This window comes from Eschscholzia californica, unplaced genomic scaffold (assembly GCF_041429995.1).
Source record: "Eschscholzia californica isolate CP2 unplaced genomic scaffold, dmEscCali1.0.p SCAF_3, whole genome shotgun sequence".
NCBI classification, from domain to species: Eukaryota; Viridiplantae; Streptophyta; class Magnoliopsida; order Ranunculales; family Papaveraceae; genus Eschscholzia; species Eschscholzia californica.
The window spans coordinates 37,926,006-38,045,654 of record NW_028238420.1 but is presented as its reverse complement, the minus strand read 5'-3'; the positions used below and the strand labels follow the sequence as shown (position 1 = coordinate 38,045,654).

The following is a 119,649-nucleotide window of genomic DNA, read 5'->3' as shown; positions in this document are numbered from 1 at the left end:
AAAGTACAGATAACCTAAAAGTACAGATCTTGGAGTGTAGGTTTTAGAGAGAGAAACTATTGAATCTAAACCCATCCTACACAGTTTTCTCTCTCTTTCTTAACTCTAAAGAAATATCATTATCATCAACAAGATCGCCAATTCTCTCTTCTTCTTGGTTTCTTCCTCTTCTTCTTGTTCTTCTCTCTCCAACATGGATCGCCTGACAACACTTAAATTCGATGAAGGATATAATCCACTTTTTGGTGATTTTAAATGTTTACGGAATAGAAGTATGAATATAAATGTTAGTGAGAAAAGAAGAGTCACTGTTGTCGATTTCTACGGTGAACATCTCAAGAAGATTGAAGATGAATTTACAACACGAGAGAAAAGAACGATCAAGATTTCACTTTTATTAGTGTAATATTATTGATGTAATTTTGTTACTGTTGACCTTTAGGGTACTTAATCTGTGACCTTTAGGGTCTTTTCATTCTCGATCTTAAAAATTTCTTTTTTCGATTTTTAGGATTTTTTTTTTAGTCTGTGTCTTGTCAATTCCTGTCCCTTTATGAGGCACTTTACATTCAAAAATTCTGTGAACTTTACTTATGTAACTCTCATGTAGTTCTCAGAGGAATAAGAATTATCTACCATGTAATCTTGTGATTGTTATCACTTATGAACGGAATTATGGTTTAATAAAAAAAAAGATTGAAATTCCGTGAATAAAAATTGAATTTTTTTCTTATCAGAAACTGGTTTCACATGTATCAAACTGACTCTTAATTAGTTTCAAATTCAATTAAAAGTAACCAATTACAAAACGTTCATTTCCCTTTTGGTTAAACCCTCTAACTACACATGAAAACATGAAGGCTTATTTCTGGAATGACTCTCTAGTTTAAGAGAGATTTTCTACTTAATTGTCTGGTTTATATAGAACGCCTAGATGGTCTTCTTTTTATATTCTTAATTATTGACTAATGAATCAAACAACTCTTTTATTGTCATTTTGGTTTTTCTGTTAGTCCCTTATCATATTTATTTTTATTTTTCATATTTGTCATCTTCTCGTCTTTATCTCTAGGAAGGCTTCTATTAATGAAGGCTCTCAAAAAAAAAAATCAACTATCCAAATTTAAATTTATAATGTTCTTCTTCCTCTCCTCTTTTTGTTCTATTTTTCTATGTGTGTCCTTAAACATAACAAAAAAATTTAAGAATGTCCAGTTAATAGAAGAAAATTTGTTCCTTCCCAATAGAATTTTTGGAACCCAATTTGTTTTTCTAAAATTTGTACTCCTTTAAAGGAATCTTTTCCTCACGGACACACTTGTATTCCTGAGCAACCAATTCAACCTCTTTGTGATGAACAAACTGATCGCTTCCTAAAGGAACAAAGAAAACAAATTATGGTATGTTTATTGATGACAGATTCTTATAAGAAAATTAAGATTGAAGACCTCCATTGCAGAGAAGATGAAGAAAAATAAAAAGAGACTAAAGATAATAGAAACATAATTTATTTTTCGACAAGTTAAATACTTTCTTGAGAATCTCCATGAATGGATGTCCTGTTAGATTGTGAAAGATAACAAAATTATAAAAGAGTATTATAAGAAATTTTTTGTTTGGGGCATTACTCAAATGCATTGACAAAAAGAGGGTTATATAGGCATTTTGATAAATATAAAATTGACTGCAAGAAAAGTCATACAGTATGCCTCATTGGGGCAACCTGTGAAACACAAAACATATTTAAGTAGGATACAATTACAGTATCAAAGTCATACCTTCTGGATGTAAAAGAAAAAAATGGTCTTTACACAGTAATCACTTAGGCCCACAGCTGGTAGTAGTACCTGTGCGACTCGATAGAAATAGGGCTAACAAGAAGGCATTGCGCGAGAGCTCATGGTACAACCGTGCAACGTGGGCTATAAGCAATAGATATAAATTTATATTTGTTTGGAAATCTAACCTAAGACTTTTTTGTTTTTTGAGTTTATGTCAACACTTTGAACCATTTGGACAAACAATAGATTTTCAGAAAATATTATAGAAGATCTTCCAAAAACTCATATATCATCAAATCTTGTTATTTTAGTAGTTTATGATTTTTGTTACTAAAGAATTATATTCTTAACATTTTTACATTTAAAAAAATTATAGTATTATATTTATTTAGAAGTTGTTAATTAGAATTTTATTGGATTTAGGAAACTCCTAATACTATATAAAGGAGATTCACTAGTTGTTTAATTCATGAAGTTTTATCAATAAAATTAAGTATTTACTTTACTCTTGTGTTTTTCTTCTATGAGTATATGACAGAAATCTATAGATTTTCTTAGTTTATAAAGTTTTAGACGAAGATCTAAAACTTTTCTGTTGGATCATTGTCGCACGAAGAATAGAGATAATTTCTTAAACCCTAGTTTGGTCCGAGATGATACTTTGAAGTTGTTTCCTGGTAGTTTGTCTTAGTAAAATTAGGCGGGTAAAATTGGTTGACAATATAAAAAGATTCATACGTGGAACTGACAAAAACATTATCATATTAAACCTAGATTTTTATATATATAACTTCCAACTGATCTGGTGCTGAAATCTAGAGTTGAAGAAAGAAAGAGAAAATAACGGATCTTTAGATCACAACTCTCTCTCTCTAATCTCAGATGGGGAGTTCTGTTCAATTTCTCTCTCTTCCTCTGCTTCTACTCCTACTTTCAGGTCAGACCCAAATCTCTAATAAGTTTCAGTTTTACTCTGTTTTTCTGATTCTACTCTCTTATTAAAAATTCTGTTTTTTTTTTTCAGGTTTCGTAATCGAAACAATCAGTCTTGGAGTTGGAATCAATTACGGACAAATCGCGAATAATCTACCATCTCCAACAAGAGTAGCAGGTTTACTTAGATCTCTAAACATTAACAGAGTTAAACTTTATGATGCTGATCCAAATGTTCTTCAAGCTTTCTCAAATACAAATGTTGAATTCATTGTTGGAGCTGGTGATGTTCTTGCAATGACTGATCCTAATAAAGCTCTATCTTGGGTTAAACAAAATGTTCAACCTTATCTTCCTCAAACCAAAATCACTTCAATTACCGTCGGAAACGAAGTGTTTTCCGGTAACGATCTTAACCTAATTTCAAATCTTTTACCTGCAATGAAATCAGTTTATAATGCTCTTGTTTCACTTGGATTAAACACACAAGTTAATGTCACAACGGCTCATTCTCTTAGTATATTAGCTACTTCATTTCCACCTTCTTCGGGTCTTTTTCGACCCGATTTCGCTCAATATATTAAACCCATTCTTGATTTTCATTCACAAATCAATTCCCCTTTTCTTATTAATGCTTATCCTTATTTTGCTTATAAAGATAACCCAAATCAAGTTTCATTAGATTATGTACTACTTCAACCTAATCAAGGAATGAATGATCCAATTACAAATTTGAATTATGATAATATGTTATATGCTCAAGTCGATGCTGTTTATTCGGCGATTAAAGCAATGGGTCATACCGATATTGATGTTAAGATTTCTGAAACCGGTTGGCCTTCTAAAGGAGATGAAAATGAAGCTGGAGCAACTGTACAAAATGCTGGGATTTATAATAGTAATATACTTAAAAGAATAGAGGAAAAACAAGGTACACCGATGAAACCTTCGGTACCTATAGATATTTTTGTTTTCGCGTTATTTAACGAAAATCTGAAACCCGGGCCAGCTTCAGAAAGGAATTATGGGTTGTTTTATCCCAATGGTACTCTGGTTTATAATATCGGAGTTCAGGGTTATCTTCCAGAATTGACTATTACTTCTTCAACTTCCAAGATTGAGGTAAGCAACACATTTATGATATGAAATAGGAAAATTTAACTTGGCAGCCTAGTTTTCGACTTACTATTACACCTTATTTACACCTTGCCTGTGAGGCTCACATTGAGGTTGATCTTCTAACTTCAAAGTGTATTTGAAATTGTATTGTCCTGTTTGTTTTCTCAGGTAATGAGCATTTTAAGTTTCTTGATCTCTGTTATGGGGTTTCTAATCCATGCTTAAAAGAGTATTAGAAACTCAAATGAATCTCAAAGATCAAGAAAGGAGGATAGAGAAGCAATGGAACACAACAAACTTTGGTATCAATGCTGTATGGAGTTCTTATTGCAAGTAAGTCCTTTATAATTTTCTTTCACTTCACTAATTTTGTGATCTACTAGTTTTAGAGTAATGTTCGGTGGAAATGCGTTTAGTTCCACTAGTTTTACCCGAACATGTAAAGCGATTAGACTTGTTTTTAAGTTCGTAGGTTTTCAATTTACTTCTAAATTGATTTGCACGTAATCAGTATAAATAAACTTATTTATTCGAAACTCTATTCAATGTTAAGAAACGAAAATCAGTAACACCCATATATAATTGTTCTTTTCTTGAGAATTGATGGATCATTCCTTTTTATCTTATCCCTCTCCTTATGAGCAAAAATGGGAAAGTCATAATCTCTAATCAAAATATCTCTTCAAGTTTCTATCCACATAGAAAAGGGCAAGTAGGATTCCATCTTTTGGTGATCTTTTTAGCTTCATTCCTTTTTTTTGAATGGCCAACACTTGAATTTCAATTGTTATTTTGTCTTGGAAATAAAACCTTTTTATAAATTCTCTCTTTAGCTCTTTATATTTGGAATCGATCGAGTCCATTATGCTCAAGTGTCATCCTCTATCCATGTCAACTTTAAGTCATCATCCAAAAATCACAATTTATAAAAGAAAATAACGTTTTTTTTTAATTTATGAATGTTATAATGATTGGACCTACCTATCATCCGAACTTTTTATCTGATCCCAAAAGAATATCTCAACACAATAATTCTAATGGAACAAATTGGACTCCCGATTGAAACATGATGTGACTCAATCCAACAACCCTTGTTTCAAGTTTGTTGTTGTTAACGATATTGGTATATCTTGACAATGTACATGTTTTGTTTATTTGGAATTCAGCGAATATCTTAATAGAATTTTATCCATTGCTATAGTTTCAATGCTAAAAAAAGAGAAAGTAGTATGCATTCCAGTTCGTTTAACAGTCCCAATTTAATGCAGGAAATACAAGCCAAAGTGGAAGCAAAATTCACACATTAGTGGCAGACGCCGGAATCAACACCAAATACTTTTTTTAAAAAAATTTTTACTAGGACCGGTTAATAATTTTTTGAACAACCCAATTGGTATAACTTAGAAGAAGAAAAAAGGGACACAAATATTATAAAGACACAAGTCTATAGTTTTCATTAGTTGTCTAGCATAAAATGGTTAATTAGATTCTTACCGAACATTCAAATGTGGTCAATATATATGTATACTCTAACCTTAAGCTGATATCTGAAGTCATTTATCCAAATAAGACCTTCATTGCGAATCAGAGCATAAATTATTTCTTTGTTTGCTTGTTACATTTATGGTTTACCCGCCTCTAACAATCTTACAGTTAATTTAGACAGAAACCACCGCTTCAAACAATCTCACCGCTCATTTAAACCGCCTGTAATGGTCGTTTCAATCACTAATATTCTTTAAAAAAAGATCTAAACTTGGAAGATATTTAGAGTGCAAGGGGAGGAAGAGCAACCCAAACATTAGAGCTCAAATGGGACTCACTGCCTAGATTTTAGTTTTTTTTTTTTTTTTTTGTTGAAATAACTGCCTAGATTTAGTTGAGAGAAAGTACATCAAGAGAGAGAGAAAATTGGAAGATTTCAGCTGTCTTTTGACTCTTTTTGGCTGCATTATTATTTCCCCCCACTAGAAAATAGAAATTGAGTAAGATTTGATGATATCTCTCCCCCTAACTTTAAGGATAAGTGAGTCAATAAAGTTCACTAGGTGCTCCACCATTGTCAAAGTTGTTAATAATTGTGGAGGAGAAAAAGGTGTTCAACTTTCTCAAGTTTCACGTCTGTTAAGCTTTTACCAACTTTCTTAAGTAGAAGGAATTATGATTCACTCATAGAATTCAACGTTTTAACAGTTAAAATAATGTCCTCCAACACTTCTTACCCAAGTGCTTCAAAGTGTTGACATAAACTCTAAAAATCCGGAGATCCTAGATTTGATTACCACCGGAAGTGAAATCCATAGTTTTTTTTTTGAATTGGAAATCTATAGTTAATAAACTTGAGTTATTAAAAGGTATTAATAATAAATTTGTTGGGCTTTTTAGGCCTCTTTCATTTGTTGTTTAATTTCAGAAGTGGAATCCATAGTTATTAAACTTGGGTTATTAAAAGGTATTAATAATAAGTTTGTTGGGCTTTTTAGGCCTCTTTCATTTGTAGTCTAATTTCGGCAGACATCTTGATAGTGTAATGACTAACGTAGAACATAGTCCATTTCAAAAAAAAAAAAAAAAGTTAAAATAGTAGTCAGTATTTCCCAACTCCGTAATTCGATACAAATATGATTTGTTGGGAGGAGTAGGAAAAAAGCTGCAAGATTCAAACTATATCAGTAAGTTCCAATTAGGAGAAGACATTACCACCCACTCAACCAAATTGGAAACTAGTACGAGAGACCAGGATTCGAATCTTAACATTTCAAAAGAAAAATCACCTTATATTTATAGCTCGGTTTGAAGTTTATGTTTATAACAACTGTGGCCAAGACACACTAAACACCACTTTTATACCAATACAACTCAAAGAATACGTGGTAGAAACGTGGAATAGTCCAAAAGATAAGATCAAAAGCATCAAATATGATACATTAGCAGAGAGAGTACCCAGTAACTTTGATTCATGATACGAGAAATGGGATGATCATGGTCATGAATGTTTCATAGGTGAGAGTTGCTGATCCAGTGTATCGAGGATCTTTCTCTTTAAATTTCTCAGTTAAGCCCTGCAAAAAAAATGAGAAAAATGGATTCATGGTGAATTGGTGATGCAGAATAACACGAAAATTCATCCAGAAAAACTACCACGATTTATGAAAATTAATGAACTTCTCTAGCTTGGCTCAACGAATAATTTTATAACGGAACGGGTTTGCTCTAGTTCATGTATATCTTTATAGTTTATAAAGTTCGTACTTGCAAAATGGTGAAAAGATTCTATGTTTAATCCCCCTCGGGCACTTGAAAAATAAAAGAGTACTAATAAAATATTTTATTGAAATTTATAAAAAGATGGTATGAGCTAGAAGGCGACTCACCTTAACGATCATCCCACACCTGCATATCGAGACAAAAGACAACGTTAGATAAATTTAACTACAGACTCCGAACGTTTTATGCAACAGTAGCCGAGAAGAAAGGTAACTTACTCAACAAAGCTGTCAAAATTAAGTTGACCTGTTCTGCCAGAACCATCATGATACTTGGAGATTAGAACTTGAAGAACCGATGAGGGGACTGCATATCCAAGGCTATATAAAGCATCCCTCAGTTCCATTAAATCAATCTGCCCACTCCTGTCTCTATCGAATCGCTCGAAAATGGCCTACAAAAACAAGTTTAAAGTCCAATATCGACATCAGAGAATACTTAAAGGTAACTGTAGAACAGAGATTCAACAACCAAATATGGTTGTTCAGTAACGATGTCTAATCATATATTGTGAATTATAACTTCTTAAACTGATATAAGTGTAGTATTTGCTAGATTTGCATAGTAAATTCGGTCCTACAACAACCTTAGTGAAGGGGCCAAGCATGCCAAATTAAGGATACTTACTCGCCATTGTCCAAGACAACTCCAAAGTGCAGCAAATTCTTTAGGCCCTGTAAGTTGTGACAAGGAACGAGTTGAGAATCCACACAAGTAATATTTCTACAAAATTCATAAGTTCTCTTATTTCCTTATAAATAAAGTGCTTGATCATTAAAGAATACATTTTAAACAAGATTCCAGCATCGAACAGATTCTAGATTGCTTTGTTCGTCTAATGACTTTCTTAGTTTCTTCTTTGTGATTTTATCTAAATAGAACATTAACATTATATTACATGAGGATCATTAGATTTTTAACATCATGACATGTTTATGCATGTATAAAACATTAAGATGCAATAAGAAGAGATGTTCAAGAATACATTTTCACCCCTCAAAGCAGTTTGCTTCAAAATGCGAATTGCTGCCTTTTAAGTAGTACACTAACTCTTTTAGAAGAAAATAAATAATAGCACATATATAATAAAGATAACATTTTAAACTTCGCTACCGAAATATAAGTGTTCAACAAATAAGAAATATAAATGTTCCCTAAGCTCAGTCAATGCTTCTGCGGTTCGTTTTTGTCCATATAGGCATACACTTCGAGCGGAACATAGACTGAATCGCCTTGAGCACACCTCGAGGCGTACCCATATACCGAAATTTAACCGGATAAGAAGATTGGTGGTGATCTTGGAAAATTGATACATTGAGATCATAAGAAGTAAGAAATCTCTACACCCCTTTTTACTTATTGCAAATACCACATAACATTAAAAATGTACTAGCATTCTCCTAAACATTTTAGGGCAACCCAACTTGAATCATCCTAATGATCAACAATTTTCAGGGTTATCAAATTTCATGATCATATTCAGATACAAACAATTATATATATATATATATATATATAGAGAGAGAAAGAGAGAAAAAAGGCTGACCAATCTTAAGACCAGGGTCATTGGGATTTTTGAATAAGAACATAAGCAATCGAACAGTACGAAGACTAAACTTTTGATAACCAAAAGAGAGAGCCTCTTGCAACTCATTCTCATCAATAAAACCACTCCTATCTTTATCCACCATCTGAAAACTTCTTATTATCTCCGGGTGAGTCCCCGGTGGAAAATACCCACGAGAACTTGAAGCCTGATGATCTACCACCGGTGGATAGGGCGAAGAAGAAGACTGCATATACCCAGGTTGATACTGCCCGCTGTAATTCTGAGAAGAAGACGACGACGATTGCTGCTGCTGATGCTGGTGGTGGTTGTGCTCTTCCCGGTAAGATTCAGGTATAGAAGGTGCCGAAGGAGCGTAACTCTGAGAAGAGTTATTGCTATTGAAGGAACCCATTAATGGTCGAATTTGTGTTGCAGAAGAAAAATAAATAATTAGTATGAAGATGAACAAAAGAGGGGAAATAAAATCTAGGGTTAGGGTTTTGAATAGAAATTATTGGGTGAAATTGGCGTCCCTTTCTCAATTCTCAAATACTAACTACTATCTGATTTGGGATTCTGATTTTGTTTTTTTAACAAACTCAAACTTGTCCACGTAACCGCGTGGCAGAGGAAACCGACCTACGTGGCAGCTTCTGATTCTTGCTGACGAAGTAAGAGTTTTGTTGACCTAATTGTAGTGGAAAAGGTTATTCAACTTTTTAATCTTTAGACTTCAAAAAAAAAAAAACTTTTTAATCTTTAGGAAAATTTGACATACACCCTAACTATTTAGTGGATTTAGTTTTCACCCCATCTTTTTTTAATGGACTGATGTAGGTCCCAAATTGGATAATTTCCTCGAATTTCAACTAAGAGTGGGTGCGACCGTGCGAATAACATATGAGGTTTATGACGATATTGCCCCTTCTATCAACCCCATACCTAACCTATTGATTTATTTGCTTTTTGAAAGTTAGAGGGTTTGAGCATTTAAGTTATATAGTTTACATTTCATAAAAAAAAACAAAAAAAATTATATAATTTACTAGGGGATTTTTTGTGAGGAACCCCATAACATGTGGCATGTGAGTGTCACATATGCACCCAAATACATCAAAAGATAATACCTTACAAATGTGTCGCGTTAGAAGTTTATTGATGATAAAACATAACATGAGACTTATAGGCACAAAATACAGAGATATTGTAAAATGCATAAAAAAGTAATACATCTCAGCACCTACTCTAGGGATGCGCTAGACTTTTTTAGCTAACACCGTTATTCGTACATTATATTTATAAAATCTATAATAAATTTAATAAAAAATTAACACAAAAATATCTGGAAGTAGTTTCAAAATGCAGTATAATGATCGAACCCCAAACATTAGCGATAATTAATCCTCCATGTTGGTTCTATATGTTAGAAATAACGTTAGAAAATAAAAATGACTATAACCATTATAAGAACTAAAAACAGGGGTAATTTTGGAGGAACTTTGGTCAAAATTCTCTATCAATTTCTTGTTTCAATTAAAAAATATCACCTAATCTTTTTAGTCTTTAGCTACCTAGGTATTTTCATAATTTGCAATAACCTCCTATGAGTGTGATCCTCTGTAGGAAAGATGAAATAGGCGGTCTCTGTAGGAGAGATAAAGTAGACAACCTTTGTAGGAGAGATAAAGTAGGCAACCTCTGTAAGAGGATAAAGTAGGGAGTCTCTGTAAGAGAGATGAAATGGTCTCCTTGGTAAAATAGTTGTTAGGAGAGAGAAAGATAGGTCGCCTCATTGGTAAAGAAAGGTTGACTTTTGTTAGTACTAAACGTTCGCGGAAGCTATCGAACTTATCTTAGAAATTGATCTGATTATGAAAATTAATCGAAAAGCTACGCCAAAATATATATGTAATCAGAATTAACGAGGTTCAGCTTAAAGCCTACGTCCTCGGGCGAACAAGAAAACTTTATTGAAGGATATATGAAAACGACTTACACAACCCGCAAGTTCGTCCCAAGACAGTATAGAAAATAACCTTCTATCTCTCTCTCTTGCTCTCACTCTATGTTGAGTAGTTGTTATGTTGTGTTTTCAAGCACTCAAACCCCCTATATATATATATATATATATTGTATCCACCGACTCCAATTTTGAGTTTTTGAGCAATTTTCAATTTTGAGTCCAAATCCAATTTGGAAAAGGACTCTCACCTAAACCGCCTCTAACAACCGCCTCTCACAATTTGGAAAAGGAATTTCTGGATATTGGTCGGATTGTATTAGTTGAAATTGATCAGAAACCAGTTTAGACAACAAAGAAAGGCCAGAAGAAGGTCATAAAGGTAACTTCTGAACCATACACAATAGAAATGTCTCAAGCATTTATTATTATTACTAGGGTATATCCAGTGTCCTATGGCACAAACACTTGTATCAATCAAACACTTGTATCAATCAAACACATGACTTTTCATAATTATTGTTGTTATATTCTTGATACCTAATTTTTTGGTATTCTGCTTATTGTTTACTAGGGTATATTGATGGGCCTAAAAGGTTACCCTAAATAGGTCTACACCCGCAAGTGCACGGGTGTCAAGTTGTAATTTCTCGGTAAGACCGGTTCGTTCCTCAGAGACTAAGTCAAACTCAATTTAATCTTAAAACTATTGTGATTTTCAAAAGTGGTTTGATTGGTAATATGATTCCAAAAAAAAAATAGCAAATGTAACTCAAAAGAAAACAAATAAGTTGAAATTCAGAAAAGGGGAACCTAGGGTTTTCGAATCCGTCCATATGATAATCCTAAAGACGATGTATTTGCCTTAATCAACTAAGTTCTTTGTTTTACTCGGGTTCTATTACATGAACGTTCTAGAATCCGGAAGATGTTGTCATTAAATCAATAAGAACTTTAAAATATATGAAGATTTAATCTAAAAATTGACTTGCATATAAATCAAAACAATAACATTCTCATTATGGACTTCATCTAAAACCCAAGATAGGAAAATTAGTTTCTCATGATGATAGATGGAAGTTTAACTAAATAAATGATGGGAGAAAAGTAGAAAAAGTCGGATTTCTTACTGATTTTGCAGCCAAACAGAGCCTGAAGGAATTGATTTCCTTCTGATTTTCCGAGATTCTGCCAAACGCATCCTCTGGGAAAACGATTTTCTCGTCTTCCCGGAAATGGTTTCCCTCTGGGAAATTTATTTTCTCATCTTCTTCAACCTTCTTTCTCTCTCTAAACTTTCTGTTTCTTTCTCACTCTTTCTGTAATCTCTCTCTCTCTCTCTCTTTAATCTCCCTCTCTCTCACTAAGAAGTAGAAAATAACAAGAGAAATCAAAAATCAAACTAATTTCTTAAAACCGAGTTTCTGTCTCTCTACAATATCTCTCTGTCTCTCTCTCTAACTTTCTCTCTTTCTTTCTCACTAAGAAGCTAAGATTAACAAAGAGAAATCAAGAAATCAAGAAAAACTAAATTGATGAAGCTCTCGGTTTCTGTCTCTCTCTCTCTCTCCTGTTCTTCTCTCTAAAATTCGTGATGTCCAGCTCTCTGTTTCTCTTCTCTTTTATAGACCAACCGAGTCTCTCTTTGATTCGAATTAATCTCCCAAATCTCTCTCGGTCTTATCTCTTCCTCCATTCGGTTTTGATTTAGTCTAAGATCTTTACATTATTATCTCTCGGTTTTCCTCTCTAATTCGACTTCCTGTTTTAACCACTAGCCTTCTCTCTCTCTAACTTTCTTAACCAACCTTATTCTTCAATCTCGGGTCTTATCTCTTCTCAAGAGTATCTTCGATTTGGCAAGAAAGAATCGGAGAAGATAATGGCAGCTTCATCACGTACTGATGAGGAGGGATCAAAATGATCCAGTGTTTCGCGCGGCAGCTAACATAAACTACGACAGGAGCCACATACACGGGATCTGTGGGAAATATCTACGGCCGTCGATCCATATGACGTGTGTAAGGGAGCATCATAGTACCATGGGCCATGTCACACCCAACTGCTGCTAGTTCAAGATCCCGAAAACACCCGGGAGCCCACCAAGCTTCCCGACAGTATACCGTGAACTCATGTTACCGTCAGATTGCGTTGTGTCCTCCTGATGGATTTGCGCCACGTGGCTCTAGGTGTTTTGGTCAAATGATTTTGACCCCAATCTTTGACCTCACCTAAATTGCTCGTCCGGACCCCGATTCGACTTCCGTTTTCACCTACGGGCTCGTCTTGGACTCTACTTTCCATCCGAACACTAATCTTGACCAAGAAGTCAGAATCAACAAATGACCAAAATGCCCCTAGTCTGTATTCTTTCCGATTTTATCCGTTTTGCACGCGTAACTCTGTAAAAAGGTACCTGAACATAAAAGAGAGTAATTCGTGAGAGTAACTGCTCTAGAGAGACTAACTCGTCTAAATTAAGAGACTCAGATGGGACATTTCCATGTCTCATCAAACATCCCCAAACTTAGATTTTGCTAGTCCTCGAGCAAAACAGAAAAATAAAACTAAACCCATTTCACCATTTTCGTAGGGACCCACGATTGCACTTAGCCCGTGCAACAAGCCGTTAAACCTCTTGGTTACCCAAGAGGACGAGTTTTGTCTCGTGAGGGTTTGCAGTGAATATACCCACAAAATTCAAAGATCAAAAATGCAAAAGGGTCTAAATATGATGTGGACTAAAAATGTTCATCCGGTAGATTTTCGAAAGTTAATAGAAATGAAATCCAAATTAATCGAACCACACAAACGCTAAAAATCTTTTCACTAGTAATCAAGTCTTGAAGTGCACATGACCAGCCAATATAAGTATCATTTCGGTTCTGAAAAGACAAGACCTCGATTACCGTCTCGATACATTTCGCCTCGACTACTGCCTCACGGTCATACACTCAAAAATCAAAGTCACTCAAGAATGGTTCACTCTATGTGTTGGTATGAATATGAAGGAAAACTCAACACATGAAAAAGATGGACTAAAATTCTGTGGACGACTGATCTCAAAGAAGGAAACAACCACTAATATGGAATGGGGAAGCTAACCAATTCTTCTCACCTGATCTACTATCTAACAATGCTTCCTAGAGGTCGATAGACACTACTGATGATGTGACTAGAACACTTGAGAACTCAACGTCTTCAAGAACTACTTCAAGGGACTCAAACAAAACCACATAAACATTTTTTTTTTCTCTTTTTTTTTCTCTTTTTTTTTTTTTTTTTTTTTTTTTTTTTTGCTACTGACTCTGGTAATAAAACTCAAGATACATAACATACTTTCTTCACATTATTCTTTCCTTGGGTAAAATTCTATTCACTTTGCTTCATGCCTTATTCTCAGGGTTCTAAATAATGATGGCGTTTTATCTTTCTCTAGTTGACACTGTTTTCAAGTTTCTCAGACTACAAGAAAAGGTTTGCATTCCTGATGACATCCCTAGTGGTTGTAAAATTTGAACTCAAGAGATCAACTGAGTTCTAAGGAATACTGCGAGGTTGAGTAGCTCTTCATTCTACTCAGAATTAGCTCAGAAGAGATCACTCGAAAAAAAAGAAAGGCTCAGAATCTCACCTGGGTTAAGTCTCCACTAATGATCGATTAAGTTCTCTTAGAAAAATCTACTCTTCACCTATCTAATACTCACATGGCTAGTGCACAGACAACTTCAAGACTCAAAATTCGTGGAAAAACCCTTAGCAAAAGCATAGTACAACCAACCAGACTCTATAACTATTAACAAGCAAAAACAACTAGACTCACGTTTCTAATCCAAAAATTTAAAATTTTGAACCCTTTTGAATTTTTGAAATAAGGACTAAAAATTCACTAAAAATTCAATCCCCCATCCCCAAACTTAAACCGAACATTGTCCTCAATGTTCTGAAGACTATGCAAAATAAAAGGAATAGGGAAAGATGTTACCAGATTCAGAAGTCCTATGCATGGGTTGCCTCCCAGAAAGCGCTAAGTTTAACGTCTTCAGCCAGACGAAACTGATCATTGCAGATCAGTTTTGATAGACAGGATCTTCGATAGGAACGTCCTCTGTATCGGTCAACATCTCTAAAAATGGTTTCTGCCGTTGTCCATTCACTTTGGACACACTACCATTTCTGTCTTCAATGCCAACCGCACCATAAGGATACACAAACTTGACCGTGAAAGGCCCTGTCCATCTAGAACGGAGTTTACCAGGAAATAAATGCAAACGTGTGTTATATAATAAAACTTTCTGACCCGGTGAAAATGTTTTTCTTAAAATAATTTTATCATGCAACATTTTCATCTTATGTTTACATAACCTAGCACTCTCATATGCATCATTTCTCAACTCCTCCAACTCACTGAGTTGCAACTTTCTCTCTCTACCCGCCTTGTCAAGCGAAAAATTCAATTGCTTGATAGCCCAATATGCTCTGTGCTCTAACTCAACGGGTAAGTGGCATGCTCTGCCATACACTAGTCTATATGGAGACATTCCAATAGGGGTCTTAAACGCTGTACGGTAAGCCCATAGTGCATCGGTTAGTCGTAAAGACCAATCCTTCCTATTGGTGTTAACCGTTTTCTCCAGAATGCGTTTAATCTTCCTATTCGACACCTCGACTTGACCACTAGTCTGTGGGTGATATGGGGTAGATACTTTATGGGTAATACCATATTTATTCATTAAAAGCTCAAACTGTCTATTACAAAAGTGTGTGCCCCCATCACTAATAATTGCCCGCGGTGTACCAAAACGTGAAAGTATGTTTTCCTTCAAGAAAGTGATCACAACTTTGTGATCATTCGTTTTGCAAGCAACCGCCTCTATCCACTTAGACACATAGTCAACTGCCACTAGGATGTACAGATTTCCAAATGAATTTGGGAAGGGACCCATGAAATCGATGCCCCACACATCGAAGACCTCAACTACCAAAATAGGATTAAGGGGCATCATGTTCCTACGTGAAATGCTTCCCAACTTTTGGCATCGTTCACATGCCAAACAATATGCATGGGTATCCTTAAATATAGACGGCCAGTAAAAACCACATTGCAGAATTTTGGCAGTCGTCTTTTTACTACTAAAATGCCCTCCACATGCATGATCATGACAAAAGGAGATGATTTTCAATTGTTCCTCATCAGGAACACATCTCCTAATGATCTGGTCGGGACAATACTTAAACAAGTATGGGTCGTCCCAGAAGAACCGTTTTACCTCGGATAAAAATTTATCACGATCTTGCTTGGTCCAATGTTTGGGTATTTGACCAGTAGCAAGATAGTTCACTATATCAGCAAACCAAGGTAATCGGGAGACACTAAAGAGTTGCTCATCAGGAAAGCTCTCTCTCATGGGTAACTTGTCTTTGACAGACTCGACTACAAGTCTAGACAAGTGGTCTGCTACTAAATTTTCGGAACCCTTTTTGTCCCGAATCTCTATGTCAAATTCCTGTAGCAGTAGTATCCATCTAATCAGCCTAGGTTTTGCATCCTTTTTAGAAAGGAGATATTTTAATGCAGCATGATCAGAGAATATGATGACCTTAGACCCAACGAGATATGATCTGAACTTCTCTAAGGCATACACTACAACTAACAACTCTTTTTCAGTGGTAGAGTAGTTTAGTTGTGCATCATTCAACGTCTTACTGGCATAGTATATAACGTGAAGAAGTTTATTCTCACGTTGACCTAACACGACTCCAATGGCGTAATCAGATGCATCACACATGATCTCAAATGGAGTACTCCAGTTGGGAGGTTGAACAATAGGGGCGGAAGTAAGCATAAGTTTAAGCTTCTCAAAGGCTTCTAAGCAAGGACCATCAAAGACAAATTTGTTCTCTTTTGCCAAAAGATTACAAAGAGGTCTAGATATCTTGCTGAAATCTTTGATAAACCGCCGATAAAATCCAGCATGTCCTAAGAACGATCGAATATCTTTGACCGTTTTAGGGACTGGGAGGCTTTTTATCAACTCAACCTTTGCTTTATCTACTTCAATGCCCTTTTCAGAAATGACATGCCCTAAGACTATTCCTGAGCGAACCATAAAGTGACATTTCTCCCAATTAAGAACTAAGTTCTTCTCTTTGCATCGAACCAACACGAGTGTGAGGTGATGCAGACATTGATCGAATGATGAGCCAAAGACTGAAAAATCATCCATAAAGACCTCGAGAAACCTCTCTACCATATCTGAAAATATGCTCATCATACATCTTTGAAAAGTGGCGGGTGCATTACACAACCCAAAAGGCATCCGACGATAAGCATAAGTTCCAAATGGACAGGTAAAAGTGGTTTTCTCTTGGTCTTCAGGGGCTATAGGAATCTGATTATAGCCAGAATAGCCATCTAAGAAACAGTAGTAGCTATGCCCAGCTAGTCTCTCTAACATCTGATCAATGAAAGGAAGAGGAAAATGGTCTTTCCTCGTGACCGTGTTCAATTTCCTGTAATCAACACAAACACGCCACCCAGTGGTCATCCTGGTGGGTATTAACTCATTTGACTCGTTCTTGACTACAGTAATGCCTGATTTCTTGGGTACAGTTTGAACAGGACTGCCCCAAGTAACATCTGAAACAGGGTATATGATACCCGCACCTAATAATTTCAGGACTTCAGCTCTAACTACCTCCTTCATGTGAGGGTTAAGTCTACGTTGCATTTCCCTTGACGGTTTAGCATCCTTCTCTAGGTAGATATGGTGCATGCAAACAGAAGGACTTATACCCTTTAAATCTGATATTGACCACCCTAAGGCCTCTTTGTGGTTTCTAAGGACATCTAACAGTCTACTCTCCTGTTCTTTTTCTAACTCAGAAGCAATAATGACAGGTAGAGTTTCAGATGGGCCTAGAAACGAATACTTTATGTTGTCAGGCAAGGGTTTCAATTCTAAGGAAGGTGGTTTGTTTGTGGATGTAGACAACTCTGGGATAGATGGACCACTGGACTCATTGGTTGATGATAGTTGATTTGTCTCTAAAGTTGGCGAGTCAATTGGCTTTGACAAAATGAGGGGTTCAACTTTCGCTTTCCACTTATCAGTATCCAGTAATGGGGTAGAATCCAGCAAAGCATTTACCTCAATGATACTTCCCTCCTCATCAAAGTCTAAGCCAAAATGAGCCAACAGTGTTTCTAAGGGATCCTCGGATAAAGTTTCAGGTAAAGAATCCTGAACGAACATATCTATCAGATTCAACTCGGTAAAATCCTCAACATCATCTGGAAAAAGTCCAGCTTTATAGATGTTCATCTCTACAGTCATGTTTCCAAAAGATAATTTTAAGAGTCCACTCCTACAATATATGACAGCATCAGATGTAGCTAAGAATGGTCGTCCTAAAATGACTGGAATCTGACTTTGGGTATCACGAACAGGGTCGGTATCCAAGATGATGAAATCTACAGGAAAGATGAATTCACCAACTTTTATTAAAACATCTTCCACTATTCCACGTGGTCGTCTAATAGACCGATCCGCCAACTGGAGAACTACAGGAGTGGGTTTTATTTCTCCTAAACCTAACTGTAAGTACACCGAGTAAGGAAAAAGGTTAACACTAGCACCTAGATCTAATAATGCTCGTTCGATCTCATGTTCTCCTATGGTGCATGGTAATGTAGGACTTCCTGGGTCTTTGTACTTAGATGGAAAGGTTTGTTGGATAATAGAACTCACTTGATTAGTCAAGAAGACTTTCTTATGCACATTCATCTTACGCTTTCTAGTACATATGTCTTTAAGGAACTTAGCGTAAGATGGGATCTGTTTAATGGCATCTAATAATGGAATGTTAATACTAACCTGTTTGAACATTTCCATTATCTCCTCAAACTGAGATTTCTTCTTAGGTTCTACCAGACGCTGAGGATAAGGGGCTCTAGGAACATATGGCTCAGGCACAATGGGTAGGTTTTCAGACTCAGGAGCCTTCACAGGCTCTTTACTAGGGGTACTAGTTGGTAAGGTTGGTGGTTCATAGTTTGGTTCACTATCTTTGGGAACTCCTACCTTATTGTCAATTGCCCTACCACTTCTAAGGGTGGTTACTGCATTGGCCTGGTCCATTGACATTTTACCCTTCGGATTTGGCTCTGGTTGACTAGGAAATATACCATGTTCTCTCTGCCTAAGGGCTTCTGTAAGTTGACCTACCTCGGTTCTTAGACTAGATATAGTCTGGTTGGTCTGTTGTGCAAACTCCATTTGGGCCTTAGCTAACTGCTTCATGATTTCCTCTAAAGACTCCTTGTTCTGAGAAGGATATTGGGTACTAGATTGACCCTGGTTTTGAGCATAAGGATTCCTAGGAGCATTAAACCCAGGAGGGTTCATTGAACTACTAATCTGACCCTGACCCTGACCCTTTGACCAAGAAAAATTGGGGTGATTTCTCCAACCCGGATTATTAGTGTTCGAATAAGGATCATATTTCTGACGGTTATCTTGCCTAGAGTTTAGATAAAGAGCATTAGCATGCTCTTTCTCGTCGGGAACAAAAAATAGGGTACACTTATTTCCAGTATGAGATGGGTCTCCACAGACCGAGCACGGATAAGAGATGGATTCATTTCCAACACTCATGACTTGAGTGGGATCCTCCCTGAATGCTTTAGGTTGACCAAGTTCTAGGGCTTCTATCCTTCTCGTCATGGCGGCGAGTTTAAGATCTGACTCATCAACTCTGTAGATGCCAGCTTTATTCGGAGTAGGATTAGCCCTAGTAGGAGGTCCTCTAGAAGTTTCCCATTGCTGGGATTTGTCAGCTAGATCTTCTAGAAAAGCCATGCAATCATCGGCGGATTTATGAGTAAAACCGCCACCATAGAATGATTCTACCATGGATGTAGTTGGGTAATTTAGTCCGTCATAGAGAATCTGGACTAGTCTTATCTTTTCAAAACCATGGTGTGGACACTGTAGTAAGATTTCTTTAAATCTCTCAAGATATTTATAGAGAGATTCTTCTTCTTGCTGCACAAAACTATTAAGACTTTGCCTTAAAGAGGTAGTTTTGTGTTTCGGGAAGAATTTCAGAAGGAATGCACTGCTCAATTCTTCCCATGTAGTAATGGAATGGGGTTGTAAGGCATACAACCAAGATTTTGCTTTCTCCTTCAGTGAGAAAGGGAACAACCTAAGTCTCAATATTTTGTCAGGCATATTGGGGAAATTCATAGTCCCACAGATTTCTTCGAAATCCCTAACATGGTAGTAGGGATTCTCGTTCTCAACCCCACGGAAAACAGGGAGCATTTGAATAGTGCTCGGTTTCAACTCGAATTGAGTCGTGCATTGGGGTAACTGTATGCATGACGGTTGACACGTTCTAGTGGGATTCATGTAATCCCTGAGTGTCATAGGCTGATTTCCATCCCTGGCTTGGTTTAGATTCTCACCCATAGTGTCACTCAAAGAGAGATTCGCTAAAAGATTACTTAAATGTGCTTCTCTACTGATGAAACGACCTCTCTTATCACGATATCTATTGGGCATAAACTAGAGCCCAACGACCGAGGATATTCGAACCAAAGAATCACTACGAGGAACCTATAGGAAAGCAAACACAATCAAGCTGACTCCACCAAGCAACCTAAACAAAATCTAGACAATAGACAGGTTTGTCAGATTCACCCTACAAATCTAGACAGCTCCTACTTCGGCACAACATTTGAACTTTGACTGTTTATAAAGGTTACTCGATCAGAGTAGTCGGTAGACAATTCTCCAGGAAGACAACCAACAATGAACGTTGTGACAGCCGTCTTCCTTTGGCAAACGTTTCCTCTTCTCGAGGCGGCCTTTTTGACAAGAATTGTTTACAAACTTTCCTCTGAGAATGCCTAGATAAAAGTCAATTTCCCGAGTTGTTTTTGAAGGGTCTTATGAGCTCGATACCTTAGGGGCTGATGTCTAAATAATATTTTAGCTTTTTAAGTGAGGTTTGGGTTCGTGAATGTTGTTACCTATGTGGGCAAGAGAACGGTGATGAAATCCGTTTCTTATCTTGTAACTGGGTTAGTGCCCTTACTAGAATGATTACACTAAACAGTTCGGTCACAGCAATTAGGCACACGAATTCACACCAAAACCCACTGACAGGAGATTCGTGGGTGTTCAAGAAATTTACCTTCCGTTCAAGACGGGCGATGACCTTTGTAGATGACCCGCGAATGTTCCGACCCGAGGTTCCGTTTTGATTTTCGGTTACAATTTAATTAAGCCCTCCAATTTAGGGTCAAAACTTTAAAACCAAAAATAAAAAGAAAGTCTCTCTCTCACCAAATAAAAAAAAAATAACAAAAAATGTAAATTCTTCTTCTTGAGCTCCTCTCCTTGTTGCGCCTTCTCCTTTGCTCCTTAGTGTTTTTCTACACCAAAAACGGAAAAGCAAGTAAAAGTGTCCAAAAATATAAACTTACCAAAAATAGAAATAAAATTAGATTAAATTTAAACTAAGTCCCCGGCAGCGGCGCCAAAAACTTGATGGGCCTAAAAGGTTACCCTAAATAGGTCTACACCCGCAAGTGCACGGGTGTCAAGTTGTAATTTCTCGGTAAGACCGGTTCGTTCCTCAGAGACTAAGTCAAACTCAATTTAATCTTAAAACTATTGTGATTTTCAAAAGTGGTTTGATTGGTAATATGATTCCAAAAAAAAATAGCAAATATAACTCAAAAGAAAACAAATAAGTTGAAATTCAGAAAAGGGGAACCTAGGGTTTTCGAATCCGTCCATATGATAATCCTAAAGACGATGTATTTGCCTTAATCAACTAAGTTCTTTGTTTTACTCGGGTTCTATTACATGAACGTTCTAGAATCCGGAAGATGTTGTCATTAAATCAATAAGAACTTTAAAATATATGAAGATTTAATCTAAAAATTGACTTGCATATAAATCAAAACAATAACATTCTCATTATGGACTTCATCTAAAACCCTAGATTGGAAAATTAGTTTCTCATGATGATAGATGGAAGTTTAACTAAATAAATGATGGGAGAAAAGTAGAAAAAGTCGGATTTCTTACTGATTTTGCAGCCAAACAGAGCCTGAAGGAATTGATTTCCTTTTGATTTTCCGAGATTCTGCCAAACGCACCCTCTGGGAAAACGATTTTCTCGTCTTCCCGGAAATGGTTTCCCTCTGGGAAATTTATTTTCTCATCTTCTTCAACCTTCTTTCTCTCTCTAAACTTTCTGTTTCTTTCTCACTCTTTCTGTAATCTCTCTCTCTCTCACTCTCTTTAATCTCCCTCTCTCTCACTAAGAAGTAGAAAATAACAAGAGAAATCAAAAATCAAGAAAAATCAAACTAATTTCTTAAAACCGAGTTTCTGTCTCTCTACAATATCTCTCTGTCTCTCTCTCTTTCTTTCTCACTAAGAAGCTAAGATTAACAAAGAGAAATCAAGAAATCAAGAAAAACTAAATTGATGAAGCTCTCGGTTTCTGTCTCTCTCTCTCCTGTTCTTCTCTCTAAAATTCGTGATGTCCAGCTCTCTGTTTCTCTTCTCTTTTATAGACCAACCGAGTCTCTCTTTGATTCGAATTAATCTCCCAAATCTCTCTCGGTCTTATCTCTTCCTCCATTCGGTTTTGATTTAGTCTAAGATCTTCACATTATTATCTCTCGGTTTCCCTCTCTAATTCAACTTCCTGTTTTAACCACTAGCCTTCTCTCTCTCTCTAACTTTCTTAACCAACCTTATTCTTCAATCTCGGGTCTTATCTCTTCTCAAGAGTATCTTCGATTTGGCAAGAAAGAATCGGAGAAGATAATGGCAGCTTCATCACGTACTGATGAGGAGGGATCAAAATGATCTAGTGTTTCGCGCGGCAGCTAACATAAACTACGACAGGAGCCACATACACGGGATCTGTGGGAAATATCTACGGCCGTCGATCCATATGATGTGTGTAAGGGAGCATCATAGTACCATGGGCCATGTCACACCCAACTGCTGCTAGTTCAAGATCCCGAAAACACCCGGGAGCCCACCAAGCTTCCCGACAGTATACCGTGAACTCATGTTACCGTCAGATTGCGTTGTGTCCTCCTGATGGATCTGCGCCACGTGGCTCTAGGTGTTTTGGTCAAATGATTTTGACCCCAATCTTTGACCTCACCTAAATTGCTCGTCCGGACCCCGATTCGACTTCCGTTTTCACCTACGGGCTCGTCTTGGACTCTACTTTCCATCCGAACACTAATCTTGACCAAGAAGTCAGAATCAACAAATGACCAAAATGCCCCTAGTCTGTATTCTTTCCGACTTTATCCGTTTTGCACGCGTAACTCTGTAAAAAGGTACCTGAACATAAAAGAGAGTAATTCGTGAGAGTAACTGCTCTAGAGAGACTAACTCGTCTAAATTAAGAGACTCAGATGGGACATTTCTATGTCTCATCATATATCCCGTCCTAGGACACGAACAGTTGTATCAATCAAACTTGACGAAATTTTAGCCCAGATCTTCTATAGGCGTCCCATAGTATTGTTATTGATGCTCTAACCAAACATGCCACTGTCTTTCCATATTTATTATTGCTATATTCTGGATACCCTAATTTTTGGTATTCTATTTATTCTTTATTTTCGATTTTTTTCTTAAATTAGTTATTTTATTGAGAGAGATAGATATTTCAATTTCTTTTTTTAACTTTGTAATTTCTTTTGTTTCATTTTTACTTAAATTAGTTATATTATTTCCAAGAATGACACAATTATTTCTTTTTAAATAGAATATTTTATTTCTAAGAAAGTTTATATTTCTTAGTAATATGTTTTATTAAAAAAAATTGTGTCAACGTCTTTCCCTCCTGATTTAGAGCATCTCCAATGCAAAACTCAATCTTAAAAACTCGGAGTGCCACATAGGATTTTCTGAGTTTTTCTTAAAAAATCATCTCCAATGCAAAACTCAACTAAGATCTCAAAGATGATGTGTCGAGAGTGGAACAGAGATATCTCAAGAGGACACTCTATTTTCAGAGTGTCCTCTTGAGATATCTCTAATTGTCCAACTCATCAATATTTAAATTTCAACCAATAGAAATCAAGTCTTCGTATATTTCCAAAATAACTAATTATTTTTTTACAAAAATAACCATGACACGTAAGTAAAATAAAAGAGTTTAGAGTGTTGCATTGGAGACATACAAGAATTGAGGATCTCTATTTTCGACACCTAGGAGTGAGAATCTTAATTGGAACTTGACAAATAGAACGAATAAAGATTTTTTTGAGTTTTGCATTGGAGATGCTCTTAGTTTGGATTATACATTTGTAACTTGGTAATTTTGTATTTTGTTTAGCATATTGTTGTACCATTTTTGTTGACTATTATTGCACTATTACTTTATTTTATTAAAACAAACAAGATAATGCTGCAAACACAATAATTATGACTAAGAGCCTTGTCTCATGCATAAAATGTCGGTGTCATAGTTGAAATTGTGGACTCTGCAAGATTGCCACCCATTAATAATTTATATTTTATTTTATAAGTAATAATGGTACAACTTAACAAAAAAATGATAATAATGGTACTGCCATATTCTGCAAGTTATAAAATACATACTCTGTTTATAGAGATTATTATATTAACCAAAAGTGCATACTTGTGGGATACAAATTGGATTTTCTTTCTAAATAGTGAACACTAAGTTGTTTTCCCCGCGCTCTCAACCAAAAAATAGTTGTTTTCTCCACGAAAAATATCTAAAAAGACAGGAACCGATTCGAAAGCGTCAAAATTCAACCATACGAAGAGAATTCTCGATATACAAGCGGACAAACTGACAAAATGAGCTTGACGAAAGAAAAGATCTAAGACTTAGAACAATGTTCCTCATTTCTTAATTACTATGTATTGTAATGGTACTCTTACTTTATAATTAAACTCCACATTTTTACAAAAAAAAAAAAAAAACAAAATCAAAATTTATCATCTCCTCACCTGAAGTTGTAAAGACATTAACACTTGTTGTTCTTTTATTTAACTAGAGTGTTAAACTATACATAGTTTAGTTGTGTAGACTAAAAAAACGAAGTTCAGTGAGATTTTTTTATTCGGAACCCCCAATAACATGATATGTCTGTTTTGGCACTTCTATGCCTCACTGTTTTAAAGATCTCACTAGAAGAATGCTTAACTTATTTAGATGAGCACCACCCTCCGTTTCACCACCAATTTAGAATTGTATATAACGTTAAATTAATTATTTAGGGGGTCTTTGACACTTATATCATTTTTTGTTGTTTGAAGTGGCGAATGTCGTCGAACCAATAACATCTCCTCTCCCAGCCTACTAGAGTATCTATTACCTATTATAATAAAACAGATTCCTCGATTATCCAAGAAATAAGTCTGGCCGTTTATTTACTTGAGAATTTGTTTTTTTTATCGGATCCAACGAATTAGGTATCTTAACAAATATTTTTAAGTTTTTGAGTAATTATGCAAACGGTTGAGGCTAAGTTAGTCTTTTATTCCCACACTTTTAGTTGAGGGAAAAAAATGAGAGATAGTTTTGACCCTATTTCACTTTTTTCCTTAAAAATATTTGAAAAAAAAATCTCTTACACGATTTCTCAGAACCACTTCTATCGTGTTTTTCTTCTTTCCCAGAGAGAAAATTAACTATCATTTTTTCTCATCTTCTTTTTTTACTGAAAATCAGAATCGGAATTGAACGTGACCTACCAAAACGGCATTAGTCAAGAGAGATTTGCCGCGTCCGTAGAACATAGTGGAAACCTAGTATACATAAAAAGGAAGACAATTCACCAATTTTGTTGATTGTTCCTATTTTAGCTTATTGTGATGCATGCTGGTTAAGCTATTTTTACTGCAATATAGATAAGGGACGAATTAGTGTATGGGATCTCAGGTCGAATGCATTAATCAATTTGCATTTTTTCTATGTGCATGTGCATAAACGTGCAAGCTCAAATCTCATAAACTCTGATTTAGCTAGAACTCTACCACTTTCGCTGAGGAAAAAAAAAAGGAATGATCATTACATAAACACAACATACAAAAAATCAAAGCTACAACCCTAGTTTCAACATTGGCTATTGGGTGTTCTAGCTCCCAAACCACAACCATATAAAAATCAAAAAAATGTAATTCTATTAAAAAAAGAAGGCCTAAAATCGGTTGGAATCTAATGTGGTCGTCAAATTGCTTCTGAACTTTCTCTCTTGATATATTAGACGAAATTCAGACATCTACATCTAATTCATATATAATTTCTCGGGTAGACCGTAACTTTGTAACAAAAATTTATGACATGTAGAGATCCCTCCATACATTAAGTAAATCAAATCAGTGTCAACCTAATTTGTTCCACAACAGACCACCCCTCCTAAAATTTAGCTACAATTCTACAGACGGGATCTACCGATTCACAAAATGTGAAAGAGATCCTCCGACTCTCGGAGTCAAACTTAAGCACTGATTAATTAGTCCTTACCACTTGTGCAGAAATCAGCATCGTCCTCACCTAAGTCCGGCACACAACCGACCCATGAATCGGATTTCCTACCTGACGTAAACCGTTTCAACCCACCTAAAACGGGCGGTCCCGACATGGAAGTACGCATAGAAATTTCCTCATGTTTCAATGCAGTCACGTTCTTCTTGTTCTCTTTCTCTGTCGGTGGTGATTTTTGATCCCTCTTCTTCTTCTTAGTACTCATCCGAAAAAGCGCTGTTACATTCGACCAGAACCCGTTTTTATCGGGTTTAGGAGTATTTGTCAATTCGACTGCTGTTATATCGTCAGTGACGGATCGGTGACGAAATCTCAAACTAAGACTCTTAGCTACGAGTGATTCTTTCTTTGACCTAACTCTTCCAATACATGAAACTTTAGGGGAAGAAGGTTCGTTAGGGCGTTGGACTGAAGATGATTTAGATCTTTTAGGGAAGAATCGAACTTTTGAAGGTTTTGAATTCTTTCTTAGTTTACAATCAATGAAACAAGAGTTTTGAGATTTTGGAAGACCGATGATGGATGATTTTGATCTTAATAAATTCGAGAACAAGGTTTGAGATGTAGAAGAAGAAATGGAATTGGAGTGAGAAATTGAAGTGGAATGTGGTTGATGATGATCTAGTTGATTGTTTTGCATTTTGAGATTTGATTTCTTTGAATCGAGGAATCCGCCATTAATTACTGTTCTATTAACCATTGCAGAATCGTAATTGTTGTTGCCGACGCCAATATGATGTTCCTGATTGATTTCTGCCATTAGAGAGAGAGAGAAGGAGAGAGAGAGGGAAGGAGAGAGAGAGAGAGAGAGAGGGAGCTATCTCCGATTCTTACTGTTTCAGTTTATAATAAAACTACTGGTGCAAATTTGTAATTATTCCATGTTTAAACATGAGTAAAGAAGACCCTCCACCTGATTGGTTCCGAAGTCAGGTATTATACATCATGAAGATGTGATGAGCACGATAACCGTCTGATCTAAACCATGAATGAAAGATGCAGCCAACGACATGAAAGAGGCCTAAAGACTGATAAATTTATTACAGTACAATATTTACTGTATATATTGCCTAAACATGGGATAAATCTTAATTGCAAACTGCTTCTACCGAGACTCGATCTTTAGAGTATCTCCCACACAACCATCTTACAAATTTTCAGTATCACGTAGGATTTTTAAGACCTTCAAATTCTCTCCAATACAAAATTCAATTTAGATATCTAAGATGATTTGACGGCAGTTTAATAATGAATATCTTAAACTATTTCTGGAGCATCCTCTGAGATATTTCTAACCGGATAAATTATCAGTTTTAATATCTAAATCAATACAAATCAAGTCTTCATATATCTTCATAATAACTAATTATAATTTACAAAAATAACCATACTACTAAGTAAAAAAAACAAGTATTGCATTAGAAACACAAAAGAATTAAAATCTTTAGTTTCATCGGCTAAGAATGAGAATCTCGAGTAAAATTTAACACGTAAGGCTAAAATACATATCTTTTGAGTTTTGCAGTGGAGATGCTCTTATGCAAGAGCGAAGTCAGGGTGGGGCGGTCCCTGGCTGCCGCCAGGGATCAAATGTTGGATACTTGTACTCTACATGTGCTACAATTGACATGGTTGACTGGCAATCCGGGTGGTTTCTTCTTATGGCCAACGCACCTAAGGACACGATAGATCGAATCCTATCCCAGTCAATCCTTATTTTCGCTTTTGCTTTCTAAATTAATTCCACATTACCCCTTACATACTGTATTCTTTAACTTTCCGTCCAACCATAAGCCCCCTATTTTCGAATCAAATTCTTCTTTTACCCCTTCTTTTGGCTAAGTTCAATTTTATCCTTTCTTTTAGGTTCCTTCCTATATTCTTTAGGTTCCTTCCTATATTCTAGTCATTTGTCTTCAAATTACCAATGATCACATACATTAATTCTAATGAATGTGAAGTTTTTCTTAAGTTCTTCATGTTTGAACTATTAACGAAAACTTCGCCTAGCTCTTATTTGTTCAAATGAGAATTTTCGAAATCACTTATTCTGGATTGAAAAGTTACAATAGAGATAAGAATAATGATAGAAAAGTATCACATTCGGCGAAAAATTATGAGTTCGTATGCACTAATACAAAAATTTTGCTCTTTAAGTAATTTTAGGCTAGTCTGGGCTAGCTTAAAATCTTAGCTCCGCCCTTGCTCTTATATCTTTTTCGTGATAATGATCTCAACAAAACTAGTTTGCATGCGCTAAGAGTATTAGTCTTGGGACCAGCCAATATATAGGAATAATGTGAAGTGTGAGTAAGGTGTACAATTAAGAAGATAACGAATTAGAACTATCCATAAATTCTTTCCTACTACAAACAAGAGAAAAGGCACTAGCATCTGGACATTACAGGAATGACATACAAAGATCATTTGCTATAAATTGTACATTCTAACTATTTTTTAAATTAATCTTTCTTTTTTCATGATATTGATTTCTTTTTAGTATGGAAATAAAAGAGGAAGCAACAATGTAAGAGGTAGGTAATTACCAGTCTTCTCGTCAAATCACAATTCCATTTGATGCAAGTGTGTCATAATGACTAACGTTCGTTAGAAGAGATGTTCGAGATACCTCCTCCAGTTTCCCGTTTTGTAGGAGCAATATTCGATCAGCCATTAAGACAGTTTCTATCCTGTGAGCAATCACAAGTACCTAAAATATCAAAGATAAAACAGAAGTACGATCATTTTAATAGTAGTGGGCAACAATCGAAGCAGAGGTATTAAGCTTGTTGGGCATCTATCTTAAAACCAATCAGAAATAAGAGGAACGACCCTAGTGATTTTTTGTGTTAATCGTTAAACTTTCCTTTGTCTATGTGGGACTATTCTTAGAAGGTAGATTTTCACAAAAGAATGTCAAAGAATAAAATTAAGGTACTAATCTTACAGTATGGTTTTCCATTAACCGCTCTAAAGCTTGTCTGACTAAAAACTCGGATTTGCTATCAAGAGCAGAAGTTGCTTCATCCAAGAGGAGGACAGAGGAATCCTGGTAGATGGCCCTTGCTATAGCTAGCCTGCAAAATAATTAGAAAACACGATTGAATAAGAAAATTTCTTACCAACCGGATGAATGTCTAATCTAATGTTGTTACCAGGATGTTGACTTCAGTCAAGAAAATCTTGACGAATTATGATGTACTGTCTTTACGTTAGGTAGACTAAATTAACCAACTACTGAAAATTTTGAATCTTTTCACTAACAAAATCACCTTTTACTGTATTTATGACTAATAGGAGTGATCAGTCCATAGTAGATTGTCCATACTTCGATGAATCCATGAAAATCTTTTAGGTTTGGTATATTTACACTTGTAAGATAACAATTCACAGTTAACGTAAATAGGTAATAGGAAGACGGCTTGAGATTTCACCTCTGTTTCTGCCCTCCACTCAAAATTGACCCCCTTTGACCAATATTGGTTTCATATCCTGCTGGAAGTGTTTTGATGAATTCATCAGCATTTGCTGTCCTTGCTGCATTTACGACCCGCTCCATATCGATTTTGTTCACCAGATCTTGATAGCCGATATTCTCAGCAACTGTACCTGAGAAAAGTGTCTGGAATATATTTAGAGGTCAATAATTGGCCAAGACTTTCCGAGATTGCTTGAATACATTAATAACTGGAAGAGAAATCTATAAATGATATACACTGCAAGTTGTAGAAACAAATAATCAATTGAAAATAATAAACAACAGATATCTTGCCCAATAATATCGTGTTACGTTAATCCCACATTGGTTGTGGAAGGGGCAGGGGGTGTGTGGGAGAAGCCTTACCTCTTGAGCTAGCTTTTGGGGTGAGAGGCCCAAGACCACCTATCAGAGCCCGGGTGATAACAAGTCTCGGCCCAATAACTATTGAAGTTAAGAGCCAATGTGTGAGGGGGAGATTGTTACGTTAATCCCACATTGGTTATGGAAGGGGCAGGGGGTGCGTTAATAAGTGTGGGAGAAGCCCTACCTCTTGAGCTAGCTTCTGGGGTGAGAGAGCCCCAAGACCACCCAACATATCGAACATGGTCAAGATCACTTTTGTAGCTAATCTATGTAAATCGTAAAAACTCTGTCAGTTCCACCCACTACATTCTATGGTATTTCACAATACATCGTTGACACATATCCTAGAAACCCATTCTCTCGCAGAATGTCTTGGCATTTTCCAAATCTCAACCACTAAGGCACCGAAGGGCTACGATCCAACTAGAATGAAGATAGAAAAGATCCCATGTTCACTACGATACAACAGCCCAAGTACATCCTGCAAAATAAATACGATTTGACACACATGCGTTTGCAACACGACTTCGTCATACTAACTACTAGGAGGTGCCAAACTGATATTTTTCACAAAAGGACGATCGAAGGCGGAAAAAGTCGTACGAAGTGAAAGTTGAATAATTAACAAGAAGGGTGTTTGTGTCCCACACGAGTTGGACATAGTCATGAAAAACAAATATAGCACATTAGAAAGGTTAGAGGAGAAACTATCAACTTACTATGTCCTGAGAAACTATACCGACGTGTCGCCTTAAGCTTTCCAATTGGATGTTCTGGATATTATGATCATCTATTAGTATACAACCTGCCAATAGGGGGGGAACCTTGAGACTAATGCATAAGAAATTACTCTGTCTTACGTAAAGCTTGGACAGAAATAAGAGAAAAACAAAATATGTACTTTTTAACAGTCAATAACAAGAAAAATTTTAGAAGTTCCATAGAAGTTGAGGATAAATCATTATATCACTAACAAATATCTAAGAGATAGAAGATGACACTGTCAGGAGATAAATAGGGCTTCTTAGAAGTGTTCACTCACCACAAAGGGGGTCATAAAGGCGAAGGAGCAGTTTCAAGAAAGTTGTCTTCCCCCCACCAGAAGGCCCAATGAGAGCAATAGTTTCTCCGGCTTTTATATGAAGATTCATTGCATTTAACACAAGAGGCATACTTTCTTCATACTTGAATGAGACATCACAAAATTTCACATCCCCAGTTACATGATCTAAATCAAATGCATCTGGTTTCTCAATTACCTGAATATGTAAATAAAAGATGCAGCAGTTCAAATAGGGGAGAGACTTTTTTTTTTGACAACGTTAGGATTTGAACCCTGGTCTCTCCAGTGGAGAGACATTGAGTATGTAACCACTCAATCAAAGTGAGTTTCACTATAACGTGTGAATATTAAGCTACTGCTTATTGCACCAGTGAACATAAGTAATGGATCCTTATAATCGGTGTAATTAACGGTGTGTGATCAGCGTAGACGTGTCACTATTTAGAATTTAGGAAAACTAAACCAATCTTTCACCTCCTTTATGACTTACACAATTCACAACCTATCTCAAGGCGATATATTCTTCCTCCCTCCGTTAATGACTTCATTTTATTCACTTAGGAGGTCAGAAACGATAACCAAGTGACAGTGAATACCTGAGGGCTGAAGTTGGTTAAATCAAACAAGCGCTGTATAGCTGGTTCTCCTTGCTTCAACTCGTTGTATGCTTTCCCAACATCCTGCATGATTCTTTACATTCAGATCAAAGAACTTTAGACGACTGCCGAATCATAATACGAGGGAAATGTGAATAACCACTGCAAATGACACGAGTATTACAAAATGCAAAAGATTCTAAACCATCTATACTTTAGATAATATGAACTACGAAACATCTTGCCAAACCATATACACCAGATAAGTTAATGTTTGTAATGTATCCGCTCGTATTTACATGATTAAAAAGTAAAGAGTGAAAGCAAATGGGCCTTTGGTAAAATGGTTTGCATCCTCTCGTAAGTCCTAAAGGTCATGGGTTCGAGTCTTGGTGGAGGTGGAATACGCCAAGATTTATCTCATGTAATCATAGGGCAAGAAATAAAGTAAAGGTAGTCTAGATGGGCTTTAAGGCCCCTTAGGATGGGATCTTTATTGGCCTCTAAGGGTCCAAGTGTGTGTGCTCATCCAATCATCATTTCGTATTTCAATACTGTATCTTCGAGATGTAATCAATGCCATGTAATGACTCTTGGAGTCCTTTGTCAAAAAAAAAGTAATGAGTGGTTTTGTTGTAATTTGCAGGGATGACATATTAATACCTGAATCGGCTCTATTAAGAGAAACAATGATGTCACAAACGAAACCATACTTGAGCCATCAAAAGAACCTCTTGAAAGAACCAATGAACCAACACAAAATATCCCCAATAAGCCTACGTACATAACTTGAACAATCTGAGGAATGAGCGCTTTCATTCTCTTCTTTCTCAACTGATTAGATAGATCTCTAAGTGCAAGCCTTTCAAACCTCACGCTTTCACACAACTCCGCATTACTCGCTTTCACAAAAAGCATTGATGGAAGGACCTGAAATTTGTGAAATGATAAAGTGAGCAAATAAAAACTTCAGAGATCTTCCTTAATAAATCAACTAGGACATATACCTCGTTTAGGTACGTGGACAACTTGGCAGCACTAACATGTGACTTCTTAGACATTCTGGAAAGTCTTTGCCCGAGATAAGCAATAACAAGGGATATACAAGGAATTACCTACAGATTCACCAAAATATAATTGGTCAAAACAGTATATAATTGTACCAGTACATAACTATCAAGTTCAAAAAGCATTTCTGTCTTACCAAGGCTGTTGTCAATGAAAGAATAGGGCTCAAAACTATCATCTGAGACGCCATCGCTGTTAGCTGCAGCGAGCTGGGCACTATAGTCTATTCAAAAATTTGAAAAACAAGTTGAAGAGCACGCGAAATCTCAAGCAAAAGTAGTTCACAAATTTCACATTATACATTAACGCACGCAAATTCCCGATATTTCCAAAATGTAGGTTTGACGGTACCATCTTCGACAAAAATACTTTAGGGGTAGTGGTATCATAATAATCACGAACGATTAAAGAACGAAAGCATCCCGACTTTTCCTTCCTCTAGATTCGACATCCATGTATAAACTTTTTAATGTTTGAGTCTTTTGATGACAAAATTTGGATACTTTTAGCTATTCCATGAAACTAAACCTAAGATAGAAATGAGAAGGTATAAAAGTACTCACATTGAGGAGAGAATAAACAGTATCAGCAACATCAGAAGCTTCTGCAGTAATCCGATAAGCAATATCTCCAGTCAAAACCCCAGCTCCACCTTCAAAAAACCCTAAATCTCTCTGTAAAAGTCTCTCAAATACATAAACCCTAATTTTATAAGACGAATTCAAAGCCGCTTCCCAAAGAAAAGCTTGTTGCCAGTAATTAGCAACTAACCGAATCAAAACCAAAATCCCCACAAACAAACCCTCTTCCACTAATCGACTCGCATCAATTTTCCCCAAAATTGCTGAAAAGTTTCCGACTTTAGGGACAATCTTAGAAAGACAGTAAACAGATACAAAACTACAAATCCAACCCTTAAGAATTGATCTCCATTGGGATTGAACGTAAGGTTTGATAGGAGATAAAGAAGGAAGAGAAATAGGAAATGAATTAATTCGTGATTTCTTTTCTCGGTTGTGAGAATTCGAAGGAATTCGAGTAGAAAATTGAAGATATCTTTTGGTTATAGAGTTATTGAATGAGAATTTTCTGACGGATGAATCGGCTTTGAAGGTAAGATTGGTGAATTTTGTTTTAGGATTGAAGAAGAAGAGAGTTGAAGTTGGGTGAGGAATTAGCGCCATTTCCCGGGAAGAAGATGCCGGTTTGAAAAATGGCTCCCGGTTCCCGGCAATTTTAACCCGCCCTTTGAGTACGCTTTTATGGGTAGACTCTTTTCGTCTAAGAGATTAGCCTGAAATGGGAGCGGACGATGTGACGCCCCGTGCCCCAAAATAGACACGATCACGTTCCGTCAATTCAAAAACGAGACAAAAATTCAGTAGAGGCTCATCTGTAAATCGAACCGATCGCATATGTAAACCTGTCATGCAAACCATACATTCGCATACACAAAATAAACATAGAGTGGAAGCTCAAACTCAACATTTCTTCGGTCCGAAACCCGAACCATAAAAAAAGTACAAAAACCTCATGAAACAACCATAAAATCTATATACAAGTCTAAGTGTTTTTTTTGTTGAAGTGTACAAGTCTAAGTGTTGAGTATATATATATATATATATATATATATATATATATTCGAATTTGGTTTGTGCAGTAACTACATAACTTTGAAATAAGGAAAAGCCAATATGCAAATCACCAAAGAAATGAACATTAGGTTCTGGGATAAGAACCTTCGTACAACAAAAGAATAGTTTAAAGAAAACAATGAAAACTTCAAACGTAAGAGCAAAGCCGCTAACTAACGAAGACTTCAACTATAACTGAATTTAAATCCATCTAACTTCTATAGCCATGACCAATTAAGGTCGATAATGCACTGTTTGAAAGGTACTTCTGTCCTAAACATTTTGTTATTAAATGTCTTCGCCAAAATCCGAGAGAAACATCTTCAAAATAGCAAATTACACACGGCAGTACTAATAGCGCATTGTGCACATAAACATTCATAAATCTCTCATCGTTAATCCGTTTCAACTCATTTTTAAATCGTCGGAAAGGTTATCTCATTTCCAATGTTTTTTCCTCAGGTAGTTTCTCCTAATTTCAACTAAAATATCTCCGAAAATCATAAAACGTACGCAGCAGTGCATCAGTTTTACTAATCGTACATTGCGTGTTCAAACACTCATATTTTTCTCATCCGAGCTCCAAATAACTATTATAATACCTTTCTGAAATCGTTACGAGACGAACTACAATGTTGCTGAAGACTCCAAATTCTAAATAAACCTCTAGGACTAGCTAAACACTAAAAACAGTACCAGTTCCTTCATCGGAATATGTTAATTGTTTTTCTTATAAATCCTAGTTACATCAACACTTCCCTTCACGTATGAGTTGAGAACTCTCAACTTAATTATATCATGTACCAATTTCATCGTTCAACAAAAAAAAAATACCAATTTCATCATCAGCACATACAAAAGTGAAATTCCCAAAATTTTCATTTATAAAACCCCAAATACCATAAATTCTTTAGGGTTAATTTGACATAGACCCCCATTTATTTAGTAATATTAGGACTTCACCCCCAAAATCAAAAGTGTTCTGGCGTTAACTCCCAATTGGCATTTTTCCGTCATTTTCACGTTAACTGGTTCGCGTGTGAAACACACGCCCGATTAGTGGCGAAACTACCCCCCATATAATCCTCCATCTAATCTAACGGTGTACAATATTTCTCGTGATCAACGGTCCATAAATACTTTCTGCCGGGGTTTCTTGAAGTACTCGACACCATCACTTTTCGAATGTCATCGCAATTTCTCTTCTTACATACCGAATAAAGAAAGGGACAATTTAAAGCTACATGAGTCTTCATCTCACAAATTTGACACAAGATTTCCTGTAAACGAAAATAACTTATAACTTATCAGATAACACACCACTGTAAATATAGTAATTAGAGAAGGACCCCCAACCGAGATTAGAAAAGAAAAAAGTGTACCTCAGTTGATGAACTAGACTTAGCTCCTCCTCCCATCGTTTTGCCAACAATGAACTCACTTCCTTGTTACCCTCCCAAAACCTCATCATCAATTGATTGAAGCTCTTGCTTTTTATAGAGCTTTAGGGTTCCAACCGTTGGAACTTCAAGGGTGTTTTGGATGATATTCCAACATCTATTTTGAAGGGTCATTTCTGGACCGTTGATCACAAGAGGTATTGTACACTGTTGGATTAGATGGAGGATGATATGGGGGTAGTTTCGTCACGAATCAAGCGTGTGTTTCACACTGGAACCATTTAACGTGAAAATGACGGAAAAATGCCGATTGGGGGTTAACGCCAGAACACTTTTGATCTTGGGGGTGAAGTCCTAATATCACTAAATAAATGGGGGTCTATGTCAAATTAACCCAATTCTTTGGTAACTAAGTTGTTGATTTCTTACCTTGATACCACTTAGTATTGCTTCCTTTGATGAATCTCTTCCATCTCCTTCATTAATTCGTCGAATTCTTCAAGTTACAAGTAAGAACCTCCATTAAAACTATCATAGCATTTTAGAGAGAGATTGTAAAATTCTTACAAAAATCAACAAAATCTAGCTTAAATCACTCCTAATACCCTTACCTTCAAAGAAACTCGAATTCCTCTCTAAAATTTGCTTGAAATTCTCCCTTTGATTCGAATTTCGTTCTCTAAAAAACCTCAACCCTAAACTTAAACCCAGCTAAAAGAAGTAAAGAAAAGAAAAGTCGGTTCTCATTTCTCCCCCTTTCTCAGCCAAAATTTCACTTCAGTCCCTGGATTTGGCTTGACTGCAGAATAACTCCCAAATTTGGACTATTTGTTTATTTAACCCCTCTTTTGGCTTAGTCTAACTTCAAAATGGTCCATCGTCTAATCTTAATCTTTTAACCAAAGACGTGGGATGTACCGTCCATAACCCAAAAGTTTATGTGGCCAACCCCCATTGGTCCGAGTGTTTCTTTCTCATTAGCTTTCAGTCTGAGGTGTTTTTGTCTCATCAGCTTTCGGTATGTAATCGGCTCCTATTTTCAAGTCAAATAGAAATTTTGTTCGTTTAGAAGACGAGGTTGATGATGCATAAAATGTCCAGAAGTTGACTGATGTCAGAAAGTCAAGACTTGACCTGAAGTCCAACGGGTCAAACGGCTTAAGGCAGCGAACAACTAAGCCCTCGACGCTCCGCCACCTGCACCCCTAACTGGGAGGTCGATCAGGACAAGCTAAGAGGCATCAGCTCTGTTTCGTCCACGACACAGACAGATCAGCCCTGGAATTACTAAAGGAATGAGGAGAGTCCGCGTGAGCTACGTCTGTCTCCGTCCTAAACTGGGGAGGCAGGAAAGTGCCTACAACTTACCGACTCAATCCCGAAATCTCCCTACAGATCTCCGTCGTTTACAGATCCTAAGTGTTTAAGCAAATTTGGGTTTCAAGAGTCTCAAAGGAGGAAACATCTCCAAGAAGATCTATCCCCTCTCTACGAAGGATCCTTAAACTTAGGAACTTCTATTTATCCTGAATAGGAGATAAACCCTAAAGGGGAACCCTAATTCGGCCTATAAAAGGGTATCACATCATCTTCTTTAAGGTAAGCTCACTAAGTCTAACACACTAAACCACCCCCCCCCCCCCAAAAGAATCGATCAATACTCATTCTTTTACTGCAAAGAACAATCTGACTGTCTTGAGCGTCGGAGTCGTTTTCTTTCTTTTTGCAGGTTCTCCCCCCAGATTTCTAAGAGCAAGGAGCGAGATTTGAAGGAATATCGATCATCCAGACGGAATATTCCATTATAACGGAGGTTGTTCATGCATCAACTTCCTTTTTCATGCTGATATAACGGAAGACCATTTTTTGACATCAGCAGAGGCGACTTGAATATTTTCTCCCTAGTTTGCTCTCTATGGGATAGGAACTGCGCTCCGTGTATCACTTATTTTGAATTGAGAAAAAAGAGAACTTTGTGCCCTAATCCTAAGAAAATTAGAAAAAAGAAAGCTATGTGCCCTACCTAACCTTATGCGAGTCACAGACCGAAGCCTCACCACCCAAACCCATGCCGAACTGGAGCAAGATTACGGAGGCTTTGAAACTCACTCAAAATATATAAGACACTTCTAAAGCTTGAGCTTGCACCTACAACTTAAGTTATGGACAGTCTCTTGAGCCCCTCGGGCAAACAAAAAAGGACGGAGGTTTCATTACCTTTTTCTTTTGTTTTCCTCCACCAGATTTGGCGGGCTTGGATGACGGAGGTGGAGCCTTTTCCTTCTTTGGGGCATGTATATACGAAACAAATAAACATCATTGAACCAATGAAGATGACGAATAATAATCGAAGAGAGAAATAGAGGACCATTAGCTTACCATTTTCCTGAATCGTCTTCTAGGGTTTCTCTGCGCTGAATGAAGCTCCCACCAGTTGGCGAAAGTAAGAAACGGGGCTGAAGATAGCTAGGGTTTTTGTAATGATTGATGAGCTAACATGCACAATATACGAAAAATAAAGTCCTATAGTGTAAATAGAGGGGTCAATCTGGTCGGAAGCATGGGTTTCCCTCTATCGGCGAAAAATGGTCACCTGTCTTAGTGTTACTTGAATTTTTTACATGCAATTCAACAAGTTAGAGAGATACAATTCCCTCTCTCTCTCTAGTAGAAAACTGAGTTGAAATTAGGCAGTCCATCATGGTTATTTTCTAACGGGATTGAGAATAGTTGTGACTCGCTCTGCTCTTCATAGACGGATAATGACAACTTGCCCTCGCCAAGACTAGAAAGCAACCTCTTTTTTTATTTACTATCGACAATAATGATCAGTATAAAGGCATTGATACATCGAGACAATGTGATAAACACGACAACTGTCGAATTACTACTGGCCTAAAGCCCGACGAATTAAATGACTTGGGGCTTACACAAATTACTTATTTACTTAGCTAAAGTCTCCTTTATATTAGTAACACTATTATCGTTGGTCGTAAAAGGATCATGTAATTGACAGTGGACAAATTCGAGAAAGAATTTGGGATACAGGTGCACAGGAAGAGATTGTGAGATTAAAATAAGAAAGGAAATTTAAAAAAGTGACTTTATCATCAATGGATGGAAAATTGGAAACCTATAAGGCTATAAACAAATGAAAGGGTCAAAAGATCTACTGAGCATAAATCAGGGAGTCATGGGAGAAATTAGCCTAAATTTGAGAATCCCACCCGACCGCCAATTTAGACCAACTAGTTTGTGGACTGAAGAGAGAGAGAGAGAGAGAGAAGAGCGAAAATGGAAGGAGGAAGAAAGGTGGTGGTGTCGGCTCTGCAGTTCTCTTGCTCGGACGATGTCTCCACAAACGTCGATACAGCAGAAAGGTTTCTCTCTCTCTCTCTCTCTCTCTCTCTCTCTTTTTCTATTTCTCTATTTCTCAGCGAGCAGTTATGATTTTCATTTCTTTTTTATCTTTACCATTTGTAATTTGGATTTAGGATTTTATAAAGGTTAAGTACTTTCAAAATATCAATCAAATTCAACTTTTCAGTTTAACCAATCGATTGCTATAGATGGTGGCCTTTCATTTCTGTCCTTAATTTGTTGTATGAAGTGTGGTGAAATTCTTTGATTCAGGTTGGTTAGAGCTGCTCATAAGAAGGGTGCCAACATTATTCTAATTCAGGTATGATTTTGTAATTTGGGTTTTAATCATTAGCTCATCTTACCAACCCCTTTCTCAAATACTTATCTATCTGCATCACTTAAGTTCTGCTTGAAATAGGGTTTATTATTTTTTTGCATCATGGGCATGGCTGAAGAGATTTGGCCAAGCCCTTTTCTTTTCTATTCACTGAATTCAAATAAAAAAAATGTGTTGGAAATGCCCTACCTTTTTGTGCGGTTTGAACCATTGATTTACGTAATTGGAAGTGACCCAAAACACATGGGTTGGTAGAGAATACCTAGGGGTGCGAGACAACTCTTTCTAAGGAACTCGGCAAAATAGCCCCGTAACTTGGGGAAAAGAAGGGTTGCATCCTCACAAAGGGGGTCGAATTGACCAGGCCCGGGCGACTAATTAAGTCGTCTTAAGGCAGCAAGATGGATGGTATAGATGTCAAATTGTTCTGAAATGAAAAACTTATACCGTGGTTTTCTAGCGTGTAACTGGTTTCTAGCAAAACATATTCATATTGCTTTCGATCGGTTCTTATGTTGAGTTGGTTTTCTTCAGGAACTATTTGAGGGATATTATTTCTGTCAAGCCCAAAGAGAGGATTTTTTTCAACGAGCAAAGCCTTACAAAGGGCACCCTACAATTGCAAGGTGAAAAGATCGAATGTCATGTAGAACCTCTTATATTAAAAAAAGTTTTTCTTCTCTAGTTGGAGCTTTTTACCCTAACTTCTGTTTGCATAAAATGCAGGATGCAAAAACTTGCAAAGGAGCTGGGAGTGGTCATTCCAGTTAGCTTCTTTGAAGAGGCAAACACGGCCCATTACAATTCAATAGCTATAATTGATGCCGATGGTACAGATCTTGGACTGTACAGGAAGTCCCATATCCCGGATGGCCCGGGTAAGTTCACAACTTCAGGGTGCAAAGACTGTTATTGTTTGTGAACTTGTGATTATTTTGGTGTTTGATTAGTTTATTCTGCCCTTTAGGTTACCAAGAAAAGTTCTATTTCAATCCGGGTGATACGGGCTTCATGGTGATTTAGGTTTGTTGTTCTAGTTATTGAATAATATTATGTGATGAAACTCGTGCTGATTCGAGATGTTGTGCAACAAGCAGGTGTTTGAGACAAAATTCGCCAAAATTGGAGTTGGTAAGTTTAATAGTTGCTTGAAGGAGTACTATTAACATTACTTAGTACTATATCAGATAAGGGAAACTAACGGTAAAAATCAGGTAGGTCCTACCTTACAATATTATGGTTTCACATCTAGGTGTTTGCCGATGTGACTACATAATAAAAGTGAGTACTGGTTTTGTCCTCTAAAGTGACGAACTCGCAATTTGTCTTTCCGATAATGTTGAACAATGGCCTACAGTGCTATCATGCCTCTTTTAAGTGCAACTTTTGAAATGAGATGCCACATGGACTGGAAAAAATTCTTGAAATCTGTTGAACTAATGCTTTATGATTGAGCTGCGATTTTGTTCTCTATTTCTATCATATTTTTCCTCCTAAAAAATAAGTAAACGAGAAACCTAAAGTATCTGTTTCTCTTATGTTGATAGCTATTTGCTGGGATCAGTGGTTCCCTGAGGCTGCACGATCTATGGTTCTTCAAGGTGCAGAGATATTGTTTTACCCGACAGCCATTGGGTCCGAACCACAAGATGAAGGGCTTGATTCCCGTGATCATTGGAAAAGAGTCATGCAAGGGCATGCTGGGGCTAATTTGGTAAGTTTCTATATCCTTGTCCTTGGGGTTTCTTTCAGAATTAGGTAGTAATTGTTAGGATATTTTAACCACGGTCTTCTCATTATTAATTCTTTCACATTGCAATGTTGTTCGTGCATTTCAATTTGATGTTTGTTTGTACCTATTTATGAAAATTTAGGTACCGTTAGTAGCTTCTAACCGCATTGGAAAGGAATTAATTAAGACTGAACACGGAGATAGCTCGATCAAATTTTACGGGAACTCATTCATAGCAGGTAACTCTTTTGGTATTTTATGTTCAGAGAACTCGTTTTCTTCTGAATCAGTATATGGCTTATAGATACTTGCCGGGAAAATAAAATCACTGTGTGATTGATGAATAGGACCCACTGGAGAAATTGTTGCAACTGCCAACGATGTTGATGAAGACGTTCTCGTGGCGGAGTTTGATCTAGATAAGATCAAGTTGAAGAGACAAAGTTGGGGAGTTTTTCGGGATCGACGTCCTGAACTTTACAAAGCACTTCTCACGTTAGATGGTCGATATCCTACTTCTTGATTTCATCATTTAGTGTGACAATCCAGTTTCTTCCTTGGTATAAGATAATCAGTGGAGTCCATCACTGATTTATTTATGGAGATTTAGAAAAAAGAGAAACTATAAGATGTACGCACTTAATAACTTCTCTTCGATGAAACCTGAAATCTTTCTCTTCTGTTGGAATAAATATTCAATAACTGTTATTTTTAGGTCTTTGCCATCTACCCGAGTAGCTACTCGTCTTGTAATGTGTTTTTCTTTTTTCATTCTCTTTAGATGGCTGTTTCTTTCTTTTTCTTCACCTGTTGATGTTTCAATTACCATGTGCAAAGTTCATAAGCACTAGCTAAATATGAATCCTAACTACAGCCAGCGACCAGGTATGTTCATTTTCAGTCTTGTATTTATAATTTGTTATCCCTGAATCTTAATTGGAGACAGTTTTATACATATAAATGCCTAGTCCTTCGAAAATTGTAAGTAATAACTAAGAATTCCATTTTTTATTTTTAGCAATGACTAATTGATAAAACTCTGTTTACTGTCCGATGATGGAATCATGGTTTGAAATGAAGTTTCTTGAAAAAGTATCTTGAAGGATAAACCCCATTGATCCGAAAGCTTTAATTTGGTTCTTATTAGTCCATAAGATAGTTGTAGAATCAGATGAATAGTACAACTATAACAAGAATTTGCTTGAAGTGATTGATCTTTCGATCTAGACATAGCCAGATAGCATTCAACTTTAATGGTTTTAAGTGAGAACTCAACAAGCTTGTTGTATAGAAGAAATCAGGAGTAGCCTGGTACATGAGTAAAGGAAATTGGGTTCTCAATGGGGAAGAAGTGAAGATTATGTTTTTCTTGTGCTTGTTATGCTTTAATCACATTTTATCCTTTCCTTTAGAAGGGAAAAGTGAAAATACAGTAGAACCTTTGAGTCATTTCTTTAGGCGTAGTTCGAAGACTATGAAATTACTTGCAATTAAGAATTAAATTTCGACTATGTGTTCATCGATTTCATTATCAGTTTTTTGTGCATCTATGTTTTGAATCTCATCTTTGTTAACATTGTCGTCATTATCGCTATCGTCCTCATCTGTTTTTCCTGCATCCATTTCTTCTTCTTCTGCATAATCTTCATCTTCGAGAATTTCTTGTTCAGGACGAACAAAGTGTAGAGTCAAGCGCCCGTCTTCTCTAAACGCATGGAGAAGCTCCTGGGTAGGTACCCTTATCTCCTTTAGAACAAACCGACCGTCTTGACGATAAGATTGAAAAGATATCAAAGGCTTCCCACTTCTACCAATACAAGAAATTGGAGGAGGAAAGCTTTTATCACATGTTCTTGATGATTTTCTGAACTGTTCGTGGCGAGAATTATTAGATGATTGATGATGATTTGTAAAATTTATCTTTCTATCCTCCCAATTATCTCCTTTCCCAATCATCGGTTCCTCGATTCCGTCAAAGCTTTCAACTCCAAGTCCTTCTGTACAGAGATGAAGACTTCCTGAATTATTGGATGAAAAACCATCACATTTCTTGAAACAACCTGGGTATTGATGTTTAGATTCTTGTTTTCCATTCTTCGATTGTGAATTAATGTCCTTGAGAGAAGATGACAGGGAAGATTGTGGTGAAGAGGAAGAAGATAAAAATTCAGAGTTCTCTTTGAAGTGAAGCTCCCCAAATATTTCAGTAACAGAAGAGACTTCAATGGGTTTTATGGATTTGATTTGGTTCCACTGTGACAATGAATCAATGAATGATGGGTTTTTAGGCAATGGGTTCTTCTCAAAGATTTGCTGAATACTATCACAAGATGCCATATGATTATGGGAAGAAAGAAAAAGAAAAGAAATTGGATAATTGGATGAGAGGGAGAGAGAGAGAGAGAGAGATGAGAGTTAGGCTGGTAAGAGATGAACTTACTCAAGGGCTTAGGGCATATATATACAAGTTGTGGTGAAGTTGAGGGTAGTAATGCTAAAATTAGTGATGCAATTTTGGGTTGTCTTTGACTTAGTTTTTTAGGGGATACCTGATGAGAGAGAACCAAATCTTAATCCTCATTACTATTTTTAGATTGCATATAATATCTTGAGATGTTCATATTTTGGTAGGACTTTGTTTGAACATGTGACCAGATAACAAACACTAACCTCCCTCCCAAGCAACTATTAAGATATCCACTGTCACCGATATGGACTTGAGCTAAGCAGCCAATGAAAAGCTGCCACTTCATTGCCACATTTAGGGTTTCCATTAATGCTAAGTTGACACGTTGACGGTTTGATCAGCTACTATAAGTCGGCCGGCCATCTGGCAGTTGTTTATCGTATTTGATAAAAAAAAAAATACAGTCAGATAATCCTATGTCAAGTAGTGGATGACGATCGAAGAGTAAAAACAATCCTATGGTATAGTTTAAGCTGATCCCACAATCAACATCAACAAAGGTTGAACCATTTCAGGACATATATATGGTACCCATAATAGGAAATACTTTGCCACTGACTTAGACAAGTCGTGTATCAATTTCGATATTGATATGCATTTTGGGTTGTTTTGAGGCAAATGAATGGTTACCAATAAACGATGTCGAAAAGTCAATCTGAAAGAAAGATTGGAGACAAAGAAATCTGAAAATTTAACTTGAGTTTTGTTGTCTTTAAGGTCCATGCTGTGGATCAAATTCATCACAACATCAATGTCATCCTTTCTTATCTTATCCGAAGGTATTATTACGTGAATATTCATACAATCTTATAATGTTAGTTGACAATCATTAACAAGAACTCATTTACATTTACCGTCATCCCATTATTTCGATTACAGTTTGTGAGGTTTCTAGTTTATTGTGAAACTTACTTTAGTTGAGTGGTCAAATGCAAATCTTTCTACTGGAAAGACCACGATAGAAAATTCTACTATTTCTAAAAAGAAAAAAGATTGAAGTTTCGGACTCTCATGTGCAAATAGAAGAAGTTATTTGGAAATACGATATGTTTGTAATGGATCCTAACAAATAAATACAGGGAAAATCCCACGTCGTAGTGGAATGGGTAGGTGATCAGTTCATAACTAGGGAGAAAACCCACCTCTTAAGTTAGCTTTCGTGGTGACTAGGTGAGAGGCCCGAGAGCACCCAACACTGGTACAACGAAACAACGTCTCCACCCGACGGCGACAAGCTATTGTTGTTAAAACCGATGTGTGTAATGGGTGAGAGCCCAGAGGGGATAGTCGGTTTAAGAAGGGGCAGGTGGTTAGTTCATAATAGGAGAGATCTTGAGAAGGTTCAAAATTACCCAATAGTAAAAATGACACATAAAGATGAAAACAGGTTAAGAAACTTGAGTATAGTATAACCACAAAGCATGCACAAATATTTATCACATTGTATATCAATCAAACAAACTCACATAGTCAAATTCTAAACAGATTAGTAAAAGTCAAGGGGAGTAATTCTGCTATGTTTATCGCCAAGCTTCTGTCCGCTCCGTCCCTGAGTTTATCCGACTAAGAATGCTAGTTTCTCTTGGCTTCTCAGAAGGCACTGCAACTTGAACCGCAGGTTTCTCAATGACTTTCTTGAGTTCCCTTCTAAAGTCCGAACTACTAGTTTGGGCAGTCTTGTCATAGAGGAAGTTTGCCAAAATCACAGGTTTCGTTTGGTAAGTAGGAAAATGAGTATCAATTTTGGCTGTGCAATTACCTTCGTCATTAGGGTGTGGGGGGCTCTCTATGACGGGTTCGCGTGAAAAGAAGATATTTTCGTCGTCCTTGTCTTCGGATGCTTCTTCGTCCGGTTTGGGCATTAGAGAGCTGTTGTCTCCGTTCTCATCCGTGGGTTCTATATTTGGACCAAAAGGAATTGTTGTAGAATCCTCCCTGTCTTTGAGTGTTTTCTCTATCAATGTTTTGAGGAAGTTCATCACTTGGACGGCGTACATCAACGCTGTCAAGGGATCTGCCATCTGCATTGATAAAATTGCAGAAACACTAAATTCATGTGGATTACATCCAAGTACCATCCAAGTTAGACTTTCCCAAGTCTAACTTGTCCGAATCTGAATTTTCAGAGTCTAACTTGTTTTGATCATGGGGATAATTGTCAGAACATGGGTGACAATAGCCAATTCAGGTTATTTCAGACTATCATCTCTTCAGGACTAATTTTGGGTCTGACCCAAATAGTCCCCAAATCAGGCCAAGTCCTCCATTCAGAAGCCCAACTAGGACAAAAAGACAAGCATTCTGAAGATTGGCTCGAATTAGATCTTAGATCTGAATAAAAAAAAAACATAATGTAGCCTGGCTCGAGTTGATTCAAATCTCGAGTTAGATAACAGATTTAAACTAGAAAAAAAAAACAGCAAAGGTTGTACCTGAGTCATGTTCGGTGCGAATACCATGGCAACATTTCGTGAATTCATCTTGTTTTGAACTTCTTCCTGAACTATATCTGTCATGAGGTTGATAGCCCAATCTAGCAAGGCAGCTTCAGTTGGGGGCAAGAGCCTCACAAGATGAGTATAATCCTCTTCCGACTGGCATTGCATCACCTGCTCAGGCTCGAGAGGATCTAACACACCACTTGGGAGTTCTCTAAACCAGGCCTAAATTCATCAACACAATGAAATCAAACCATTGACAAATTGAAAATAACATCTTAGCGAGTAGCAGAGATACGAAAATTACGCATAAGTTTAAGGTTTAAACCTAATGAAGATATGCAATCCTGATTACACACCAAGTATATTAGAATTCGAAGCTAACCTTTATAAGACTGGCTAAACAATGTACATCAACACCATCTGGAATAACTCCCCTGTTCAATTGGTCTCTAACGAACTCCTCTTGGCTATTTTCGGTACTAATTCTGAAAATTCCTTCTGTCTGCACATTTTCAGATCCAATGGTTGAATAAAACAAATAACTTTCACAAAACATAGAAATATGAGAAAATTGGATGGTTAATCCCTTCATCTCAACCGAATGGTGAAGAACATAGCAAATTACCTGTAAACCTCCTTGAGCATATAAACGTCTTTGCATCAATAAAAGAATTGTTGGAACACTATTCCCTCTAGTGTCATAAGAACACTGCATAGATTCGGTTGAAACTCCAAAAACATTTGCACTACAAAACAAAACCACATTGGAAGATTACACAGAGTTATGCTTCGAATAGAAAATCTTATTTTAGAGATTATATAGAGTATGTATCCTCAAATTGTATTCCAGACCCGTGGAAAAATGATCACACGGTTCATGGTTCATGGTTTATAGAACCATGACTGGTATGACATGGTTCATGGTTTCTCCTCAAGACCAACAGTCTCTTAAGTTGAAGAAGTAAAAGCATTGTGGAGACAAGGTCTAGGCAAAAAAGTGTGAAGACACAAGAACATAGCTATTGTTCAATGAACGGATAGCTATTTGGCTATATGAACACACGATCCTTCAAACGTTATTGAAAATAAAGTACATGAAAGTAGAGTTTCGTGTAGGTTAACGCCTAACCAAACGAATCATACATCATTGAAACCAAATGATGGAGAAAAAAGTTCTTTGGAGAATGTCCATATCATGTCACAAGAAAGAAACGCTCGTGTAAGGTTTTGAAACTAAACGGATCCAATTCATTCGTTTATATGGAATATGCAATTTTCGACTAAGGCTATGAATCGAAAGGGAAATATGACAAGATCCAAATATGATCACAAAAGTCCAATGTCTTAAAAATTATTCAACCACAAAATCATTGTAAAGAGAAGACTTGACTAAGAATCAAAATGCTATTCAAACTCATTATTATTCCTTTAATACTTTAGATTTCTCATTCCTCCCAATAAAGCTACTTTATTTTGAATCAAAATATGAAATTTCCAAACCAAATAAGATTTCTTCAAATTCAAGATATTAAGCAAATATTAATTGTACCCAACAAGAACAAACCAAAAATTGAATCCCCAAAACTCAATAATTCATACCCTTGATTAAAAACTCGAAAAAAAACAGAAGAAAAAAAAACGTTTAAATGTACCTATAAAAAAAACGTTATTTAAAACTCACCTAGCACTGGGAGCCCTCCTATGAACTTCAGGTTCAAATTCAACAGGCAAACCAAGGAAGCCATTAAACCTGTCAAAAGTTACATGAGCAACATGACGAACATTACTCGGCCACCCAATCTCCATTGAACAGAGATTTTCTTCATTATCACTACTACAAGTAACCATGGATTTCCTAAAAACAGTAATTAACAGAGCTAATAGAGACAGTGGGTCTCCTTCTTTGTCACTTTCCTTTCTCTCTCTAATTTCTTGTTCTTGTTGTTGTTGTTGGTCTTCTTCAGCTACAGGAGAAAATGAAGAAGAAGAAGAAGAAGAAGAAAGGGAATTTGGGTTTGTGATATTATTATTATTAAAAGGGTTGTTGATTTGAGGGGTTTGAGATTGGGACCTAGTCTTATTGAAAAGGACATCATTTGTGGTTGTGGGTGGGCAGGATAAGGATCTTGGGGAAGAAGGGAAATGAGATGGAGAATGAAGGACGTCTGTCATGGCTGTCAATTAAAAAAAACAAAAGAAAGAGCTTCTTGTGAGGAGGACTTAATCAAAATGAAGTAATAAGAGAGAAATGGGGTTTGAAAGTTCAGTAGAGTTGGATTGAAGAAAGGATTTGGGGACTGACTGAATGGTGGTGGGACGTGGGAATCATTAACGAATTTAAATCCCTTTCTTTTTTTAAAGAAACTTTCTCTCTCTTCTGTGTGTGTGTGTAGATATTAGCTTTGGAGGATTTGATGAAACAAACCCACACCAAGTAGAGAGAGAGAGAGATGAAGTATTATAAAAAGGTATAAAAATTAGGACTTGATTCAAGAGTGAGTGGTAGAGAGAGAAAGAGGAACAGTTGGGTAGTGATGGGGATGGAAGGTATGGTAGGTGCTCTTTATTGGGTTAGTTCCAATTTGATCCCCCAATTTGTGACTAAATCTTTAAATTAGCCCCCATACTTTGACCAAAATTGGTTCGAGCCCCAAAGAGTCATGGGTTAATGAGATTCCGCCTCAGCATGTACAAGAAATTAGGCGCAGGTCCAAAGCGTCAGTTTGTCTATTGTTTTCTGACATTTTTCCTTTCCAACTGTATATTTACTATTTTTTTTTCTTCCTCCTTAACCCTTGTACCGTACATTGACAACCAAACTTTACTTTTTCCTAATTTCTCTCTATAGTTTATTCATCATTTATCTTTCTAAAATTCACAGAAATTTCACTTTTTCACTTAGTAAAATTTAATCTACAAATCGATGAAGCAAATATTAATAGAGTTTTAAGAAGAAATCTAAAGGATTCTTCATCAAAATTACATTAAGTGATTTTTTTAACAAATTTGGATTTTTTTTTCTTGAACAAGTTTGGGCTATTTTCTTGAAAATATTTGGTTTTATTTCTTCTCTCACTAAAATTTAATCTACAAATTAATGAAACAAATATTGATAGAGTTTTCTGAAGAATTCTTTTCTTGAAAATATCTTAAGGATTCTTCATCAAAATTACATTAAGTATTTCTTTAACAAATTTAGATTTTTTTCTTGAACAAGTTTGGGTTTCTTTTCTTGAAAATATTTGGTTTTATTTCTTCTCTCACTAAAATTTAATATACAAATCAATGAAGCAAATATTAATAGAGTTTTAAGAAGAAATCTAAAGGATTCTTCATCCAAATTACATGAAGTGTTTCTTTAACAAATTTAGATTTTTTTCTTGAACAAATTTGGGTTTCTTTTCTTGAAAATATTTGGAAGAGTTTGATTTTGGAAGGGTTTGATTTCTTGAACAAATTTGACGAAAATTTTATGGGGAAGAAATTTCCGATTTGAGTTCAAAATTCCAAGGATCATTGATGAGTTATGATCAGTTTCGTATGGTTAAGTTCTTATTAAGAGATTTTTGAATGAAATCTTTGATTTTTCTGGATTCATGGATTTTAAAATCAAGATTTAGGATTTCTTAAAAATTTAATCGAATAATAACAAATTTGGTATCTTTACGCCAGATTGAAGTACATAAAAAAATGTCCAGTACATAACAAAATGTCTAGTACATAACAAAATGCCCTATAAATTTTCAGTGAAATAGTTTACCTTTTGGAAGCAATGTATATAATTATGTACTGTACATAACAAAGTTACCTATAATTTTTCAGTAAAATAGTTGAAGTCTTGGAAGGAATGTATAAGAAATTTTATTATGTACTGTACATAACAAGTTTCCCTATAATTTTCAGTAAAATAGTATAAGTTTTGGAAGGAATGTGTAGAAAATTTTATTATGTATTGTAAATAAAAAATGTCCTATAAATTTTCATTAAAATAATTTACGTTATGTAAGGAATGTATAGGAAATTTTATTATGCAGTTTACATAGCAAAATGTTATATAATTTTCCCTAAAATAGTTTAAGTTTTGGAAGGAACGTATAGGAAATTTTGTTACTGTATGTAACAAAATATACAACACATAATAAAGACGGGGTTTTCTTTCATGGATGGGACATTTGTAGTTTTACCGGAAAAAGAAAGAAAAAAATTGACATGTCATTATCTTGATGGATGACTCATTTGAATTTTACCGAAAAAGGAAGAAAAAATGATGTGTCAATATCTTAGTGGATGGTATATTTTCTTTCGTGAAAAATCTGTAAATATCGTGTAAAGTACACCCAGTTTTGTAACCTCCATTTTTTAACTCCTGCATATGGACCTGCAACAAATTTTTTTCCTGACCTGGATTGAACTCCCACTGTGGGTTTGTTTTTGGGCGTTTGCCTAACTCCTCAAAGATGGTCCATTGAACTCTCTTTCTGCCAGATTCTTTGATGATATGTGCTTTCAATCCCAACTTTGCCTTTATAATTTTTGTTTTGATTTTATTTTCAATCAAAATATATACTAAAAGAAAAGGAAAAAATGGTGGAACGGAGAAGAAAAAGTGGAGACGATGATGAGAGGTGGTGAAGATGAAGAAATGGTGATGGTGGTGCAAAAGTACTCCCCTTTTTTCTCCATAATATTTCTCTCTCTAATACGTGTAACAAAAAAAAATAGTTATCTTTCCTTTTTCTAAAATTATAAAATATGATACAATAACAGGATAAACTTGGAACTGAAGGTATATATTATTAAAAAAAAATCTGAAATAAAAAAAGACACCATATTGAAAGTTAATCAATACAAGGACTATTTGAGTGAATTAGTCATAAATTGCACTTAAAATGGAGTACTTTGAAATTATAAAGGTCACCATTTTGGGGAAAGCAAAAAAGTTTTCGGAGAAGACGGTGGAAAATCAAAGAAACGCAAACCAAACGCACCTTATAAGTCGCCGGCCGGTTGTTACCGGAGACGGCCGACAACTTCATCATCTTCTATCTCTCCCCTTTCTCCCTCACTTCCCTCTCCCTCTTTTGTCTTTCTCTCTTCTCCCCTTTCTCTCTCTAAATTCCGGCGAAGGGAATGGTCCCTGCACCGGAACCTTCGTTGAAATATACAAAAATAGAAAGAGGGAGAGAGATGGAGAGAGAGAGAGAGAGAGGGGGGGGGGGGGGGGGGGGGGAGAAAGGGATGAAGAGAGAAAGAGGAAGAGAGTCGGCCAGTTAGTGTTGGAGGGTCGTCGGAGTTTATAATCGCCGGAGTTAATATAAAATATGATACAAGAAAGACTATGTGATTCAAGGAAAAGATTTCTTTCTTTCTCTAATACAAAAATATACCTCTTGTATTTTTTATGGTATAAATTGTATTTTGGGTTTGGGTGATCAACCAACTCCTACTTTTTCTCAACAAAAAAAAAAAAAAAAACCAACTCCTACTTTCAAACCTTCCATCAACTATTCTATTCATTTCGAGCGTAAGATGGTTTCTGTTTTGTTTTCTCTTTGTCAAAATTTAACTTTGTCATAATAAAATGGATCCAATTCACATATCTATAAAAGTCAAACCTAACAAATCACATAAAAACAAAATATTTCAGTTTTACTTGAGTTCATCCACACTTTAAGTAAGATTGCTTATTTGACTTGGAAAAATCAAACAGTAACAAGAGTCTACTATTCTACTTGTAGTCCTAGTTAGACATCTGACTGGTTGGTATCTCTGGTTGGGGACCAAATATCAATTGGCAAAAGGGTGGAAGCCAAAATTAGTGTGATAGTCAAATATTCCATTGTGAACTCTCCCAATTTCTGCATCTTATTTTTAATAATTTTGTACTACCGGTCTGATTGAGATCCCACATAGGGTACAAACACAATGTCTTTTTGGACATTCCATTAAGACCAAACATTACCGTCTAAACTTGAATAGCTCTTGTAGTGCTCGTGTGTGTGTGTGTATATAAGTTGTTTGGAGAGACTTTCGTGAACGTAATATGATCATTATATTAAGAGTTATTTTCTTTTTAGCCTCCTAATTTGTGATCAGCTATTCTTTTTGTCCCGTGTTTTTTCGTAAATTCAAATTTGACACCCCTCTTTTAACTCCGCCAGTTAACTTTAACAAAGATGCCACCATTACCCTTCTTGTAAATATATTTTCAAAATAAAATTAATTAATTAACATTAAGAGAGAGAAAGAAGGGAGAGAGAGATGCCACCACTACCCTTTGATCTCTCTTAAACACTCCAAAGAAGGGGTTTCCCTTCGTAGGAAGTCTGGTTCAGATCTATTAAACCAAACCTACAGACCTCCGACGAAGGAAAATCCCTTCATCGGAGTGTTTAGAGAGAGAAAGAAGGGAGAGAGAAAAAGAAAAGGAAGAAGAGAGAAAGGAGGAAGAAGAAAAAGAAGATTCTTTTATTATTTTTATGGTTGAAGGTTGCCGGGAGGAAAATTTTTTGATCGACGACCTTCCGCCGGAGAAGAGAGATGTGAGGTGGAGAGAGATGCGAGGTGGAGAGAGATTTGAGGTGGAGTTGAAGTCGGGTTGAAAATGTATTTATAAGAAGGGTAGTTATGGCATCTTTATTTGAGTTAAACAACAAAGTTAAAAAAAAAAAACAATTCGAATTTACGAAAAATAGAGGGTCGAAAAAGAAGTTGGTCACGAAATAGAGAGCCAAAAAAGAAATAACTCTTATGTTACAAAAACATTAAAAAAAAAATAAAAAAAAAATAAAAAATAAAATAAACTTTGAGATTAAGTTCAAAGTATCTTTGGCACAAATACTTTTTGCTTTTCTTAACCTTCCAAAAGAAAGTGACAACAATGTCATATATATAGATAAGATTTATGAAATCTAATGAGTTATTTTTTAGTTTGTTTTGTGGTAGATATTTTAGGAGAGACAGTAGTGTACTTGGTTCAAAAATTCAAGAAAAGAATGAGATAATTGGTCCTACACCTTTTAAAAATCATAGAGGATATTAATATGATCCAAGAATCTTTCAGATGGTGCTAATCCACTACTTAGGAGACATGGTCAATATGTTATCTATTTGTTATGAAATCTAGACTTTTATGAATCTTCAAGTCAATAGGATGTGTGGAGAAGGAATATGGTATCTAGAAATTTTATATAATTAATTTCTAATTAGTTCTTGATTGACTTATTAATGATGTTTCTTTTTGTGAAAAAACTATTATTTTGTAGAGAAGTAAATGTAATATACCTAATACATCCATCTAAAAGATACTTGGATCATATTAATCTCCTCTAAGATTTTTAAGAGGTGTGGGACCAATGATCTCATTCAAAATGAATTTCACAAAGATGTAAACCTTTGAAGAACTTTGGCAAATAACATATGGAGCCAGGGCCGGTCCTGACTATTTGGTGGCCCGAAGCGAAGTCCAAAAATGAGGCCCCTCGTATTATCCGTATATTTTAGTTTCACCTTAGACCTTCATGAATCTAGGTCGAACCCGGTCCTATAGAATCTATGTAGAAACTAAATATATTTCCCATCATTCAAAAACGCACACATAGTGTAAATTTTATCAATTTAATCCTGGCTGGATTCATTGCAATAGTTAGCCAACCGGGAACACTTTTTTGTGATGCTAAAATGGGACCAACGGGTATTTGGGCGATTTTGTCTTTGGTTTTCCAGACCACTTGCTTTACGCGTTAAAGTTTTAAGACTTCATTCAATGACTTAAAGCATGAGGAGTTTTAGTTCTCAGACTACATTTAGTACCTAGAAGAAGAACCTATCGTTATATAACATATTTGAAAGTCAAGTTGCAATAAGATTTTAGTAATGTATTTTTTTTATGTGTTTGTTATCCCCCAGGAGTAACTTAAAACATTGAGTTTGAGATCTTATGACATATTGGGAGGAAATGATTCAAGTCTGACCGATTATTCTAGAATTCTTAATATTTTAAATAAAATATGATAACGTCATTCGGGCAAATGACTCGATCCGAAAAGTGGGTGTCGGCCCCATCAGCTTTTGGAGTTTAGCCCCATTTTTCGGACAATATGGCATTCCAATGTGAAGATGTCATTGTGATTGTATGCAGTAAATGTCATAAAGTGATCTGGACCCGTGTGGTGGTTGTGTGAGAGTTATTGGTCCTTGTGATTTGGTGATGCTGATATGGAGTAGAGGTGCTAGTTGGTATCGTGTTGTTGACTGATGCTCGTGGAGTCGTGGTAAGTAAATTAAAACGTTATAGAAGCAAATTAATGAGTCAGTGGCAAGTAACTTATAATAGTTTAACAATCCTATTATATGATAGTGATTACTAAGATTAGTACAATAGTATTAGAAAAAAAGAACAAAAATTACCTCTTAGTGATGATTAGTGTTGTTTTAGTGGAATGGGAAAAACAATGGTAGCCTTCAATGGAGAACTTGGAAAAGTCGGTTCAGCTGGGAAGGGGTCTGGGCATTTGGCTTTCACGTTTGGGAATAGGGAGGTTTCTAAAGTAGAGTGAAGGATATTGGGAGGGAAAAAAAGTAAGTGGGGAAGCATTTTTAGGTTAGTTTATTGAGTTGGTGGGCCCACATAAATACAAAATAATTGAGTGGGAAATAAGAATGTGGCCCAAACTATAACTTATTAAGTTGGGGGCCTTTAAAACTTATAACAAAAACAGATTACTATTGAAAACATTTGGAATTTGGGGGCCCTTAAAATGTGGGGGCCCAAAGCAAGGCTTTGCCTGCTTTGGGCCCAGGGCCGGCCCTGTATGGAGCCTATGTTCCCGGTTTTGCTTTCTATATAAATTCTCAACAAAAAAAGAGAGAGAGAGAGCTTCTATGGGGTGAGAAAAAGAGAAAGTCGCTAGCTTTACGTCTTTACATGAAAATCCATCATGGAAAAAAGAAGCACATGACCGTTGGTTATTTAAATTTCAAAACAGGGACGATATTTTGACACATGTTTTTATTATGGGGCATCAAAGATTTTGGCAAACTAGTTGGACCTTAACAAAAAAAATGTAGGAACTTCAAAAAAAAAAAATGTATGGGAGATTTTATAGGGATCTCCATTATTGCTAAAAGGGTCCCTTTAAGAAAAAACATTCCTCTTTTTATAGTTTGACCTAACGGGGAAAATTAACGTCGTAAAGTCAGAGGTTATTCAACCCAACAGACTTGACTGATCAACAAAGAAGCTACTCTTCTTTCATCTTCCTCATAACTCATAACCTTTGTTTCATCTTTTTTTTTTTCTCTCTCTCTCTCTCTAAAATTTATCACCACCAAGTCAAGCCATTTTCATCTTGATTTCACTCATTCTCTCTCGTTATCTCTTCCTCTCTCTCTCGCTCTATATTGCTCTATCTCGCTCTCTATCTCTGTCCTTCTGTGGTTGAACATCTAACACCCTATGTTTAGTTTTTTATAGATTTCTTGAAAAAACATTGCTTGAATACTTTAATCTACTGGTTAGAAACAAAAGGAAGAAGATTTGCAGACCTTATTTGGAAGTATTTCGTCTAGAAGTGGGTGAAAATCAAGAGAGGAAGAAACCCCCCAATTTTTCAGGTAAACCCAAAAATCTTACCCTTTTATGGTTTTATTAAGTAGTTCTTTAACAACAATATTTTCTTCATCTTTCAATCTATTGGCATATGCATGACCAATTAAAGTCTCTGCAAAATGATGGTTACAGATCTCACACACGACTTTCACCTTCCACATGTATTTGTCCATTGGTATTCCTTTTAACTTGAATGGACAATTGCATTTCTTAGTAATCTTTTTTCTCTTTTTGGTGGGCGGTTCTTTTGTTTTGGGGATTATTTCCGCCCATTATATGTAAACGATACTCTCCACTTCTTTCACATTATAGATCCATCTTCGGTTTTTTACCATCTTTCTGCGCAACATACTTACCAATAATAACAACCATCTTGTGTTTTTCTGCTAATTTCTTTTGCCATTCAACTATCTTGTCTCTCGTTTCAAATACGTGTTCAATTCGAAAACATTCACTAACATCAATGTTGACAAAACCTTCATATGATCTCGATCTTCTTCTTTCTTATCTGGAACTTCAAGGTTGGGTTCATCTTCTCCATATTCACTATCTCCAATTTGAAAACATTCAAACTCCGATAATGCTTCATTTCCTTCCGTTGCATCATGCCACTTTTTAAGTGTATTAGGACATCCAAAATCCCAAGTGGTTATACGCCATTTGAGATGGAACTTGTAAATAGACACATCAGCAAAGTCCTAAAGGAATACAAACAAAAAAACACATTTTTAGTACCAAGTTGGCCACAGACCAAAAAGTTTGCATTATACGACCCGAGGCGCCCGACAGGACTTCAGAGGTAACGGTGTACACCCACCGTAATTTACTCTAGTAACATAAGAAGTCAGAAAATTTGGTGTTCGGTCATCTAGTACCGATATGGTAGACTAATGATCGGCTCGAGCTCGTCGTAGTTGATGAATCAATTTCGGTTGTACCAGACCGAAAATACCTTCATGTTGAACAAACAAAAAAAATTCATACAACCAATAAATAGCCATAAAACATGTAAGAATGTGTTAGAGAATGTTCATATCCCTTTTGAAATACTGAATCTTGTCCAGAAATCGATTTTGTGGGATCTTGCATCTTGGCTATTTCCCCAAAAATTTTGGTAGTTGCTTCATATATGGTGTGGTTCCAACAATGAAGATACTTAGTGGCTTCAGAGATGAGTGCAATCCCACCTACTATTGTATATGAAAACAATACCACTTGCATTTCTCGAATCAAGAAAAAATATATTAAAGACAACTGAACAAATACTTTTTGCCTGTGTTATTTTGAAGAATGGCAAAGCTAGTACCCAAAAAATATAGTCCTGAGAAAATTATACAGACTTATTCTCTAAGTCAACACCTACTACAATCTTCAGAAAATAAGTTCATCGAATCGGCCTACGGCGCATGAGTGATCAGCCAATATAGAGATGATCTTTTCATGAGGGAGATTTTTATCTAGGGAAGTTTATTCTACAGTGAAATCTTCTCCATCATTTGAACTACATATGCGGTGTACTCTTTTATTCTTCTAGTTTTTGTCCCAGTTGGTTTCCTAACAAAGTTTTAACGAGGCAGCTAAAGTGTATCCTGCACGTCTCTCAATTTTTAGGAATGAACTTTTTTCTTTAGGGTGTGTTTGATATCTCCCATTTCCATGGAAATAAAAGAATTTCCATGGAAATAGGTATTTCCACCGTTTGATACGAAGTGTAATTCCATGGCTTTAATTCCCTAGGGAATCTATTTCCATGAAATAGTCCACTTTTAATTCCTTGCTCCCCCTCGGAATTAGTTTCCGTGGAAAGTCAAAAATCAAAATAAAAATATTTTAATGTATTCGGATACTTGAAACCTAAAATTTAGCTCCATATATGTTCAAAATGACATTTTCACCCATAAAATTTAGCAAAATAAATTTTTACTTATACATTGGACAAATGACGTTTATGTCCTTCTTACCAAATGACATGTTTACAAAGTTGTCAAAATGACATTTTGGATTTTTATAGCCAAAATTACATTCTTACCCTTTTATAATATCAAATCGACATTTTACCCTTATGTTGTCAAAATGACATTTTTACCCTCGTATAATATCAAAATAACATTTTTACCCTTAAATTAGTAAAGTGACACATGGTTAAATAATTTTACAACATAGGGGTAAAAATATAATTTTGAAAACATAAGGGTAAAAATGTAATTTAGACAACATAAGGATGAAAATGTAATTTTCGCAAACGTAAAAATATCATTTAGACTACATAAAGAGTAAATAAAAACTCTTAATTGAATATTATATTCGTAGAAATTAGTTGTCAACCAAATAACAGAGTTCGTAATTCCACGGAATAATAAATGACTAACAAACGAAATAACTCTTATTTCCACGGAGTAAATTCCGTGGAAGACTTTCTATGGAACTCTTGTATTTCCATGGAAATTGTTTCCTTGATATCAAACACAACCTTAGTCAAATTTTTGTCCCACTGTATTTTACTAACAAAATTTTATTGAGGAATTCGTCCCGTATGAAGAAAGGAAGGATCCCAAAGAATTGATGTTTCTTTTAGTTGTTGAATCTCTCTTGCAGAGACGATGATGATCGTCCAGCGGAGGTGTTGTAAATAGTGATGATGTGGTTAGTAGCACGATGTGGACATCGATTTTGATGGTTTAGACATGAAGTTCAAGAGGTGCCTATAGTATAAAGAACTTTTTTTTTGTTGAAGGAAGGATCAACCACCATATAATAAGAAGTTCCATTTTTTTCCCAAAAAAATCCACCTCATTTGACTCATGTGTTATATTAATGCTGAGTTGGCTGATGACAAGGCATATCCATTGAGATATGAGAGCGAGAAAGTCCAAATGGTCCAACCAAAAATCTAGTCTTTCAAGCGTCAGAAGTTTAAGGAAGGTATAAAACTTCCTTTTTCCTCCAATCTCTTTCTTCACCATATTCTCTCTCTCTCTCTCTACAAGTTTATACAGAAAAACAAGATTTCTTTGATTCTACGTATTAGTTCATCACCATTATCAAAAGGGCAAGACTACCAGATTCATAAAGACGAAATTAATCGGTATCAATTTTCTGTTTTCAGTAACTAATAACTAACTATTGCTTTCTTCTTCTCTTCCAATTTATTCAAATTCTGTTTCTCATTTTATTCGTCTTGCTTACAAATTTATCAATCGTTTCCATCTCTTCTGATAGATTTTCATCGATTCAACTTCTTCCTTTGTTTTTAATCTGTAACTTGTCTTCCAAGTTATCTTTATGTATAGTAGTTAACATTTTAGGGTTTTTATAGCTCTTGATTGGTATAGTAAAACATTTCTACTTTATTTTTTGTTCTTGATTTACAGAAATGGGAAACTGCGTTACAAAACCTAATATTTCTTCAGCTGAAATTGCTCCATCTGATTTCGCCGGATATTCTTCCGTTGTCAAGCTTTACGGATCGGTTTCTGGAGCTATTACTAACTTAATCCGAATAGCTCTTATCTACAAATCAGTACCTGTTCGATTCATTCCTAACGATAACCCTAATTTTGGTTCAGAAAATATTGTTCTTCAATATGGTTCTGATTCCGTTACAGGATCACCCGAAACGTTACTCCGTTACATTGAAGGAAAATTCCCTAAACCTCAGTTACTTGATTCCGTCGATTCTGCCGGAAATCAAGCGATTCCGGCTATTGTTTTGGCCGTTACTCTTCAACACAAGAGTATGATTTGGTATATCAAAAGCTTAGTAAATTGGGCTGAGGATCTTGCGACACGTGGAAATGCAAGAGCCGTTGATCCATCTATGGGAAGTCCAATAATGGAAGTGAGGAAGTTTGGAAGAAGCTATTCAAATTTGCTGGAATTGATGTTAGAACATGCTCAAATGGAGGAAAGGATCATCTTCCCTGTTTTTGAAAAAGCTGATAGAGGTAAGAAAAAAACCCTTGAATTTGTTTTCTGTTCTTGAAGAGATTTTGATTATGAATGGTGATTTGGTGGTGTTTTGATATAATTTGATTTGATTGTTGAAAATAGGGATATCTAAAGGTGTAAATGAAGATCATGCAAGGGATTTACCAATCATGAATGGTATCAAAGAAGATATTAAATCCATTGGAGTTCTTATTGCTGGAAGTCCTGTTTACCAGGAAGCTTTGTTCAATCTTTCTTTTAGATTGAACACTTTACAGGTTCTCTTTCACTTTATCTCTCTAGATTCTAAATCATGTCACAAATGACTCAAAATTAGTTTGAAACAATCATTCAAATGAGTTAGACATCACGAATCGTACAAAAACAATGCTTGAGTCAATTCAGACATCGAGTCAGATTTCATGTCTGACTTGAAAAGGAATAACACTTGAACCAAAAAGAAGTGCAGAACTTGGGTTTAAACTACAAATTAGATCAATGAATGAGATACAATTAGTGGGTAAATGTTGAATTTGATCTTAAACTCTTAAATTTGTTCAGGATCATTGCAAAGAACACTTCGAAGAAGAAGAAAAAGAGTTATTGCCATTATTAGAAGCAACAGAGTTGAGTGATGAACAACAAGCTAGAATGGTTGAACAATGCTTAGAAGTGATGGAAAGTACTCACTCTCATCTCTTTCACTTCCTAATCTTAGGTCTTCTTCCTCAAGATGCCATTAAGTACTTGAGTTTGATCACTAAATGCACGAAAAATGGAGATCGAATTAGCTCGACGCTACGAACATTAGCTACTCAGATTGAAAGCACAATATCATCATCAAATCGGAAACCCTCGCAATTACAACAACAACAATATCATCTAGCTAGGTATAGAGGCACGATGCTTTCGAATGAAAAATGTCAGATGAGCTAATCTAGCAGTTTTAATGTTCAAAATTGTATGTTAAATAATCAGTAGTTCAATCTCTAGTTCTTTCTCATTAGTTGCTTGGAAGTTGGATCCAAAATTTCAAACAATTATGTTATGTTTGTGGGTTCTTTGTGCTCTCTATTGATCTCATTGTTAGAAATACTAATTGCAGTTAGCAAAGTACTTAATGCCAGAGAATAGTTGTTTTTCCTTTGTTATTATTGTCTCAAGTTTGGAAGAACTTCTAATTGTTTACTTCCCATTCCTTTAACCCTCTTATTCATGAATTTTGAAGGGTTTAGTTGAATAGTTTAGTTGTGGGAAATAAGGTTATTACAAGGAGAGTGGGTGAGTGAGTCTTTATTAGAACATCCCACCAGTTCATTGATCAAATCACATCTGGGATTTGTATTAAAAATGATTATTATGGTGGTGGTGATCAAAATGATGGTGGATCATAGATAGTATTAAATGTACTTCCATATTTTTTATGGTGGTGAACTGCTGAAGATATCATATAGTAGTGACAAAAATGACAAAATATTGTGGTGACCCGGTCAACAGATGTATAGAATAAATTAATAAATTCGTAGATATTGGTTTCCGATGTGTTCTTCTTTGTAATAGTGTAAACGGTTAAATTTGTGGCCATCCAATCCTAAACTAATTTGACTATGAGTGAAAAGGATGTCCCTCACGTGTGGTGTGGTTAGCCTAACACGTGTTTTTTTTTTGTTTCAGGTGACGTGGAGCACGTTGACTTTTAAGCCTATCACGTGTGAGCCTAGCTCTGATATCATGTTAAGTTTGTAGTCGCCCAACTCAAAACCAATTAACAATGAGTGGAGATGACCTATACATTAGATTCTTGGTTGCTAGTTACCCTTCTCTCATGTAAGACTTCTCACATAAACTAGAGAGTCGACTGTCCAATATCTAATAAATCTAAAAAATTTAACGGATTTGGACAGATTTTGAACACTATATTTTTTTAGATAATCTTTGTGATTAAGTCCGACTTGACTCGACCCAATGAATGATATAACCCAAGGTCACCCGACTGGACCGACTCCCACGCTAGACATCGGCCCTTTTGATCCATGGATGAGAGACCCATCGACAAGCTGTCCCACCAACAAATACTGACATGGCATATCAATGGATGAGAGACCCATCAACAACCGGACCCACCAACAATTACCGACATGGCATAACCACAACGTGTCACTACATTGATTTTCTTCACCAACACATTTCGGTTTCGATCAATTTTGTTGTAGCTCAGAGCCTCAGACAAAAGAAAAAACCTAATCTTCACTTTCATAACAAAAAAACAAAATCCAAATCTCAATCCTCTCTAATGGCGGATCTGAACATTATTAATTCACAAGTCAAAGAAGAAGAAGAAGAACTCAACCCAATTTCTCGAGCAGTCGGTGGCACCGAATTCAGTTGGTGTCGAGCCGTACCTGGTGGTACAGGCATAACAGTTCTTGCTCTTCTCTTTTCCAAATCCCCAAATCTTGAAATTCTCCATAAATCAATTCATAATCTCCAAATTTCACATCCTATTCTTCGTTCTAAACTTACTACTTCTATTAACAACGACAACAACACTTTCTCTTTCTTAATTCCTCCTTCCCCAAATCTTAAGATCCAATCTTTTGATCTTAATTCAACATCTAATCTCATTCAAAATCTCCCTCATTCTTTATCACCGTTTCATCGAATTCTTGAACATGAATTGAATCAGAATATCTGGTCAGAAACTGAATCTGAAGATTTCTTGGAACAAGATCTCGATTTGTTCTGTGTATCACTCTATTCTTTAGAGGATTCAAAATGGGTATTATCATTTAGGGTTCATACTTCAATTTGTGATCGTACTTCTGCTGTTACTTTACTAAGTGAATTACTTGTTTTGATTGGAGATAATGGGGAAAATTTGGAATTGGGGGGAAATGAAGATAAGGTTAATTTGGGGGTTGAAGATCTTATACCTAGTGGGAAAGCTGATAAACCATTTTGGACTCGTGGGGCTGATTTATTTGGGTATTCTTTGAATTCATTTAGGTTTTCGAATTTGGGTTTTGAAGATTTTATCTCAAAGCCTAGATCTTCAGGTGTTGTTAGGTTGCAGATGAACCCTGACGAAACTGAACGGCTTCTAGCTGTAAGCAGCAAAACTTGATCTTTCTTTTTTGGTGTTTTATAGTAGTATTTCTTGGTTTAAAAACTTCAACTTTAGGTTAGGGTTATAATAATATGATATGCTTCTTAAAGTTAGTTAGAATTTGATATAAACTATTGATTACTTGTTTATTAAGAGATGAACCTCTTTTACTTTAGGTTGCCCACTTGCCACTGACCAAAAAACCCTAAGGTTGCACTCATAACAAAGAACATGAAGATGTGTACTTTAATTTCTTTCAATGTTAGTACTTCCATACCTTTGAGTATATGTACTTTTACTTTCAGTACTTACTGGGTAATTGATTTGAGTTATTAAATTGGCATCCGGCATAAAGTAGTACATAGGGAATGAAGGCGAGTTTGTAGGCTGAGCGGATGAGCTAGGCATAAGAACTTGTGCCACTTAAGCATCGATATTTTGGATCCAATATGCTTTGAGTTTTGATCAGGCTTTGATGCATATATCTTGTATGCATTTTGTTATAATTGGAAGGCTTTGATGGTTACCTTGTAGTTGTCTTTTTGTATCTTGCGGTTGTGTGGGTAGGAGATCTCGGTTGTGAGTATCTCGGACCATTTTTCTGATTCCCATTCTGGATTACGCTTAGATGCTATTCATATTAGTGTATCCATTTGGCATTAAAAAAAAGGGTTTGATGTATTTGAAAACATTTGGAATGTTTTTTGAAGAACTATTTATTTTTCATTTCAAAGATCTTATATATCATTTTGGAAGATTGATGGAGTGTTCAAGATGGGGTGTGGGTTCCAGGACTTTGTGTCTTCTTGGAATTTGAATTACATTTTTGAAGCTCTCCGGGAGACCGGTTTCTATGATACAGAGAGTGGTTTAAATTCTTTGAACTCTTAGAAGACCTAGGTTTGCAGGATTCAGGAAACTTACGTGCTGAAAGCATCCATAACCATAAAAACTTGAATGCAACGATTGATACTTAACGGCATAATTTTTATTGCAGAGATGCCAAGAAAGAGGAATCAAACTATGCGCCGCTATAGCAGCGGCTGGAATGATGGCTGCACATTCCTCGAAAGAGCTTCCTGATTACCAATGGGAGAAATATGCAGTTGTGACTTTCATTGACTGTCGCAAATTTCTGGACCCACCTCTTCAAAGCCATAATCTCGGTATATTCCTTTCTAGGATTTTTATATAAGCAACACTGATGTTGAACCGTCCACATAAAATGAATTGTGCTCGATAAGAAACCAACTCTGTTGCTAGGTCTAGGTTAAATTCCAATGCATCTGATATAAAGTTTGTACATGAACTCTTTAACACGAAATCGAGTCAGACCCACATGAGAAACGTAAAGTTGGAAAGGAATTCTAGAGTCATATGTAACTTGAGTTACTCAACTCGTCAGCAATATGCTTCAGAATTTCATCTGATTGCAGTTCATATGGAATCTAGCCATCTAGGTTGATATTAAGTTTATTAACTATTAAAGTCATACTCTTTTCTCTTTGTTGTTTAATGGATAACATGATTATACTTGCAAAACCTTGAAGCAGATGAATTCGATGGCTAGACAGGATCCTAGTTAGAATGGACTCTGGAGTTAACATGAGTAAAATGAGCTTTCAACTTCACATCTCAGACCTTGTATTCGTTGTCAAACTATTATCCACTGAGCCTGCCTGGTGGTTAATAAAAATCAATGAAATACTCTTTTGTTGAAGAAGCGGTTGCATCAAGTGTTTTCTGATTGATAATTTGATATAGATGGATGTGTTCATCTTTTCCAATCATGTTGCTAGTGTACATTTATTAGCATGAGAAATTCCTAAGTATTTATCAGAACAAAATCTTGATATTTACAGGATTTTACTGCTCAGCTATCCTAAACACACAGGACGTAAATGGAGAAGCAGAACTATGGGAGCTAGCAGCTAAATGTTACATGACCTTAACAAATGCTATGGACTCAAACAAGCATTTCACAGACATGGCTGATCTGAACTTCCTAACCTCTAAGGCCATCGATAACCCTGGCTTAACTTCATCTTCATCAATGAGAACATCGTTCATCTCAGTCTTCGAGGACCAAGTGATCTACAACACTAACGACTTACACCAAAAAATCGGACTCGAAGATTATGTTGGGTGCTCATCAGTTCACGGAGTTGGCCCGTCTATAGCCGTTTTTGACACTATAAGGAATGGTGGACTTGATTGTTCATGTGTTTATCCGATGCCCTTGCATTCAAGACAACAAATACAAACTGTTATTGATCATATGAAGAAGGTTTTGATTGATGCCTGTGATTAGGTTTAAATCATATGAAGAAGGTTTTGACTGAGAAGTGTATAGTGTATACTACTAAGATAACTACATTCTAAGATTGGGTTTCTCTTTAATAAGTATTTTTGAGCTTATAAAGTACCCTTCAGAATTTCTGTCCTGGGTTATCATTACTCTGTTTTACCCTGCAAATTCTTGTTTACGAACTTAAAAATTGATCGTCGATTTTGCAGATTTTTGGAAGTATTTTTTCATGTCAAATTAACAAGTAGGGAAAGTTTTCCTTGTTATACATGAATGATCCACAAACATTGGTAAACATCACTTCTCAAATATTTTTGTTTTGGCTAACCCAGACGTTGAAGCTAGAGAGGAAGTGCCCGATGGAACATATGCTAGCGTGCTTATAAGCATTAAAATACTAACTGTGACAGTTTTACTTGTTATACATGAATGATCCACAGACACTGGCAAACATCATTTTCAGAATTGTTGGTTAAGCAAGAGATGTGATATCTTTTATTTCAGCACTCCATTATTTCAGCACTCCAAGACCTTGAAGGCTGAAGCTAGAATCTCTATTGTTTAATCTAGCAAGGACTATAAATCCTCCACTCAAATAGACTACCCTTGTCATGTGGATTTGGTACGGCCTAGGGGGCATAAGGAAGAAATGGTACGGTCACGTAGGCGCCCCTTCATTAATCTTGGGCCATCCATCTATCTTCGCGCCCCACGGATTAGACTTAGACCAAGTGCCCCCCAACATACATAACCCGTAGGTCATAGACTGCTTAGTCTGAGACCACGGGAAGTGTCATGAGAGGGTTGGGCTAAGAGCAAAAGTACGAGTCACACTTAGAGCATCTCCAACCCCAGCCTGTCTTAGGCCGAAAAAACTATTTTTTCACCCAAAATTTTTGCCCTCAGCTCAGCATCTAAAATTCAGTTCCAACTCCAGTCTTTTTTGAGGCCGAAAATTTGTTCATGTGGGAAACGTGTGTGTAGACTTTTATTTGGTGTGTGAAAAACGTGTGTGATTTTATGTATATACAAAACACGTGTTTGAACTATTTTCGAAATAATATTTTTTTTCCAAGGTTGAAAAATTATTCGGGGACCGATATCCGGTGGGATGTATTTTAATTATTAATATTTAAGTTTTTCTAGAATTTTAAAAAGAATTAAAACTAATTTAAATTACAAACTTATTATTTACATTAAAAAAAATAAATGGGAAAAGATTATCCAACGGCTAAGATCACCCCAACATGACCGTTGGGACTCCCCAACGGTCATGTTGGGGAGCCTTCAGTCGCCCCTAATGTTAGGGGCGACTGAAGGTGCGGCTCCAGCCTCCGCCCCAGACGACTGGGCCTGGAGCACCAGCGGAGGTCATAAATTTGAATTTATGGCCTCCGCCCGGCTGGGACTGGAGTTGCTCTTAGATGCTAACAAACATTACCCAATTTAGTACATATAGACAGTTGTGGGAAATATATGACATGAACATACCCTTATAAAAGTTCATCTATCATCCCCTTATAGAAGTTCATTGTATAAGGTAGGCGAAATGTAACAAATTACAATAAATAAATCATGGAAGGTTAGGTGTCAATACTCAATAGGGTAAGATGTATAATATATGGTAACTTTAGTAATAAATTTTTTGCTAGTTTTAGTACTATCTTAATCCATTATAATTGCTCAAAAGAAATTAATCAAAAAACTAAACCTTAAAAACACAACTTTATATTAGCATTTGTTGCTATCATTATGTAAAGTTTGCCTAATTCAACTCAATTAAAACCAACTCAAAATGTTTCGAAACTTGGGTAAAACAAAAATGAACAATTTGTTTATTTCTAAATTTTTTCAAAGTGGGGGCAATTATGTTAACAAAAAGATAAAACACCCCCTCGACGGCCCCTTTATTTACTGCTTTGCTTACGTAGCGAATTAGACCAGGAACGTTTTGGTCTTCCACCCATGTCTTTCCGCACCGATCATAGATGAAAAGACTAAAATACCCTCAGTCTTATTTGGAACGGACACCAAAAGACTGATGGAGTGTTTGTATCAGCTTTGGCATGTTAAATGTAGAAAATATTGTAATGGTAAATTTGTAATATGGAGATATACTTTCAAACCCTATCCGGTATAGATCTATAGGGAACAATAAACAACATCTCAATATGATTTAAATCAAGCAATCGATTACATGGATAAACTTAATGTTATATTTAAGGATCAAACATCTTCTTGTTGACATACATTTCACTTAATGTTATAATCCTCGAAGAGAAAAATAAAAATCATTTTTCTTTGTAAGAGTAATATCTAAGATTATTTTCCCTAAACCCATTGGTTATACTGCTTGAAGATTAATCTCTCTAACTTATGAATTCATCAACTAATCTTGCAATATCAAATTGACCATGACAAGAATCAACAACATTAATCACTTGTTCAAAAGTAGAAACACTACATGGAATAACTAATCCATTCCTCTGGTCAAACCCAAACTCAGCCTCAGTCTTCTCTAATAACATCTTGAATAAAGGATGAGATAAATAACCTGTGGGAACGATAAATCTTCGACGTTCTTCTCCTACGTAAATAGCCAAAGATCCTGTTGGTGTAGTAGTAGGAGACTCTTCAAATTGATCAGTTAACAAATACTCAAAATGATCAGCTGATGATTGTCTACTTGGTGGAAATCCACCGCTCCCGGAACGTATAACCTTCTTAGCTAACTTCTTAACTGACTCCATCTAGCTTCTCCTCCTCCTTTCTAAGAGAATACCCCAGAGAGAGAGAGAGAGAGAGGGACAGAGAGAGTTTGAGCAGAGAGATTTAAAGAGTGGGTGGGATCATATAATGGGGATGAATTTGTAAAATGGTACTCTCTTTTACTTAGAAAAGTGGATTGATGGCGCCACCGTCTCGGCAAGGTCCCGACATTACCCTTGGATCTGCTACTAAAAATATGTGAGAAACCAAAGTTGTATATTATTTGACAATATTCACAATATTCCAACAATAGGAGATTATATATATATATATATATATATATATATACTTTGATATTAAAACAACAATACTAATGAAAGAAGGAAAAGTGATTTTGAGGAATACTAATTGTTTTATGGTAAAATAATTGTTCTCTAGGTTTTATGATTACAAACAAGTTGAAGAAAATAAGTCAAAATAGGCCTCTACCAAAAATAGAAGGACGTGGGAGGGTGAAAGAAGAGTAAGAAAGAGGTTGACATTATGAAAAGAGAAGTTTTATAGGGCCCTTCCCTTTTGGTTACAAGGACCCCTCCTGATGAATTCAGTACAAACTCACCATATTCACAAGAGACCATTCGGCATGAATCGACTGAAATTCACTCCAGAAATGTAGTGAGAGGGCTATGTGGCCCGTCGCCAAAGTTACTTTAAATGTCATTTACAAAACGGAGGGCCTCTTGACTAACCGTTGTTGTTTTTTGTTGCAAGCTTGACTAACTGTTGGTGGAATTTAACTTCATTTGCGCTTGAATTTCTAATGTTATAATTTTTCTCAACCTAAAATTTTGTCCTATTATTTGACCATTATCAAACCTCCCTTACCAGTTACCACCATCACCTACTCGGCTACCTCCTTACTATAACTAAACAACCACCACTACCCTCATCGTCACGATTACTAAACATACACTACCACTACTACCACACCTTCACTACCATAAACATTATCACTACATATCTACCTCCATAATCACCACCACCATCGTCATACCACAATCAACATTATCACCACCGGACTACTACACCACCAAAATGAAAGAAGAAGGCTGAAAACTTATGCTCACTACTTCAATCTTCTTTAAGAACTATTACTTTTTAGTCTTTTTATTTTCTAATTTCTGATTTTTTTTTTGTTTAAAAGAAAAAGGAAACAACCCAAGCTATTAACTTCGCCAAACTCACTGAGTTGCCCACTTGCTCGTGCAACCACTAAATCAGGAATTCGACCAAGGACCGACTAGTACTTTCCTCGAATCTTAGCTAATTTTCGAGTCACTCAATCAAACCGTCTGAGCATTAATGCATAGTTATGAACACAAGTTTCATGTTTAACCCACAGTAGGTGTAAGAATAATGTAAAGTATTCTGATATAAGAAAAAAAAAAATTGTTTTGCGAGATGGTCGTACATAAGTACCGGGTTTTGCGAAAGGGGTATGACCGTTTAATATTTTGCAACGGGTTCGTGGACTAAATTTGACCAGTTAAGATTTAACGCCGTGAAGTTTTAACACTGTTAAATTTTAACACCGTTAATTCTAACTACATTAGATACAAACTTATGGTTATATTTAAGTAAACTTCATACAATTTTGACACTGATTCGCGAAAGTAACAACTATTTTTTTCAAGATGTCTTAGCTACTTTTATTAAGAACTCAGATAACTTCGAATTTCTTCTAAATTATTAGATCAAACAAAATGATCCCATTAAAATGGTTAATGAATTAGTCATTTTAGTGCACAACAACGCGCTAATGTTGTAACACTAGACCGCATTGTAGTCACTTCCAGCGCAGTCATCTAAAGTGTACAACATTCAGTTTTTTATGTCTTGTTGGCTTCATGCAAGTGAATAACATAATGTACACATTCCACGTACATTAACATTGCCCAGAAACCAAAGTTTGATTAAAAGTACATGGTATATGGTTAATAACTCGCTCGTCAAAATATTCAAACTACTTAAAGTATAATCTAAATCATTATCCGGTGAAAGTCAAAGGTTGAAAAAACAAAAAGTATAATCAAAATCATTATCCGGTGAAAGTCAAAGGTTGAAAAAATAAAAAGGGAAGAAGATGAATGAATAAGTTGTTTTTGTTTACAAAAAAATGTGATATTAGCCAAGTTTTATTAATAGATTTTACATGAGGAGGTTACTTCAGGTAACATCACTACATCTACATAACGGCGTTAACTTTCATCTAATGTGAAGTTAAATCTAACATTTATTTAACGGTCAATCCTAGTCCACGATCCCTTTGCAAAATAATAAACGATCATGTCCGTTTCGCAAAAAAAAAAACTCAAAAGAAAAGTGCTAAACGAATGTGGGTCACATTCTAAAACCCTCGCTTCGAGCCACCGACCGCACGGTACCCTAGCTTGGAAAATGGAGGATCCTTTGCAAGACTTTTTTTTTTTTTCTTTTTTGTTGAAGCTTTGCAAGACTTAGAAATTTGATTGGAAGCCTGTTTACCATCCACATCACAGGATACTCCAGTCAAAAACTTCAATTTCTCTTGAATACCATTTTTTCTACAGCATCAGTTAACTCCATATCATTCTTAACTTAGCAACTCGTTCCGCTGCTTGGGTATTTAGCTATTGCTACCTACATATGATCAATAAGACGATACCTAAAGAACGGTCTACTCATTTGTCCCTTGGTTGAGGCTTAGATGTCAAGGACATTAACCCATCTATCGGGCCTTATGTTTTGGGTTGAAACTTAGGACAAGGTAATGGGTTTAGCAAGATATTGCTCAATTCAAAGAAACCCAATCAATGCATGCCCATCAGAAAGGGTTTGATCATCTTCATGTTTCGTTCAGAGAGAGAAAGATAAATCAAAAATATAAAGAAGTCATAATTAAATCTAATTCATAACAAAAACCTAATTCGAAGTTTTAAGAGAATACAGTGACTGATAAAACTTCATACTTAGGTCTACAATAACTTAAAATAAAGTTGTGTTTATCAAAACTGAAGAAGCAAAATCCATACTGAACCACCAAGAAAGATAGAACCAACAAGCAATAACTTAGAGCCTTCTTCCCCTTCTACCACCCTTTCGGCGAGTGCTGTCAGTAGGAATAGGAGTAACATCCTCTGAAACATTACAGAACATAACGAATAAGAGGGTAGTTACGGTACATAAAACAATTATTCGGAGTTTTGAATATTTGTGTACAATTATATGAAGTTGGAAAAGTTATAGAAGAATAACTGAAATGTACAAAGACGTACCAATTCGACCAATTTTCATATCATTACGAGCAAGGGCTCTCAAAGCTGATTGAGCACCTGGACCTGGTGTCTTTGTCTTGTTTCCTCCAGTAGCTCGAAGCTTAATGTGAAGAGCATTGACACCAAGTTCCTAAACAAAAGCAGATAAAAAAGAGACAACTTTGTTTTTAGACCAAAAAGAAAATAGAATAGGATCTATTGAAATGAAATACCATTAAGTTTACTAGGGCTAAGCAATCAAATATTGTAAATACGATAGAGAAAGTCTAACGGTGGCAACCCAAAAGTTTGAAATAGGGTTTAGTTACGGCTATCCATATCACTATATATATGAATGAAGGCAAATTTGGGAGTTAACCTTGCATCTCTTTGCAACATCAATTGCTGCCTGCATGGCTGCATATGGAGAAGACTCGTCCCTGTCAGCTTTGACCTTCATTCCACCTGTTTTTGAATAAAAACAGAGATTAAACGTACAATTAAAACGTCATACTAGTTCAGTACTTTGAAGATAGATAAAAGTAAAGAAAGCTAAATGAAAACCAGAACATGGGCTTTTTCTATAAACCCATTCAACTATAAGAGTAGTGGAACTTCAACTACACAGTAAAGCTATACATACCAGTGACACGGACAAGGGTTTCTCGTCCAGACAGATCAGTAACATGCTGCAGTTAAAAAGAATTTGTTTAAAATTTGAAAATTAAGGAATAAAACGGAACGAAAAAGACTAGAAACTAGTTAATTACTTACGATGAAAGTATCATTGAACGATGCAAAAATATGGGCAACTCCAAAAACAATCTGCCCTTCGGGACCACCAGGTCCAAGCTTTGGGGCTTCTTCCTTTTGTTCCTTAACCTTTCTCTTCGACTATAAAATCCGATATAGAAACATAATAGAAAAAAATAAACAAGTTAGTTCACAAATGCAAAACTATAAATACAAATGCCCTAAAATTACAATATTTGTGCATATACTTGTTTGAGACTAGGAAGTCTTAGCCATGGATCGATTATTAGATCTCTAAGATTAACACATTATTTGATGATTTAGTATATGAGCGTAACATAACGAGAGATCCTCCAGGGTTACAACGAAACATTTATATATGTTAATAAGAAACTTTAATCATAAGAGTAATCTTTTGAAGAAACAATAACCATTAGCAAAAATCGAGAAAATAGGGAAGAAAAGCTTGAATCACGAACTAAAAAAACCTAAATCTTTCAAATTGGAAAGATGGGACAAGACATTTGAAGTTACTAATATTTTTTATTTTTGATTAGATGAAGTAAATGATAAATATTTAACCTTTCAGTCAAAAGATAACCTAAATGCTAGAAGAGAGAAAGAAGGAAGCAGATTAAAGAAATCAAGTACAGTATTTCAGTTTCATTCAAGTACGATTAACATTTTAAAAGTTAGGATAACAGATTTACGAAACGAGAAGACATTTCAAAATGAATCAAAGAACAAAATTTGTTAGTCAATCAAAGAAACTAGAGAAGAAGATGAGAAATCGTTACCATGGTTTCAGGTGAGAGATAAGATCGAGAGGTTTTTTTCTAGGGTTCAAGTAGAGTTATCGCCTGCCTGCCTGCCACTCTCAGAAGGGAAGAACAAGCTTCTTCTTTTCTTATATATAGTACATACAATTAGGGTTTTGGTTGGTGGCCTATTCGGGGCATCCAGAATATTTTAGGGGGAATAAGGACTTTAGTCTAATAATATGATTTAGATGACAACTTTATTTTGAGTCCAAAAATAGGTTTGTTTGCTTTTTACCTCTTGATCTTCGTCTCCCACGTTCGACCACCCCCATCATCTCCGACCACCACCACCGTTTATCCCTCAACTTTATCAATCTCTATTTTTTGTTTCTTTCTCTTTCGTCATCTCTTCCTTTTCCTCATTCTCTTCTGGTAAAAGGTGAGTCTTCGCCGAAACAGGCGATCTGGTTTGGGAAGCCCCGAACCAGGTCAGGTGCCTAGTTTAAGAGATTTCCCCCAAAACCAGGTTACCCTACTTAGTTTAGGAGATTTACCCAAACCTGGGTACACTGTCTAGTTTTGGGGAACCACACAAACCAGGTTGGTTATGGCAATGCACTCCTTTGCCAAACTGAGGGAGAGGTAAGGAGAGAAAGATAAGGAAAAAGAAAGACGAAGAGAGAAAAGTGGGGGTGGTGCTAGTTGTCGGAAGTTGTGGAAGTGGTGAGAGAAATACCCAGATGACTGTTACCGATGGTTATAACGAGCAGTTGTCGAGCGCCTCGAAGGAATAGGCGGCCCGGTTTCAGTCATTTTTTTCTTGAGATAAACCAGAATTTCATTCATAGAAGGATTACAATCCAACAAATTACATGGTTTTGATAGTTTTGAATCCTTTGAGTACAACATGGATTTACTAAAGTAAATAACAACATCAAACTTACAACAGTAAAGACAATATGAAGGGAAAGGATTACAAGATTGCAAAAATAAAATAAAAAAACCTAAAGATCACGAAGGAGACCCTAAAGCTCGTGAATTTTGTTATACTTAATTATATATAATCAAGATTTGTGTGCTGAATCTCGAGTAAGTTGAAAAATCATAGCCGCACAAGTTGTAGGCATTCAAATCCTTCTTTCTCGACCTTCAACTTTCGTATGACGATCTTTGGTTGAAGTCCTTCTTGCTGTTGTTATCTATGTTACAACTTACAACTACTCCATCGGCAAAACCTTTTTCTCCGTCTTCTGTTTGGTGATTTGGGTGTTGATTTAATGAAGTTTTATTATCTTATTCTCGTTCAACTTCTTGATTCTGAGTCGAATCCATCATATACAACAAAAGAAGACCCTAAATCCACAATCCCAGAAACACTGTATACCCAACAACAGAAAAACTGAAATTGAAAGTACAGAGAAAACGAAAAAAGTAATATGATTTCTATAAAGAAAGAGATGTGTCTATCTGTAAACCCCCAACTTATCTTCTAATAATAATTTCTTATTAACTATGAAAAACTAAACCAAAACAAAGCGAGTGAATATAAGGGATGAAAAAGAAAGAAAAACAACCCTAGATTAAAAGCCCTTTTTTGCCTTTTGAACTTCTTATACAAAGAGAGAGAGAGAGAAAAAAAAATTTGTTTTCTGTTCCAGCAATTACAATAACAACAAAAATAGACAAGAACCAAGCCCAAACCCGAAAACAACACACTAGTAATAAGAAGGAAATAGAGATTCCGGCAAAGGGACAACCCTTCGCGCGGAGGAAATCGATGATCTTAAACGATTTTTTAGGGTTTCTGCTGTAGGGAGAAGTTAGAGAGGGTCTCAGTCAAATTTCATGTCGACATACTACCGCCAACTGACTGCTTAGTATGGATCGTCCAAATATCCGACCCATACGATCAGTAAGACCGATTGAATGACCAACCCATTATTTCAGAGGATATAGACGGTTAGATTTCCTAAATATATATGGGATATCTGTTGGATCTAAAAAATCTAACTCTATAAATACCCCCAACTCTAAACCATCTCATCTCTTTTCACTTTTACTCATAATTCTTAAACAGATGTTGTAGCTCTTTTTACACTCTCCGTTGCGCCTCCCTATCGACTCTCGAAGTATGGAACTTCCATTTTTGATTCTCCATCTACATCTCATCATACTTCAAAGTTCAAAGGTTTGGTTGACTTGCCAAATGGTATGTTATCAGAAATATGAAGGTAGATTCGATGATTAACATATTTTCTATATTTATTTGTTAACTATTATGTTTCTTTTTCATTTGTAATATGTAAGTTGTATATTTATATATGTGGTAATGAAAATGAGATCATAAGTTTTTTGTAAATTTTTCTTGGAAAGCCCGGACCAAGACCGATCGGTGTCCGACTGTCCGATAAAATAAGCAGTGGTCAATGGACCAAACAATTCTTGAAAGTGGTGGTGGTGGTGGTGGTGGAAGGTAAAGGGGGTAAAAGAACAAAGAAGTTAATTTTTGGACTTAAAAAAAGGTTTCCTTGGGTCAAATCTACTTGACCAAAAACTTTGGGTATTTTAGGTTCAAACCCTAATTCGCAGCCGTTATCTCATTTAAGTGAGAAACCATTGTTAGGGTTTTCATTTGAACTTCTAGTTCTCTGTAGATCTCTGGCGCTTCAATCATGGTAAGCTTTGTAAACGATCGAACTGTTTTATCTTTCTTCTCTTTTTGACCTACGGTTTGATTCTTTTAGGTTCAGATTAAGTTAAACTTTTTATTTCATAGTCAACTGACTGTATGTTGATTTTAGCTTGTTATTTCTGTTTGAAAACAAACTATTGTTTCACTCCAAAAATCTGATTTCAATCTAATTTGCTGGAAATTTTAGAATTCTGCAACTATAAGAACTTCTAGTAAACTGATTCTTTTGAAGGTTAAGATGAATATATACTTTCTTAATGTCGCTAATTGTTTGTAATTTTAGCACGTTAGGGTTTAGGATGTTCGTATGTGATACCAGAGAAAAATAAGAATTAAGCATTTTATTGCAGTTTTGATGCTTAATTAAGGGGCAGATACTAGGGTTTCATGCATTTAACTCAATAAATCACACATACTGTGGAAAAACCCAACTAAGGACCTAAATCTTGGACCACATCAACAATTTTTGTTTAAAATCATTGAAATTGATATTCTTGTAAAGATAATTTCATCTCCTATCAATTAGTGGCTCATTAGAATTTTTTTTTGGAGTAATTTTCTAAATCAATAATGTTTTACCATCAATAATGTTTAGTGTGTTGTTTCTGATTGTTTATCGGTGCAAGAACGAGGATGAGATTTGCAGTCTTTGATCTTTTTGTTGTTCTAGTAACGTTTAATTACACTCAACATATGGCCCCACCCATTTTTTAGGTTGTCGTGAATTTCTCTCGTCTTAGTTTGTGTATTTACTGTGTTCTATCTGGATCATACAGGTGAACGTTCCAAAGACGAAGAAGACCTACTGTAAAAACAAGGAGTGCAAGAAACACACCTTGCACAAAGTTACCCAATACAAGAAGGGTAAAGATAGTCTCGCGGCACAAGGGAAGCGTCGTTATGATCGCAAACAATCAGGTTATGGAGGACAAACCAAACCAGTCTTTCACAAGAAGGTAAACCCAAGTCAAAACCTATCATTCTTTCTTTAGTGCAGTATTATTATGACCCATAACTTGTCTCACTTGTACTGTGATTGTTTATTTGCTATGCTTGTTGTGCTAATTATTCCTCTCAACCAGGCCAAAACCACCAAGAAGATTGTGTTGAGGCTTCAATGTCAAAGCTGCAAGCACATGTCGCAGCACGCGATCAAGGTTAGCATATTCAAAGGCTTGATTCTTATCTATTTATAAGGATGCCTGATTTACTCATCGAATTATCGTTTTCTGCAGCGTTGCAAGCATTTTGAAATAGGTGGAGACAAGAAGGGGAAGGGAACTTCTCTCTTTTAGACAACAATAGTTTCTTGTTGGGAGTTCTTTTCTTTATTACATCTAAGTGTCGTGTTATTACTTTTAACTGTTTGTTCACACAAATTTTGAGATGGAAAACAGTATCCTTTAGTTAAATTGTTTCTCTACTTTGCTTATTAGTCAATTAGTTTGTATTGAATTACCTGCTCTTTAATACTTCATCTAAAGCTCCATTAAACATGAGTTTTTGTTGTTGAATGTTCTCATGATAAACATCATTATTATCTGGTTTCAACTTATTAATGAAATTGGAAAAAGGAAATTAGCGATGAAATGTGGGATCTGATTATGGAATCTTCAAGTACTTCGCACGGCCAAGGGAAGGAGTTCATTCGGCCCAGGCCAAGGGTTTTTGACTTCTAAAGTCTGGGGAGCTTTTTTCAGTTTTGGGTAGCCTACTGGGCAGTGCTTTGTCTAGCTCTGCCTTCTTTATTACCTAAAAGCACATTGTGGGTATCTTATGCCTGGCTGAATAGACTTAGGCTTTGTCTTGCTCTGCCTTTTCAGTATTTAGTTTCAATCATTTTCAAATTACTTCAAGCAGACGTAAGCACATTGTGGGTATCTTATGCCTGGCTGAATAGACTTAGGCTTTGTCTTGCTCTGCCTTTTCAGTATTTAGTTTCAATCATTTTCAAATTACTTCAAGCAGACGTAGGCTCTGTTTGCTTCCTACGTCTGCTCGCTTCCTCTTAAAGTAAAGCTACAAGTTGGAATGATTGAAAATTTTATGTTTTTGTTATTGAAAATTTTGTTTTTGGGGGAATGCGACTTATGTTAAGCAAGAAAAAAATTTCGAGCTCTGACACAACTCCACCACCACCACCACTTCTGCTAACTCCGACTTCGTGGCAACAACACAGCCACCACAACTACACATGAAAGATAAAGGGAACTTCTCTATTTTTGGACTTGCACACACGATAAATGGAAAGTATTGATTGCGCTCAAATTGACTTGAAACCATAAGTTTGCTTCGTTTTAGTCAAGAATTCAACAGTCATTTTTCACTATATCATATAATGGATTCTTAATTCAAACTCATCTGACATCTCATGTCTGACTTATATGAGACGAAATCATCCCTTGTCACACCATTTAGAAAACAAACACCACATTTGTTGGAACCATGAACATGCTGCACAATCATAAATTTGAAATGCTTTCATGAGTGCACAAAAGTAGCAAATTAGATTGCCCATTTTTATTCATGCAACTGGGTTCGACACCCTCTTCAGTTGTCCTTGTGAGCAAAAAATCAATCACAATATTTTCCATAAAATTTCTTGAGAAGACCACTTCTTATAGTAGATAAGCTTCCAATACTAGCTTCTGATGTGTGAAATCAAGGGATGGATGTCATGTTTGGAGCAACAATGTCAAGCAGACCCTTTGGATTGTCCACATGCACCCAATGCCCTGATCTTGGAAGAACATGAACTGCAATCTTTCCGTCCGAGGCAAGTCTTTCGAGTCGTTGAACCACATCAGAAGACCACCTATCACTATTCTCTGCACGGACAATCGAGATTTGCAGACCTTTGGGTGGGTTCTCCAGTAAAGCCCAATAGCTCTTTTCCCTGCAAGTTTAACAACATTTTAGTAATGTATAAAAGTAGTGAAAAGCCAAGAGCAGATACGGGCTCAGGCTGCTACATATGTGAAGAAATTGTAGTTACCTGTAGGAATCGAACATATCGACAGCACCTTGGAGGTCAAAAGCCCATGTCTCATGGTCTCCTGACTTTTTAAGGTTACTTCCAATCCAATCTGATAATGATTTGGAGAATCCGAGCTTCATCATGTGATCTACAAGCCACCTGAGATTAGGGACATGAGCTTCTCTATCAATTGCTTGATATATTATTGTTACTATAGTCTGGAAGATACTCAATTCCGTGGTAACACTAAATTATGTTTATAAGCTATTTGATTATAATTACAAACTGGAATTCTCATCTTATAAAGTTACCAAGAATCCAAGATCGCAACTAATTAGTTGAGAAACATTCGAGGACTTAACAAACAATCGTAGAGTCGTCGTATATTTAATCTCCTATTAACCGACAGATCTATAACCCCTTCTCCCATAAAGACATGAAATGATTATTGTTTGAGTCTGCTGGAAGTGAATGAGGTTAAAACTTATAACCATAATGCAAGAATTATTACCTAACATAGGGGGTGGTATATTGAAACCTAAACAGCAAACACAAGCAAAAGGACAGAATTCTAAACTTGAAAAGAAAGCTTACTTCCTTGATGGAATTTCAGAAGGTAGACTCTGGAGGGTCTTTAAAACTTTTTCGACTTCCCCATCACTCTCCTCAGGATTCACTTCTCCAGGGACAGAATCAAGCACCCAAAGCTGTTCTGAACCAACAAAGCATCGAAACTTTCTTAAACGTAAGGATGAAAAGAATAAGCTTCATAATAAATATAGAAAAACTCAAAAATGTTTGAAGCACAAGATTTTCTGCTTGCGCTGTCAACTCGTTGACATGTGCTCCAGTTACACAATGTCAGTCCAACTCCTACATTACAAGCTTTCTAGTTCTTATATTGGAACTGTTGGTAGTGACACGATCTATGATATTCATACCATTACGGCATTACCCACTACTTGTCACATATCTATTTAACTAGTGACAATCATTTACTTCATGTTTTCGGATTCCCATACAACACTTGGAGAAGATTTGGACATCTCTAAGCAGGACAAATTGGGCGGGCCAATACATAAGTAGCCGAGAAAATACAAGCCATATTTCTGCGCATATGACTATATGTGGTACAAAATGATACTTGGGATCCTAACATCCTACCTATTTTTCATTTTCCCGAAGGAAACGAATGGTAGAGACACTAGATTCGTTCAAGGGTAATGTTTATCGATGTATGCCTAGCTCAAATCATGGTAACGACAATCATAGTATCATGGAATGTTAATTGGCATGGAAAGATTACCTGTTTAGGCAAATTAGCAGATTCACCATAATCTCCTCGAGCACAGCTCTCTGCAAACTGTAAGGCAACTTTCCCACCCATTGAGTGACCTATAACAACATCAGGCCAATCCCAATTCTGAGACTTCACTAAATTAGCTAAATCTCTGGCAGCACTAACCATATCATGAGGTGGCTCAAGATCTTTTATCTCAGCTGATCTTCCATGATTCCTCATATCCACAAGAACCATCCTCCAATCTATACAATTCAATACACAAAAACCTCAACTTGACAAAATCATTTACTTAAGACATCTCAATTGTCAAAAGAAAGAAAGGGCTTAAAATTTGAAGTACCAGGCAATAACTAAAAATTGATTGGAAAGAAACCCACAATTCAATTCAAAACTACAACCCAGAAACCACCATGATTTTCAATTGATGTGCATATACAATTATACGAAGTAACCCAGTACCAGGAACTAGTATGTATAGAAAGGGAATATTTGAAGATTAGAAGTACCAGGAGAAGAGGAGTTTTGAAGAGAAAAAGCTAGATTTCGAGAGAAAGATCTCCAATTCCTTCCAGATCCTAAGAGACCATGAAGAACGAAAGCTGTTGATTTGTAGGGATTGTCATTGTTAACTTGAACCTCTTCGTAAGCTAGGGTTTCTAACAACCTCGAATTTCTATTGATACCCAAGCTTGGTGAGTTGTTTAGATATCGAAAGGAAAAGAGAAATCTTGCATTTCTCATCGTTTTCGCCATGAGTTTGTCCAGTTCACCCTCCGCCTCAAGGAAGAGGAAAGAGAGAAAGATAAACAAGAAATTGGGCCGTTCGACCAATTTCCCACTTCCAATTTTTTGGGGGTTATTTCCGTTTTAGCCCCCTACTTTATGATCATATTCCTTTTGGCCCACTTGTTTTATAAATTCAAAATTAACCCCTCTTTTTCTAACTCCGTCTACATAGTCAAAGTCAATAGTTTTCTTCCAAAACTACCCTTGCGTGTGTCAGCCTGCATTATTTATTTTCGAAGTTGTCAAATCAACTACTTTTTTTTTTTTCTTTCTTTTTTTCTTCTTCTTCCTTTTTATTCTTAATTTGATATTAGTGAAATTAGGTGTTCCTCCAAAATTTCGAGATCACAACAAGAAAGAAACAAATCTACCTTTCTTTTTCCTCTTTTTCTCTCTAGGTTCAGAGAAACCCATTTCTTTTCTCTCTTTCTTTTTCATCTTTCTCTCTCTAGCTTCCTTCAATCTAATCTATTCCTTCTCCTTTTCCTCTTGTTGACTGCTTAACTCCTCGACTTGATCTTGGTTTGGTTTTGCTATTTAAGATCGCATGTGTAGGAAAGATGGAATTTTGATGTCATCTTGTCTGAATACTGTGAAATCTAAGTGAAAATTATGTAGCTTATGTTTTGATTTGGCGACTATTTGGTCCCCTCTTTCATCTTAAATATACCTCAAAGTTCTGGTTCTCTTTCCCACTCTAAATAACACTCAAATTTCTACAAAAACGATTTAGCTCTTACTTTTTCTCTCTAAGAATATTGGCGAAGAATCGACGAAAAATGGTGTACCTTTTTCACCTCTCCTAATTTCTTCATGCCAACAAGGTTTAGAATTAGGTGTAAGGACATCTCTTGATGATTATTTCTTAATCTTTCAAGCGTTTCCAAGTTTCAAGCTTCTCATCATCTATGATGGTGGAGCAGTTAAAGGATCCTTTTTTTCTTTAACGGTTTCCATGATGATTTCGTAATTACATATAGTTATGATCTTGTTTGAAGTTGAGAAATATGTTTGGATTTATGCGGGAAAAATCACTTTTGTTAAAAGACTTCGTAATACTAGAGAGTTTAAAAAGAAATATGAACATAGGTGTTAGATCCTTTAAAATCTGACATTTTTTTTTGTTTTTCAAAAGTTAGATGTGATTCGATCCCTGAAATTTGTGATAATGTGTAGCAACTATTGGTGTTGAAGTTCATCAAATAGATCTCCTCACAAACTACAGAAGTATTATGTTTAATCCTTGGGATACATCTGGTCAGGAGAAATTTGGTCGACTTATAGATGGATATAAGTTAGTTTTTCTATTTTGTTTTATTAGAATGTTTTGACTTGGTGATAATCATATTAAAGTTCGATTAAACTCGACAATTCTTGCCGCACTTCATTGCTTTGTCCCAAAATTTGGAAGAACACTTACTTTTACCAATATCAAATTAATAATAATAATAATAATAATAATAATAATAATAATAATAATAATAGTAATAAGAAGAAGATGCAATATTGACTCTAACAGTAAGTAGATGAAATTAGAATACAGGAGCTAATTTTGAATTTAGGAAAAATATGAGACCAGAAAGAAAACTGGTCATTGAATAGGGCCTAAAAAAGAATTAATCATTTTTGTTTTGGCTAAAAGTCGAGTTAAATGTAGTTGGGTTAAAAATCAACCCATTTGTATTTTTATTTGATTAAAAACATAAAAAATTGTATTTTGTTTGGTTACAAATTCAAGCACAATACTTTTTACAACAAGTTGCAATCTTTTTTAAACCAATTACAATCTTTTTAAAACTAGTTGCAAATTACGAAAGGCCGCAGCTTTGGGGAATAAAGAAAAGTCTCTGGGGCATAAAGACTTAGTTAATTAAGATTGACTTTAGTGATATATTTAATTTTTAGTCCAAGAATAAATTTGTTTGTTATTTTGTCCTTATTCTTCATCTTCTTCATCCTACCTTCACTCACAAATTCTAACATCTACCACCACAATTTCTCGCCACCACCACCACTTTTTTTAACCATAAGTCATCATCTTCTTCTCTCTATAATCCCCCCTCTCTCTCTCTCTCCTCTCTGTTAAAACCCGAGTTGGGCAAATTGTGAGAGACCAACAACTACAAATAACAGGAATCACATTCTGAGAATTCTCTAACTCAATCAAATTAGTCTTGGGGCACGAAATGTTATAACAAATTAGTACAAAGAAAAGACTACTATCCTGGGAAACATGGGCGCAAGAAACAAATACGAAACCCTAATTCATATTAGTAATACCGTAATTTAAAGAAGACAATCTTCTCTCCAACTCATAGTTGTACCAGAAAAGAATAATCACACAAAAGTGATTAAATTGAACTAACAATAAATATTAGGGTTATTTCCCTAATGGCCCCCAACTTTGTGCCAGCTTCCCGCCTGGCCCCCTACTTTACGAGAAATACCCATATGGCCCCCTACTACCGTCAACTTTAACTTTCCGTCACTCTCTCTCCTCCATCTCTTTTTCTCTCTCTGCCATGTCACACCACCTCATCTGTTAGGCCACCTCATCACCTTCTCCGACAGAGGTCGCCAGCCGGCGACCTTCAAACTAAAAAAAAAAAGAAAAGTTTTTTTTTTTTATCTCTCTCTCTCTCTCTCTAAGAACTCCGGCGAAGGGTTGTTCTTAGAGAGTGATAAAAAAAAAAATTTAGTTTGAAGGTCGCCGACCGGAAATTTGGCCAATCGGCGACCTATGCCGGAGAAGGTGATGAGGTGGCCTAACAGATGAGGTGGCGTGACATGGCAGCGAGAGAGAAAGAGATGGAGGAGAGAGTGACGGAAAGTTAAAGTTAACGGTAATAGGGGGCCATATGGGTATTTCTCGTAAAGTAGGGGGCCAGGCGGGAAGCTGGTCACAAAGTTGGGGGCCATTAGGGAAATAACCCTAAATATTAAAATTAAGGAAAAACACAAAGTAACTTACTTTGGAAGGTTGATGAAATATGGGTAGCGGATGAAATTGAATAGGAAGACGAGATTTTAATGAAATTGCAGAAACATTTGGAGCAACCATGGATTTCCTATCGAACTACCCAGATTTGAAATCAAACTAAATCCCCAAACATCACTTGAAAAAGCAAAATTTCTTTTGTTTCAATTTACAAGATTTCGGATTGGTAATGCCATTTTGCAGATTAGGTTTTTGGTTCTTAGTTGCCACTGTTAGGTATTATTAATTGCTGGAACTCTGATTCAACTTATGATTTGATTGATCAGAACTTTCGTTGTCATGGTTTATTAATTTATTTTTGGTTTCTGTTAGGTATATTTATGCCCTAAAAAGAGGAGATGAAGATTAGGGCTCAAAAAAATAACAAAGTTAATTTTACGACCCAAAACAAAGATGTTCTCTAGGTCAAACAATGTTGATCGAAGTCTTTATTCCCCGGAGACTTTTCTTTATTCCCCAAAGCCGCGGCCATTACCAAAGTACATAAAAGAACTGACGAATAAAAAAAGTGGAGTGTTTTTTTCCTAAAGCTATTGTAGGGACTTGACCAAACTTCTCTCCAAAACAATAGATCATTTTTTGTTAATTCAATTTTGGCCCCTACATTTGACACCAAAATGACTCGCTAGAGATGTCCAACTTCTAAAATATCCCACTAAACTACATTTTTTGTAGTTGATAATGTGTATAATTTTGTTTGAAAATGGCTCTAAAAAGTGTTACCTCATCATAGGGATGGGATTTTGGTCCGTGCCCCGGTCGGTACCCGCCCGCGTCTGAAGGGTCCGTACACACCCAGTGATCGAGGCGATCAAAACCCGCCCGCCCGTTAGATGTTTAACGAACGAACGTGGGCAAAAGGGGCCTAACCAGTGTACAATCCGAGTCCGACCATTTAGGTTGTCCGTTTGCCCGTTTGTACTACCCGCCTATAATAAATATTAATCATTAAATGTTTAGAGTAAGATGGTAGTGTTAGATTAGATTAGGTTATGCCTTATAACCCTCGAAATTAGAAGAATCCCAACCCTTTTCTTTCCTCTTCTCTTCGACTATCTTTCATTCATGTCTCTTATGATTCTTAACAACGAAACCCAACCCTTAATCATAATCGATGCTTCCCTTTCTTTTGATTTTTCTCTTAAAAGGTTATTTCTAATTGACGATCCTTTATCTCGGTGCTTTTAATTTTGTTGTCATTGTTTACTAAGTCAATGAGCTTGGTGACTTTTATTTTTTGAAAAATTACGATGTATACCCAATGACCGACTGACCGTTTGATATGTGGGAAAATCAAGTTTGAAAACCGATTTTCGTAAGGAATTCTACTGTTTGAAAGGGCACTTAAGGTGTGAAAGTCAATTTCTGATGAGAAAAAAATGTGAAAATCTTCGAAAATATTTTACCACCTTTTACCCGCATGTCCCAAACTTGCGCCATCTCTCCTCTAATGAGGGTATTTGTGTAAATTCCTTACCTATCATTTTCTGTCTTTCTCCCTCTTTTTCAATTGATTATTCCTTTCTCTCCCTCCTGTTTATCTTGGACTCATTCATCTTTGGAATCTCTGATTTCTCCCTCCTTAAGTAGACAGTATCTCTCTTGAATGATGTCTTTCTCAAAACCTTTTATCAAGAACCAGACAACACAAGGGGTTTTAGGGTTATGCAAAGGTAAAGCAACAAGTTACATCTTAAACGAAAACCCAAAACGGGTCAACAAAATTCATTACAGAAGTTCGACATCTTGGCGTACGAATCTACACCATTTACCTAAAAACTCACAAAAAAATATAAAAAATTTGTTCTCAGATTTCCACCATTGAAGGATCAGCAATCACAAGACAAACAGATTAAAAAAATCAAGATCAAGATGAACAAATTATAACCAAAAACAAATAGAAAGCCTAATTCAAACGAGTTTTAGGTCAAAGATGAAAACGAGACGAACACATTACACAAAAAACAATGAACACCCTAAAGCTTTGCTTCAACTGACCTTTGCTTCAATGGAGTTGTGTTCTTTCAAGTTGAACAAACTGTAAACGATTTTGAGAAGAGAAGAAGATAGGTAACTGCTTTTTAGTTGTCGATTGTAGTTCTTCGATCTTCGATCTTCATCTCTCTCTGTGCTCTGCGTTTTCTCTCTCTAGTCTTACGGTTTATAAAACAATGGGATTTGAGGAAGAAAAGAGTCGAAAATCTAAAGGCACCCTCAAATGCCTAACATCATATATCCTTCTAAAGACACTCACCCGATTTTCCAACTTCCTTATCAAACACCTAAATTTTGAAATCTCATTTGAACAACTTAATTTTCTTACCCGTAACAAAAACTTGGTTTTCCATCCAAATACTTTCCCACGTATCAAACGGACCCTAAACTTGCTCGGGTTTATAGCCGTTATCGAGGCGGTCGTCAGAAAACCCCAATTGCAAGCAAGAGAGCGAGATGCCGAGATATAGAGGACGAGAAACCCTAACTGCTGAGTGCTGAGCACTAGCAAGCTATGGAGATGGGAATATAAATCTAGAACGTAATCTTGCTCAGAAAGATGATGTTGTTTGTAATGTTATAATCTCTGATTATCTATCAGAAAACCCTAAATTCTTTGTGAGTATCTTTTTGGCATCTCTCATTTGGTACCACGTAATCTTTAAGTTTCGACACCCTGTGAACTTTTTTTGTCTGGATCTGATCTAGCGATCCCGTGTTCTAGATCATAGATACTAATTTCATTGATTCAATCAGTGGAAAGAAGAAGAAACTCGTACATGTCGAACTTGATAGTCAGATGTACTACTGTTCGATGGCAATTACTAGTAGTTATTTCTTTAAATCAATCTTGAAATACCCCATGAGTGAGCATAAATGCATCTCGTTTTTGGTTATCATCCTAGCTAGTAATGGGGGTTTGGAAATTTATTATTTTGAATCATTACTTTGAGAAATTCATGAAATTAAGATTGACAGTAGGCTATATTCGAACTAATAGTTTGCACTTGAGAATACTTTATATTAGCGGTTAATCTTGATGTAAATCGTTCAAAAATTCGAAATAATAGTTGGAAATACTGGCGACCATGCTAAATTAAGGTGGCGTTGTGATGTACTCGAAACAATATTTAGAAAACTTGATATTGGCAGTTAAGCTTTTTCTACGATATACAATAGCTTTTACAAGTTGTGATTGGCATTCAAGAATTCTAAACCCGTGTTGGCTGTTATTTTGTTGCAGATAGAAAATTGGTAAATAAGTATAAGGTTGTTAGATTAAATCGACTATGATATATATGGTACATCCTTGTGATTTTTCGTACTATAACTTTTACACATTACGATTAATTACGTAAATGCATTAAAATCTGCTTTATTCGAGATTAGGTTTGACATGGTCTCTAATACAATAATCTCATGTTGGCTGTTAGTTCTTGTGGTTGTAGTACACCACCAAGATACTGGTATTACAAACTCGAGTCTGATTCTTTTTTGTAAGCAACATTGACATATATTCGGATACTTGAAACAACAGTTGGAATACAAAATTAAGGTTGACAGTGAGCTATACTCGAAATATAAGTTGGAATACTTGATATTGGTGTTAAGCTTTTACAAGTTGTGATTAATTGTTGGCCTGAAAAATTAATGTTCGCGGTAGTCTATACTCGAAACAATAGTCGGAAATGCCTGATATTGCCACTTATACTCATAAGCTGTTACAAGTTGCGATTAGTTGTTGGCCTGCAAAATCAATGTTGGTCTGTATTTGAAACAACAGTTAGGAATACTTGCTATTGGCACTTAAAGTTTTTCCATTGATATACGAAAGCTCTTAAAAGTTGCGATTAATTGTTGTCCTGCAAAATTATCGTTGGTGTGCTGGCAGTTACTTGGCTTCACTTTTGTGGTTATTGTTTTGATAGTATGCATCTATTTTAGTTTTCATTGTCTTTTACAAGTTTTTGAAGCTAAGTCCCTTCATACACCATAGTACACCACCAAAATACATGAATATTATTTGAAAGTTGGTGTACACATCGCTGAAACTGAACATCACATAGGGACGCCCGCTTATGCAAGATTATGTTCAGCAGTTGACTCTATTCAGATGTACACTACTTGTATTTTGGTGGTAACTGTTGTATGCATAGACTTCGTCTTTCATTTTTTTTACTTAATATATTTTCTTAGTAATAATAATTACTAGTTTTTTTTACTTGTTTTGAATTTTGATATTATGTATGTATTTTATATTTAATTGTGTTTTACAAGTTTTTGAAGTTAAGTCTCTTCATACACCATAGTACACCACCAAGATACATGAATATTATTTGAGAAGTTGGTGTACACATTACAGAAACTGAAAGGTACCTAGAGATGTGGGCTTATGTAGATCATATTCAATAGTTGACTCTATTCAGATGTACACGTTACTCGTATCTTGGTGGTAACTATTGTATGCATAGACTTTCTCTTTCGTTTTTTTTACTTAATATATTTTCTTAGTAATAATAATTACTAATTTTTTTTTACTTGTTTTGATATTATTTATGTATTTTAATTTTAATTGTATTTTACAAGATTTTGAAGTTAAGTCTCTTCATACACCATAGTACACCACCAAGATACATAGATATTACTTGAAAAGTTGGTATACACATTACAGAAACTGAAAGGTACCTAGAGATGTGGGCTTATGTAGATCATATTCAACAGTTGACTCTATTCAGATGTACACATTACTTGTATCTTGGTGGTAACTGTTGTATGCATAGACTTTCTCTTTCGTTTTTTAACTTAATATATTTTCTCAGTAATAAAAATTACTAGTTTTTTTTTACTTGCTTCTTTATCTTCATGCATCATTGTATGGCACTAATAGACATGGTTACTAGAAGGCGATGAAAGTTGCAATTCATTTTATTACAAATACTGGCTTGAGTTGGTTTATACTTGTGCTTATACATATGATGCATGGAGATTCTTCTTTTATTTTTGTTCTCCTTTTCCATTTCTCTATATCATTTACAAGTCTCTTCATACTTACCCAGTTGTTAACCACCATAATACGTGGATTTGTTCGGAAATATGACTCTCGAGTCTCAATATGTACACAAACTGTATAGAAAGCCACTTAAAATTGTGGGCTCATATGAGATCAAGGTGTTTAGTGTACCATATTCAGAATATGCGTTTGTAGTGGGCGACAATTAATATGGTGGTTAATGTTCTCTTGGGTTGTATTTAGTGACTATTTTCAATATATTTTATAATAGTTTTTTGTAATAACATAAACTAGTTTTGTGATTTTTGTAAGCATCTTCATATATTATGGGTTGACACCCAAAAAATTTGAGTTTCTGTTTGAGATTAGTATCAATTGAATTACAAATAATAGCTGGAAGTTGGTATACTTTTGAGTTTCTGTTTGAGAACGAACGAAAGGTAAAGTACTTTGGTTAAAGCATGAGACATCCATCGTTATTCAGCCTCTGGCGAAGATCTAGCAACGGTTGGTTGCTTTTCGACCCCAAGATATGAAATGTGCAATAACGGGAGGTAGAGCGATAAGAGTCTGGGCAACTAGTTGATTCTGCATTATGGAAGCAGGAAGAGATGTTTTTCATGTTTTCAGCTTACATAGTGATGCCAATGTTAGAGTTCCTTCAATATTATGTGAAATACTTCTTACTGCCTTCCGATGAAGCAACAACGAAATTGAGAAACTTATATGACTCCATAAGTGATATTAGGACAAGTTGTATGTATTAAGTGGCTGCAACTGTATTTCGATGAAGAGAAGTATTCTCAAGTGAAGCAAAGAGTTTGGACCCTAAAGAAACTAGAGTTGCAATCATCTTGTATACTTGTTTCAGATCAATAACAAAGAGGGCGGGGAAGAATTACTCTAAGAAATAATGCATATATATCCTGCAAGACTTTCATAGCATATTCAGTTTTCAGAGTGTTGAAAAACTGATATAGCAAAGAACTATTGGTCCTTGTGACGATAATGTGGTCAACATACAACGGAAGTACCATGATACCAGAAGACAGTTGGGGGTAAACCTGGAAGCTGGAACTGAAGTGAATCCATATATGCGAAGAAAGCCACCAAATTTATCAAACTAGGTGACTGCTTAAGGCCATAAAGAGACTTTAGAAGGGTCATCGAATCCTTAACGTTGAGTTATGAATACTGTCTTCTGAAAATCGCCATGTAAAAATGCATTAATGTCAAGTTGAAAGATCCAACCAAAAGAAATTGCAAGGGATAGCAGAGTCCATTTTGTCAATCTCTACAACTGGACTGAAGGTCACTGTCAAATCAACTCCATCCTTTAACTCCTAGCTTGGCTTTATGCCTTTTAATGGAGCCATTAGCGCGAAGTTTCAGCTTGTAAACCAATCGATAACGTATTACATTCATGAAGGGGTTAGAAGAGACAAGTCCCCAAGTATTGCTCATCTGCCAGCATTCAATTCGTCGACTGTTGCTGCTTCCCGATAAGGGATTACACATGGCCTTTTAACCGAGGGTTCTGACATTTGGACGGGACGGTAAATGAGCTTATGAAATCAGTGAATTGTTCACGCTTGGAGTGCACCGTGTTGTCAAGTTTGCATTGGACGAGCATGTATTACTGGGTCGCTAAGGGCTTAGGAAGAAAAGAGTGTGGAGAGGGTAGTAGTGAAGACAGCAGTGTTGAGCTTAGCTGTAGAAGAAGAGGATAAGGTAACAGGAGGTAAAGATGATATGAGTGGGGGAAGAGGATGCGGTTACTGTAACCAGGGCCTGAGAGTGGAGAAACGAAAAAGATATTCCTCAAAGATCATATGCCTCCCCCTGCTCTCATTTTGGAGATAGGAGCATAACAACACTGCCTTTGACTGAAGGGAGTACAACTAAGGAAATACACGTGGAACTAATTTGGCAGAAAATTTGTTGTTCCTACATGGATTTCAGGAAAAAAATTTGGCTACCAAGACCTTAAGAAGGTCACAGTTTGGTGCTTTGTCAAAAAGTGCATAACATACTAATATAGTAGCAGGAACCAAGGCATGGAGGCGCATTGGTTAGTCCCAAAAGGCAGCAGTGACCGAATCATGAAGGAACAAGGTTAGTGCTATTTCCGTTCAATTAGCATATAAAAGAAATGCAGACGGAATATCAGAGGAATCCGAAAAGGACCCATAAAGAGACCTCAAGTTTAAAGACTACAAAGATATTTGATTGAAGAAAAAAGTACTTCATTCATTTTTAAAATGCTTAAAACATGTAAAACTTCTGGTATACTTCTGATGGTTAAATCCGATGGAGCCTAGAATAATCATCGATAAAGACAACAAAAAATAAATCCTTCATGTGAAGTCACAGGATCAGGCCCTTAGACGGTACAATGTCATGGCAATAAGAAGCACAAGGAATTCTATTTGATGAAGCAAAGGGTAGCCTTTGCTCTTTCCCTGTGACTAGATGGACATATTGTAGTGGTTGGTGAAGAAGGAAGACTGACAAGATGATTTCCATGAAGTTGTCGGTGAACGGATGAAGTATGTCCTAAATGATGATGCCATATGAAAAAAAATTACGGAAAGTGTAAAAGATGGAGAATTGGGACAAAGTTGACGTAACGGGGTAGAGGTTGTCTTAGATGACTTCAAGTTAAAATTGTCGTGAAACTTCACAGCATAACTTAATGACGAAAATTCAATAAAAAGACATGTTATCTTTAGTAAATCGGGAGACGAAGAAAAGGTTTTTTGTGAGAGTGGAAATAAAAAGGGCGCGAAAGATTTTATTATCGAGGGAGTAGTAAGAGAAGTACCTGCTCTAGGATCCTAGCTACAAGAATGGCCAGACAAGGAATCCATATCCTCGCATAACCAGACAGCTTTGTAGCCAAAAGACAAATAGTAGATGGTGTACTTGTTGCTTGATTGATGCAAGAAAAAAGATGGGAAATGTGGTTTGGTCAAAGTGGACTTGTAAAAACCGATAGAGTTAGCTGGGATTTCGTATACAAAATACTCGTAAAGAAGGGTTTTAGCTACAAGTGGAGGATTTGGATACATTGCGTGTCCTCTGGAACTTTCTTTGCTTTAGTTATTGGTATACTCAGAAGAACAATTTGGTAGCTGTGGAGGACTACTATAAGGAGACCCATTATCCCCATTGTTGTTCTTACTGGTTGGAGAAGTTCAGAAGGACGCCACTATTTCGCATCTGTAGTTTCCAGATGATAGTTTATACTTTCTCAACCCCAGATGTGACCCTGGTGGAGAAATTAAGAGATGTCTTCATATGGTTTGAAGTAGCTTCTCTCCATACAATAACTTCTTGATCCTTTAAGTGACATCATCCCATAGGTTCTTAGACCTATAGAGATGTCCTAAAGGCAATCCAAGATGGGTTTGATTCATGGTTTCCAAGATATTAGCCACATCTTGGATTTCCCAATCATTGAGGTTTCTGTTGAGTATAATGTTCGAATCTCCTTCCGGATTCTGATTTCTGTAGTCCCACACGTTACTTCTTTATTGGTTGATAAAGGAGAGTTGCTTAGAGCATCTCCAACGCAAAACTCAATCTTAGAAACTCGGAGTGCCACATAGGATTTTCTGAGTTTTTCTTAGAAAATCATCTCCAATGCAAAACTCAATTAAGATCTCAAAGATGATGTGTTGGGAGTGGAATAAAGATATCTCAAGAGGACACTCTATTTTCAGAGTGTCCAGTTGAGATATCTCTAATTGTCCAACTCATCAATATTTAAATTTCAACCAATAGAAATCTAGTCTTGTATATTCCCAAAATAACTAATTATTTTCTTACAAAAATAACCATGACACATAAGTAAAATAAAAGAGCTTAGAGTGTTGCATTGGAGACATACAAGAATTGAGGATCTCTATTTTCGACACCTAAGAGTGAGAATCTAAATTGGAACTTGACAAATAGGACGAATAGAGATTTTTTTGAGTTTTGCATTAGAGATGCTCTTAAGTATACATCCTTCAAGGGAATGTAGTGCACCACTTATCATGCCAAAACATATCGGATTGTCTTAAAATTGCCCATTCCATGAATTTCTCCTCAAAATTAACACCCATAAGGTCCTTGTGTCTTCCAGCTCCAGTGACTCCATATTTTTTGTGTAATGATTTATCTCCATAGTGTTTGTTTTTCTTCTTCAAACCACCATAGCCATTTAGAGAGAAGAGCCTTCATTCATTATTTAAGATTTTTGATGCCCAAACCTCATTTTTCACTTGTTTGTATATGCTATCCCACCCCAAAGTTTCGTTTTGATGCCCATCGTGCAAACAAACATTTTTCATGAAAAAAATGTTATACTGGAAAAAACGATTTTCGTGAGGAACGGTTCTTGTGAAAAAAAAGAACGGTTTCGAGAAAAGAGTTGGAGGGAAAAAAAAATTCTTAAAAAATGATTTTCGAGAAAAAAAACGGTTTGTTTGAAAAACAATTTTCAGCTAGAAAAAATGACTTAAAAAATTGGTAAAAAAAATTAAGATGCATTTTAAAAAGGCCGCGGCTTTGGGGAATAAAGAATAATCTCCGGGGCATAAAGACTTAGTCAATAAACATTGACTTAGGATGCATATTCTTTTTTTAACCCAAGAAATGACTAGATCAAACATTGCCCCCTAATCTTCGTCCTCTCTCTCCCCTCTCTCTTATGTTGTTCTTTCTCTTCTATTATCTCTCTCTCTCTCACTCTCTCACTATCTCTCTCTGAATCTCTTTCTCTCTCACAATACAATATTTAAACATGACCAGTTAAGAGTCGGGCTTTAAATCTCTAGAGCACCATCTAATCATTTGAGTAAACCTAAATATTAAAATCCCTATATGGATTCTCTAGAGAATTTTTTCCCCGGAGATTATTCTTTATGCCCCAAAGCTGTGGCCTTTAAAAATAATTATGAATCCTAGGATTTCTTTTGTTGAAACAAGAATCCTAGTATTTTAGGATTCTTATTAGTTACGAAACAAACCAAAGAAAATCATATGGATTCGTGAATCCATAGAATTATCACACCAAAAGAGATTTGTTTATACACGACCAACTTCAAAAGTGATTTGTTTGTACACAGACCAACTAACTAATAGCCGCACGCGCGCAAGGAGCTATAAGTTCTGATTAACTTTACTCATCATGCTTCTGATACCAAACGCGGTGTAATTCATTGGCAAAAGCTTCAATATAGAAATTTACTTCGACTACTATAATGTTTCAGGCTTTCCGTACTTGAGTTTTGAGGTCACTGTTTTCAGTCAATAAGCACATTAAACTTAAACATGGTCTAGAGATATCCCAAAAGAATAGAGAGGAATGGAGCTTAGATCCGCATCTTCCCATCATGAATGTCAATAACATATTGATTTATAAACAAATTAAACCCTAGAAATGAACTGATTTGCTCCCAATTGATGTTTACAATGTAAATGATTCTTTTAGATATTCAAACCCCAAGTTTTATTAAACCTTTATGGAAGATAAATTACAATAAGAACCATCATCTCAAGGTAAACTGCTTGCTGAGTATTTCTATCGTTTTTGTTCATATTTAAGAGGAAGAACAAGCTTCCAGCTTAGGGAGAAGACTTCGCCAGGCATTGGCAACCTCATTTGATAGTTGTGCCTGTCCTTTAGCAAATTCATGGAAAGCAAGACCCATATCTAAAGTTTTTTGCTCTTGAAATCGAACTATCTCTTCGTTCATCAGTCGGACTATCGTCTCAAATCTTCTTGTTGCTTCAATACCCTCAGCCTTCAACTGTATCACATAATTGAATGCAATTAAGCTGTTAAAATGCAAAAAATGAATGAACATAAACAGCACATAAACTTGAGGCGGTGTTTCTTGCTTTCTTTTTCTCTAAAATTCAAATTAAATCTGACGTGAGGACTAAACGGACTCGGGTTGGACTTCAATGTATGTGCTTTTATTTCATTAGTGTGTCTGACTAGTCAGAATAGTCTCGGATCCGTGTCAGTCAGACTAATATAAGTCGGAATTTTAAAATAACATAATATGACTATGGCGCTCCTGACCAAAACAATGCAGTTTTATGACTTAGATTTAGACAAATAAGACTCAGGCGAGTCCGATTCAGACAATAAACAAAAAACTTGAAAAATTTACCTCTTTATATTCAATCTCGGCTTCCCCTACCTTATCTGATCGTGTTAACATCAATCTGTCACTGCCAATGAATAGTGAGAATAGCTATTGTTAGGATTTTGCTGATGAATGGGTTATAACCACTAGTAAAGGAACTCAAAAGGCGATAATACAATAATAGTCCCATTAGGTGATGGATAATCTTATCGAAAGATAAAATGGCAATTGCAAAGGGAAAGGAAAGAGAAATCGAAGTTGTAGGACCAAACATACAGATTTATTTCCTTCAGCTTAATTGCTTCAGCTAGTTCACATTGTTGCTTGAAAGCATTGGCTCTCTCTACCATGGTGGCCTGTCAGAAAATATGTAAGAACATCTATTTACCTTCCACCACAAAAACCCAAAATACTAACATCTAAGATGTTTCAAAGATAAGCTGACGCTTAAGGGCTTGTCTGGTTCACGATCAAGTCATCGACGTACTCGTTTCTAGATAAATCTACACCTAATGGACATTTGGGTCACATCCAGAACTGTTACTAAACTTGTCCGCGACTGGGTAACATTTCATTGATAATACAAATCCAAAAAATAAAAATAAATTGTTCCTAGAATCTTTTATGTCGACTTTTCTTACCTATGGAAGTATATGAACACAACAAAAACATAAACATGTCTGTGGAGGAGTCTTCTCTTCTGCTATTTAGTTTTTGAAAGCGAAGCTTTGGATCACAAACCATTAATAACTTTTGGTTTCTTCCAGTTATAAAATCCATTTTAAATATTTGTGTGCATGTCAAAGTTGCTCCATAAAAGATCCACTTAAGATTGTCAATGTTCTGGTTTTGGAACACTCAAATACCCAACTCACCTTAATAGACTGCACTGCAAGTACATAATCTTTCAACGGTTCCTCAAAACTCATCAAGAGGTGGTGTGCCTACAAAAAAAACACTCTTGGGAATGAGAAGCAAGATACATAATATTACAGATATGGTTAATGGATACCGAGGTCGGAAGTAATCTGTACCTCTTTCTCGAACTTAACAGACAGAAGTTCTGATTTAGTTCCCAGGTCCGAAAACGCCTTGCCAAGTTTCTTTTCTTCACAAGCACCCAGGAGTTTAACTGCCTTGCCGAAGTCTGACAAAGATTGGCCTAACTCTGGAAACAGATAAAAACAGAAGTGAATCTTATAGACGGGTAACAGAGCATACGGGGAACCAAATGATAGACCACACATAGTACGTAGCCTAAAAAAGAAAAAAAACGAGGGAAATATAATGAAGCATTAAAGTTTGATTTACCTCTATGCCTCTTCACCAGCCGAAAAGCATGTTTTTGTGCTTCGGTTAAGTGGTCTTCGAGCTCAAAGATATAACGCTTTAATTTCTCATACTCAGGATTTGATTCTTCTACTGGCTTTTCCTTTCCAAGGACAACATCACTCACTTTAGACTGCACATCCTGTCAATAATTCCAATAAAAAAAACCTTATCATGCCTTCCGTACATAGACACAAATGCACTTCGCTAACATTCCAATCAAGTGAGTGATGCTGGTGACGTGGAATATTAAAGCTTCAGTGTGGTTTACGAGTCTAATAATAAAGTAAATAACAAAATAACTGTAATGGACTTCTGAAAATCGGTGTCGGTTATCTTTTACCATTAGAAGAAATCCTGAACTGGTAGAATTTTGAAGAAAAATTCAGAGACAAGATTGATGAGCAAGGAATTAAATTTCGACCGAAATAGTTCCATTTCCGTGTCTACCGAAGTTTCCATCGAAACCAAAATTTAATTAAGTTTCTCTTAACAATGCCTTGTCAAGGAAATAAATTTTGGAATACTTCGGCCGAAATGACCAGAATATTTCCATTTCCATGCCTACCGATATTTCATTCCCTTCTTGGTGACCCTAAATGCGCGATGTACAATTTGCGGTTTCAAACATCTAGAGTTCGAAAGTTACCACTAATAAGAGGAAATCATGAGTAGGTTAAAATTTCAAGAAAATTGAGAGAGAGAAGATTGACCACCCTAATTATGTAGTACAGTTCCGGTTGAAAGATGTCTCTATAGACTATGGTTTCACCTAAGTGACGTTTACCATAACTTAAGATATTATAAGTGTTAAGTTTGTGGTCATTTACCAGTGGAACCATTCTCAGTACTGTGAAATAGAGGAATTTTCCTCATTTAGAAGTGAAAGATCACTTATAAGGAATGAAACATGCCAGGGTGATTGTTTTTCCTTTTCAAAGTTTTGTGTAAGACGCTCTTGTCTCTGAGCCATGAATTCCTGGAACACCCGTTATATGTTTCGACCGTAAAAGTTCACCGTTCATTTTTATTCTTGATTTGTGTGGTGCACTCTCTCTACTCAAATCTGAAGCATGCCTACCTTGAATATTTGCATCCAGTCACTTGGCTTGTTTTTGAAAATACCAATCTCCTGAGACCTAGCTCTCTCCATTGTCTGCAAAATAACGATCAGAACAAGAAGATATCTATGAATATAAAAAGTTCCACCCTCCATCTTACTACATTTAGATTTAAGCACATTCATAAGGTAGTAGTTGTTTCCTTAGTTAGGCAACGGGATTCCCTATGAGAAGGCAGACAACTTCATGAAAATCTAAGTTGAAACCAGAAGGTAGATTGGGTCAGATAAATAGTTGAGAGTCATGGAAAGGGAAACAAAAAGTATCGCCTTTCCCCTTGCCATTCTTTTTCAAGAGGTACTTTCTTTTGACAAGGAAAACCATTTTCTGAACTCTACTTTCTCTTTCAAGGAATAAATCACAATTCACAAACATACTGTTGACTCATGGTTCCTCATATCCTATATGCCAGCTAAAAATTAGAGCAACAGGTTTCCATTAAGCATTTTACCTCTTCATCTGCTTGTAGAAACATCCTCAAATCCTCACTTTGCTGAAGATCAGGATGTGAAGCAATCCGATTTATAAATGTATCCAATGCTTGCCGTCTCATCTCTATGAACTCTGCACTAAATCGAAACTTCTCTGCAAAAAAGAAAACAGTTAATCAGCAAATAGCTTCAGACCGATCAAGTCCAACATATTTACCGTAGCTGGCAACAATTGTTTCACAAAAATTATTACATCAAATACCAGAATCCTTCAAAAATCAATACAAAGCCATAATGTTTATCTACAAAAGAGTAAAAGTGTAAACCTACAAACAAGCATCAGGTTTGTTACCTACAGCACTCTTCTCGGGGACAGGAGGAATGAAAATGCCCTTGTACTTTTCAAAAAGCCGATCACGTAACCAAACGAAATCACTATAACGTCGAATCACAATCTTCTCTGGCCCTTGATAATCAGGGAAATTTGTCTGCACAAACACAAGTTTCCGAACAATAAAAATTGTTTACCCTCTATAATCGCCACAAGGAAAAGAGTCGAAGACAACGATACAATCTTTTAAAAAACTGTATTAGGAACACAATAAATTTTTCTTTTCATAGGATAACAGAAGCTTAAATGCCAGATTGATTAACAAAATCTGATCAAAGGTGTCACAAATTTTAAGGAGATCTACTTAGCCTATCAAACATCATGATGGTTACGAAAGATACCGCACACTCGATATCGATATTCATCAACTCGCGCACATATGTAAAGATGTACCTTTCTTTTAGTATACATAAATTGACATCTGCGTATCAACTGTTCCCATTCGATATGTGTCTCTCGTAAGGTGAAAAATATCACAGATGGACTTCTGCGAATCTTTTTATTTAAGATGATAAACATCAGAAGCACCGAATGTCATATCACCTAGGGGTTAGGCTTTCTTCTCCTCAAACTCTCAAGTGGGAAAATAACTCAATTTTTGTGTTTTCACTATGATTCTAGATTATTAAAGATTGGGTACTTCACATTTGGTATCAAATTTACCTTTGTGCCAAAGTTTAACTTGATTGATGAGGTTTTTATCAAGCTGGCATAGAGACATAACTCATTTGAATCGAAAACTAGTGAGCGGGTACGAGGAAAAAACTATCAGAGATCAACCATGGCATAGGTTTAAGATCTATAGTTGAATATATCTGTATGTACCTAACAGTCTCCTTGCTCATACCTTTCCCCCTCTTCAATTAATCTTAACATTTAGAAAGATCATGCAATAACTAATCACCTCTTTATTTTCTATATCATTAAGAAAGGTTTCTCTAATTTGTTAAATTGAACTCAATCTATACAATCTAATATAAAGAAGTATAAAAACCAGCTGATTGTGCTACATGCAATGAAAACCATCAATAGGATCTAAAAGAAAACCCTAAATCGACTCCATCGAAAAATCCGACTTGAACTGAAAACAAAATTAAGGAGATGAATGGGGAAATATGAGGAGATTAACGCGACGAAGAGATTACCTTAGTGATGACTCGATAAGAGATGTAAGATTGGACGCCATTTCCTAATTTGACAGGATCAGTAACAAAAACTGATAAAAATGGTTGTGAAGATGGAGATCTAGGACTTTGACTAGATCCTGATAGAGTTCTCTGCTGCAAATTCAATTAATTAACAGAAGATTTAGTAGATAGAGAGAAAAATCAAGAACACTAATCAACTTTTATATAATCAGAGGTTACAGAATTTCGTTAATTACCGGAGCGAACATGTTAATCCGAATGAGGAAATTGGATGAGATTAACACTTTCTCTTTAATCGGGGTAGAGTCTGGGAAATCAAATTCAGGAACCTAATGAGAGAGAGATTGTGCCGGAAGGAAAGATGAGAGAAGTGAAGTTTTATGTGATCCCGCAAATTGCCGGGAATCATAGCCCGCTGTTTTGTTATGCTTATGCCCACAGGGAAGGGAAGTTTTAAGGGCACTACCCATTCTTGTTAAGGGCAATTCTCTATTGACATGATTTTTTTTTTTTTTTTTTTAACTTGAAGATATGATGAAGAAGAACAAGAATTAAGATTCCTTTTTTTCTTCAAGTCCGATTGATATGATGGCAATGCGAACAATTTGTCGGATAGGATAATTGATGTGGAAGATCATCAAGTCCGATTGATTTAGGGATCGTAGAGTTGTAGCTAGAGACCAACTACGATCGTCGAATTACGAAGTAATTCGCGGCTAACTTCGATCGGATCCTACAACGGGTTACACATAAGAGTGTCAAATTGATCTAGGATATGACTAGTGGGAGTGAGATATAATCATGGGAGTGTCCCATAAACATATCACATAGGCCTAAAAAGGAATTAGGCAAAGATAGTACAAAAAGGCCAAAAACAGGGTTTTTGGGCCTTAGCCGATTCGGACACTTTTAGGGCTCGGATTGGGCTGATTTTTGGAGGGACGTTTCCTTATGTTATGAACATTAAATCTGCCAATTTTGGCTGGGTTTGGACGTCATATCCTTAGGGAATTGAGAAAATACCAATAGTTGCTATTTTCGACTATTTCCCTAAATCTTATTCTAAAGGGTGTTTTAGGAAACCTAAAAGGAGGTGGATTCTTATTAGGGTTCTATATAAACACTCTTAGGGCAGAGAATAAGGTGTGGAATTTCTCTCTAAGCTTTCTTACTCTACCACATCAAGTAGAGAGGAGAAAGTGAGCTAATTCCCATTAACTATCTATCTAGTCAAAGAAGAAGGTGTTCTTCTATCCAACCACCATTGGTGTGCTAGCTATACAACAAGGTGGGAGATCAAATTGATTGCTCGTGTCCCAAGTAGAGGAGCTACACTTGAAGCTCTTGGTCTTCTTCAATCAATTCAACTAGTTCGAGGGACAAGCGATTAAGGTAATCTACTATCTCCATTAGATTAATTACTAGTTTTGCATGTGATCCTGGGAATACTAGTGTAGACATTAGATGTCATATTTCCGCTATAAACACTAGTAGAAGGGTGTAAATCCCTTCAGTGGCGTCAGAGCCTCTTGCCATTAACTAGTTTTTGCTAAGAATCGAACTAATTAATATGCTTAATAGTTTGAAAATTGAGTTTATAAAAGTATTTTAAAAAGATGTTTTTAAAAGTATTTTAAACTCATAATTTGATGGGATTCAATAAATTTTCAAATTGAGAATCAAATTGATGATTAAAAGTGTTTTAAAAGACTCAATTTCATTGAATTTCAAACTAATCCATGCTTGATTATGTTGATAGTTATATTTAAAAAGGTTTTAAACATAAAATTTGATTAATTATGAATTGGATTCAAAGATTTTTCAAATTGATTTCAAAATTGTTCTTTGAAAAATTTCAAAAACCTAGATTTTGATCCAAAAGTTGGTTTGATTAAGAGTTGTTTTTTAAATTTTGGAAACTTTTGAAAAACAAAGATTTGGAATTTTAGAAGTGTTCTAAAAAGAGTAGTTTTGAGTTTGGGAAACTCTCAAAACAAATTTGGAAAAATTTAAAAAGTTTCAAAAAGTTTTGAAAATTTTAGAAGTGTTCTAAAAGGAATTTCAAAAATTTAAGAAAAGTTTTAAAATTGGAAAATAGCAACTTAAAGTTGCATAAGAAAAAAAAAAAATTTCTTTTTGGAAACTAGGGTTTTGAAAAACCCTAGTGTCCGGCCAGGAAGCTTCCTGGCCGGACCAGAAGCTCCTGGATGCGTCCTCTGGACGCGTCCAGAGCACCTGCTGAGACGCGTCTTGAAGACGCGACCAGCAGCTGCGACAGAAGCTTCTGGACGCGTCTTGAAGACGCGTCCAGAGCAGCTACTAAGGACGCATCTTGAAGACGCGACCAGCAGCTGCGAAGGAGCTTCCTGGACGCGTTTAGGACGCGTCCAGAGCACTCGACCAGACGCGTCTTGGAGACGCGTCTGGGAGGTTCTGGGTGTCTCGGACTAGTCCGAGACACCTAATGCTGGTCCGGTCCAGTACCAGACACGTATAGAATGCGTCTGGTACATGGACTAGCGTCCTGGCTCCGGCCGGACCTTGTCCGAGCCCTTTTTGGGATTGGGCCGGGACTTGTCTAGGACTTGTCCCGGGCTTTTTCGAGGCTTTTCGGACCACGAAAAGGGACCATCATTCGAGTGGGAGTTTTTGCCAAAAAAAAAAATTTTCCGATTCCAACCAAATAATTCCAAAATCAATCCGGGCCATCCAAGAGCCCAAAACGGATTTCTCTTTAAATTGATTTATGAAATCATTAAGAATCGAACCAATATTTTTTCCGAAATTGACCCGGGCTTTCTCGAGCCCAAAACGGAGTTTTTCTAAAAGATGATTTTAATCATAAAACATAAAACCGGAAAGCACCATTAGTTGAATTCTTCGAATTTAGACTTAAGGTCCGCAATGTGACATGTGATGTCAACAAAAGTATCTCCCAGGATAATCATGCATATATAATTCTTAGCCTTGATATATTATATGATTGCATGTGATGTGAATGCGGGAAACTAGTATGGCCATAGATTTATTTCCTTATTCTTGTTTTAAGCACGGATGGGTGCATGCCTTGTAATTAATTTTAATTTCAAGTTTATACGATCTGCGAATCGTTAGAGTCTTGTAATTAGAGTTTAGGGTCTATGAGTCCATTGAAGAAACTCGAGGATGAAATCCAAAGGCGAGTGGGAGAAATCAATGGAGGTTCAAAGATGGCGATCCAAGACGAATCAAAAGGCGAAACAAGAAGAAAACCAAGGGAGATTAGATCTTCTAGGTTAGGGGCCATACTAGGATCCATGTCTGCTTGATTTACTTTCTCGCGCGCATTTACTTACTTATTTACGCTTTATGTCGTGGATGTTAGTTAGGCTAAATAGTTCACTATAACAAACGCCAGACTAGCGTAAAAGTCCCCAAAAGTAATCTTGAGTAATCGCCTATCCAGATTAAGACACTCGTTGCGCCCTTGTTCGAGGAAGGTGGGTCGGCCTTCGCAGAGTACCTCCTCTACCTTGGGACAATGCGGGTAGGTCTATAGAAGAGGCCTACACGTCTAAATGGTTCTACTCAACGAGATCAGCAAGAGAGTCTTGGATACTCGAGGCAAAAGGATAGATTAGTCATTCATTAATGAAATCTATCAACCAAGAGTCATAAGGTATGATCAGTGAAGTAGTTCACTCACCCGGAACGACGGAGTCAAAGGGTAGGGCCTTTGTCCGCTTTACTCCGAAGAACTGGGGTCTTGGAATCACTTATTCAATCGGGGACGATTTTTATTGAATAATGTGGGAAAACGAAGTTTTTCAAAAACGATAACGAGTTTTAAAACTTTGCCATTTCTTTATGTAGTTTTAAGATGACACAAACGATTTCAACATTGAATCACACCTAAGGGAGGTGCTGATCCACTTCCTAGAATGGAAGAATGAATCCGAGAATAGTTCTCAGATTCAAAAGAAAAGCTTACTAGAATACCCAATCCCAATGTTGACTCATACCGAAGAAGGTCAAAAGTCATTTGCAAGCAATCTTATAACATTCTTTTTGGAAGAGTAATGGATGCTAGCATAACCATTAAGACAAACTGAGGAAGAATTTCCCACAGAAGTCATAAATGGAGAGGTACGAGACCTCCAAGGCAATCTGAAAGTCATCCTAACGGAAGACAACAGAGTACATCTATCACCCAATTCAATATCGATTGAACAAAGATAGATAAAACCTTAGATGAGTCACTCAGGTTGTTACAAACAAACTGAGCAGAACATACGGGAATATCCAGTCTAAGAAAGGTTCTTGAGATTTGGTACAAAGAATCTAAGAATGAGATCTTGAGATTCAAAAGGGCAAAAGGATCAGTCAAGTGAGACAAACATTTGATCAAAGAAAAGCAGTTGCCGAGTACATGATCAAGAGTATTCCTCATTACTGTGAATGTTTCTAAAACAATGGCTAGACCATTTAAAAGGAAACTACCTTTAGCACCTGGAGGACAAAAGGAATGGAATTATGAATTCCGGTTCCGTATCCTTGCTAACAAAGTTAAAAACAAGTATCGTAAAATTCCTTCATCAGGTATTTAAGACCAGATGAGCGGCTCAGTGGGAGCTTAAGGGAATTACATACTTGACTAAAAGAAGTAAAGATCCAAGAGGGAGCAGAAGCAGTAATGCTAGGGATGCTGAAAGGGATCAAAGTCTTCTTTTAGACACTGATCTAGCTTAGAACTTAATAGTGATTATTTTGTTCTTCTAGAAACATATGATGTTTTAAACCAGTGGTAAAATTAACTGAAGGTTAACATTGATAATGGCTAAAATCAAGAGATTCAAACTCATTAAACTTCAGCATTGTCAATTAGGTCTTAAGGACTGAATTGACAAAGTCACCCTTTTCAAAAGGCATAGAGACTGGTAATCTATTAGGACTCATACAGTGTTATGCAGACCTATAAGTTTACTTGCAGAAGCTAACGAGAGAAACTTCAAATACGTACTCTGACAACTTCATGAAGTATGGAAACGTACAAATCATAAAGTATAAGTCGGAATGTTTGAAAGGTTCAAACAAAGTACAAACCGAAGTAAAAGAATCATTTTGACAAGAGAGTTTAAGTCATCCGATTAGATTGGAGTGATAAAAACTTGAGTCAAATACTAAATAACCATCAAAGGAGTTGAGAAAACGTTTCCCAACTCGCTCCATGGAACACATCTGAGGGATGGTGGATTCAGTGGGAGTAATCGAACATTGCTATGCATAATTCGATCAAAGATGGGTTTAAGCCAGTCTTCCGAATATTTTGGGACATATTCTATAAACGATTGTTTTCACACTTACCAAAGTCCGTCTAACAGCTAAGCTTGTAAAAGCATTACAAAATTAGCTAATATCTGACGCAATTTCTTTTTTAAAAAAGAAATTTGGGCTTCTTCCATAACCAATCAAGAGAACAAAGTGTTTGTTGCTCATGATAGTATTCTTCTAATAATTAGCACACCTAGTAGTCTGGGAGAAAACACTAATTATTACAAGAATAAGTGGGAGAAAAGTACAAGTCGATTTAATTCGATCATGAGAAAAATCATGGAGGGTCATGAAGAACAATCATGAAACTTGTACAAGTCGATTAAATTCGACCAAGAGCAACAAACTGCGACTCCGTGGAAAAGGAAAGGTTAAAGATATGATCTTATAAACCCACCGCACAAAAGCGAATGTCATTCGCCGGAGAACTCTCAAAACAAGTGAAAGTGTCTCTAAAGGAATATCTCAAAGTAGTTGAGAAAATTCCAAATTGTTGTTCAAAAGCCCTAAAAGGTCAAATCTCAAAGACTCAGAAAATAAAGGTTATTTCTGAAGAGATAAAAGACCTGCGCAGAAACGGAAACTGACTCTAGATTTTGGCTAGAAGCCAAAATCATCATGGAATCCATATCTCTTCAAGACATGAAGCTTGATATTTAAGTCAACAGAAGACCTAAATTGGTTTTCCAAAATAGAAAACTGAGAAGGATGGAAACATTCATGTTTCCCGAAACGAGACAAGAAGAATAAAGATTCTTCCAATCAAGTTATGTCCACACGCATGCTTCAAAAATCTATCAACGGATTAAAAGCACGCAAGAGTTAGAATCTTCGATTCAAAAGGCAATCAAAGAAGTTTGATTCCTGAGGAATGAAGAAAATCTTGAATCACGAAATTTCAAGAAGGTAAGTGGGAGTAAACAAACCTTCCGGGTCCGTATGCAGAGTACATACAAAAGATTGAGTACGACATAAGGTGTTGTATAACAGTAACGAACTGACTCAATAAAGGACCACACACAAAAGGATAAAATGCCATTTTGGGCATCTGAAGATCTATAAGCATAGATCAAAAGGATGATAGGATTAGAGAGACTCAGTACGCTGAGATGCTTGAGATCCGAAACAGAAAATCTAAAACTCGGAAAGTCTAAAAGATTTCGACCCAAAAACTCATGACAGAGGGCGTTGCAAAACTCGGAGTCTGAAAAGACACCGATGAGCTAGCACGCATGAGAGAGACATTTATGTTCAAAAACATAAAGTCAATCATGATGGACATGATTAGCATTTAAACATCCGAATTCGGATTGGAAAACCGAAACACTACTTAGTACATCCTAGAAGGCTAAAGGATGAAGTAGTACAAAAGTTGAACATGTCATCGTAGCAAACTTCCAGACATGGAAGGAAAGTAGGCTAAAAGTGTTTTAAGCCGGGAACTGTTGCAAATACTACATAAAGAATTAAAAGCCTTAACTCTAGTAAAAGTTACTAGATATTATCAAGGTTGAAGTTAGCAATCTTCAAATTAATTGATAATAAGCAAAGTTTAAAACCGACTACCACGGTAGTCAAACTAAACTGTCACCTAAGACATAGTATGAGATTCATACACAGTCTAAGGCATGAGGTATAATTTTAAACCTCGACAAGTAAAATTGAGTAAGTAAAAGGAGTTTTACGGAAGAGGCTCAGATTTACAACTCTCGTTATCAGAAATAATAGAGTTATTTCACAAGTCGTCTAAATTTGGTTTAGTATTTAAACGACAGTCCATTGATGATAAAACATTCCGAATAGGTTTGTCAGATACGTGATCTGATGAATGAAACCCTATTAAGTGAACTTGGAATATTTATTATCGAATTCCCTAGTCCAGGTCATTGCATGGACAACAATGACTCACGAAGACTAGTACGGGAGTCGATGGGATAGCGCAGTTTCATGGGCTATAGGAATGGTATATTCTATTCGACTACGTGGGTGTGTAAAAGGTTTATACACTGGATAACCCTCAAATGAGAAGTACATCACTCGTGATGAACGTCAATACTTCTCATAAAGACAATTGGAGAGATTCCTCAAAACATGAGTGCTCCACTCATCTTATGTAAGGAATGCCCGACTTTGGTTCCGTTAAACTCCGCGCCGTAAAAGGAGGTTAAAAAGGCGGATACTGGGAAGGACAGGATAGACATGAAGTTAAGTGGGAGCGCAAGAATGGATTGTGTCACCCTAATCACATTAGGTACAAAGTGTCTCAAGGCCACTTGATGAGTAGCAACTGAAAATGCGTGGCCGCGCTCAAACGGATTAAAAGTTAATCGTTTGTCTTTTACAGTTGTACTCGGATATCAAGAAAGTCTGAATGACGTGACGTATCAGATGGGATACTAAATTGACACGAGAATCGAGGCATTGCACTTGTTCTAAGTCCAAGTGGGAGTCTGAAGGAGTTGAAGGAGATGTCCTTCGACCAAGATGGCAATGCGAACAATTTGTCGGATAGGATAATTGATGTGGAAGATCATCAAGTCCGATTGATTAAGGGATCGTAGAGTTGTAGCTAGAGACCAACTACGATCGTCGAATTACTAAGTAATTCGCGGCTAACTTCGATCGGATCCTACAACGGGTTACACATAAGAGTGTCAAATTGATCTAGGATATGACTAGTGGGAGTGAGATATAATCATGGGAGTGTCCCATAAACATATCACATAGGCCTAAAAAGGAATTAGGCAAAGATAGTACAAAAAGGCCAAAAACAGGGTTTTTGGGCCTTAGCCGATTCGGGCACTTTTAGGGCTCGGATTGGGCTGATTTTTGGAGGGACGTTTCCTTATGTTATGAACATTAAATCTGCCAATTTTGGCTGGGTTTGGACGTCATCTCCTTAGGTAATTGAGAAAATACCAATAGTTGCTATTTTCGACTATTTCCCTAAATCTTATTCTAAAGGGTGTTTTAGGAAACCTAAAAGGAGGTGGATTCTTATTAGGGTTCTATATAAACACTCTTAGGGCAGAGAATAAGGTGTGGAATTTCTCTCTAAGCTTTCTTACTCTACCACATCAAGTAGAGAGGAGAAAGTGAGCTAATTCCCATTAACTATCTATCTAGTCAAAGAAGAAGGTGTTCTTCTATCCAACCACCATTGGTGTGCTAGCTATACAACAAGGTGGGAGATCAAATTGATTGCTCGTGTCCCAAGTAGAGGAGCTACACTTGAAGCTCTTGGTCTTCTTCAATCAATTCAACTAGTTCGAGGGAAAAGCGATTAAGGTAATCTACTATCTCCATTAGATTAATTACTAGTTTTGCATGTGATCCTGGGAATACTAGTGTAGACATTAGATGTCATATTTCCGCTATAAACACTAGTAGAAGGGTGTAAATCCCTTCAACATGTAGGATATAATCATAGATTTTTCTCTCCTTTTATGATCAAAACCAAAAGTAGTGCCAGAATTGGAAAATATGTAAATAATGGGGAAGTTTTTTTTCTTGTTTAGATAAATGATGGGGAAGTTGGAGTTGGAACTTTGATTGCATTATCCAAGAATTGGGAAGACTATTTGGTGTTTAAAACTGTTATTGTTCTATAGAAAGAAAGGAAAATATTGTACCCTTATATTTACAAACTATACTTAGCCACTTTTTTTTGGCTTTTGGTATAGGAAGAGCACTATTTAGTAAAGACAGTGCGTTAGAAAAGTCAATTTATGTATTTGCTCTTCCTTTACCAAATTAGTTTAAGGAGGGCGTTATAAGGATCACTTAATAAACAGTGCTAAAATAGAAGGAATTAAATAAAAATTAATAATAAATCTAATATTTTATTCACTTGTAGTTTCTCTCACATAAACAACCAAAATCCTAATGTCGCCACTACTATCAACATCACCATTTGTATTAAAAAACTTGCAATACCATCACTATGGTCTTAGTTTCGAGCTTTTAATGATGCCTCAAGATCTCATGGATGAGGAACCACCGTTAATGAAGAAGGAGACAACCTACATCAAGAAAAAAGATTCCTTTGACTTAAACGTAGACATCGACTTAAACGAAACCATCGACTTAAACGAGGAAATCGACTTAAACAAAGATAGTTATAATGAAGATAATACGTCTCAGGTAAAGAAAAAGTATAAATTTGGTCGAACAGGAGGATACTAACTTCTCTCCCGAAGGTTTTTGGTCGAACAGGAGGATACTCTCTTCTCTCTTTTGGTCCAAAATAGTTTGATGGGAGGGACAAAAGTATAAATTTAAGATATTTAAAAAAAAATGTTTATCCCTCCCTATTCCAAAAAGAGTGCTCTCCCTATCTAATGCACTGCCTTTGCTAAAAAATGCTCTTCGTGTACCAAAACTCTTTTTTTTTTGTTGAAGTCAATACTTAGGACATTACTTATAAAAAGAACAATAGGCAGGGCCGTGTTTGAGGGGGGCGGTGAGGCGTCCGCCCTGCCCCCCAGCTAACATGGGTCTCAATCTTAAATTTCTAGTATTAAGTGTTATTAATACTAAGATTATATATATTTGTAATGTGTATGGCTCAGCGGAGAAAGGTTTGTCCAGCCTCCAACGCGTCAATGGTCACGGGCTTCACAGTTTTAGGGATAATTCAACCTTGTTTTTTAAACTAGTACAAATGAAATTAACCTTCGTGAACATGAGTATCTCACTTATTTTTAAATATTTTGTACCGAAGTATTTATATAGTTTTATACCACAGTAATTTTCACAACATTATCAAGTTTTATGTTAGCCTATTCTGACATGAAATCTTAGTTCTACACGTATCGATTATCATCTCTAACATTTATTATGTTCTCTTTAATCATCTAAGAGTCTAATTACTTAGTTGTTATACTGCTGGCATATCAAAGAAACTTTACTAGAAAATTATATGAAGCGATCATTAGAAACTATTACGAGTTTGGTTTCGTGAACAATTTAATGTCATCTATATTATTGAATAATTCTGGATATTTATTTATTGATATGTTAAATACGTTTTCAACTATATGTTAACGTAACTAGAGGGCCTCCCATAAAGTTTGACACCAAACCCTAAAATTCTCAGCCACGACTCTGTTAACTTAGGGCCAGAAAAAACAAACTCGTTGTTTATCATATAAATATGTTTTATTACGTTGTACTAGTCATATTAGATAATTTTCAAAGACACGTAGAATATATATACTTAACCAAGTTAGTCGATAGTTAGTTTAACTAGTTAAATTGTGTTGGTCAATCGTTTCAGACTTTTTTCTAAAAAACAAATTTCAATTTAAAATCCATAAAATTTTAAAATAGTTTGTAACCTTTTTTCGAATATTTACAACCCAAAAATAATGCTCTATCTATCTATCATTTTATTGGGTCAATCAGAGAGAAAAATTAGAAAAATTTGTCACCTCTTTTTTTTTCTTTTTCTTGAATCGACTACCATCTCAGCTGAATCTTGTCTCATACCCCATCTAGATGCATCTAAGATAATAATGGGGCATAGTGCACGGTTGGTTGGGAAACTTGGGATAAACACAAACTTACCTTCGGGACCCACACGTTAACACCATCCTTCTCTCTCCCTATCCGATACCGTTTTGCCACGTCACATAATTTGCCACTTTCTCTCTCTGTTTTGCTCTATATAAACTCTAGTATGAAGTTATATACCTTCCTCTTCCAACCTAGTTCCCCCCACCCTCTCAATTTCACTTTCTCTCTCTAAAACCATCCGGTTTCCACTGAATCTGAAATTTCTTCCCGGTTTTTTTCTGTATCAGTTAACCTACCGACCGACGATGGAAGTTAACGGGGGTGGCGGTGGCTCTGGCTCCCGCTACCGAAACCGAAACTCTCCTTCATCAGAACGTTCTATCGGATTATTCTCTCGATCTCAACCAGAAAATACTAATGGCGATAGCATTTTATCATCATCTGCTGCTGACGATGAACTCGATGAAGATGATGTTTTTTGGACAGGTGATTTTTCTCAATCCAACCACAATTCCAATCAACAACCAGATAATAATTCATCATCTAAACGGAACAAGTACCAAATTGGTTTCAATCGGCCTGAAAAATTTGGTATTCTTGCTGCATTATCAGAAGATTACAAAAAAGAAACCCTAGCTAAACGACCTATACTATTTCCTTCTCCTTTATCATCATCATCATCCTCATCGTCATCAGCTTCAAATATGATTTCTACGATTCCTAAACCTCAAATCCCTAGAGAGAAGAAGAGAGAATACTTTCTTTCATTACCGTCTGGAAAATTTCACCATCAATCAGCTCCGGTTAATGTTCCGGTACTCTCAAAGGCATTAAGGATGATGAAACCACCAATTTACGAAGAAGACGATGATGATGAATATGAAGATGAAGAAGATGAAATGTTACCTCCTCATGAAATTGTTGCTAGAGGATCTAGTAGATCACCAAAAACAACATTTTCAGTTCTTGAAGGCGTTGGAAGAACATTGAAAGGAAGAGATTTGCGTCAAGTTCGAAATGCTGTTTGGCGACAAACAGGTTTTCTTGATTGAAATTCTTTCTCTGACCTAATTTTTGTTTAATCATCGTGTTCTTATTTCAACAAACCCTGTGTTTTTTTTTTCTTCTTAGACAGGATTTGGGGAAAAATCAACATAACTTTTGATCATAATAAAGTCAATTAGAATTGTTCTTTTGTTATATATGAACAAATTATAACTAGAAATGTGATATATAGAGCTTTTATACTTGAATCATTAGGTTTTAATCAAATTATTTTATATACTTGGTGGGATTTGTATGAATTTTGTTTCTGCCTATTGAAGCTATGCATCTCCAAGGATGAAGGTTTGGACTCTGAACTCAAATGAGCTCCTTTTTTTTGCTTCATTTTCGAAAATCATGCTCACTTATTAAATTAGCTCCAAACTTGGAAATTGTACATGTAAACATTTTGTTCTGTATCACAAGGTTCAGTTAATGAAGATCTCTTGGGTGAATTTTTTCGACCTTGCAGAATCATGGTAACAGGTAGAAATTGAACTTGTTTGGTCTTTTAATTACATGTTGTTTGTTAAAGGACATCTTTTTAAGGTAGACAAAGTAAGAAACAGAAAGTTCTTGAATAGACTGACTTCTTTTTTTTTAATTGTTCAGCGTGTCTCCAACCAAGGGTTGTTGGCTAATGAACTGACTTCTTATAAGTTTAGAGTACCACTCTGGGTATTAGGAGTCAATTGGTGTTTGCAAAAATTATAGGCAACACTAGTATTTCCATGAAATAGGTTTTGTATTGACATTTTGGTATTCTCACCTAAAGTGAAGTTTGAATTCAATCATTTATTCAATTTATGCCTCAATCTTGTACCAATAAGGGCAGGTCATGGGTGACTTTCTGTCTTTCTGATGTTGGCACGAATAGAAAAGGATATTACTCCACAAAGGTACATTTTCCTTTTCAATCTCAACTCCCTAAGGTATTTCTTTCCTTCCTGGCTTGGAAATTTCATTCCTTCAATACTTAGGATGCTAATTCGGCATTATTTCCATAAAAATTGTTCATTTTCTTGTAATTACTGTATAAAATCGTGTCACCTCATGACTTAACTGTTAACAATATGGTTTGGTTTCCGCTTTTGCTATCCACACCCAAGTCTACATATACAAGATTTTGCTCCTGGCAGGACTCTACGGCCTCCTTAAGTGGTCTAGACAGTTATTAAGTTTGAGCCTAGAGCTGTAGCCTAGGCTCTAAAGTCTAAACACCAATGTTGGGCTATCACAAAAATATGATCGACCCGACAAGTAGAAACAGGACTTTGGTAGACCATGTAAGATTGAGGTTACCCTTATAGTCCAGACTCTAGATATACTCGCGAGCAACGTGGTACTATCACAGAAATATGGTCAATGCAACAAGTAGAAACAGAGTTTTGGTAGAATGGGTATGAATCATTTACAGGTTGAAATTGTGGCAAGAATAAATGCTTCTTAAAGTTTCAGGTTTTCATATGACCGGACACATTGGACAGCACATTTCTATTTTGCAGTCACCAATTCAAGCATTTGATCATAATAAAAGCCTTCTTCAATCAGTGTGATCGAAAAAGATATCAAATATTATTGTGAGTATGTGACTTGAGTTTTGAGATAGGCTCATTGTGATGTTTTGTTGCAGAATTCTTGAGTTTTGAGATAGTAACACTTGTTTCCCTCTCAAGGTTCAATATCAGGATGACTTCTCCTTGAATAAATCATCATTCCAACTCTTATCTCCAGTAGAGAGAGAAAAACAAATATTCCACACAAAATCAGAAAAATGGTAGCAATAACTAGAAATGAAGAAAAATGAAATACTAGTAATAAGCAAGTCAGACTATTCCAAATGCCTCAATAGTTTGAGTTCATGATAGAAGAAGTATTATTTTCTTCATTTCACACATCTAATTGAATCATCATTCTTGCTACTTTACTTTTCTCTCTCTAATTTCTTCAAAAATACAAACTTGAAAATAGTTGACATCTGCATTTTAAAACTTTTTTTTTTTTTTTCAGAGAACAACAAGAAGGAACAAATAATGATAGGAAAAAAGGAAAAACAATATACTTCTAAAGGAAACCTTAAAGAAGTACTCTCCTAGTTCTAGAAAATAACTTCAGATTGAGAAATGAAAGGAACTACTGAGACATGGTATGAGGAGAAAATACAGCAGTGAGGATGGGGAAGTGTTGGTGCAAACCCTAGTTGGAGGAGAATGGTATAAATAGAACTCAGAATTTAATTTACTGCCAAAAATAACCTTGTAAACTTCTTAACCTACTGTAGAAAAAAGGGAGCCGTGATTCAATGAGCTCAAGCTCGTATAGGAAATTATGAGCTTGAGCCCAATGACCATTGATCTTGTTAGATCAATATATGACCAAATTTGTACAGCTGTACTTCTATAAATAGGTAAAAGTAATAAATAATGAGTCATGATTTCTCTCTTTAATCACAAAAATGCCACCATCTTTCCTATTCTTCTCTCGGGTGTTTTCCTTCTCAATATGAGATCTGAATAACAGAAGCTTCAAATTTTTTTTTTTGTTAAAAGGAAGTTTCAAAATCTTGGTATTCAATCCCTTAACGAGCCACTGCTTGCTTGATAGAAAATTCGAACTACAAAATCTTGGTATTCAATCTTGGTATTCAATCTTGGTACTAACCCTCCCAATCTTCATCCACATTATTTCATATCTTACCTTTATGATACTTCTCTCTGACATCAACAAAGAACTTGAGAGCACCATTTGCATCCTCCATTCTTCGATAAGCTAACAATTCTGTTTAATATGACACTCGGGATAGGGATAAACCCTTCTTCTGCATTTCTTCGAGAACGTTAAGTGCTCCCTTTGCCCGTCTTTGTTCTAAATGAATAGCCATTAAAGTGTTGGAAGTTAAAACGTTTGGAACTATACCATCTTCTCTCATATCTCTCACTACTATTTCCAAAAACCCAAACTGTTCAGAATGTTTCAGTGCACCAAGAACACTATTGTATATGAAAAGATTAGGTCCAATCGAGTTACCACTTATCAGTCTCTTTCCTCTTTCTCTTGAGCCACTCAAATATAGCCATTGCCCGCTCAAATTTCTTCTCTATCCCAAAATTTCTAATGGTACATGAGTAAATATTAAGTGGAAGTTCCTCCTCCTCCAAGTTCTCGAAAACTTCTTCAACATCATCGGCAGTTTTAGCAAACTGTAAACTTGCGCCTAATGCTCGAACATCAATCTTTTTACTCTGATCATCACTATGTAAACATGGGCTATGTTCATGCAAGGCCCATTCGCCAATTTTCATGAACAAGGCCCATTAGTATGTCCCATACAATAAGACCATGTATAAACTTATTGGGCTAAAGGTTTGTTGGGCTCATAAAACTCATTCATGTATTGAATCTATGGACACTAACTATGTGTTGACAACAAGGCCCATCTATAAGCATGAGGTGTATAGACTAATGAGGTGTGTTGTCTTGTCTTGTGTCTTGACACTTAATGGTCTAGTTGTTTGACACATAAGGGACACTTGTCTTGTGTCTTGACACCTAATGGTCTTGTGGCTTGACACATAAGAGACACTTGTCTTGTATCAAGACACCTAATGACACCTAATAGACTTGTTGCTTGACACATAAGGGGACACATGACACCCATGTAGTAACTTGTACAAACTCTATGATGGATTAGAGAATTGTATAAATAGAGATGGAGAATGAGATGGAAAGCTATGCTCTTGCTCATTAACTCAAGCTAGTATCTCCATCACTAGTGCTTGAAGAATAGAAGAGAAAAGAGTATACAAGTTCATCTTCTAGTAAGTAGAGAATTAAGGAGTTAATCTTATACAAGAAAGGAGCTTATATTGGTTCAAGTTAAAAGTTATTTCTAATCTCTACAATGGAGAAAGGTATGTAATTATTTCATGTTAATAATTACCTAATGTTCATATTTTCATATTGATTTTGTGGCAAACATGAGTCCCTAGATTCTTGTGTGTTCATGAGAAGATTTTGAATTGCTAACTTGTCTCATGAACACTACTTATTGAATGTATAACATGTGGTATCAGAGCTATGGGTGTGGACTTCATGTTTGTTCAAAATCGTTTTGGCAAATTATCGAATTTTAATCTATGTTTAGTTGCCATATTGGAAATATATTTTTGGAAGCTATATGAGTTGATTTTGAAACTTAAAATCTTTTGTATTAAGGAACTCATGTAGTTTCATAAAAGTTATTAAAAACCACTAATGAATTTTGGTTTGATTTAAGAGAACCTTTCTTTATGTGTTTTATCGCCTTATGGATTTTCGATAAAAACTAGCAAAGGTTAATTTTAGAACTTGTAAGGAGACAATATTAATGTTCATTATGTTGACTAATTAAAGTTTGGTTATAGTCAAATAATTGAAGTATATGAAAATTGTCTTTTATAAAAGTTTTAAATGAAAATTTGACATAAGAATAAAAGTTTAACCATGATATGTATAATTAGTAAAAAGGTTGCCAAAGTGACTTTTGAACTAATCTTACATATCTAAGAAGGTTAATTAATGTTCAAACTTATGTCGGATAATTTGCATTAAACGATTTCGATAACGTGTAATTTTTCCAAAGAAGAATTATAAGTTGATTGAATATTATTGTTAATGCTTTGTACCGTCTAATCAACTTGGTTCTTTTGCCCAAAGGTGATGAACTCTTTTGTGGTTAGACGATACACTAATGGACTCATTTATGTATGATATTTAAATGATGAATGGTATGGTATATATCTTAATTTAGACCCAAAGGATAAATTTTGATATAGTTAACTTGCTTATAGTATATTGTCTAAATGTTTGCAGTATCTGCGCCGATATCCCTACATTCGCAAGCTGCGTCTGTTCCCTTGCTTACTGGCTCAAATTTTTCAGAATGGAGCGAACATGTCAAGTTCACTTTAGGTGTTCTTGATATGGATCGAGCCCTTATGTCTGATAGACCTGCTACTCTAAATGTATCAAGTAGCACTGATGAGAAAAATTTGTTTGACGCTTGGGAAAAATCAAGGCCGCGGCTTTGGGGAATAAAGAAAATTCTCCAGGGAATAAATTCTCGAGGGAATCCAGATTTTTCTGAAAGTTCTCCGGGGAATAAATTTTTATGGGGAGTACAGAACACATTTTTTTGAAAATTCTGCTCCATCTCATCTGTTCTCTCTGCCACTTCATCTTCTCACCACCTCATCATCTCCTCCGACGAAGGTCACCGGAAGGCCAATTTTCCGGCCGGCAACTTTCAAACATATTTTTTTCTCTCTCCTCTCTCTCTCTCTCTAAAAAAATCGTAATTTTTTTTTCTTTCCTCTCTCTCTCTAGAACACAGATCTAGAGAGAGAGTGGAGACCTCCATTGGAGACGTTCAAGGAGTTTAACTTGGGAACAAAAATTGCATTGATTAATTAATTAGATATGATAGGTATATTACTTTTATACAATCTTGCTGCTTTAATTGATGAGTTCTTGAATCACAAGTTCTTGAAAAATAAGCTCAAATTTCAACTATTCTGGGTAATATACTACTATTATAAGTGTAGACCTAAGTGATCAAAGACATGTTAAAATCAAACAAAAAAATTCCCAAACCCAAAGAAGTGAAGTTAAATTACTAACTAGTGAATGATTTCAAGTGAAGACCTCGTCCAGTGAGGAAAATTAAAGGCGCAAGGACTGAGAAAAATAAGAGAACTATGATAGGTAATCGACACCCACAAAATCCCCCAGCATTTCTCTTAACGCCAGCCCTATTGGAGCTGCGCTTCACAGCCATTACTGATCAAAACCTAGAATGTTGATTGTTTGTTATTGTTGTATAGAGATCTAATGCCAACAGATAAAAGTAGTCGTTTATCTTCAGGGATGACGAAATTACATCATCAAAATTTGATGAAATTAAAGGTAAGAAAATGTGGAAGAATGATTAGAGAGAACAAAGGAAGAAAGAAGGAGAAAACAGTGAGAAGAATGAGAAAAAGAAAGGGTTAGATTGAGGTCGGAAAGAGGGAGATGGAAGTGAAATTGGGTGCCCTAGGTTTATTTGGGGGAAACTGACGAACTTCCTTCTCTTACTAAATAGTATCTAAAATAGTTTCTCTCTCTACCTTTTGATAGATCAATTACGTAAAATTTGGTTCAAATGGAGGTCTCGAACAGACCTTCAAGGGTCTGTTCGCAGACCTCCATTGGAGGTCCGAACAGACCCATTGAAGATCTGTTCGGATCTCCAATGGAGGTCTCCACTCTCTCTCTAGATCTGTGTTCTAGAGAGAGAGAGGAAATAATTTAGAGAGAGAGAGAGAGGAGAGAGAAAATAATGTATATATTTTTTTTTATATGTTTGAAGGTCGCCGGCCGGAAAATTTTCTGACCGACGATCTTCGCCGGAGAAGATGATGAGATTGAGTGAAGATGAGGTGGTAGAGAGAGATGATGAGATAGAAGAGCCTTCTAAAATTAGAAGCCCCTTAGCAATAAAAAAGAAACATAAAAGTCAATCTTATTTGACTAATTTTAAGAAAAGTCTTTATTCCCCTGAGAATTTTCTTTATTCCCCAAAGCCGCGGCCAAAATCAAACAGACTAAGCATGATGTTTATGCGAATGACTATTGCAAGCAATATAAAGTCATCGCTTCCTCAAACTGATAATGCTAAAGACTTCATTAATGCAGTTGAGGAGAGATTTCGTGCAGCCGATAAGTCTCTAGCTGGCACGCTAATGGCTCAACTCACTACCATAAAGTATGACGGTGTGAGAGGTATGCAAGAGAACTTAATTGAAATGACTAACATTGCGGCGAGACTTAATGGACTTGGTATGAATGTAGAGGAGCCTTTTTTTGTTCGTTTTATTATGAATTCCTTGCCTCCTCAGTATGGACCATTCCAGATGAATTACAATTCACTTAAGGAACAATGGAATGTGAATGAACTATCTAGTATGTTAGTTCAAGAGGAGACAAGGTTAAGACAACAAGAAAGTTTCTCTACTAATCTTGTTTCTCAAGAAGTGAAAAGAAAGAATTGGAAGCCCAAGAAAGGTAAAAAAGTTGTCGCACCAAAGAACCATGAACCTGCTTTAGCTCCCCAGGTTCATATTAAGAAGAAGGAATTCAGATGTCATTTTTGTAGAAAGATTGGACACTTTCAGGCAGATTGTCCAAAGCGTAAGGCTTGGTTCGAAAAGAAAGGTGAGCAGTTAGCTCTTGTATGTTTCGAATCAAATCTTGTTGAAATTCCTTCTAATACTTGGTGGCTCGACACGGGCGCTAATGTTCATGTTTCTAAAACGATGCAGGGCTTTGTTTCAAGACGAAACCCAAGTCAGACTGAACGTTTCATTTTTATAGCAAACCAGATTTCCTCTGAAGTTTTATCTGTTGGAACCTATCGTTTAAAACTTGATACTGGTTGTTTTTTGGATTTGTATAATACTCTTTTTGTACCAACCGTATCTCGTAATCTAGTTTCTATGTTTCAACTAGATCTTTTGGGTTATAAACTGTCTTTAGGAGATCAACGTTTTGAATTGTATAAAAATAAATGTGTTATAGGTTCTGGCGTTTTATATGATAAACTTTATAAAATCAGTCTTGATAATCAGTTTGCTGAATCTATTTTAAGCCTGCATCCTAATGTAAGTTTTGGAATTGAGCATAAAATAAATGAGAACTCTAGCAACTTGTGGCATAAAAGATTGGGGCATGTCTCCAAAGAAAGAATGATGAGATTAGTGAAGGATGGGATTTCGTCAAACCTAGACTTCACCGATTTCGGGATGTGTGTCGATTGTATAAAAGGAAAGACAACAACACACACCAAGAAAGGAGCCACAAGAAGCAGAGAACTTCTTGAGATCATCCATACTGATATTTGTGGACCTCTTTCCACTGCATGTATTGGTGGAGAGAAATATTTCATCACATTTATAGATGATTTTTCACGTTATGGGTATATCTATTTGTTACATGATAAATCTCAGGCAGTAACTGTTGTTGAGATTTTTATCACTGAGGTTGAAAGACAATTAGATAAAAAGGTGAAAATCATCAGGTCAGACAGAGGTGGTGAATATTATGGAAGGTATGACGAATCGGGACAACATCCTGGTCCGTTTGCTAAACTCCTAGAAAAGCTTGGCATTTGTGCACAGTATACAATGCCAGGAACGCCTCAGCAGAACGGTGTTGCTGAAAGGCGTAATAGAACTCTAATGGATATGGTTAGGAGCATGATGAGCAACTCTACTTTACCCATTATGTTATGGGGTGAAACTCTTAAAACTGCTGCATATGTCTTAAACCGAGTTCCTAGTAAGTCAGTTCCTAAAACTCCTTTTGAGTTATGGATTGGTAGGAAACCCAGTTTAAGGCACTTTCGTGTTTGGGGTTGCGCAGCAGAAGCTAGAATCTATAACCCACAAGAAAAGAAATTGGACTCAAGAACTATCAGTGGGTTCTTTATTGGATACCCTGATAAATCCAAAGGGTATAGATTTTATTGTCCTAACCATACCACTAGAATTGTTGAGACTGGCAATGCAAGATTCCTTGAGAATCATGAGAATAGTGGGAGTATTGAACCACGAAATGTGGTTATTAAAGAAGTAAGGGTAACTGTTCCCATACCCTTACCTATTGAAAATATTGTTGTTCCTCATGAAAACTATCCAACTGTTGATAGTGAACAACAATTGATGGACCCACAATCTCATGATCCAGTAGAGTTACGCAGATCTCAGAGAATAAGGAAGTCTGCGATCTCTTCTGATTATTTAGTATATCTTCAGGAATCTGAATATGACATTGGGACAAG

At 36.0% G+C, this 119,649-nt stretch overlaps 15 protein-coding genes, 1 long non-coding RNA gene, 1 other non-coding gene and 1 pseudogene across 20 annotated transcripts; 7 read left to right on the top strand and 11 right to left on the bottom strand.

Annotated features, from left to right (window-relative positions):
- The first annotated feature begins 1,771 nt into the window (after nt 1-1,771).
- Nucleotides 1,772-5,420, top strand: LOC147550058 (Glycosyl hydrolase superfamily protein). Its single transcript, XM_086670927.1, has 4 exons — nt 1,772-2,718; nt 2,806-3,836; nt 4,002-4,166; nt 5,102-5,420. Exons 1-3 carry the CDS (start codon nt 2,664-2,666, stop codon nt 4,056-4,058), a joined length of 1,143 nt encoding a protein of 380 aa, XP_086527053.1. The 5' UTR covers nt 1,772-2,663; the 3' UTR covers nt 4,059-4,166; nt 5,102-5,420.
- A 1,169-nt stretch (nt 5,421-6,589) lies between these two features.
- Nucleotides 6,590-9,227, bottom strand: LOC147550057 (Calcium-binding EF-hand family protein). Its single transcript, XM_086670929.1, has 5 exons — nt 8,647-9,227; nt 7,728-7,774; nt 7,319-7,494; nt 7,208-7,226; nt 6,590-6,895 (listed from the first exon to the last, which is right to left on the bottom strand). Exons 1-5 carry the CDS (start codon nt 9,059-9,061, stop codon nt 6,791-6,793), a joined length of 762 nt encoding a protein of 253 aa, XP_086527055.1. The 5' UTR covers nt 9,062-9,227; the 3' UTR covers nt 6,590-6,790.
- A 5,452-nt stretch (nt 9,228-14,679) lies between these two features.
- Nucleotides 14,680-24,663, bottom strand: LOC147550056 (uncharacterized). Its single transcript, XM_086668413.1, has 3 exons — nt 24,646-24,663; nt 17,622-18,612; nt 14,680-14,840 (listed from the first exon to the last, which is right to left on the bottom strand). Exons 1-3 carry the CDS (start codon nt 24,661-24,663, stop codon nt 14,680-14,682), a joined length of 1,170 nt encoding a protein of 389 aa, XP_086524539.1.
- A 1,213-nt stretch (nt 24,664-25,876) lies between these two features.
- LOC147550055 (uncharacterized) lies at nt 25,877-26,966 on the bottom strand. The gene has a single exon (XM_086670382.1). The coding sequence runs from the start codon at nt 26,943-26,945 to the stop codon at nt 26,154-26,156; it is 792 nt and encodes a 263-aa protein (XP_086526508.1). The 5' UTR covers nt 26,946-26,966; the 3' UTR covers nt 25,877-26,153.
- Nucleotides 26,967-28,490: 1,524 nt separating this feature from the next.
- On the bottom strand, nt 28,491-34,038 carry ABCB29 (ABC2 homolog 12). Of its 2 annotated transcripts, none has more exons than XM_086670937.1 (10): nt 33,320-34,038; nt 32,893-32,979; nt 32,696-32,803; nt 32,352-32,618; nt 31,689-31,772; nt 31,072-31,288; nt 30,749-30,834; nt 29,620-29,807; nt 29,133-29,262; nt 28,491-28,895 (listed from the first exon to the last, which is right to left on the bottom strand). In XM_086670937.1, exons 1-10 carry the CDS (start codon nt 33,938-33,940, stop codon nt 28,743-28,745), a joined length of 1,941 nt encoding a protein of 646 aa, XP_086527063.1. In that variant the 5' UTR covers nt 33,941-34,038; the 3' UTR covers nt 28,491-28,742. The 2 variants fall into 2 exon arrangements, with proteins under 2 accessions (XP_086527063.1, XP_086527064.1); XM_086670938.1 differs by having other exon boundaries at nt 28,491-28,875.
- Nucleotides 34,039-38,964: 4,926 nt separating this feature from the next.
- On the top strand, nt 38,965-41,975 carry NLP1 (nitrilase-like protein 1). Its single transcript, XM_086666660.1, has 9 exons — nt 38,965-39,170; nt 39,424-39,472; nt 40,025-40,116; nt 40,217-40,368; nt 40,458-40,504; nt 40,588-40,621; nt 41,038-41,204; nt 41,365-41,461; nt 41,570-41,975. The coding sequence occupies exons 1-9, from the start codon at nt 39,085-39,087 to the stop codon at nt 41,743-41,745; spliced, it is 900 nt and encodes a 299-aa protein (XP_086522786.1). The 5' UTR covers nt 38,965-39,084; the 3' UTR covers nt 41,746-41,975.
- A 487-nt stretch (nt 41,976-42,462) lies between these two features.
- LOC147550052 (uncharacterized) lies at nt 42,463-43,681 on the bottom strand. Its single transcript, XM_086666661.1, has one exon. The coding sequence runs from the start codon at nt 43,557-43,559 to the stop codon at nt 42,720-42,722; it is 840 nt and encodes a 279-aa protein (XP_086522787.1). The 5' UTR covers nt 43,560-43,681; the 3' UTR covers nt 42,463-42,719.
- A 1,396-nt stretch (nt 43,682-45,077) lies between these two features.
- LOC147550051 (rho GTPase-activating protein 1-like) lies at nt 45,078-48,714 on the bottom strand. Its single transcript, XM_086666659.1, has 5 exons — nt 47,812-48,714; nt 46,756-46,876; nt 46,513-46,632; nt 46,122-46,352; nt 45,078-45,710 (listed from the first exon to the last, which is right to left on the bottom strand). Exons 1-5 carry the CDS (start codon nt 48,300-48,302, stop codon nt 45,210-45,212), a joined length of 1,464 nt encoding a protein of 487 aa, XP_086522785.1. The 5' UTR covers nt 48,303-48,714; the 3' UTR covers nt 45,078-45,209.
- A 9,913-nt stretch (nt 48,715-58,627) lies between these two features.
- LOC147550050 (uncharacterized) lies at nt 58,628-60,813 on the top strand. Of its 2 annotated transcripts, XM_086672603.1 has the most exons (4): nt 58,628-58,825; nt 59,112-59,684; nt 59,791-59,945; nt 60,229-60,813. In XM_086672603.1, exons 2-4 carry the CDS (start codon nt 59,114-59,116, stop codon nt 60,601-60,603), a joined length of 1,101 nt encoding a protein of 366 aa, XP_086528729.1. In that variant the 5' UTR covers nt 58,628-58,825; nt 59,112-59,113; the 3' UTR covers nt 60,604-60,813. The 2 variants fall into 2 exon arrangements, with proteins under 2 accessions (XP_086528729.1, XP_086528730.1); XM_086672604.1 differs by lacking the exon at nt 58,628-58,825 and having other exon boundaries at nt 58,995-59,684.
- A 975-nt stretch (nt 60,814-61,788) lies between these two features.
- Nucleotides 61,789-65,318, top strand: LOC147550049 (GATA zinc finger protein). Its single transcript, XM_086667474.1, has 3 exons — nt 61,789-62,773; nt 63,771-63,939; nt 64,636-65,318. Exons 1-3 carry the CDS (start codon nt 61,961-61,963, stop codon nt 65,082-65,084), a joined length of 1,431 nt encoding a protein of 476 aa, XP_086523600.1. The 5' UTR covers nt 61,789-61,960; the 3' UTR covers nt 65,085-65,318.
- A 2,132-nt stretch (nt 65,319-67,450) lies between these two features.
- On the bottom strand, nt 67,451-67,831 carry LOC147550048 (auxin-responsive protein SAUR23 pseudogene; annotated as a pseudogene).
- A 2,882-nt stretch (nt 67,832-70,713) lies between these two features.
- On the bottom strand, nt 70,714-72,776 carry LOC147550047 (small ribosomal subunit protein uS11y-like). Its single transcript, XM_086667076.1, has 6 exons — nt 72,634-72,776; nt 71,858-71,977; nt 71,727-71,772; nt 71,463-71,548; nt 71,105-71,234; nt 70,714-70,966 (listed from the first exon to the last, which is right to left on the bottom strand). Exons 1-6 carry the CDS (start codon nt 72,634-72,636, stop codon nt 70,899-70,901), a joined length of 453 nt encoding a protein of 150 aa, XP_086523202.1. The 5' UTR covers nt 72,637-72,776; the 3' UTR covers nt 70,714-70,898.
- A 2,366-nt stretch (nt 72,777-75,142) lies between these two features.
- Nucleotides 75,143-76,785, top strand: LOC147550046 (large ribosomal subunit protein eL42). The gene is made up of 4 exons (XM_086667472.1): nt 75,143-75,272; nt 76,066-76,245; nt 76,372-76,446; nt 76,525-76,785. Exons 1-4 carry the CDS (start codon nt 75,270-75,272, stop codon nt 76,582-76,584), a joined length of 318 nt encoding a protein of 105 aa, XP_086523598.1. The 5' UTR covers nt 75,143-75,269; the 3' UTR covers nt 76,585-76,785.
- Nucleotides 76,786-76,793: 8 nt separating this feature from the next.
- Nucleotides 76,794-79,561, top strand: LOC147550045 (uncharacterized). Its single transcript, XR_015237233.1, has 2 exons — nt 76,794-77,151; nt 77,258-79,561. It is a non-coding gene; the product is annotated as an uncharacterized LOC147550045 (long non-coding RNA).
- Nucleotides 77,778-80,453, bottom strand: LOC147550044 (alpha/beta-Hydrolases superfamily protein). The gene is made up of 5 exons (XM_086667471.1): nt 80,076-80,453; nt 79,573-79,811; nt 78,861-78,973; nt 78,285-78,425; nt 77,778-78,185 (listed from the first exon to the last, which is right to left on the bottom strand). The coding sequence occupies exons 1-5, from the start codon at nt 80,320-80,322 to the stop codon at nt 77,951-77,953; spliced, it is 975 nt and encodes a 324-aa protein (XP_086523597.1). The 5' UTR covers nt 80,323-80,453; the 3' UTR covers nt 77,778-77,950.
- A 13,320-nt stretch (nt 80,454-93,773) lies between these two features.
- SNX1 (sorting nexin 1) lies at nt 93,774-99,343 on the bottom strand. 2 transcript variants are annotated; one of them, XM_086667454.1, is made up of 11 exons: nt 99,158-99,343; nt 98,919-99,053; nt 97,735-97,870; nt 97,403-97,536; nt 96,912-96,986; nt 95,813-95,972; nt 95,536-95,669; nt 95,377-95,445; nt 94,778-94,857; nt 94,526-94,586; nt 93,774-94,156 (listed from the first exon to the last, which is right to left on the bottom strand). In XM_086667454.1, exons 1-11 carry the CDS (start codon nt 99,167-99,169, stop codon nt 93,947-93,949), a joined length of 1,206 nt encoding a protein of 401 aa, XP_086523580.1. In that variant the 5' UTR covers nt 99,170-99,343; the 3' UTR covers nt 93,774-93,946. The 2 variants fall into 2 exon arrangements, with proteins under 2 accessions (XP_086523580.1, XP_086523581.1); XM_086667455.1 differs by having other exon boundaries at nt 98,919-99,050; nt 99,158-99,313.
- A 10,595-nt stretch (nt 99,344-109,938) lies between these two features.
- LOC147550042 (uncharacterized) lies at nt 109,939-110,973 on the top strand. The gene has a single exon (XM_086672380.1). It carries the CDS (start codon nt 110,054-110,056, stop codon nt 110,798-110,800), a length of 747 nt encoding a protein of 248 aa, XP_086528506.1. The 5' UTR covers nt 109,939-110,053; the 3' UTR covers nt 110,801-110,973.
- A 1,635-nt stretch (nt 110,974-112,608) lies between these two features.
- Nucleotides 112,609-112,717, bottom strand: LOC147550041 (small nucleolar RNA Z266). The gene has a single exon (XR_015239053.1). It is a non-coding gene; the product is annotated as a small nucleolar RNA Z266 (small nucleolar RNA).
- Nucleotides 112,718-119,649: the final 6,932 nt, after the last annotated feature.

What these genes read in the sequence shown, in the direction of transcription:
- LOC147550046 (XM_086667472.1), top strand. An exon ending in AACCAGTCTTTCACAAGAAG is followed by an intron (nt 76,246 to 76,371) that starts GTAAACCCAAGT and finishes CCTCTCAACCAG; the next exon opens with GCCAAAACCACCAAGAAGAT. An exon ending in TGTCGCAGCACGCGATCAAG is followed by an intron (nt 76,447 to 76,524) that starts GTTAGCATATTC and finishes CGTTTTCTGCAG; the next exon opens with CGTTGCAAGCATTTTGAAAT.
- ABCB29 (XM_086670937.1), bottom strand. Translation starts at nt 33,940, where the DNA reads ATGGCGCTAATTCCTCACCCAACTTCAACTCTCTTCTTCTTCAATCCT. An exon ending in TGTCCACGTACCTAAACGAG is followed by an intron (nt 32,619 to 32,695) that starts GTATATGTCCTA and finishes CACAAATTTCAG; the next exon opens with GTCCTTCCATCAATGCTTTT. An exon ending in CCTTTATGACCCCCTTTGTG is followed by an intron (nt 30,835 to 31,071) that starts GTGAGTGAACAC and finishes CCCTATTGGCAG; the next exon opens with GTTGTATACTAATAGATGAT.
- LOC147550052 (XM_086666661.1), bottom strand. Translation starts at nt 43,559, where the DNA reads ATGGCATCTTGTGATAGTATTCAGCAAATCTTTGAGAAGAACCCATTG.
- LOC147550051 (XM_086666659.1), bottom strand. Translation starts at nt 48,302, where the DNA reads ATGACAGACGTCCTTCATTCTCCATCTCATTTCCCTTCTTCCCCAAGA. An exon ending in GTTTAGCCAGTCTTATAAAG is followed by an intron (nt 46,353 to 46,512) that starts GTTAGCTTCGAA and finishes TGATGAATTTAG; the next exon opens with GCCTGGTTTAGAGAACTCCC. An exon ending in TCGCACCGAACATGACTCAG is followed by an intron (nt 45,711 to 46,121) that starts GTACAACCTTTG and finishes TTATCAATGCAG; the next exon opens with ATGGCAGATCCCTTGACAGC.
- NLP1 (XM_086666660.1), top strand. Translation starts at nt 39,085, where the DNA reads ATGGAAGGAGGAAGAAAGGTGGTGGTGTCGGCTCTGCAGTTCTCTTGC. An exon ending in CGGGTGATACGGGCTTCATG is followed by an intron (nt 40,505 to 40,587) that starts GTGATTTAGGTT and finishes TGCAACAAGCAG; the next exon opens with GTGTTTGAGACAAAATTCGC. An exon ending in CGGGAACTCATTCATAGCAG is followed by an intron (nt 41,462 to 41,569) that starts GTAACTCTTTTG and finishes ATTGATGAATAG; the next exon opens with GACCCACTGGAGAAATTGTT.
- LOC147550058 (XM_086670927.1), top strand. Translation starts at nt 2,664, where the DNA reads ATGGGGAGTTCTGTTCAATTTCTCTCTCTTCCTCTGCTTCTACTCCTA. An exon ending in GCTTCTACTCCTACTTTCAG is followed by an intron (nt 2,719 to 2,805) that starts GTCAGACCCAAA and finishes TTTTTTTTTCAG; the next exon opens with GTTTCGTAATCGAAACAATC. An exon ending in CTTCAACTTCCAAGATTGAG is followed by an intron (nt 3,837 to 4,001) that starts GTAAGCAACACA and finishes TTGTTTTCTCAG; the next exon opens with GTAATGAGCATTTTAAGTTT.
- LOC147550057 (XM_086670929.1), bottom strand. Translation starts at nt 9,061, where the DNA reads ATGGGTTCCTTCAATAGCAATAACTCTTCTCAGAGTTACGCTCCTTCG. An exon ending in TGACCCTGGTCTTAAGATTG is followed by an intron (nt 7,775 to 8,646) that starts GTCAGCCTTTTT and finishes CACAACTTACAG; the next exon opens with GGCCTAAAGAATTTGCTGCA. An exon ending in GTTGTCTTGGACAATGGCGA is followed by an intron (nt 7,495 to 7,727) that starts GTAAGTATCCTT and finishes TTGTTTTTGTAG; the next exon opens with GCCATTTTCGAGCGATTCGA.
- LOC147550049 (XM_086667474.1), top strand. Translation starts at nt 61,961, where the DNA reads ATGGCGGATCTGAACATTATTAATTCACAAGTCAAAGAAGAAGAAGAA. An exon ending in AAACTGAACGGCTTCTAGCT is followed by an intron (nt 62,774 to 63,770) that starts GTAAGCAGCAAA and finishes TTTTTATTGCAG; the next exon opens with AGATGCCAAGAAAGAGGAAT. An exon ending in TCTTCAAAGCCATAATCTCG is followed by an intron (nt 63,940 to 64,635) that starts GTATATTCCTTT and finishes TGATATTTACAG; the next exon opens with GATTTTACTGCTCAGCTATC.
- LOC147550044 (XM_086667471.1), bottom strand. Translation starts at nt 80,322, where the DNA reads ATGGCGAAAACGATGAGAAATGCAAGATTTCTCTTTTCCTTTCGATAT. An exon ending in TCAAAACTCCTCTTCTCCTG is followed by an intron (nt 79,812 to 80,075) that starts GTACTTCTAATC and finishes TGAATTGTATAG; the next exon opens with ATTGGAGGATGGTTCTTGTG. An exon ending in TCTGAAATTCCATCAAGGAA is followed by an intron (nt 78,426 to 78,860) that starts GTAAGCTTTCTT and finishes CCCTAATCTCAG; the next exon opens with GTGGCTTGTAGATCACATGA.
- LOC147550055 (XM_086670382.1), bottom strand. Translation starts at nt 26,945, where the DNA reads ATGGCAGAAATCAATCAGGAACATCATATTGGCGTCGGCAACAACAAT.
- LOC147550050 (XM_086672603.1), top strand. Translation starts at nt 59,114, where the DNA reads ATGGGAAACTGCGTTACAAAACCTAATATTTCTTCAGCTGAAATTGCT. An exon ending in TTTTGAAAAAGCTGATAGAG is followed by an intron (nt 59,685 to 59,790) that starts GTAAGAAAAAAA and finishes TGTTGAAAATAG; the next exon opens with GGATATCTAAAGGTGTAAAT. An exon ending in TTAGATTGAACACTTTACAG is followed by an intron (nt 59,946 to 60,228) that starts GTTCTCTTTCAC and finishes AAATTTGTTCAG; the next exon opens with GATCATTGCAAAGAACACTT.
- SNX1 (XM_086667454.1), bottom strand. An exon ending in TTGCAGTGCAGTCTATTAAG is followed by an intron (nt 94,858 to 95,376) that starts GTGAGTTGGGTA and finishes ATTTTCTGACAG; the next exon opens with GCCACCATGGTAGAGAGAGC. An exon ending in AAGCTGAAGGAAATAAATCT is followed by an intron (nt 94,587 to 94,777) that starts GTATGTTTGGTC and finishes ATTCATTGGCAG; the next exon opens with TGACAGATTGATGTTAACAC.
- LOC147550042 (XM_086672380.1), top strand. Translation starts at nt 110,054, where the DNA reads ATGGAAGTTAACGGGGGTGGCGGTGGCTCTGGCTCCCGCTACCGAAAC.
- LOC147550056 (XM_086668413.1), bottom strand. An exon ending in ATCAACCAATGAGTCCAGTG is followed by an intron (nt 14,841 to 17,621) that starts GTCCATCTATCC and finishes CTAGATGGACAG; the next exon opens with GGCCTTTCACGGTCAAGTTT.
- LOC147550047 (XM_086667076.1), bottom strand. An exon ending in ATGTTGCAAAGAGATGCAAG is followed by an intron (nt 71,235 to 71,462) that starts GTTAACTCCCAA and finishes GCTTTTGTTTAG; the next exon opens with GAACTTGGTGTCAATGCTCT. An exon ending in TATGAAAATTGGTCGAATTG is followed by an intron (nt 70,967 to 71,104) that starts GTACGTCTTTGT and finishes GTAATGTTTCAG; the next exon opens with AGGATGTTACTCCTATTCCT.